This window comes from Jaculus jaculus, chromosome 19 (assembly GCF_020740685.1).
Source record: "Jaculus jaculus isolate mJacJac1 chromosome 19, mJacJac1.mat.Y.cur, whole genome shotgun sequence".
Taxonomy (NCBI): Eukaryota; Metazoa; Chordata; class Mammalia; order Rodentia; family Dipodidae; genus Jaculus; species Jaculus jaculus.
Window position 1 is genome coordinate 37564730 of NC_059120.1, and position 144179 is coordinate 37708908.

Below are 144179 nucleotides of genomic sequence, written 5' to 3' on the forward strand. Positions count from 1 at the left end.
TATGTTCAACAGTATAACCCTATAAATAGTATATTAATAAGGTACAGTAGTACCTTATGCATAATTCAACCACTGAAGATCAATTTCAGTGTTCTTTACAATGCTGTTTACTGACCTACTGAAATAGAGATTTGAGGATGGGATTATAGACTTTATATATTATAATAATCATCCCAGATCATGTCTAAGAATCTCTCATCATTTCCAAGGATACTAGCATAAGAATATGTGTATCTGTGTGCATAGCACTTCACTCCTTATGAATTGAAAAATGAAAAAAACAATGACCCTTTTCAAAGGAAAGTCTGGAAAGGGGAGATAAGCAAATATACATATGTGTCTGAAAATATAGCTCAGTTGGTAGAGTGCTTGCCTAGCATTCACGAAGTCCTGGGTTCAGTCCCAGAAACATAAAGCCAGACCTGGTGACATGCCTGTAATTCTGTCACTCGGGAGGTGGAGGGAGGAGGACCAGAAGTTTAAAGACATCCTTAGGGGCTGGAGAAATGGCTCAGCGGTTAAGGTGCTTGTCTTTAAACCCTAATGATCTGAGTTTGATTCCCCAGTGCCCATGTAAAGCCAAATGTCCAAAGGGTTGCGTACATTTGGAGTTTGTTTGCAACAGCTAGAGGCCCCGGCTCACTCATCCTCCCTCCCTTCCTCTTATTGTCTCTGTCTCTGCTTGCAATGTATTTTTTTTAAGGCATCCTTGCGCTGGAGAGATAGCTTAGCAGTTAAGGCTCTTGCCTGCAAGGCCTAAGGACCCAGATTCAATTCTGTAGGTCCCATGTAAGCCAGATGCACAAGGTGACACACACATCTGGAGTTTGCTTGCAGTGACTAGAGTCCCTAGCACACCCATACTCACTTTCTCTCTCTCTCTCTCTCTCTCTCTCTCTCTCTCTCTGTCTCTCTCTCTCCCTCCCCCTCCCTCCCCCCCGTCTTAAAAATAACTTACTTTTTAGGAAAAAAAAATTAAGACATCCTTAGCTACATAGTGAATTTGAGGCCATCCTGGGCTACATAAAACTCTCTCCAGCCAGGCTTAGTGGTGCACACCTTTAATCCCAGCACTCGGGAGGCAGAGGTAGGAGGATCACTGTGAGTTCAAGGCCACCCTGAGACTACATAGTGAATTCCAGTTCATCCTGGACTAAAGTGAAACCCTACCTTGAAAAACTAAAAAAAGAAAAGCCCTGTCTCCCAAAAGGTCTGAATATAATTATGATACAGTATCGTAAAGCCAGTGTAAGTCTATACAGGAAACAGAAGAAGGACTATTTAGCAAGTTGTAGGGAACTTGTGCTGCAGAAGCAAATGTGGATGGACTGGCAGTAATGATGGCCCTGGGAAGGTCTGTGTTGGGTCCTGATATGTAATCTCCCTTCACTGTACCGCATGTTGTTATCTTCCAGGCACAAGAAGGTTGTGTTTCCAAACTAGAACCAAGATTTAAACCCAGGCGTGCTTACCCACCATATAAAAATGCCTTACAGTGACAAATACTGTAGAGGTCATGGTTCTTGACTAGCAAGACTTGTCCTTACTAAAAAGAAACACCAAGGCTAGAGAGATGGCCTAGCAGTTAAAGTGCTTGCCTGCGAAGCCTAAGAGCGCACGTTGACTCTCCGGGTCCATGTAAGCCAGATGCAGTGACGCAAGCGCTCAATGTTGCACGTGTGCACAACGGTGCGCACACATCTGGAGTTCAACTGTAGTGGCTGGAGGCTTTGGCCTGCCTGTTCTACCCACCTCTCCTTGCAATTGAAAAAAAAAAAGGCCAGTCTGTTTGGCTTGTCTCAAAAAGAAAATTTTTTAAAAAAAGCTGAGCGTGGTGGCGCACGCCTTTAATCCCAGCACTCAGGAGGCAGAGGTTGGAGGATCTCCGAGAGTTCGAGGCCACCCTGAGACTACATAGTTAATTTCAGGTCAGCCTGGACCAGAGTGAGACCCTACTTCTGGGGGGGGGGTTGTACAAGAAAAAGAGAAATGGGGGAGGGAGGTTATTACCATGGGATATTTTTTATAATCATGGAAAATGTTAATAAAAATTGTGAAAAGAAAAACAAAGAATGAGGGCCAAAAACCACATTAAAAAAAAAAAGAGAAAGAGAAACACTACTTACCTGTTGAAAAATATCATGAATTCAATGACATATAATTCTTAGGCATATGTTAGAGTGTTGTAGTTGGAAATATGTATATATGTAATTTAAAGGAACAATGCTGAACTCATGGTTCTGCATAGAAGAAAGGGTGTGCTTCTTTCTTTTCTTACCATATTGGCTTTCATTTTGCAGGCTTTTTTCATATGGTTGCTACAAGGGTACTGCTGTGTGTGATGCCATGACCATGTTGAATGCAAAAAGAGTAGCAAAAAAAAAAAAGTTTTATTTTCAGGTTAAGCTGGGTGTGGTGGCGCACACCTTTAATCCCAGCACTTGGGAGGCAGAAGTAGAATTGCTGTGAGTTTCAGGCCACCCTGGGACTACATAGTGAATTCCAGGTCAGCCTGGGCTGCAGTGAAACCCTACCTCAAAAAAACAAACAAAAATCATTTTAGACCCCCAAAATAACTTGACTGCTGCTCCCACAGTGCATAACCCATAACCCCATAGGGAATACCTGCAACCCCACTGAGAAGGGTCCCCAGCGGAACAGGGGCAGGGACGAGGGGAAAGAGGGTACCGACACATGATGTACCTATACAAAATATGTAAATAATAATAATTTTTTTCCAAGGTGTAGGGTCTTACTGTAGCTCAGGCTGACCTGGAATTCACTATGTAGTCTCAGGCTGGCCTTGAACTCTTGGCGATCCTCCTACCTCTGCCTCCCAGGTGCTGGGATTAAAGGCATGCGCCACCACGCCCAGCAAGAATAATTTTTAAAATTATTTTAAAACGCTGGACTGGAAAAATGGCTCAGTGGTTATAGGCACTTGTTTGCAAAGTCTGATGACCTGGGTTCAAATCCCCAGTATCCATGTAAAGCCAGATGCACAAAGTAGTGCATTTGCTGTGGCTAGAGGCCCTGGTGGGCCCATTCTTCTTTCTCTTTCCCTTCCTCCCTTTCCTCCCTCCCTCTCTTCTGACTACAAAGGCTGCATACATTTCTGCCCCAAATAAAATCAATATTCTGTTAGCAGAGAGAAATAAGATTGAGAAAACAACAGTGCCTAGCTGTTATGTTGTCAAGCCCTTTGATCTTGAGTATAGTTTTTAGCAAGTTTAAATTGTTAGCTAAGGTAATGTTTGAGTCACCCAGAAAATGGGCTGTGTCAGATATCTGCCATTTCTTTTCTGACTACCCAATGTCCTAACATATGTGTAGGGATTCTCTTAACTAGTGAGTCAGGCTTTCTCTCTGCTAAAGAATTTGAGGGGCTGGAGAGATGGCTTAGCAGTTGAGGACTTATGTAAGCCAGACGCACAAGGGGATACATGCGTCTGCAGTTCATTTGCAGTGGCTGAAGACCCTGGCTAGCCCATTCTCTCTCTCCCTCTTTCTGCCTCTTTCTTTCTCTCTCTCTCTCTCTCAAATAAATAAATAAAAATAAAAAGTCCAAAAAGAATTTGAAAGTGCCAGATACATGTTTCCCCACCTCTTTGAAGCTAGAGAGGATGCATCTGCCTTCTGTTTCAAAGTTAGTGATACAATGAAACAGGAGTCAGAACCCTTTCAGGACAGAACACTCACCAGTGACCCTGGCTGTTATGCTTAGCTCTGCAATAGAGCAAGAACAAGTTTGGAGCCCCAGGGTTAGCTAGGTGTGCTGTGTAGGTCTCACTAGGGTCTTCACTCTGATATCATTAGACACTAACCTCCCTTCCTTGTTTGCTTGCTGGCCTGGATATCTTGACAAATCCTTTTAGTGAAATCATTTTTTTTAGCCGGTGTGGTAGCACACGCCTTTAATCTCAGCACTGGGAGGCAGAGGTAGGAGGATCACTGTGAGTTCGAGGCCACCCTGAGACTCCATAGTGAATTTCAGGTCAGCCCGGGCTAGAGTGAGACACTACCTCGGGAAAAAAAAAAAAGAAAAAAATCATTTTTTATTAAAATTAAGAAAGTTAATTGTTAAGAGCATGCATGCATCTGGAGTTTGTTTGCAGTGGTTTGAAAGCCCTGGCATGCCCACTCTCAATTTCTTTCTCTCTTGCTTTCTCAAGAAAAAAAAAAAAAAAAAAACTTTAAAAATTTTTTTGTTTTGTTTTTGAGAGAGAATTGGTGCATCGGCTCCTGCAATTGAACACCAGATGCTTGTGCCACCTAGTGGTCATTTGCAACCTTGCACTTGCCTCACCTTTGTGGGATCTAGAGAGTTGAACTTGGGTCCTTAGGCTTTGCAGGCAAGTGCTTTAACCATTAATCCATCTCTACAGCCCTAAAACATTTTTTAAATTAATCATAATTTTTATAACAGCAATCAACATAAATTTCAGCAATATTTTATGTTATTTTGCATTTAATTCTAATGTAGTATTGGACACTTATAAAATGATATTGTAGCATGCAACTACATTATCAAGCATAATAATTTTCCTAACTTAAAAATTAAAGCATTACCTGTGCTGGGATTTGGGTATGGCTCAGTGGTAGAGTGCTTACCTACCATGTGCAAGACCCTGGCTTAATCCCAAACATCTCTGCCTCCCAAGTACTGGGATTAAAGGCGTGTGCCACCATGCCTGGCTTGTGCATTCTTATTTATCCACTCCTGCTTCATCTCTTTAAAAGCTTTAACCACAGGGCTGGAGAGATGGCTAAGTGGTTAACCACTTGCCTGTGAAGCCTGCAGGCCCTGGTTTGAGGCTCAATTCCCCAGGACCCATGTTAGCCAAATGCACAAGGGGGCGCACATGTCTGGAGTTGGTTTGTAGTGGCTGGAGGCCCTGGCGTGCCCATTCTCCCTCTCTATCTGCCTCTTTCTCTGTCTGTCACTCTCAAATATATAAATAAAATAAAATAAAAATTTTAAAGCTTTAACCACAGGTAAAAAGACCTAAAATATGTATGTATCCCTAAAACCTATTTTCAGTTTTGTTCCTCTATGAACTTTATAGAAATGGCATTTAAGTATATGTAATCTAGGGATTGGATGATTTTTTAATTCAACCCATTTCTAAAATTCTTATATTTTGTTGCATATAGTTGTGATTTTTTTTTATTGTTATGTTTCATTCTGTGATTATAAAACATCCTTAAGAAATACCTATATGTGAGGGCTTAACTCAGTGGTTTAGTGTATGCTCAGTATGCATGGACTCCTGAATTCAACCCAGCACACAAACAAAATAATAAAATAATTTTTAAAGTGTATTGTACTGGCTTTTCTGTCTCTAGCCACCTCACTTATATTAACCACCACAGTTAACATAAGCATATTTTGCAGTTATTTCACTACTGTGTGTCATAAGGACTTTCGGAAGGATTTAGGATTACACACTAAATCAGTGGAAAGGAGACCAGTGATTTGTGGTTTTTGTTTTGTTTTGTTTTTTTTTGGTTTTTTGAGGTAGGATTTCACTCTGGCCCAGGCTGACCTGGAATTAACTATGTAGTTTCAGGGTGGCCTTGAACTCACGGCGATCCTCCTACCTCTGCCCCCCAAGTGCTGGGATTAAAGGCGTGCGCCACCACACCCAGCTTAACAGTGATTTGGTTTTTGTTTGTTTGTTTTTTGTCAGTTTCCTAGCATTCTGAAAACGAAGCAGAGCCAGGTGTGGTGGTTCACAGTTTAATCTCAGCATTGGAGTGATCACTGAGTTTGAAGCCAGCCTGGGCTAAAAGTGAGTTCCAGGTAGAGTTCCAAATAAGTACAGCTATACTCAACATGTCATCTGGCTTGTGTGTTACTTTTCCTGGGGAGTCTGCATTTATTTGCCCCAAATGGAGGGGACAACAGCTGACAAAAGGATTGCTTATACCCCAGTCTGGCATGGTGAACCAAGGAGCTTACTATAGTTATCAACGTGACTATGGGTGTTACGTACTGGAGCAAGGGCAACTTCTAGTGACTACACCACCCACGAGTCTCCTGCCCACCACCCACCCCCAGCAACTGCTGATTCCTTATGTATCCTGGGGAAGAGGAGCAGGCTTGTGAACCTTCCCCTCCTTACACAAAGGAATATTAGTAGATCCAATCTTGTGCAGGTTAACATGGCTATAACAGCCTTGTCAGGTTTGAAGGACAGTTTCACAATACCTCTTCTGAGGTGTTTCCCTGAGCCTTGGAGTTAGTGGTACAAATGTAAATTATTGTGTGAGCATTGGGCCACTCTGCCATACAGTACAGACTACCACTATAGCCACTTTTTACCAGCACTTTGGCCAGTTATGAGTCTCCATAGTAACAAATGTAAAACGAAGTTTTGCCGGGCATGGTGGCACATGCCTTTATTCCCAGCACTCGGGAGGCAGAGGTAGGAGGATCGCTGTGAGTTCGAGGCCACCCTGAGACTCCATAGTGAATTCCAGGTCAGCCTGGGCTAGAGCAAGACCCTACCTCAAAAAACAAACAAACAAAAAAAAGTTTCATTCAAGGCCACCCTGAGATCACATAGTGAATTCCAGGTCAGCCTGGGCTAGAGTGAGACCCTACCTTGAAGAAAAAAAAAAAGTTTCCTCTTCTGTTAATGTGGACAGTAGTGGTAAATTGTAGGTTTATTTTCTTTCTTTATTTGAGAGAGAGAGGCATCAAGAGAATGGGTGCAACAGAGCGTCCAACCACTGCAAACAAGCCCCAGATATGCGCCCCCTTGTGCATTTGGCTTACATGGGTACTGGGGAATTGAACCTGAGTCCCAGGCAGATGGCTTAACCAGTAAGCCATCTCTCCAACCCAGCTATAGGTTTAAAAAGAAATGTTTAGAAGGCAATTTCATAAGCACATCACATTCACTTAACCATAGCAATGGCCTGGCTGGGACCTTTGATTTGACCTGCTATAAGTTTTTACTGTCTTACAGCACCAGCCAATTCCCTCCTATGAAGCAGGCCTTCAATCTGATTGGAAAAAGGTCACATCTGTAACGGTGAGGCCACTATTGCAACAGCAAGCACCTCTTGCTTGCTATGTTGATAGCAAGACCACTGGCAATGGCTCTTCCCCAGCAGCCTGCACAGCTTTTTCAGGCACTATGGAGGCCAGCTCAGTCTCAGCTTGATTTCTCTATTCCTACAACCAGGACATGCGGTATCTTCGGCAACAGGCTCCTTATCATCCAGTTCTGCTGGGAAGATATGATAGGGAAGTGTGCAGAAGCATATGTCTGTGCCCATGTGGATGGAGCCAGGGTGCATCAGGGTTCCACCTCTATCACTCTTCTGCCCTCATTCCCTTGAGTCAGAGTCTCTCACTGAACCTAGAGCTCCCGTTTCTTAGCTAGACTGGATGACCAGAGAACCCCAGCACTCCATGAGACAAGGACTGTATAACTTGAGGCAATATGAAGAATGTCTGCACCTGATGGATGGGTTTACATGAGCCATGAGGGATGCTTGCATGCCTCCCAGTCCTGCTCTTCATGAGGTCTTGTTGAGTACCAGGGACTGGAAGACACCAGGAGAAGGGCAGGCATTATTGCAGGAAGTGGGCATGAGGGCACGTTTCATGTCCAATTCACTATTTCTCCCAGTGCACTTGGACTTACCCCACCCACCCCCATGTCCTCACAGGCCAGGATGAGAGGGTCTTTTGCTTCTTGTTTTAAAAGTCCCAATTCAAACTGGGAATGGTGGCACACACCTTTAATTACAGCACTCGGGAGGCAGAGGTAGGAGGATCGCCATGAATTCAAGGCTACCCTGAGACTCCATAGTGAATTCCAGGTCAGACTGGGCTAGAGTGAGACCCTACCTCATAAAAACAAAAGTCCCAATTCAAGCCAGGCGTGGTGGTGCATGCCTTTAATCCCAGCACTTGGGAGGCAGAGGTAGGAGTATCACCGTGAGTTCGAGGCCACCCTGAGACCTCATACAGAATTCCAGGTCAGCCTGTGCTAAAGTGAGACCCTACCTCGAAAAACCAAAAAAGTCCCAATTCAAAAACAGAGTATTGCCTGATGATCATAGTTTCCCATACTGATCCGTTAAGGCATGACATCAGTTTTTCCTGTCTTTGTATTACAAATATTGGACCTAAAGGGGTATCTTCTGTCATCTCCACCACATTTGCTCCCACCTGACTGATTTCCCTGTTTCCACTTTCCTGCCAAATAAGAGACTGATGTGGAGGATATCACCCACCTGTCCTTTCCAGTTATCATTCTTTTTCATGGGTCGTTTCCTCTGAGCAGATAGCTCAGCCTCGGTTACATGTCTTACCATCAATAGCAAAGACCAAGCAACTGCCACCATAGTCTTTGCTACTCCTGACAATACATTCTATATTCAGAGATTACAATACATTCTGAATCCTTCAGCCATTGCAGGAGAGGTGTCCCTATAGTTACCTGGTGGGCATCATGCACCAAGGAGATGTGCCACTCCATATCCTATGAAGATGTTCTACCCTGATACCTCACTGTCACATGCATATCTCATAGCCCAAATGAGGGCCCTTGTATTTGGTCCTTCACACTGCTCCCTGTTCGTGCTGTGTGACTTTCCCTAGGGAATTGTGCATTCACCTCAGAAAGGGCAACAATGGACCAAAGAAACAATTCCACATGTATAGCTTGATGAACCAGTGAATTTATTGGGGTCATCTACAAGAGCATGGACAACTTAACTGGCAGTTACATGGCCATCGAGTCCACTTTCCCTGGTCCCTAGCAATTATTAATTGCTTCTATAGCCTCAGAAAGAGGAACCCTTCCACAAGAGAATGTTAATAGCCCCATCATGTGATGATTTCATGCAAGTAACAACTGCTGTGACTTCAAGATGGCAGTGGCCATGTGTGGTGGCTTGATTCAGGTGTCCCCCATAAACTCATGTATTCTGAATGCTAGGTCTTCAGCTGGTGGCAATTTGGGAATTGGATCCTCCTGGAGGTAGTGTATTGTTGGGGATGGGCTTATGGGTGTTATAGCCAGCTTCCCCTTGCCAGTGTTTGGCACACTCTCCTGTTCCTGTTGTCCACCTGATGTTAGCCAGGAGGTTATGTCCACCCTCTGCTCATGTCATTGTTTTCCCCTGCCATCATGAGCTTCCCCTCAAATCTTTAAGCCAAAATAATCCATGTTTTCCCACAAGCTGCTCTTTGTTGGGTGTTTTCTGCCAGCAATGTGAACCTGACTGCAACAGTAAAGTTGGTACTGAGAAGTGGGATCATTGCTCCTAGAAACCTGACTGTATGGCTTTTGGCCTTTTGAAGCTAATTTGTGAGAGGAATGTGGAAGGATTTGAAATTTTGGCCTAAGAGATGCTTTGTAAGTACAGCTTGATGGACTGTTCTAGTCAGAATTGAAAGATCTGAATGGACCAAGAATGGACTGTGTAGTTTGGCTTATGAGGGTGAGAAAGCTTTGTCTGCACTGGCATAAAAGCAGTTTGTGTGAGAGGCTTGCTGCATTCTGCTTGCCCATGTCCTGGAAACTGGTACAAGGTTGCATTGCATAAAAACAGACAGGTATGAGCAGATGCAGAGGGACAGGGCACAGAAAAACTGAAATCTTTTGGCCAAAACTGCTGCCTGTTCAGTTGCACTTGTTTGAGAGATTACAACTGTTGAGATTGGATCAGGTGACCTGCATTGGGACAATAGGAAGAATACAGGGTCTTTTGAAGGGGCCTAAGTGCTGAAAGAGTGTCCTGTTCTTCAAAGTCTGCTTTATTCTCCACTAAATTAACAGACTGGCAGCCCACCTGGTATAATGGAATATAACAAATGCAGGAAAGAGAGGATCATTGAATTTGCAACACAGTTTTGTATTTTGGAAGCACACTTGTTGGATTACCTGTGTGGAGGCCCAGTGGAGATGCCAGGACTATGGGATGACTGCCAAGGAGAGCTGCTGGCAACAGATGGTTTTCTGTGAGTAGCCTAGCTGGAGGGACAGAAATGGAACTCCAGAGACTTGTCACTGGTTACAATTAACTTGGAGACTCATCACTGGTTGGAGTTGTTGGACTTGGAGCTACAGAGTTTGATGTTTGCCATATTTAAAACCTTGTATTGGTTGAAATTTTCTTTGCTATGCCCAATGCTATCTTTTGCAATATGAATGTTTATTCTGTGCCATTATTGGTTTGGGGTTTTTTGTTTTGGTATTACAGTCCACTTAAAAGACTTTGGACTATGGTGATGTTTGAACATCATTGAGACTGATTTAAAACTATGGGGACTTTTAAAGTTAAACTGGATTCATTGCATTTTACATCACTTAGGGGAGCCAGGGGTGGAATGTGGTGGTTTGACTTAGGTGTCCCCCATAAACTTATGTGTTCTGAATACTAGGTCCTCAGCTGGTGGGAATTTGAGAATTAAAGCCTCCTGGAGACAGTATATTGTTAGGGGCAGGCTTATGGGTGTTATAGCCAGCTTCCCCTTGCCAACTTTTGGCACACTCTCCTTCTGTTGTTGTCTGTCTGATGATGTTGGCCAAGAGGTGATGTCCACCTGTTCATTCCATTGTTTTCCCTGCCATCATGGAGCTTCCCCTCAAGTCTGTAACCAAATAACCAAAATAAATCCTTATTTCCCCACAAGCTGTTGCTGATTAGTTGTTTTCTGCCAGCAGTGTAAACCTGACTACAACACCATGTCACTTCTAAGGACAGTTTCACAACAGCTTCTTAGAAATGTGTGAGATTAATGGGTGAACTTCTGCATATAACTGATTAATTTCCATCACTGCCTCTGAAGCTGAGATGTGTCTTATGCAGGAGTTGTGATATTGATTATAGTGCTATACAAAATTGGTTTGTATGCTCCGTAGTTTACTAGAGAAAAATCAGTATTTCAGTCCAAACAAGAGCCACTTGAAAAGAAAATGGATTTGGGCTGTCTTCTGTGAACTTCCATGTATACTTTATACATTCAAGAAATCAGAAGAGGGGCCCAAAAGGGTGATGTGGTTGGGGCTCAACCAGCCTCACTATGTCTGCTGACCATCATCTTGCTGCTTAAATGTACGTGTGCTTATATCTGATCCTTGGCACCCAGTGTCCTGGACAAAAATAAAACTAGATTGTTGGGGGTATTTTGGACGTGTGCAAGAATTGGTGAACGAAAAAGTCCTTATGTTGCAGTGTGCTGTGTAGTGATGGCATCCATTCATTCAGCATCCATTTCTTGCAGTAGCTTAGAAAAAGTGACACTTGAATTTCCACCAGATTTCACTATAAACAAGGACTCGCCTGCAGAAATAGTGGGAAGAATGGTTAACCTGTGCGTCTCTGAACATTGGATGAGATAACTTTCCAGATGCTATTCTCTATTTGTATGTTATTGGACCAATGATCTGTATAAAGAACTAAGATGCAACCATTTCATATACAGAGTTTAAGAGCCTGTAACAATCAACTTCAGCCCTGTTACTCAATATTACATTCTGCAAATGTGCTTCTGTTTTGAAATGAGGTAGCTTAAAGGCACATGGTGGAAATAAAATTTGAAAGTGACTCCGTTACTTCCACTAGGACTTGGAAATAATACATCTCTACAGAAGGGATAGACTCTTCATGGAGAAAAAATTTTTCTTGTTGTGGATTGCATTTGTATTACTCATTTTGCTTTTCACCTGACCACACTTTGATCCTGAGCCAGAATACCTCTACTCTTAGGAAATTATGCAATTTATTTCAGGTTTTAAAAATGTTTAAAACAAACCAGGCATGGTGGCATATGTCTTTAATCCCAGCCCTTAGGGGGCAGAGGTGGTAGGATCAGCATGAATTTGAGGCCAGATCTACAGAATGAATTCCAGGTCATCCTGGGATAGAGTAAGATACGATCTCAAAAAACTGAAGAAGAAAAAAGGGTTTAAAACATGCCTATATAGTTCTTAAGCACTAATATAAATGAGATGACTTACAAGTAGAACTGAGAATATGCTCAAACTTACCATTTGAGTGAGGCCTCTGGTCAAGTTTGGACACATGGTTAACGTGTGACCAGCTACCTGCCAATCTTTGAAAAAGGCAATATTCTTAAAATGAAAAAAGCAAAATTGAACAATCATAGAATCATGATCCTAAATATTTTTTTCTTTCTTACAATGCTGTGTCTTCTAAACAGAACACTTTTTGAAACTGTGCCAATGAAGTGTATTTTTTTTCTTTAATAACAGCACTTTAAACCTAGTTTATGTTCTGTCTACTTGAACTGTAATCTCTTGTATAACTTTGTAGGTAACCGATAGATCTCTCACCTACTTAATCTGTGTACTATGGTCCAAGTATCTGAGCTTTGATATTGAAGGAAGAGTTTTAGAAATTTTTAATGTAGGCAAGAAAAATATTAGAAATGTAACTTGGAAGGCAGTTGTAAGTTTGTGGCTAACATCTCCTAAGATTCAATGAAATTTCACTTGCTGCCGGGCGTGGTGGAGCACGCCTTTAGTTTCAGCACTCGGGAGGCAGAGGTAGGAAGATCGCCAAGAGTTGGAGGCCACCCTGAAATTACATAGTGAATTCCAGGTCAGCCTCGGCTAGAGTGAGACCCTACTTCAAAAAAAAAAAAAATTTCACTTGCTATTAGAACTTAAATCTCAGTTAGAAATTACTTATGGTCATTCATATTTATTACTCTTTATGGATATAAAATTCCCTATAAAAGTACAAAGGAGCCGGCGTGGTGGCCCACGCCTTTAATCCCAGCACTTGGGAGGCAGAGGTAGTGGATATCCATGAGTTCCAGGCCACCCTGAGACTACATAGTGAGTTCCAGGTCAGCCTGGACTAGAGTGAGACCCTACCTCGAAAAACCAAAGTTTTTAATAAAAATGGGGCTGAGGAGATAGATGGCTCTGTGGTTAAGAGTGCATCATCGGGAGAGGGAGGGCATTACCATGGGATATTGTTTACAATCATGGAAGTTGTTAATAAAACAAAATCTAAAAAAAAAAAAAAAAAAAAAGAAGTCACCGGTGGGCTGAATAGATGGCTTAGAGGTTAAGGCACTTGCCTGCAAAGCTCCCCAGGACCCACGTAAGCCAGACGCACAAGGGGGCGCCCGCATCTGGAGTTCATTTACAGTGGCTGGAGGCCCTAGTGCACCCATTCTCACTCTCCTTCTACCTGTCTATTTCTGTATATTTCTCTCAAATAAATAAATAAAAATAAAATATTAAAAAAAGAGTGCATCATCTATGCATGAAGACCTAGGAGGGCCTGGGACAACCTGAATTCATCTCCCCAGAACCCACATAAGCTGAATGTGGCCGTGCATATCTGTAACCCTAATCTGTGGTGCAGTGGAAAGTGGGCTCACTGGCCCAAAACCACAGCTTCAGGTTGAGGGAAAGATCCTCGTCTCCAAAAAGTCATGGATAAGCAACAGAGAGTGGCACCCAACTTTCTCCTGGGGTCTCCGCAGGCACACATACCGGTGCATACATACATACACTCAACGAATGGAATTTGAGGCAGAGCCTCACTGTGTAACCCAAACTGCCACCACAAACAGCCAAGTTGCCAGTTTTTGAAGACTGTTTTAAGATATTTGTAATGACTTTCAGTGAAGTCTCTAGGAAAACTTACTTGTGTTTTTTTTTTTTTTCATTTCCAAAGAACTACAGGATTTGGACATATTCCTGTTAATATTCAGCATGTCCGTAGCTGGTTAAACCGTGTGTTTTCCTTTGTACGGGATGCCATAGTGATTATTATTTTTTTTAATTTATTGATTTTTTTCAAATTTTTTATTAACAACTTCCATGATTATAAACAATATCCCATGGTAATACCCTCCCTTCCCCCACTTTCCCCTTTGAAACTCCATTCTTCATCATCTCCCGTCCCCAAGTGGTAATTATTTTTATGATAAACTGCAACCTGGGCTTTACATTGGGACAAGGATTTTCCAGTTTCCCAAAAACATGACTGTAACATATCTGTGCAGTGTAAGTCACCTCTCTGGATCTGATATCTAGTGGCCATCTGTTCTCTGTCTCTGCTACCAGCCAGATTTTTCTGAAAGCTTTGTCAACTTTTTTTTTTTTTCCAAGGTAGTGTCTCACTCTAGCTCAGGCTGACCTGGAGTTAACTCTGTATTCTCAGGTGGCTTCGAACTCATGGCAATCCTCCTACCTCTGCCTCCCGAGTGCTGGAATTAAAGGCGTGAGCCACCACACCCAGCTCCAACTTTTTTATTTTTAATGCTAACACAATCTATTATGAAGGGGAGAGGATAAAGAATTCATGTGAAGGCATTTTCTTTAATTTGTTCCTACAGATGATGTAAGTGAACACTAGAAGAAGAAATAGTTAACTTGGAAAATCTGTAGTAACAAAACTTTTTTATTGTGCTTACATGATGTACAGTGGGAGGCAGTGTATTTCTAGTACCAGCCATTCTGACCTTAAATGCAAGCTCTTTGGGATGTGGAGGAAGAAACAAAGACAATCCTATGAAGAAGAGCAATTGGCATTTTATTTAATGTACCTGCTGCCCCCACCCCAAGTCAACATTGAATCCTGTTCTCCAAACTAAAAGGCAGTGTAGTTGGTGTTGAGCCCCAGAATGTTCAAGCCTTTGTCTTTTTTAAAAAATTTTGTTTGTTTTTATTTATTTATTTGAGAGCAACAGACAGAAAGAGAAAGAGGCATATAGATAGAGAGAATGTGCACAGCAGGGCCTCCAGCCACTGCAAATGAATTCCAGATGCATGCGCCCCCTTGTGCATCTGCCTAATGTGGGTCCTGGGGAACTGAGCCTCGAACCAGGGTCCTTCGCATGCAAGAGCTTAACCACTAAGCCATTTCTCCAGCCCAAGCCTTTGTCTTTTGGTGGGCAGGCCACACTGGGATGTGGAAGGCCAGGGTAGGTCAACTGATTCTTCCAGTTGTCTGCTTCTGCCCCTGAGCCTAGTGCAAGCTGCTCACAAATCAAGCGACCCCTGCCTACCTTTCTGACTCCAGAATGTCAACTCCATGTCTCTGAACTTGCTTAGATCCTGCAGGCTTTAAATGTGGCAGTGGCAATGACATGTTTTCTTTGCAGGCAACCTTTCAATGATGATCCTCAAAAGGCTACATAATCTGAAATTCATCCACGTCCAGTATGTTATTAATACCTATTCTGTCATGGCAGACACTAACCTGAAGTCTCTTCTGTTCTCAAATTTGAGATGCTTCCAGCTGGAAATGTTAGTGGGCTGCATTTTATAATAGATTCCTTCATCTCTGTAATAGGACAATTAGTGTAGTTTCAACTTAAAATGGCATAGAGGTTCAAATAGATTAACTTTTCAAAGTTTACAAAGTCAAAAAGGAATAGATCTCTGGCTTCCTTTATGAAAGATATTACACCTTGTAAAGCATATTTCCTTCAGGAAGCATTTATATAACTAATACTGTAGATACTGTATGATACTGTAGAAAATAGCTACAGTTTTTTTTTCTTGTAGTCATACTTAATGCATATGAAAGATGAAGTGAATACATACAAAATAAGTGATAAGTTATTGAGATAATCCCAGGTGTCGGGGAAATTTGGTAACTCAGTGATGGCATGAACTTCTCAAAGAGCAGTGAGAAAGCTGAACTTGACACGCTGCAGACCACGGTGGTGCGCCAGGGACTGTGGGCACTGAGCTGGCTGTGCCACTTAGGACTTAGAGAGTTTTGTGTTTTTCTTTGTTCCTATTACCCATTCCACTCCTGCCTCACACAAGTCCATTGGAAGGGAAGTAAAACCTCTCTGGTGAATGTGCTGTGCAGGCAAGGCTGCCAGCTTCCATGATTGCCTGAATTTAGCACTGGGAATATAACAGTTGTTCTCCTGAGACCGCCTGTGTAGTACGTAGAGACATCAAGCCAGTGTTTGCCAGATCTCCAGGAGCTCGTGTTCCATCCATGCTCAAAGCAGCTCCCGGCACACGGCTGCACAAGAAAGGGGTGTTTGCAACGCTGCATGTCTGGGAGGCACAGCAGATACCTTGAAGGACTCAGGAACCAGATGGACACCATGACAGGCTTCAGAGTCCTTGGTAGGCCTAAATTTCTGTTTCCTGGCAAGATCTACATTTTTTTTTTAATCTTCTGGTAAGGGTGGGTTTAACAGTTACTGGAAACTGACTATGTCATACATTCCTATAGTCATAGATAAATTCAGTTCCCCTAGACCCAGCCTGCCAACTTTGCCCACCAAAATCCTAAGCTAACCAGAAGAGTACAAGTGCAGTTACTGTTTAAATCAACCAATCACATACTCATCCCTTCTTCTATGTTCAGATCCTTATAAAAACCCTGCCCTCCCACTGCTCGGGGCTCTTGTATGGATCCACTGCGCTGGTGAAGTCAAGAGACCGAGCTTAAGCCTGAAATAAAGCTCCTTGCCCTTGCATACGTGTGTGGTTCTCCTTGGTGGTCGCTGGGGATGCCGAGAACTGGGCATAACAACCTCCAAGAAGAAAAAGTCTTAATTTCCTAAAAACCTTTGAGAAGTTACTGGATCCTAGCAAGCTGAAGAAGGAATGAAAAGTTCTAAGGGACTGTTCATTGTTACCCATCCAGTAAAAAGAAAGCCCTCCCATAACCCCCCCACAACCATGTTGCTGATTATTTAAGGTGAAAGCTGTATGGCCATGTTACCTTAACCTGAACGTCACTACTAGTTTTGGAAAATTAACTTCCAGTGGTTGATTTTTACTTTGCCCCAAACTACTTCCAGTACCATCTGGAAGAAATAGAAATATATTTCCTTTTCTTTTTTTTTTTTAAATTATCTGTTGCTTATTTCTGTTTATTTATTTGAGAGCGACAGAGAGAGAAAGAGGCAGAGAGAGAGAGAATGGGCACACCAGGGCCTCCAGCCACTGCAGAGGAACTCCAGATGAGTGCGCCCCTTGTGCATCTGGCTAACGTGGGTCCTGGAGAATCAAGCCTCGAACCAGGGTCCTTAGGCTTCACAGGCAAGCACTTAACCGCTTGAGAGACTATAAGTAACCATTCTGATCTGATTAGTTCACGTCTGGTGTGTAATTAAAAAAAAAAAAAAAAAAAAACTGTCAAGAACCTCCTAGTTTTGTCCTGTGTGTGAAAGCATTATTAACAGGATGAAAGATTGGAATTGTTACTAGAGCAACTGACCTTTTTTTTTTTTTTTTGGTTTTCTGAGGTAGGGTCTCACTCTAGCCCAGGCTGACCTGGAATTCACTACATAGTCTCAGGGTGACCTTTAACTCACAGGGATCCTCCTACCTCTGTCTCCCCAGTGCTGGGATTAAAGCACTGGGGAGGCAGAGTGTATAGCTCTAAGTGCCTGCATTACAAAAGAGAGATCTTGGGCTGGAGATGGCTTAGCAGTTAAGTGCTTGCCTGTGAAGCTTAAGGACCCAGGTTCGATTCCACAGGAACCACATAAACCAGATGCATGAGGTGGTGCATGTGTCTGGAGTTCATTTGCAGTGGCTGGAGGCTCTAGCACACCCATTCTCTCTCTCTGCCTCTTTCTCTGTTTGTCACTCTCAGATAAGTAAATAAAAATAAACAAAAATTAAAAATAAAAAAAGAGAGAGATCTGAGATAATGATGAACCTGAAGACCTAGGATAAAAAGAATATAAACAAAACTCAAAAGTACCAGATGAAAAGAAATAGTTAAGATCAGGGCAGAAATCAATGAAACAGAAAGAAGGAACAAAGAAAAGAACTAATGAAGCAAAAAGATGGTTCTTTGAAAGGGTAAACAAGATTTGCAAACATTTCGCCAAATTATCCAAAAGAAAGAGACAAAAGACCCTAATCAACAAGATTAGGGATGAATAACGGAAACATTACAATAGATACCATCGAAATTAGCACATACTTCCAAAACCTATATCCCACCAAGCTGGAAAATCAAAAAAATAAAAATGTTTGAATTTCTACATACATATGACATGAGATAAATAAGTTAACAGATTTATGGCCAGCAATGAGATTGAAGAGGTAATAAAAAAATCTCCCAGCCAGGTGTGGTGGTACACATCTTTAATCCCAGCACTTGGGAGGCAGAGGTAGGAGGATCACTGTGAGTTCAAGGCTACCCTGAGAATACAGAGTGAATTATAGGTCAGCCTGGACCAGAATGAGGCCTACCTTGAAAAAAAAATTTCCCAGCCAAAAAAGAAAATCCAGGTCCAGTTGGGTTCACTGCAGAATTCAGTCAACCCTTTAAAGAAGAAATAACACCAATCCTTCTCAAAATATTTGATTTAATAGAAAAGAAAGGAATACTCCCTACTCCCTTCTACAAACCCAACATTACACTAATACAAAAATCAGATAGACACACATCAAAGAAAGAAAATTTTAGATCAATATCCCTGATGAACATCGACACAAAAATTATCAATAGAATACAAACTGCTGGACGTGGTGCCACACACCTTTAATAGAAAAAAACAAGCAAGATACAGGTGTGGTGGCATGGTGGCATGATGGCACATGTCTTTAATCCCAGTACTTGGGAGGCAGAGGTACGAGGACCACTGTGAGCTCAAGGCAACCCTGAGACTACATAGTAAATTTCAGGTCAGCCTGGGCTAGAGTGAGACCCTACTTCGAAAAATCAAAAAAAAGGAGGGGGACTGGAGAGATGGTTTAGTGGTTAAGGTGCTTGCCTGTGAAACCTAAGGACCCATGTTCTATTCTGCATGTCTCATGTGAGCCAGACATAGAAGGTGATATAAGCACACAAGATTGCACACTTGTCTGAAGTTCGACTGCAATGGCTGGAGGCCCCAGTGCACCATTGTTTTTTTTCTCTCTCTCATAAAAAAGCTTGAAAAACAATACTTGCAACCCAAATTCAAGAAGAAAACAGCGCTGGAGAGATGGCTTAGTGGTTAAGCGCTTGCCTGTGAAGCCTAAGGACCCCAGTTCGAGGCTCGGTTCCCCAGGTCCCATGTTAGCCAGATGCACAAGGGGGCGCACACATCTGGAGTTCGTTTGCAGAGGCTGGAAGCCCTGGCGCGCCCATTCTCTCTCTTCCTCAATCTGTCTTTCTCTCTGTGTCTGTCGCTCTCAAATAAATAAGTAAATAATTTTTAAAAATATTTAAAAAAAAAAGAAAAAAACAAAAAGATCAGTCTTGATCAAGTTGGCATTATTCCAGATACACAGGGATGATTCAACATATGTAAATCAAATGCAAGCACATGGTCATCTCAATAGATGCAGAAAAGGCCTTGGACAAAATCTACCATCAGTTCATGATTTTAATAAAAGTGGGGGGACTGGAAGGATGGCTTAGTGGTTCAGGCGTTTGCCTGCAAAGCCCCAGGACCTACGTTAGTCAGATGCACAAGGAGGCGCACACATGTAGAGTTCGTTTTCAGTGGCTGGAGGCCCTGGCATGCCCATTCTCTCTCTCTGTCAAATAAATAAATAAAAATAAAATATTAAATAAAAGAAACTGGAGGGAAGAGGGATGGAACATGCCACAACACAACTTGAACCATTCCCACTGTGGTAATTTGAATGTGAGTTTAAGTCCCCCATAGCCTGAGTAACTTGTTTTGTTGTTGTTGTTGTTTTGATTAGGGTCTCTCTCTAGCCCAGGCTCACATGGAATTTATTTGGCTTGCCTCAAACTCATAGCAATCCTCCTACCTCAGCCTCCTGAGTGCTGGAATTAAAGGTGTGTACCACCACACTCAGCAGAGAGAGAGAATGGGTGAACTGCAGATGAATTCCAGACACATGGGTCACTTTGTGCATCTGGCTTTATGTAGGTACTGGGGAATCAAACTTGGGTCATTAGGCTCTGCAGGCAAACATCTTAGCCACTGAGCTATCTCTCTAGCCCCTGAGGTTTTATTTGTTTTTGTTCTGGATTTTTTTTTTCAAGGTAGGGTCTCTCCCTAGCCCAGGCCAACCTGGAGCTCACTATGTAGTCTCAGGGTAGCCTTCATCTCACATCAATCCTCCTACTTCTGCCTCCCAGGTGCTGGGATTAAAGGTGTGCACCACCACACCTTGCTTTTGAAAAATTTTTTATTGGCAACTTCTGTATATATAGACAACATACCATAATCATGACCCTCTCCCACCACCCTGTTTTCTCCAAACCAAATGCCCCCTCTACTCTTTTTTTTTTTTTCTTTTCCCCAAGGTAGGGTCTTACTCTAGCCCATGCTAACCTGGAATTCACTCGGTAGTCTCGGAGTGGCTTCACACTCACAGCAATTCTTCAAAGGCATGCACCACCACACCCAGTGCCTAAATACCTTTTTCTTTCCAACTAGTCTCTTTTCTATTTTGATGTCATCATTTTTCCCCTCCTTTTATGCAGGTTTTGTGTAGGTAGCATCAGTCACTGTGCGATTATGAATATCATGGCTCTTTAGAAGGCACTCCTCCCCTCCCTTTGGCTTACATTCTTCCCCAGTGGTCCTTGAGCCTTGGAGGTGTGACAGAAATGTCCCAGTGTTGAACACACCACTTTGATTTCTTCTGAGCAATGGTGAGTTTTGAGTACCCCCAGTGGTCACTGCCACCGGAAAGAGAAGCTTCTGTAATCAACAGTGAGAATAGGCACACACCTTCCATCCCAGCACTTGGGAGGCAGAGGTAGGAGGACTGCCATGAGCTCAAGGCCACCCTGAGACTACATAGTTAATTCCAGGTCAGCCTGAGCTAGAGGGAACCCCCGCCCCCCACACACAAAAAAAAGTGAGACTAGGGGCTGGAGAGATGACTTAGAGCTTAAGGCACTTGCCTGTAAGGCCTAATGACCTGGGTTTGATTCCCTGATACCCATGTAAAGCCAGTTGCATAAAGTGACACGTGTCTAGAGTTCATTTGCAATGGCTAGAGGCCCTGGCGTGCTATTCTCTCTCTTTCCCTCTGTCTTCTCTCTCTCTCCTTGTGAATAAATAAAACTTTAGCTGGGCAAGGTGGTGAATGCCTTTAATCGCAGCACTCGGGAAGCAGAGGTAGGAGGATTGCCATGAGTTCAAGGCCACTGTGAGAATACATAGTGAATTCCAGGTCAGCCTGGGCTAGATTAAGACCCTACCTTGAAAAAAAAATGGAGAATGGTGTCTCACAGGAGGAAAGTGGGAGGAGGGTGGGTATTACCATGGGAAACTTTTTTATAATCATGGAAGCTGTTAATAAAAATTTGAAAAAATTTAAAAAATAAAAGATTAAGTCTCCAGTAGGCAGAGCCCTGCTAGGGGTGTGTTACGGGGGGCAGATCTTGAGTGTGACCACACTAGGGGTGTTGAGAGCCAGTTTGAGGTCTGGCTGTTCCTGCTTGCTGATGTTGGCTTTTCTGTCTCTGCTGTGGATTTATGGAAGGGAGCCAGCTTTTTCTACCATGATGAAGTTTCTCCGGGAATCTGTAAACCTAAAATAAACCCTTTCCTCCCATAAACTGCTTTTGGTTGGATGTTTGTCCCAGCAACGAAAAGGTAACTTCAACACTGACCTAGATAACTCCATTTCATTTCTGATACTGTGTTGTTTCTTCTCCTCCCTTCTGAGTTCTCCTGAGTTTTTCTCCCTGGTTACCTTGGAAGCCAGGAATAACCGGCTTGGTTTATGAATATCTTAAAGCCTTCTTGGCAGCACTACAGCTCTGCATAGCCTGGCCCAAGATAATAACCCAAAGTAATGTGAGCTAGATCAGGGCCAGACCCAGACAGCCTAGACTAATACCATGGAAACTGCAATCCTTGCTTTTGTTTTTCTTCTGTGTAGCACTGGGATTGCTGCAAGCACTTCAAAGACAGATCTCAGGTCATTTGATTCCAATTGTTCAAGACAAAAGGAGTCTCATCAGAGACTGGCTCAGCCACCCATCCTGATACACCAATTAAAGAGACTAGTGATGGTAAAAAGCAGAGAAAGGAGACTTAACCAATATGCCCATTGGTAAGAGAAACAAATGAAGAGGTCCAATGACTCCCAAGTCTGTCTTTGGGAATGACATGAGCTTTAGATTTAACTGGAGGAAATTGTGCATAAAAAGTTTGTATAATTGGGATGGAGGGATAGCTTAGCTGGTAAGGTATTTGCCTGCAAAGCCAAAGGGCCCAAGTTTGATTCCCCAGGACCCACATTAGCCAGATGCATAAGGGGATGCATGTGTCTGGAGTTCATTTGCAGTGGCTGAAGGCCCTGGTGTGCCCATTCTCTTTCCCCCACCCTTTCTCTATCAAATAAATAAATAAAAATAATTTTTTTAAAGTTTGTGTAATTAAGCCATCTTAGTCAATACATGAACTGATTGTGGAGATTAGGCTGTGCCCTGTTCCAGGTTACTACATTTTACATGAAACCATAGGTTTCATGGTATATTTTACCCTGTTTGACCCCATTTAAAAAAAAACAGCAGTTTGTCTGGGCATAGTGGCACATACCTTTAATCCCAGCACTTGGGAGGGAGTTTGAGGCCACCTTGAGGATACAGAGTGAATTCCAGGTCAGCCTGGGCTAGAGTGAGACCCTACCTCAAAAAACCAAAAATATAAAATAAAAAGCAGCACTTTGTTCAATTCTGAATGCAAGTGATGAGGAAGAATGGCTCTGTATGTTCTTTGTGCAAGTAAACAACCACTGTCTGTCAACTACAAACCATGACATGGACTGATAGTGAATTTCTTCATACATATAAAACTACCACCTTTAAATATATCAAATTTTATAATTAAGAACCAGGAACATATGGACATATCAAAACCACATCAGTTCCAGGTCAGCTTGAGCTAGATTGAGATTCTACCTCAAAAAACAACAACAACCTCCCCCTCCAAAAAAAAAAAAAAAAAAATCAGAAAATCAATGTGATACAAAAAATTAAAGAAAATAAAATCAATGTGCCTGCACTTATCAAATATACCAGACCAATCAAGGAAGCAGCCCCCTCACCTGGATCATAAAAAAAGAGAGGAGGGCTGGAGAGATGGCTTAGCGGTTAAGCGCTTGCCTGTGAAGCCTAAGGACCCCGGTTTGAGGCCCGGTTCCCCAGGTCCCACGTTAGCCAGATGCACAAAGGGGCGCACGCGTCTGGAGTTCGTTTGCAGTGGCTGGAAGCCCTGGTGCGCCCATTCTCTCTCTCTCCCTCTATCTGTCTTTCTCTCTGTCTGTCACTCTCAAATAAATAAATAAAAATTGAACAAAAAATATTAAAAAAAAAAAAAAAGAGAGAGGACACCTAACTGGGACACAGCAGGACCCACTGACTCATTGTCACATAAATAACCCAGTGCTATGTCACGGGGTCAGCAGGGAGCAAGCTCCTGACTCTGTCACCAGGGTTTCAGTTGAGCACACTCACTCTTCTTGACATGGACACTTGAACTTCTAATGTTCTGGGCCCAGCCCTGCACTTTGGACATGCATGGCACCTTGCTTTCAAGTGGCTCTGCGCACCTCCCACAGCTCCAAGCGCCTGCAGCATCTGTAAGTGCATCAGCTCTCTGCCCTGCCTTCTTTTTAGGCCTCTTGAACCCTGGAGCCTCTTGAACACATTCCTAGCCATTGTATAATCTACATGTCATTGTATGAAGAGTAATGTTTGAGAGTATGAGTAATGAATAAAGAAACTGTGATTGCCAAAGACAATGTCAATCAGGCAAAATCAATAGCATGTTATGAATTACATACAGCCAATGAAATTGTCAGTTTGTGAGTTTATTGTCATTCAATCAGTTCTGACATACAGAAAGTCACAGCCATATATGTGCGGGTTGCTTCTACCTCTGTCCTGGCTCTGCAAGGTGGCTCAAAGAAAGCCTTATTCACCTCAGATAACTGTTCTGTCCTCACTTCAGCAGCACATGTACTAAAGTTGGAATGATACAGAGAAGATAGCATGACCCCGGGCAAGGATGACGAGCAAATTCATAAAGAGTTCCACAATTGAAAAGAAAAGAATGATTGTTCTTTCTATGGGGAGCAGCCTCACCATCATGGATAACTGCCTTCACTTGGGATGCTGTATCCTGATGGTCTTGAAATCCAAGGTGACTTCAGGTTTAGGACAGTGACTGGAACACCTGAGGGGTTCTGGGACAGGACGCTGTAAAGGCTAACAGGAAGATATCTAAAGGAAACTGATACAAATGATGGTAGCGATGTCCTGCTTTTAGTCACCTTGTGGGCCAAATTGAAGGGTCGATACTTTCCAGTGAAAGTACTTTCTAAGTGTCTAGTGGCTGGTGGGGCTGTGAATAATGCTCCTCGCTTGCCTTTACCAGTGCTCTTCTCTGTGAGTGGCTTTCTGGAATAAGGGGCTATGTCTTGTCTGCTGAGACTCCTTGTGCTGGGCTTTTGCCTTAACTCCAGTAGCAACTCATTGCCGCAACTCCATGCAATTGAGTGGTTCAGTGGACAAGAAGTATAAGGCTACTATCCATGCACAGGGAATACTACTTTACAGTAAGCTTTTTGTAAGTAGGATTATACTCTAATGATAAAAAATACTGAAAAGTACATACATAAAACTAATATACAGCCAGGCATGGTGACGCACACCTTTAATTCCAGCACTAGGGAGGCAGAGGTAGAAGGATGGCCATGAGTTCAAGGCCACTCTGAGACTACATAGTAAATTCCAAGTAAGCCTGGACCAGAGTGAGACCCTACCTCAAAACAAAACAATAACAATAATATAATCATTTATTATTATCAATTATGAACTATATAATTGCATGTGCTCTACTTTTATAGGACTGGAAGAACAGGTCTGTCTACAACAACATCACCATAAAGACATGAGTACACTGTGCTACTATGACATCACTAGACATTATGAAATTTTCAACACCATTAGAATATAACTTCACCTCCACATAGGTGGCCAAACTTTGACCAAAGCTCATTTGTGACTTAGGACTGTAATATATGACTTCAATCTCACCAAGAGGAAATATCAGACGCAATAAACTTGAAAGACATTTACAAAATGACTGACTGTTATTCTGAAGGGTTAAAGACGTAAGAGATACATATTGAAAGGTGCCATCAAAAGGAGAGCCGAAAGCCCTGGCCACTAGATGCAGCGTGCAATCCTACACGTGGTCTCCGCTGAATTTAGAGCTCACTGATTCTACTAGCCAGGGGGCCTAGGGATCCCCTGATTTGCCCTTCCCAAGGCTGAGATTCCAGGCATGCCAGCATGCCTGGCACTTTTACGTGAGTGCTGGGGCTCTGAACTCAGACATTCATGTTGGCACATGAAACACTTCACCCATGGAGCCATCTCCTCAGTCCCTGAATTGGTTTATTCATTTTTGTTTTTATTTTTATTTATTTATTTATTTATTTGGTTTTTCAAGGTATGGTCTTGCTCTAGCCCAGGCTGACTAGGAATTCACTCTATACTCCCAGACTGGCCTTGAACTCCTGAAGATCCTCCTACTTCTGCCTCCCAAGTGCTAGGATTAAAGGCGTGCATCACCATAACCAGCTCCATGGCAAGTTTAAAGTCAGCCTACAGGTAAGACCCTCTCTGAAAAAAGTGTTTGTGTGTGTGTGTGTGTGTGTATACCAGTATAGAGGCAAGTGTTTGTAGCCTTGGCTACTGACAAGGCTGAGCTCGGAGTTGGACACCAGCCTGGAAACATAGCCAGTCTATAAGTTTTTTTGGGGGGAGGGGGCGGTGTTTTCTAGGTAGGGTCTCACTCTAGCGCAGGCTGATCTACAATTCATTATGTAATCTCAGGGCGGCCTTGAACTCTTGGTGATCCACCTACCTCTGCCTCCCAAATGCTGGGACTAAAGGCATGCGCCACCACACCCAGCTATAACTTTTTTTTTCTATGTATATACATACATATATAAATATTGGGGTGTAAAAATACTCAGTGGTATGGTATGTACTTAGCAAGCATAAGGCCATAGGTTCAATCCACAGCTCAAAAAATTATTTCGGGACGGGCTTGGTGGTGCACGCCTTTAATCCCAGCACTCAGGAGGCACAGATAGGAAGATTGCCGAGAGTTTGAGGCCGCCCTGAGACTACATAGTGAATTCCAGGTCAGCCTGAGCTAGAGTGAGACCCTGCCTCGAAAAACCAAAAAGAAAAAAATTATTTTGGGGCTAGAGAGATGGCTTCGCAGTTAAGGTACTTGTCTGAGAAGCCTAAGGACCCATGTTCAATTCTCAAGATCCCACGTAAGCCAGATGCACAAGGTGACACAAGTGCACAAGGTCGCGTGCACACAAGATGGCTCATGCATCTGGAGTTTGATTTCAGTGGCTGGAGTCCATGGAGTACCAATTCTCTCTTTCTTTTACTCTCATTAAAAAAAAAAAAATTAGCCGGGCGTGTTGTCGCACGCCTTTAATCCCAGCACTCGGGAGGCAGAGGTAGGAGGATTGCCATGAGTTCAAGGCCACCCTGAGACTACAGAGTTAATTCCAGGTCAGCCTGGACCAGAGTGAGACCCTACCTCGAAAAACAAAAAAAAAATAAAAAAAAAAATTATTTTGTGCCAGGCATGGTGGCGCATGCCTTTAATCCCAGCACTCAGGAAGCAGAGGTAGGAGGATCACCAAGAGTTTGAGGCCACCCTGACACTACATAGTAAATTCCAAGTTAGCCTGGACTACAGTGAGACCCTACCTCACAAAAAACAAAAATAATTATTTTGTAGCTGCAGAGATGGCTTAGTGGTTAAAGTGCTTGCCTGCAAAGCCTAAGGACCCAGGTTCAACTCCCCAGTACCCACATAAGCCAGATGCACAACGTGGTACATGCGTCTAGAGTTCGTTTGCAATGGTTACAGGCTCTGGAGTACACATTTTCTCTCAAATAGATAATAAATAAATACTTTGCTCTACCCTTCTAGTGTTTAACTGTTTCCCAGAGCTGCACTCTGCTAACTGAGCAAATCTCCAGTACTGATCTGATTTTATTTTATTTTATTTTGGTTTTTCAGGGTAGGGTTTCACTCTAGCCCAGGCTAACCTGCAAATCACTGTGAAATCTCAGGATGGCCTTGAACTCACAGCAATCCTCCTACCTCTGCCTCCTGGGTGCTGGGATTAAAGGCGTGCACTACCATGCGCGGCCTGATCTAATTTTAGATGGAGAGGTTTAAAGGCAACTGGAATATACCCCTGAATAAGGCTGATAAAATGATCATATCATTTAAGGTCCAGAGATATGTGTGTAATCATAGAAATCAAGTACTTATCCTTTCCTAATCAATATACATTATATTGACAGAACATAATGACTGCTATGTTTTACATCTTCCTTTGCTGTGATATTTCTGAATGTGCACTCCTAGACCTAATTCTACTTTTAGCTCAGCTTCACATGACCTTGTTTCTAATGCAGGAGCCCAAAACAGTTATTGGATAACATTAAATAAGAATATCTAAAAAAAAATAGAATATCTATGGGCTGAGTGTGGTGGCACACAGGAGGCTGAGGTTGGAGGATGCTTGTGAGTTCAAGGCTAACCTGAAACTATATAGTGAATTCCTGGTCAGCCTGGATTAGAGACCCTACCTCCTAAAAAAAAAAAAAAAGAAAGAAAGAAAGAAAAAGAAAGGGGCTGGAGAGATGGCTTAATGGTTAAGCACATGCCTGTGAAGCCTAAGGACCCTGGTTCAAGGCTCAATTCCCCAGAACCCACGTTAGCCAGTTGCACAAGGGGGCGCATGCGTCTGGAGTTCGTTTGCAGTGGCTGGAAGCCCTGGCGCGCCCATTCTCTCTCTATCTCTCTGCCTCTTTCTCTCTCTCTCTCTGTTGCTGTCAAATAAATAAACAAAAAAAATTAAAACAAAAAAAAGAAAGAAAGAAAGAAAAGAAAAATAAAAAAGAAAGAGATGAGAAAGAGGAAGAAGACAGGAGGGAGAGAGGGAGGAAAAGAAGGAAGAAAAGGCTATCTTATTAATGCAGGGTTTTGGGTCCAGGGTGGGATTAAATTCAATAAAGATGCAGGAGATCCCAGGCCTGTCAAGCCCAACTTTTAGGTTCTTACCTGAGTTATCCAAAAATAAATTCTTCCCCTTCTAAGCTTGGCTGGGTGTGGGGAGGGGAGATGAAGAACAATCACCTTCAGAGAGAGAAATCTTGGGAAGAAGACACATACACATACACACACACAGGAGAGTTCAAGCCAAAATACCCCATCATATAAGAGATCCTAGAGGGTTATGAGATACTAAAGGGCTGAGCTTAAAGAGAAATCGTACATGTGACAAATAGAGAAAGCAGAAAGGAAGAAATCCTCCCCCCCCAGCCAGCTGAGGAGGATGAGGAGAGACACAGAAAGACTTGCACATGTGAGGATCCACAGGAAGAAGATGGCTAAGAGAGATATTTATACATGTGATTAGGCAATAAAGCACCCAGAACAAGACATATATGGAAAGTGGGGTGGGGGGAACACTCCAACTGAAGAGAAGAAGGACCAGGAGAGTCAAGGGCAAGGAGGAGGAAGCTGGTCAAGAAAGAAATTTATACTCATGAGTAGACAAGAAACTACCAAGAACAAAGTACATGGGGAAAGCAAGCAGGAAAATACCCAGGCAAAACAAAATCTGCCCCCTTCCCAGCCTGGTTTAGCAACTGGAACCAGGAAGCAAAGAGAGGAGAATAGAGAGCAGGCCACAAGAGGGAGTTACACTCACTTGCCAGGCCCTTTTGTGGATTAACCATCCATTTAGGATGAGCTTTCTCATCATACCCAGGCATAAGGGAGACCTACTTCATTGGTTGGTGGGTTTAAGGGCTGACTCAGGAGGGACCAGATCACAGTTGTGCTGAGCTGAGGCAGAAGCAGGAAACAGTTGCTGAAGAATGTCTTGAGGCCATCTTGGATGAGACTGGATCAGACTTGGGTTTTAGTCCTACCAGGTCCCTGGGGGCCTATTAAAAAAAAACAATTTTATTCCTATTTTCCATTATGATGCAGAGGAAAGTTTCTCAAGTAGAAGTCTTCATAAGATTATCTGTCTAGGGGCTGGAGAGATGATTTAGCGGTTAAGGTTTGATTCCCCAGTGCCCAAGAATGCCAGATGCTCATGGCGACACATACATCTGGAATCTGCAGTGACCTCAGGCTCTGGCATGCCCATTCTCTTTCTCTCTCTGTCAAATAAACAAATATTTAAAAAAAAAAAAAGAGAGAAAAGATTATCTGTCTAGACCTTGTGTCAGACCTGCATGTATCTTTTCTTTGAAAAATATCTTTCTTTTTATATTTGGTTTTTCAAGGTACGGTCTTGTTCTAGCCCAGGCTGACCTCTGGACCTAGAATTTATTATGTAGTCTCAGGTTGGCCTTGAACTCACAGTGATTCTCCTACCTCAGCCTCCCAAATGCTGTGATTAAAGTGTGCCACCACGCCCAGTGAAAATACCTCCCCCTCCCCTTTGAGTTAGACTCTCACTCTAACCCAAGCTGACCAGGAACTTGCTCGGTAGTCCCAGGCTGGTCTCAACTCATGACTATCCTCCTCCTTTTGCTTCCCTGGTGATGAGATTAAAGGCTCAAGCCACCATGCCCTTTGTAAATCTTTCCTAGATGATGGGAAATGAAGAAGAGGAACCTCTATTTGCATTCCTTGTTTACTAATGTGCATGTAATTTTTTTTCTCTACAGAAACAGGCTGTTATCTGAAGTTTCTCTGAATAACTCACACAAAATAGCCACAAGAAGTATTTTGGGGGGGACACCCACCTTTAATCTCAGCATTTGAGAGGCTGAGGTAGGAAGATCACTATGAGCTCAAGGATAGTTGGGCTACAGAGTGAGTTCCAGGTAACTGAGACTCTACCTTAACAAAAACAAAACAAAAAGTATATGTGGTGGGGTTTGGTGGTGCAAGACTTTAATCCCAGCACTCTGATGAGTGAGGCAAGAGGATTGCCTGAGACTACATAATGCATTCCAGGCCAGCCTGGATTAGAGATCCTACCTCAGAAAAACAAAAACAAGTTGGGCGTGGTGGTGCACGCCTTTAATCCCAGCAGTTGGGAAGCAGAGGTGGTAGGATCATCATGAGTTCCAAGCCACTCTGAGATTACATGGTGAATTCTAGGTCAGCCTGGGCTAGAGTGAATCTCTGCCTTGAAAAATGAATAAATAAATAAATAAATAAATAATAAAGAAGGAAAAGTATATTCGGTGTTGGAGAGATGGATTAGTGGTTAAGGCACTTGCCTGAAAAGCCAAAGAACCCAGGACACACTTAAGCCAGATACACAAGGTGATGTGGTGGATGTGTCTGGAGTTCATTCGCAGTGGCTGAAGGTCCTGACACGCCCATTCTGTCTGTTCTTTCCCTGCCTCTTTCTCTCTCTCAAATAAATAAATAAAATAAAAATTTTTACAACAAAGTATATCTAGGTGAAACTCTTTTACTCTCCACAAATGCAGGACAACAGAAGAGTTCATTATGCACAACTGACAAAAAGAGCCACTGAATCTGTGAAAACAATTCTCACCAGATGAGTTTTTGACAGGGAATCATCCATTGAACTTTTCAGTGGCAAGATTTGACCATTGCCCTCCTTCTCTGCTTTCAATTGGATGAATCGTTCCTTTTCCCCCCTGCAAGCAAACACCAAATCATGTGCCACCCAGTACATCTGGCTTTATGTGGGTACTGGGGAATCAAACCTGGGCCCTTTGTATTTTATTTTTTGGATTTTTCAAGGTAGGGTCTCACTGTAGCTCAGGCTGACCTGGAATGCACTATGTGGTCTTAGGGTGGCCTGGAACTCATGGCGATCCTTCTACCTCTGCCTTTGGAGTGCTGGGATTAAAGGCCTGAGCCACCAAACCAGGTTTAAACCTGGGTCCTTTGATTTTGCCGGCAAGTGCCCAAACCGCTAAGCCATCTTTCCGGACACCTCCCCCTTATGTAGTAGGGTTTCTCTCTAGCCCAGACTGACTTGGCTTTCACTCTGTCATCTCAGGGTGGCCTCGAACTCACGGCGATCCTCCTACCTCTGACTACCAAGTGCGCCACCACACCAGGCTGGTTGTAACTGTTTTAATTACTTATTCCGATTCTGACATACCACAAATGTCTTCTGGTAACTAAAAAGGCCATTTGTAGCAGTTTGGGGCGTTTAGGGGTTAGGTGCTTAGTCCAAGCTGTGTGCATTCTCGTCTGTTGCAAGCAATGTAATTTTTAGAAGCAAAGGTCTCATTTAGACTTCCAAATTACTAATTATTTTATTTATTTGCAAGGAGAGAGAGAGAACGAATATGGGCACACCAGGGCCTCTAGCCACTTCAAGTGAACTCCAGATGCATGCGCCACTGTAGCTGTACTTGGAAGGATCGCCATGAATTCCAGGCCAGCCTGAGACTACATAGTGAATTCCAAGCTGGTTTGAGCAGCAGCAAGACTCTACCTAAAAACAAAACAAAACAAAATAAAATAAATATAAAACTGACTCTATAATGAAATTCCACCCTACTGTCTGAGACAAGAGAGAGAATGCTGTGTACTTGAGTAGAGACAGTTGGGTTTGAGGACTTCCCAGTTACTGCTATTTAAAGAAATCCTTTTTTTTTTTTTTTTTTTTTTTTTTTTTTTTTTACTGGCCTCTGCTACCAAGTAAAGAAATCCTTTTTATGACAATTTCGGATGCGCTCTTAGAATTTGTGCTCAAGGTTTAACTCAAGTCTCACTATCTGCCTTATATTTAGGATTGCAAAGACCAGAGACGCCTGAAATCATTTGCCACCCCGCCCCTAGCGTCCCAGCGGAGTCAGTAAACACGAAGATTGCCTCTTGGAGTAAGTACCCCGCGGTGAGAACGCAGGAGAAAGTGTTCACCAGGTTGGTTGTGTATCCGAGCAGCGCTCTAGTTAGCGTCACTCAGCCCTGGTGCGCATGCGTACTAGGAGCACGCCCCCTTCCCGTGCACGCGCTTGGAGCCTGCAAATCTCGCGAGAGAAGCGAGATTTATTCCTACGTACCGGGCCGTGCTGCTTATGGCGGCGCTGGAGAGGGGGCGCTGAGCTGTTGGGGTGAGTACGACCTCAGGGTTCAACTGGGGGTAGCAAGAAGGCAGGCTACGGGCGGGTGAGAAGACCGAGGCTGACGTGAGTGACTTTTGAGTCAAGGTGGGCACTCCTAGAATTCTGAATTGGGTATGTCTCCTCCCGAGTTCCTGCCCCGGGGCTTCTCCATTCGTCCCCCGTTCAACCGTCCGGGCCTCATGCCGGGCCGCACAGCTGAGGCGGGGAGTTGAGGTCCGAGGGGCGCGCGTGGTGGTAGTGGTGGCGGTGACCAGAGTGGGGGGAGGGAGCGAAAATGGAGGCTCCGACCGCAGCCAAGATGGAGGCCGAGGGTGCGGGGCTTGGGCGCGGAGGCTGCCGGGAGCTGTAGTCTGTCCCCGTCCCTCTCTGCGGCTCAGCGGGGGAAACGGGAACTACAAGTCCCGACGGGCGGGGCGAGGGGGTGGTGGCGCGGTCCTTTGTGTGCGGCTGGAAGAGGCATGGAAAAGGGGCCTAGTGTCTCCGGACCCTCCTTGGGGATGTGACTACGAGTTCCAGAGCGCAGTGCGGCAGTGGCGCCTTCTTTGTGTGTGGATGGAGACCCCGCTCCATGTAGGGGAAGTGCTTAGGGACATCTTTTTTTTCCCCAACCACGTCTGACAGTAGGGCGGTAGAATTGACATCTTTACTTTCCATCACTTACAGCTACCATGTCTGTCTTCTTTTTGGCATTTGAACCAGTCCCTAAGCTAGGCATGCGTCTCCTACCCTTACATCTTGAGTTGTGAGAGTTAGTTGGTATCCTCCCTGACATAGTGCAAGTGATGGCCTACATTGTGCAGTGAATGGCCTGGCATCCTCATTTCATGTAGTTTTTAGAGCACATTGGAGACATATGGGAGTTTTTTGTTTGTTTGTGTGTTTGTTTTGTTTTAAACATCCGATGTCTTAACAGTAGCGTATCTCAATGCTAAGGCTACTGTGCTGCAAAAGAACGCCTACATGCTGGTACTTAGCTTGACTCACAGGTGAGGCAGAGCACTCCCCAAAACGACACTGCAAAGAGGAATCTGAACGTTAATGAGCTAGCTAATTTACTTGTTTTGCACCTAAAATAAGTGGAAAAGGTAGTCCTCTTTAAGCAAGAATAAAGGCAGGGCGAATGCTCGAAGTACTCTGGTAGTTAAGTTTGAAAAACTTCAATTTTGTTGTGTGAATTAGCAGTTCCACAACCAGAGAGCTAGTCAGCTCAAGGCTGGCCTGGGCTACATTGTTCCAGCCTTGAGCTGACTATCCATTATCTGCCTCTGGTATGCTCCAGTCTACTCTTTTTTTTTTATTTATTTTTTTTTGGGGGGGGTTTCGAGGTAGGGTCTCACTCTGGTTCAGGCTGACCTGGAATTAACTTTGTAGTCTCAGGGTGGCCTTGAACTCTTGGCGATTCTCCTACCACTGCCTCCCGAGTGCTGGGATTAAAGGTGTGTGCCACCATGCCCGGTTCAATCTACTCTTCTTATTTATTTACTTTTGGTTTTTCAAGGTAGGGTCTCTCTCTAGCTCTGGCTGACCTAGAATTAACTCTCAATTCTCAGGGTGGCCTCGAACTCACAGCAATCCTCCCACCTCTGCCTCCTGAGTGCTGGGATTAAAGGTGTGCACTACACATCCGGCTTCAGTCTACTCTTTTAAAAATATAGACTCTGGGCTGGAGAGATGGCTTAACCGTTCAGTGCATGAAGCGTAAGGACCCCCGCTCGAGGCTCGATTCCCCAGGACCCATGTTAGCCAGATGCACAAGGGGTCGCACATATCTGGAGTTCATTTGCAGTGGCCGGAGGCCCCATTCTCTCTCTTTCTCTCTCTCTCTGTCATTCTCAAATAAATCAAAACAAACAAAAAAAAGTTTTTTTAATATAGACTCTGGGCTGGAGAGATGGTTTAGCAGTTAAGGCATGTGCGGAAGGACCGAGGTTCAATTTCCCAGACCCACACAAGCCAGAAACACTAGGTGGTGCACAACATTCAAAAGACAGAGGCAGAGGGGTTGGAAACAAGTGTGATGTCCAGACCTGGAGTGACAACACAAAGGAGAAAGAGGCAGAGGGATCACAGGTTTTAACCAGGTATGATAAGCCCAGGCCTGGAAGGCACTCAAGAAACCAAGGCATGGAGTTTGTTTGCTGTGTATGGAGGCCCTGGCGCACCCACTGTTTGCCTCATTCCCATTTTCTCTGTCTCTCTCTAAAATAAATAGCTGGGCCTGGTGGTGCATACCTTTAATCCCAGCACTTGGGAGGCCGAGGTAGGACTACCACTGTGAGCCTGAAAAGAAAACAAAGAAAGAAATTTTTTCTTGTGGTTTTTCAAGGTAAGGTCTTGCTCTAGGCCAATTTCACCTGGAACTCACTCTGTAGTCTCAGGCTGACCTGTAACTCTCCACAATCTCACTACCTCTAGAGTGCTGGGATTAAAGACGTGTGCTAACCTGCTGGCTAAGAAAATATCTATTTTTTAAAAAAATGTAGGCTCCAAGCCAGCTGTGTTGGTGCACACCTTTAACTCCAGCACTGGGGAAGCAGAGATAGGAGGATTTCTGAGTTAGAAGGCAGCCTGAGAAGAATACATAGTGAATTCTTTCCAGGTCAGCCTGGGCTAGAGTGAGACCCTGCTTTAAAAAACAAAAATTAAAGTGTGGGTCCCTACCAAGTGTGGCACACACCTTTTTTTAAAAAATACGTCTTTTATTTATTCGAAAAAGAAAGAGGCAGAGAGAGAATGGGCACGCCAGGGACTTCAGCCACTGCAAATGAACTCCGGACACATGTGCCACCTTGTGCATCTGGTTTACGTGTGTCCGAGAGAATCGAACGTGGTTCTTAATTCCAGCAATAAGGAGAATCACTGTGAGTTCAAGGTTAGCCTGAGATTTCATAGTCAATTCCAGGTCAGCCTGGGCTAGACCTCAAAAATAAAGAAACCAGCAGGGCGTGGTGTCGCACGCCTTTAATCCCAGCACTAAGGAGGCAGGGGTAGGAGGATTGCTGTGAGTTCAAGGCCAACCTGATACTACATAGTGAATAGGTCAGCCTGAATTAGAGTGAGACCCTACCTCAAAAAAAATGAAAAAAGCTGGGTGTGGTTGTTGCATGCCTTTAATCCCAGCATTTGGTGGCAGAGGTTGAAGGAGCACTGTCAATTTGAGGCCAGGCTGGAGTTACAGAGTGATACTCAGGTCACCCAAGGCTAGAGTGATACTTTTTACTTTTTTTTTTGAGGTAGGGTAAGTTCCAAATTAAAGCCCTGTGCATTTTTTTTTCTTTTTCAGGGTAGAAGCTAACTCTAGCCCAGGCTGGCCTGGAACTCACTTTGCTCTGTAGCCTCAGGCTGGCCTCAAATTCACAGTGATCCACCTACTTATGCCTCCCGATGCTGGGATTAAAGGTGTGTACCACCATAACAAGCCCGCTCATGAATTTAAGCTGCTAAAAGGCTAATTTTTACTTTTTAAGATGTTAGAAGTCAAGTTCTTAGTGCTACACTGGTAAGAAGGGGATTTTGTATGTGAGGTGGCGTATATACACATTTATATGCATAAACAGACACCTGAATCCTAAAACTTAGGTAAGTGTTCATCCTTCTTTTTAGTCTTAGGACCAAGATAAAAAAGAGGTGGTGATAGCTTGGTTTTGCAGCTGCTCTGGATGTTTACCATAGAGATGAGTATTTATAGCAGCTGAGCTGAAAAGTTAAGTATTTGAAGCACAGAAGATAGGTTTTCATTTTTTGTAAATAAGTTCTGACGTCACAAATGTGACCTTTAAAGGAATGATTAAAATTTTTTGTAAATTTCAAGCAAATGAAAATTGAGAATGAAAGTTCATGTGATATCCTGTTTTCTCTCCCCCGTTTTCCCCTCTTTCCCCCTACAGAATAGCCTTGAAGAGTTAATCCTTTTTGTTTGATATGTGTGTAAGTGTAACTTGAGCTTGACTGTTTTTTTGGTGGTGGTGGTTTGGTTTTTCCAGGTAGGGTCTCACTCTATCCCAGGCTGACCTGGAATTAACTAACTACATAGTCTCAGGGTGACCTGGAACTCTTCAGTGGTTCTCCAATCTCTGCCTCCTGAGTGGAGTGCTGGGATTAAAGGCATGCACCACCACACCCGGCCTTTGACTGGTTTAAAAAAAAATTAATTTTCATTTATTTGAGAGAGAGAATGGGTGTTCAGGGTCTCCAGCCACTGCAAACGAACTCCAGATGCATGCACCACCTTGTGCATCTGGTTTAGGGACTCGAACCTGGGCTCTTTGGCTTTGAAAGCTAACACCTTAACTGCTAAGCCATCTCTCTAGCTTCCTTGACTTTTTTTACTAGTCTGTTTGCAAGCAAAGAGACAGAAACAGAATCATTTTGAGATTTTAGACTGTGTTTTGGGGGGAGGCAGGAGTGCATTGTTTCTTTCTAGTTAGTCCTTGACCTGGAATCCATTTTGTAGTTTCCAGGTGGCCTCGAACTCCTGACAATCCTCTGCCTCCCAAATGCTGAGATTAAAGGTGTGTGCCATCATGCTCGGCCCTTGACCCAAAATGAACTGTAATTCCAACATTTGAGGTTTTTCACAATTATTACAGCCAGAAAAATTGTAATTGTATTTTAGATTTAATAAAGCTAGAATGACCTAAATGATGAAACTGCTATAGTGAGAATGACAAGGCACTTGCTTTCTTTTTTTCTTTTTTTGAGGTAGCGTCTCACTCTAGCTTAGTCTAGCTTTGAATTCGTGTCAGTCCTCCTACCTCTTTCTTGAGGGCTAGGATTAAAGGTATGCTCCATGACATCTGGCTTCTTATTTGTTTTCTTAGACCCATCATTACTTACAAATTTCTTTTGTACAACCAGAGTTTAGAAAGTTCTCTGTATTAGTATTAGATTCTTACCATTTTTATGCTGAGGTAGAACATTAGTGTGAAATTAAATAAGTTGATCAGCAGTTCTACCCCGTTGCACTTGTAAACTATTCTTGGTTTGCAGTTACAGCACAGCCAATACGTAACCAGTTATTTGCACTTGTGTTTCTCCAACTTGGCAACTACCAGCTCCTATGATCCAGTTTGTGCTGAACATTGCCCTCTTTTGTTAGTGAAAAATCTTTGCCAAGCGACCTTACCTTTCCTTATTATGCATACTTTTCTGTCTCCAGTTATGCTTACACTGGAATGTGGTAGCCACTAAGCCACATGTGGTCTTTGTACATTTAAAATATGATTAATCTCATAGGCTGCAGAGATGGCTCAGCAGTTAAAAGCTCTTGCTTGCAAAGCCTGATGGGTTCCATTCCCTAGTATCCAAATAAAATCAGGTGCACAATGTGGCACATGCATGTGAAGTTCATTTGCAGTGGCCAGAGACTCTGGCATGGTCATTCTCCTCATGCTTAAATAAATTGCAAAATAAAATAAGGTTAATCTGAGCTGAAACATACTCTAGTTGTGAAATAATTGGATTTCAAGGGATGTATGAATTACTCTATACTTGCAGACAGTAATGTTTTGAATATAGTTGGTTAAATAAAACAATGAGGGGCTTGAGAGATGGCTTAGCGGTTAAGACACTTGCCTGCAAAACCAAAGGACCTCAGTTTCGATTCCCCAGTACCTACATAAGCCAGATGCACATCTGGAGTTAGTTTGTAGTGGCTGGAAGCCCTGGTGCACCCCTTTTCTCTCTCTTATCTCCCTTTTTTCCCTCTCTCAAATACATAAATAAAAATTAAAAATAAAATGTTTTTTAAAAAATAAAACAATGAGCCGGCTGTGATGGCGCACGCCTGTAATCCCAGCACTCGGGAGGCAGAGGTGAAATTTTTTTTGTTTGAGGTGGAGTTTCACTCTAGCCCAAGGTGACTTGAATTCACTCTCTAATGCCAAGCTGGCCTCAAAACTGGTGATCCTCTACCTCTGTCTCCAGAGTGCTGGGATTAAAGACTTGTGCTACTTGTAACCTTTTTTCTGCATTGAGAAATTTCTTAAGGCTGGAGAGATGGCTTATCTGTTGGAGGACCCTGCAGAGCATGACAGCTGGGTTTGATTTCTCAGTACCCATGTATCAGCAGATGTACAAAGTGACGACATGCATCTGAAATCTGATTTCAGTGGTTAGTCACCCTGGAGTGCCCAGACTGTGTCTCTTTGGTTTGTCGAGGGGTAGTGTTTCAACTCAGGCTCTCCTGGAATTAACTATGTAGTTTCAGAGTGGCCTTGAACTCTTGGCAATTCTCCTACCTCTGCCACCCGAGTGCTGGGGTTAAAGGCATACGCCACCACATCCGGCATTGTCTGTCTCTCTAAAATAATTACATATTTTAAAAAGTTCCTAAGTATAGTGCTCAAGAAAATATCTAGCAGTTGATATCTGACCATTTGGGCCTTGGTGTTTCCCTGAAGGAAGTGGGTCAGGTAGCATTGTAGACTGGCTTAATCTTTTGTTTATTATATATGCTCTGTATGTAAGTGCTGGCATATTTGCAGGATAATTTGTCAAAATGATGGACCAGGTCTTGTGATACATTTTAGGTGGATTTTATAAACCATGTAAATATATCAATTCAGCCTGTGTTTAGTGCCTGATAAATTCCTGGCTTTTGGGCTGGAGAGATGGCTCAGTGGTTAAGGTGCTTGACTGCAAAGCCTAATGATCCTGGTTCATTTACCCAGTACCCACATAAAGCCAGCTGCACAGTGGCCCATGCATCTGTGGCTTGAGACCCTGGTGCACCCATTGTCTTTTTCTCCCTCTCCCTGTCTTTCTGTGTGTATCTTCTGTCTCTGTGCTTGCAAATAAATAAAATACTTAAAAATAATTCTTGGCTTCTTCTAGATCCTGGACAAAAAGCAGCTGAGGGAACAGTAATTTAAAGGGGGGGGGTTGCCTGGAGAGAAGGCTTGGCAGTTAAGGCACTTCCCTGCAAAGCCAAAGGACCCATGTTTGATTTCCCAGTACCCATGTAAGCCAGATGCACAAAGTGATACATGCATATAGAGTTTGTTTGCTGTGGCTGGAGGCCCTGTTGTGCCCATATTCATTCATATCCTCTTTCCCTCCTTCCCCCTCTCTCAAATAGAGAGAAAAAAAATCACAGCTGAAGCCAGGTTTGGTGGCTTACTCACACAGGAGGTAGAGGTAGGAGAATCTCTGTGTGAGTTTGAGACTACCCTTGAGGGAATTCCAGGTCAGCCTGGACTAGTGTGTGACCCTACCTGGGGTGGGGGAACAGCTGAATGGTGGCTTGGAGGCTAAGGTGGGCTAGGAGGATCCCTGTGAGTCCAATGTCAGCCTGGGCTAGAGTGAGACCCTACCTCAAAAAAAACTTTGGAAAAAAAATATCTGCACATAAACAGGTGGCAATAATATTTAGATAGGTGCCATGACAAATAGCTATGTTTAAGTAAAAGAATTAGCTTAAACTCTTGAAATAATGTGAAATTAGTTGAAAACTAATGTTACTATTTCCTTATTGAGTAAAAGAAAAAGAGGTTGATAACTTAGCATTCAGACTTTTTTTTGGTTGAGCAAGAGTTACATAGAAAATGGGCACAACAGGACCTCATGCCACTGCAAACAAACTCCAGATACTTGTGCTACTTTGTGCATCTGGCTTTATATGGTTACTGGGGAATTGAACCAGGGTCATTAAGCTTTGTAGGCAAATGCTTAAACTGCTGAGCAATATCTCCAGTCTCCCCAAAAAACATTTTAAAAATGAAAAAGGAAAGCCAGATAAGACCAGTGTTTGGGTATAGCTTCTGATCAGAATGCTTGCTTAGCATGCCAGAAGTCTTCCTTTCTATCTCCAAACCACAGGAAGAAAAAATAAGTGTGAAAGTTAGGTTAACTATGCCAGAATCCTGGTACTTGAGAGGTGGAGGCTGGAAGGTCAGGAGTTCAAGGTTATCTGCTACATAGTGAATTTGAGACCAACCATTGGGAGAGAGACACACGCAAATTAATTGGAAAGTAGAGATTCCTTGGAGGTTGAATTTGAGAGGGGCAGGATGGGGGGATGGGAATTGTCAATGTTTATTTTCATTTTTTAACTTTTGATTTTTTTATTTATTTGCGAAAGACAGACACACACAGAGAGAATGGGCGTGCCAGGGCCTCCAGCCGCTGCAGACAGACTCCAGACGCATGCACCCCCTTGTACATCTGGCTAATGTGGGTCCTGGGGAATTGAGCCTCGAACCGGGGTCCTTAGGCTTCACAGGCAAGCGCTTAATATGAGGTAGCAAATTTAGATTCTCTGACACCTGAACTTTGTGGTAGTAGGCTCTTGTATTGATTATTTTTTTGGAGGGGGGAGTAACATGTAGATGCATATTATTTATGTGAGTGCTAGTTTATTGAACTGAGATGGTGTAGCAGTTACTTTTTTTTTTTTTTTCTTCTCCAGTTAGGGTATCATGCTAGGTCAGACTGACCTAGAATTCATTATGTAGTCTCAGGATGGCCTCAAATTCAGATGACTCTCCTACTTCTGCTTCCCGGGTGCTGGGATTAAAAGGCATGCACCACGACTGGCTCTTTATTTTTGGCTTTTCAAGGAAGGATTTTGGCCTAGTCTAGGCTGACCTGGAATTCACTATGTAGTCTCAGGATGGCCTTGAACTCATGGCGAACCTCCTACCTCTGCCTCCTGAGTTTCTGGAAATAAAGGCATGTGTTAACATGCCTGGCTTCAGCCTACAGTTTGGAGGGCAGGTTTCATCATGGCAGGAAAAACATGGCTAGAGCAGCAGCCAGGGCATCATGTCATGTCATAACAGCAGAGTAAGCTAGCTAGACACATAACCTCAAGGCCCCCCCCATTGACACATCCCTTCTGCCTAGGTTCTACCTTCCAAACTTTACATAAACTGGGGTTTAAGCAGGCGGCTTAATCATAAACACTGGAGGCTATGGTGGATATTTCACATTCAAACCACCATAAATGGTTTAAACCCCCTCATTGCTTTAGTGAATGGCACACATTCTTTAACCACTAAACCATCTCCCCATCCTGAAATTTGAGTTTTTCATTGTGTGTGTGTGTAAATGGAAAAGGTGGAATTGGCAGATGTGCTGGACACTGCCTTGTACACACTAGGTGAATACAAAAGATAACCCTAAAATATTGAGCTTCCCTGGTCCTGGTCCCATCTCAAGTATTGGGAAATAGAAAAAGAAGGAAAGAGTAGGAAGAGAGGAATAAAAAGGATAGTCCTGAGTGAAGATTTAAAAAGTTTAAGCCAGAAGCAGTGTCAAGCATTTATAATCCTTGGAAGATTAAGACTAACTTGGACTCCCTGTCAAGATCATGCCTTCTGAAAGGGGTCGGTGGGGTTGGGCAGGAGAGATAGTTTAGTGCTCAAGGTGCTTGCCGGCAAAGCTTGAGGACCCAGGCTTACCTCCCCCCATAAGCCAGATGCCTATGGTGGTGGCACATGAGTCGAGTTCATTTGCAGTGGTTAGAGGCTGTGGTATGCCCATTCTGTCTCTATGCCTTCCTTCCTTAATAAATAAGTAAATAAAAATATTTTAACTATTTTGAAAAACACAAATAAGATTTACGGTTTGTGGGTATGGACTTGGACAAGGAGGGCTTCGGAGGTGGCTCAGTAAATAAAGCACTTGCCATGCAAATAGGAGGACCAGAGTTCAGATACCAGGAACTCATGAAAAGAATGGGTCATTAGTAAGAGTAATTAGGCTAGCTGAATTGAGATATCCTGACTCAGTAAATAAAATGTAAAGCTTGCAAGGAAGACAACCTACATCTGCCTTTGGGATTCTACATATCACACACATACACAAAAGACGTTGCCCTACTTGAAGCTAGCTACATTTCTGTACACAAGCACCTTAACTACTAAGCTGTCTCTCCAGCCCCACCTTGTTCTTACATAAAACATTCACTTGGCAGCTGCAGTGTATGTTTGTGTGTGCTTGTAGTCCCATCGGCTTGGGAAGCAGAGGTAGTAGGAGAATCTCCTGAACCTGGGAATTCAAGACCAGCCTGTAAAGCAAGGATGCCATCTAAAAATATTTTTTGCTCTCAAATAAAAAAAAATAAAATAAATAAATTTAAAAATATTTTGATGGCTGGAGAGATGGCTTAGCGGTTAAATGCATGCCTGTGAAGCCTAAAGACCCTGGTTCGGGGTTCCATTCCCCAGGACCCATGTAAGCCAGTTGCACAAGGGGGAGCATGCATCTGCAGTTCGTTTGCAGTGGCTGGAAACCCTGGCGTGCCGAATCCCTCCTTCCCTTGCCTTCCCCCCCACCTCTTTCTCTGTCCCTCTCCCAATAAATAAGTAAAAATAAACAAAAAACGCTTTTAAAAAATATTTTGTGAGCTAGAGAGATGACTTAGCCATTAAAGACAGTTGCTTACAAAGCCCGAAGGCCCGGGTTCTCTACAGTCCAGGTAAAGCCAGATGCACGAAGCGTCATATACATGTGGAGTTCCTTTACAGTGGCAAGAGGCCTCAGTGTGCCCATTCTTTAGTTCTTTGTTTGTAAATAAGTGAAAAAAGTATTTTGGGGGCTGGAGAGGTGGCTTAGCAGTTAAGGCACTTGCATGCAGAGTCAAAGGACACAGGTTCAATTCCCCAGGACCCACATAAGCCAGATGCAAAAGGTGATGCTATGTTTGGAATTTCTCTGTAGTGGCTGAGGCCCCTGGGGCACCCATTCTCTCTCAGTGTTTGCCTTTCTCTCCCTCTCTCCCCCCCAAATAAATAGAAATAAGTATTTTTAAAAGAAAATAAAAAGTATTTCAGGTTAACAGGATATATAGTTAACACTGGAGTCATGACAAAAAATTATTTTTCCTGTGGACATTTTTCCATCTATTTACACTGCAACACTTCCTGTAAGATTTGTTTGCTTGAGCTGGGCATGATGGCGCACGCCTTTAATCCCAGCACTCAGGAGGCTGGAGGATCACCGTGAGTTGGAGGCCACCATGAGACTACATAGTGAAATCCAAGTCAGCCTGAACTAGAGTGAGACCTTGTGTGTGTGTGTGTGGGGGGGGTGGATTTGTTTGCTTCATGAACTTAAGACACTTTTCACCAAGAATTAAGGCACTCTGTTTTATATCAAGTTGCAATACTTTATAATCTGGTCCCACTTCTCACACCAAATTTCCTCCTTCCACTTTAACCTGGCCCTTTGTTCTGTTCATGCTGTTCTGTTCAGTTCCTCTTGTAAACACTCATGTTGCTATACTCATTCAAGCCAAAGAACTTTACTTGGTATAAGGTTGAGAAAAATGCCATAATACTATATTGTTTCAGTCTTGCTTATGTGATTTTTCTTGCCTAGCACATTCACCTGTTTTCTCCTAGAATTTGGCCTGTTTTTCCAGATTGAGTTCACATTCTGTAACTTCATTGTCTATGCTCACCATTCTGTTTTGCTGCTCACACAGTGGAGAATAGTAGGTGACGTGTCTTACTTGAGCATTTAGGCATTTTTATCCAGTGACTGTGGTTTTTCTCCAACTACAACTGTTCTCAACAAGATTGTAAACTCTACTATGAGGAGATTCTTTCATGTTTTCCACACAGCGTAATTTAGCATTAGTTATCTATCAAATGCTTGTACTAAATTAAATGTTAGGCTGTGTAACTTATTATTTGGGATGGTGGTCAAAAGACTGGGATAGTTTAGGTCTTGAGTTATGTGATACCTAAGAAAGTAGTAACCCTTACTTGAACATTCTCAAGTACTATTGAGGGTGCTTCCAAGTTTTCTGCATTACTACTTATTAAAAAGCTTCTCCTTCCTCTGTTCCTGATGCTTTAAGTGGTATCTTAATGTCTTTATTTTTTCCTCCTAGTATGAAGTGTAACAGAACAGACTTTACCACCTGAAACTGCTGCTTCAAGTTCAGATCAGGCAAGGAACAAACCTCGTAACCACCACCAAGACCAAAGAAGAGTACACTTAAGTTGAAGACACAACACTTGATCTGAAACAAGAAGTTTGTGCCTACTCAACAGCTTTGAAAGAGCACTTCCCAACGCTGCTAGTAGTCTTTTTTTCTTCAGTGCTGTACTGTGAGATTGCCCGGTGCAGCAGCAGTTGTATTCTTTATTAGCTTGGTAGATCATTTTCTCTCGCTCTTTTTTTTAATACTAGCAACTTTCATCCTTTGAAACTTGTGCTGAAAAAGAAGAATCAGCAACTACTACTGAAAGTGCAATATTTGATTATCACTGCGAGGTAAGTTTATACTTTTCATTTGTTAATCACTTCTGTAAGCTCAGCATGTAGGTTCACATGCTTTCAAAGCATTGCTAGTGCTGAAATAGAGAAGCAAATGAGTAAGGTGTCATGGACTTATGACTTAGAGCATCATATTGCAAAATGTCACAGTAGCATATAGGCTAAAATAGAGGAGATATGCAGAGTCCTAAGAATGTAACTGAAGGAGCTGGAGAGATGGCTCACTGGTTAAAGGTGTATGCTTGCAATGTCTAATGGCTTGGACTCAGTTCCCCAGCACCCACATAAAATCAGATGTACAAAGTGATGCATACATCTGGAGTATGGCAGGAGGGTCTGGGACACCTATACATACTTTCTCTCCCTCTCTCCCAGACAAATAAAAATTATTTAAAAAAGAAACTGGAGGGCTGGAGAGATGGCTTAGCGATTAAGCGCTTGCCTGTGAAGCCCAAGGACCCCAGTTCGAGGCTCGGTTCCCCAGGTCCCACGTTAGCCAGATGCACAAGGGGGTGCACGCGTCTGGAGTTCGTTTGCAGAGGCTGGAAGCCCTGGCACGCCCATTCTCTCTCTCTCTCTCCCTCTGTCTTTCTCTCTGTGTCTGTCGCTCTCAAATAAATAAATAAATAAATAAATAATTAAAAAAAATAAAAAGAAAAAAAGAAACTGGACAAAGACTTTCTGGAACCAGATAAGGAGGATCACTGGGAGTTGAAGGCTGCCCTAAGACTACACAATGAATTCAAGTGAGCCTGGGTTAGAGCAAGACCCTACATCCAAAAAAAAAAAAAGTTTTGTTTCAGAAACGCTTGGACCTTTATTTCCAGTTTAGTGAAAAGCTGGGTGATAGGAACCTAGAATTATTCTTTAACTGATAACTACTCTTTTGTTATTTGTATACTGTTTTTCTTTTAAAAAAATATTTTTTGGTTGTTTAAGGTAGAGTTTCACTCTAGCCCAGGCTGACCTGTAGACTCAGGGTGGCCTCAAACTCACAGAGATCCACCTTCCTCTGCCTCCTGAGTGCTGGGATTAAAGGTGTGTGCCACTACTGAATTTTTCCCCCCAAGGTAGGGTCTCACTGTAGCCTAGGCTGACCTGGAACTCACTGTGTAGTCCCAGGCTGGCCTCCACCTCACAGTGATCTTCCTGCCTCTGCCTGCTGAGTACTGGGATTAAAGGTGTGTATCACCATGCCCAGTTAGAGAATGTTTAATGTTTTGTTGTAGCTAAATTTTGTGGGTTTAAAAAAAAATTTTTTTTTTCTAGGTAGGTTCTTACAGTAGCCCAGGCTGACCTGGAATTCACTGTGTAGTATCAGGTAGCCTCTAATTCACAATGATCCCCTACCCCTGCCTCTAGAGTACTGGGATTAAAGGTGTGTGCCACCATGCCTCGCTTCAATTGTTTTTAAAAATATTCTATTATTTGCAAACAGTGAAATGAGCATGCTAGGGCATCCCCACCACTGCAGCTGAATTCCAGATGCATGGGCCACCCCTGTGCATCTAGCTTTATGTGGGTACTGTTAGGCCTTGCAAATAAGTTCTTTAGCAACTGAGCCAACTTCTCAGGCCCTTTGGGATTTTACATATTTTATATCTTTATATATTAAATATTTTCTGTATGAACATGTTAAAATATAGATTAATATACCCTTATGTACACATCACTAACTAAAATTGAATTATGCTGCAGTTGACATAGATACTGTAAAACATGCTTTTATAATTATGAAATAACATTTATTTATTTAAGAGAGAGAGCGAAGGAAATAGGTAGAGAGTGGGCACACCAGGGCCCCCAGCCACTGCAAAGCAACTCCAGAAACATGTTCCACCTTGTGCATCTGGCTTACATGGGTACTAGGGAATTGAACCTGGATCCTTAGGCTTCATGAGCAAGAGCCTTAACCACTAAGCCATCTCTACAGCTCCAGTTATGAAATACAAAGTACTGGGTTTCATCATGGTGTCTAATATACATAAATACTTGTCATTATACTTTGGAACTCCTGACTTTAAAGAGGATTTGTTTTTTGGTTTTATGTTTAGGTATGAGTAAGTATAAAAGTGGCAAGAAAGAAAAAGGCTTATGAAGAATATGTATGAAATTACATACAAATAGCCAGGCTTATTGGCACACACCTTTAATTGCAGCACTTAACTTAGGTGGGAGGGCCATGAATTTTAGGCCGGCCTGGAATTAAAGTGCATTTCAGGTCACCCTGGGCTAGAGTGAGATCCTACTTTGACAAAGAGAGAGGAAGGAGGGAGGGAATACACATGAATTACTTCAGTGCGTGAGTTGATCAAAATAGTCTAAATATGACCCCCCAAACAGGCAAATATAATAAATTCTTTTTTGCTTTTTTCCTGCTAAAATGATAATTTTTAAAGATTTTATTTATTTATTTTGGTTTTTCAAGGTAGGGTTTCACTGTAGCCCAGGCTTTCCTGGAATTAACTATGTAGTCTCAGTGTGGCCTTGAACTCCTGGCAATCCTCCTACCCCTACTTTCTGCCTCCTGAGTGCTGGGATTAAAGGTGTGTGCCACTATGCTTGGCTTATTTATATGTTTGAGAGAGAAAGAATGGGTGTGCCAAGGCCTCTTGCCACTGCAAACTGATTCCAATCATATGCGCCACCATTGTGCATCTGACTTAGCTGGGTACCTGGATCCTTAGGCTTAACAGGCAAGCACCTTAGCCACTAAGCCATCTCTCAAACCCTAAAATGATCATTTCTATACCCAAAGACATAGCAGAAACATCAAGAGAAAATTTCCCAGGCGTGGTGGTGCACACCTTTAATCCCAGCACTTTGGAGGCAATGATAGGAGGATCCCATGAGTTCAAGGGCACCCTGAGACTAGATAGTGAATTCCAGATCAGCCTCTGCTAACGTGAGGCCCTACCTCAAAGAAAGAAAGAAAGAGAGAGAGAGAGAGAGAGAGAGAAGAAGAAGAAGAAGAAGAAGAAGAAGGAGAGAAACTTGAACCTCCTAAAGCGTGAGACAATAACAGAGCAACTTGATGATAATTGCATGATAATAAAGTACATGGAGACCTGTGACCAGAAACTAAATGATCTGAATTTTTCCATTCCTAGCAAACAAGGAGCCAGTGAATAAGAAAATCTTCAGTATAAATATTTCACAGGTGGCTTAGTTGTTAAGGTGTTTGTTTGCAAAGCCTTAATGACCTGGGTTCAATTCCCCAGTACCTACATAAAAGCAGATGCACAAATTCGCATCAGCATCTGAAGTTTGCAGTGGCTGCAAGTCCTGTTGCATCCATGCTCTCCCTCTCTCTCTGCTTGTTTGCTTGTATCATCTCTCCATGCCCCTCTGTCCCCCACTTGCAAATAAATTAATAGATCAAGGGGTTGGGGGCACTGGAAGCCAGGCATGATGTACACCTTTAGTCCCTGCAGTTGGGAGGTAGGAGAATCACCATGAGTTTGAGGCCACTCTGAGACTACACATCACAGGTTAGCCTGGGCTAGAGTGAAGCCCTATCTCAAAAAAATAAATAATAATAACAACAAAAAAATGGGCCAGATAGATGGTTTAGTAGTTAACAGCTCACCTATGATTCCTCAGGACCCACATAAGTCAGATGCATAGGGTGGCACATGGAGTTCATTTGCACTGGCTGGAGGCCCTAAATTTAGCACCCTTCCTTCCTTCCTCCCTCCTTCCCTTCCTTCCTTCTCATAAATGAAAATAATAAAAGAATTTAGCCAGGTGTGGTGGTACATGCCTTTTATTTCAGCACTCGGGAAGTAGAGGTAGGAGGATCGCTGTGAGTTTGAGGCCACCCTGAGACTACATAGTGAATTCCAGGTCAGCGTGGACTAGAGTCCCTACCTTGAAAAACCAAAAAATAGCCAGGTGTGGTGGGGCATGCCTTTAATCCCAGTACTCGGGAGTCAAGAGGTAGGATTGCCATGAGTTCAAAGCCACCTTGAGAGTACATAGTGAATTCCAGATAAACTTGGGCTAGAGGAAGACCCTACCTCAAAAAAAAAAAAAGAAAGAATAAGAAAATAAAATATTGATGCAGGGCTAGAGAGATGGCTTAGCACTTAAGGCGCTTTCCTGCAAAGCCTAAGGACCCAAGTTCAGTTCTCCAGTACCCACATAAAGCCAGATGCACAAGGTGGCATATGAGTCTAGAGTAACTCTTTATTGGAAACTGTAATGATACTAACAACCTTTGAGGTCTGTATTTATATAGGACAAAGAAATGATAGACTATAAATTCTGATCATTTAAAATTCATCTTACGAAGATGGGGAGATGGATCAGTGGTTAAAGGTGCTTGCTTAAATTTCGTTTTATGGGGCTAGGGTGATGGCTTGCTGTGAAAGCATGAGGCCCTGTGTACAACCTTCAACATCCTGTAGCCCCAGAGACAGGAGAATTTTTCAAGTGAATTTGGAAGCCATTTAGGCTATGTCTTTCCAGTAGAGGAAACAAATCTCAGAGAAACTAAATGTAAAGATGTAACTAAAGAACCAGTGCTAAGTGTTAGTCTTTCTTTTTCTTCTTTTATATATGTGTGTATGTGTATATATTTTTAAATTTATTTTTATTTATTACTTTTGAGAATGACAGAGAGAGAATATATATGAATGGGCGAACCAGGGTCTCCAGCCACTGCAAACAAACTCCAGATGCATATGCCCCCTTCTGCATCTGGCTTATGTGGGTCCTGGTGAATTGAGGCTCCAACCAGGATCCGTAGGTTTTACAAGCAAGTGCCTAGCCGCTAAGCCATCTCTTCAGCCTTTTTTTTTTTATAACTTTAAAATATTTTTTGAGTTATTTATTTGAGAGAGTGAGTATGGGTGCCCCAGAGGCTCCTGCTATTTGCATATGAACTCTAGATATATGTGCTACTTTGTGCATCTGGCTTTACAGTGGGTACTGAGGAATTGAACCCAGGCTATAGCGCTTTGCAAGCAAGTGCCTTTAACTGCTGAGCCATCTCTCCAGTCCTCTTTTTAGTTTTAAGGAAAAATCTCATATGTCCCAGGCTGGCTTCAAACTTGCTATATAACCAAACTTTCATTCCTCTGCCTCCATCTCCCAAGTGCTAGTATTTCAGGCATGCTCTGTGGTACTGGGAATTTAACCCAGGGTTTCATGTGGGCTAGGTAAGTATTTACCACCTGAGCTACATCCCCAACCACAAAAGCTAGTTTTAAAAAAAAGAACAAAACATAGCCGGGCGTGGTGGCACACACCTTTAATCCCAACTCTCAAGACGCAGAGGTAGGATTGCCGTGAGTTTGAGGCCACCCTGAGACTACCTAGTAAATTCCAGGTCAGCCTGGATCAGAGTGAGACCCTACTGCAAAAAAAAGGGGGGAAGTGGTAGTGTTGTTCTTTTTTTTGTTTGTTGTTGTTGTTGTTTTTGTTTTACTTAAGAGAGAAAGCAAGTCTGGGTGTATCAGGGCCTCTTGCCACTGCAGAGGAACTCCGGATACTTGTGCCACTTTATACATCTGGCTTTAAGTGATTACTAGGGAATTGAACCTAGACCATTAAGCTTTGCAAGAAAGTGACTTTAGGGCTGGAGAATCGAACCGGCGTCTTTAGGTTTTGCAGGCCTATGCCTTAGCTGCTAAGCTGTATCTCCAGCCCATTTATTTGGTTTTGTTGTTGTTTTTTGTTTTTCAAGGTAGGGTCTTGCTCTAGCCCATACTGTCCTGGAATTCACTGTGTCTCAGGGTGGCCTTGAACTCACTGTGATCCTCCTACCTTTGTCTCCCCAGTGCTGGGATTAAAGGCATGTGCCACCACGCCTGGCTTTGTGTGTGTGTGTGTGTGTTTGCTGACCTGTCTTTTTTTTTTTTTTTTTTTTTGAGGTAGGGCCTCACTCTAGCCCAGGCTGACCTGGAATTCACTATGGAGTCTCAGGGTGACCTCGAACTCACAGCAATCCTCCTACCTCTGCCTCCCGAGTGCTGGGATTAAAGGCGTACGCCACCACGCCCAGCTCTGGCTGTCCTTGAACCCACAGCTATCCTTCTACCTCTGCCTTCTGAACATAAAATATTGTTTAAAGAAAGTTGTAGTCTACATCAGTTTCTCAAATAATGGTCTTACATTAATTTACTTATATTGCTTGTCACTTAAAAACAGGTCAAAGATGTGTATGTAAATACTATGAATTATGAAAATAGTTTACCTGTTCATAATGAAACTATTCCTTTTCACTAGATACAGTGTGGCCTAAAAGCTTTTTTTAAGTTTGTGTTGGGGGAAGGGTTGTTGGTATGTATGTGATGAATTTTCATTTGCCAAGAGGGTCTCCCCTAGTCTGGGATTCACTATGTGCCCCAGGCTTTACTTGTACTTGAAGTCTCCTTCCTCAGCCTCCCAAGTGCTAGGTAGTTATAAGTGAATGCCACCATGCCTGCCTTAAATGTGTTTTGTTGTTACTGTTTTATGGGGGGGTGGGTTGTTTTTTGCTATTAAAGAACAGAGTTTGACTCTGTAGCACAAAATCTGGAACTCATGGTAGCCTAGGCTGATTTTGACCCCACAGTAATCTTCCTCCCTTGTTCTCCTCATTTTGGGATTACAGGCATATACCACCATGCTTAGCTTTTCTTCATCTTATCATGCATGAATTAATACTTCAGTGAAAATACATACATGGTATATTTTATTGCAGCTAATATAGGTCCGTATTATAGTCTTGATCTTAATTTTTTTTTGTCTCCCAATTGCTGAGATTAAAGGCATGTACTACCACACCCAGCTTTTTTTAAAAAAATTCATTTTATTAAACACAGAGAGAGGAAGATAGAGCTAGAATGGGTGCACCAGGGCCTTCAGCCACTGCAAACGAACTCCCAGATGCATGTGCCACCTTGAGTGTGTCACCTTAATTACAGAGCCATCCCTCTAGCCCTTTCAAAAAACACTTTTTATTTAATTTATTTATTGGAGGGAGGGAGAAAGAGAGGGAAGGGAAGAGGCAGATAGAATAAGCCTGGCAGGGCCTCCAGTCATTGCAAACAAACTCTGGACACATGTACCCCCTTGTGCATCTGGCTTACTTGTATCCTGGGGAATTGAACCAGGGTCCTTAGGCTTTGAAGGCAAGTGTCTTAACCACTAAGCCATTTCTCCAGCCTCTTTTTGTTATTTAATTTTTATATTTTTTAGAGACAGCAAGGGAGAGGGAGAGAATTGGCACGCCAGGGCCTCAGCCACTAAAATGGAACTCCAGATGCTTGCGCCACCTAGTGTGCATATGCAGCCTTGTGCTTTACTCACCTTTGTGCATCTGACTTTTGTAGGATCTGGAGAGAGATTGACCATGGGTCCTTAGGCTTCGCAGGAAAGCACCTTAACCACAAGCCATCATTCCAGCTCTATTGTTTTGTCTTTTTGAGGTAGTGTCTCTCTCTAGCCCAAGCTGACCTGGAATTCACTATGTAGTCTCAGGGTGGGCTCAAGCTCACATTGATCCTCCTACTTCTTACCCTCCCTCCGGTGTGCTGGGATTAAAGATTTCTGCTGCCATGGTCAGCTAATTTTTTTATATACTTACTAGATTTTATTGCCATTTCTTTCATAATGAAGTTGAATTACATCTAATGTTCGTTCTTCAGAAGTATTTTTTAATTATTTGTTTACTTGTAAAGCTACACAACCAAATTTTTACACATTTAATCTGGCACATGTAATGTAATGTAACGAGAGCAGATAAACAAGGGCTTATACAACTTGTTTGGAATTGTAGCTTTTCCTAACAACATTTAAGTAATTTTTAATATAATTTATGAGGGCTATACTGTAAACATATAGTAATAAAGACTAATTTTTTTATCTGTAGATACAAATGTAGTTCCAGTAACCACACTGGGTTACTTATATATAGTCTGTTAGGGAAAGTTCTGATTGAGAATATTACTACTATTTAAAGTTTTTTTAAAATTTTTATTAGCATTTTCCATGATTATAAAAATATATCCCATGGTAATTCCCTCCCTCCTCCCTAAAGTTGTTTTTTGGGAAGAAATTGGGTTGAAGTCTCATCCACCAACCATATCCTTATGATGTTTAGAAAATTATGGGAGCTGGAGAGATAGCCCAGTGGTTAAGGCACTTGTCTGCAAAGCCTAAGGACCTGGGTTCACTTCCCCAGTACCCATGTAAAGCCAGAGGCACAAGACAGTGCATGCATCTGAAGTTCATTTGCAGTGGCTAGAGTGCCCATATTCTCTCTCTCTCTTTCTTAAATAAATAAAATATCATGGGTAACATGGTATAATGATAGTTTGATATATTTGAAAATACTTTTTGGTTTGACTTTGAATGTTAATGTTTCCACATAATAGAAATCTAATTAAATGACTTGTAGTTTGCTAAACTAGCCTAATAGTAATTCTGAAATGGTACAAAATTGAATACCAAATGTATTGTTATTAATCATAGTTCTAAAAATTGTTATATTACCACAGCTATTTGACATGGAAAACATATTTACTGTGTCATCAGATCCTCAGCCCCCTCCTGCATCCCCTTCTTCACTTTCTTTACTTTTATCTTCATCTTCTACCTCATCTGGGAATAAAAAACAAAAGAGGACCCCCACATACCAGAGATCTGTAAGTCAGAAAAGCAGCAATCCTGCCTTGTCTTGCTTTGTGTTACAAGCATGACTTACAGGGCTAGTTAGTCTGGTTGAACTACCCTGCAGACTCACTCTGTCATTTCCCTAATCATTTCTGTAACCTTGAGTTTTGAAGGGTAGTATTAGTAGTTCAGGGTACTGCTGCTCAAAGATGTCAGAGTCAGAAGCATTGATGTCATCTTGACTCTTGTTAGAGATGGAGGGCTCTCAAGCTCCCACCTCCACTGTATTTGAATTTGCATTTTAATCAGATTACAGAGCAGCTACTTGTAAGAAGCTCTGGTGTGGAGTTAGACCTTACTTGGAGATGTCTGTCATTTGATTTTGGCAAGAGTACCTTCTCTATGCCTGTTGTTGGTAAAATGAGGATAGAATACTGCTTTCCACTGGGTTTTTGTGAAATTTGAGTTAATAACATGACAGCTATAAAAGTGGTGAATATCAAATAATTAGAATTTATCCACTTGCTGGTTTTTGTGGCTTTGGTTTTCATATTTGACCATCTTGCATATGATTTTAACTATTTATATTTGGTTTATCTTTCAAGGTTTTTTTTTTATTCTTTTTTTCCCCTAATGAAAGTAGGTTCCTTTTTGTTAATACCACCCAATATTTCAGTTAAGTGGAAATGTTTATAAGTCAGATTTTATTTCAAAGTTCTAAAAATCATTTTCAAGACTTGGAAATGTTGCTTCTCTAGTGAATTACTCATTTAGCCTTTGCTAAGGATTTTGTTCTACTTGTATGTTTCATTTATACTTAAAAATACTTTTATAATTTTTCTAAAAGTGAAATAGTCAAGGTGATAGTATATGACTCAACAGATTCCCTTGCCTTCCATTTCAGTTGCTTCTATTGTTTCAGTCAAATCATAGAAACAAATGACATTATTTATAGATTTCATTGTGTCTGAAATGTGAAGGGTTTCTTGCAGGTGAAAGGTCTTTAATTGTTCATGTGAAATGACCATGCATTTTAGAATAGCAGAAACTTTCTAACTTACCATTTTGATTACTTTTTAAAGACTTAAATTAAGCATGCCATCGCACCAGTTTTACTAATTTGAATTAAGTATTGCATAGAAGGTTGATTTTATTGTGTTAATCTCTACTAACTTCATGCCTTCCTCCTGCTTGGCTTACCAAATAGTATTACAATATCTTTAAGTTTGAAAATAGGTGTTAACAAATCTGGTAAAGATTTTTAATAGTTTTGGGTTAGCAACTCTTTTGGGTTAGTAACTCTGGTTCTGTAATTGTTCTAGTAATTTAATGTTTATGTAAACCTTTTAATGTAGTTGCTTTAACTTAATATAAACTTCAGAAATTACTTTGTTAAGTGAAAATTTTAATATGAGAGTAATTCCTTACAAATTTAGTTCTTAAATGTTTTGCTAATTAGTATGTCAGTAGCAAAGCCTAGGAAGTCTCCCTTTTAATCTATTTTACTTCTGTTTTCTTTGCCTTTCTTCCATAAATAATTTTTTGAATTAGACTTAATATGCTGTGGCGATAATAAGCAGATTTGTATATATTGAGTTCTTTTTTCTTTTAAAACAGATGAGCTTTGATCCAAACCTTCTCCACAACAATGGACACAATGGGTACCCCAATGGTACTTCTGCAGCACTGCGTGAAACAGGGGTTATTGAAAAACTATTAACCTCTTATGGATTTATTCAGTGTTCAGAACGTCAAGCTAGACTTTTCTTCCACTGTTCACAGTATAATGGCAACCTCCAGGACTTAAAAGTAGGAGGTAATTCATCCATTTATGTTGTAGATTTTTGTGTATTAAGGTGTTTTAAGCCAGTGGCTAAGAACTAAAGTTTTAGTTGTGTTATTTACTGAACTATATATCCTTATTTATGTTGTCATGGTACCTTTTTGAGGTATGAAAGACTGACAAAAAGAGAAGAGTATTTTTATATTAGATATTTGAAATATTGAAAGGATTGAAGTCATATGAGGGCTCTTTGAAAAAACATGTCTGAGAAATAAGGTAGAACAGTGACTAACATGAGTATTTGGTATATACCAAATGCTCTAGGTACTTGTTGTTTACTGTAAGTTTAGTCAGTCTTCCCAATAGTCCTGCTTGTTAGGGATTATTCTCATTTTACAGGTTAAAGAAGCTGAAGTATAGAGAGGTTAAAGGAAACAGTTGCTAGAAGTTATGCTCTTTCTGTTGCCCCATTTGTAATACCTTGAAATTTGTAAATGCCTTGAAAACTAAGACTTACCCAGTGTGGTGGTGCACGCCTTTAATCCTAGCACTCGGAAGACAGAGATAGGAGGATCGCCATGAGTTCGAGGCCACCCTGAGACTACATAGTGAATTCCAGGTCAGCCGGGGCTAGAGTGAGACCCTACCTTGAAAAAACAACAGCAAAAATCTAAGACTTAATATGTGACATAGTTGAAAGTAGTGGTCTTGAAACATTTATGTGTATCAGAAATGCCTGGAAGTTTTATTAAATACCAATCGCTATATTTGATTGCCATAGTTTGTTTTTGCATAGGTCTAAAGTGAGGCCCAAGAATTTGCATTTCTACTAAGCTCCCAGGTAATGTTGGTGCTCCTGGCCTTGGGACCTCACCTTAAGAACTGGTCTAAGGCAACTCAGTGTTACCTTACATAGAACTCAGAAGTGAGATACTATTTGGAAAGCATTATTCCAAAACATTAACATATTCTTTATTTTAGATGATGTTGAGTTCGAAGTATCATCTGACCGGCGGACTGGGAAACCCATTGCTATCAAATTGGTGAAGATAAAACCAGAAATCCACCCAGAAGAACGAATGAATGGACAAGTTAGTGACTTTGATACTTAATATTTTCTTAGGGCCCTGCATTTTTGCATATCTTTCACATTAGAAAAGGAAGATTGTCCCCCAACTCCTCAGTTTGCACGGAAGAGAGCTATAGTATATAAAGATAAATATTTTAAAATTATCTCAGAGGCACTGGCATTTCTTGACCTGAAATAAAATTATGGTCAAGAGTCAATTTGGGTTTACATATAACCCTAAGTCATTACTTACAGTGAGTTTGCTTCCTGTAAGTTTGAGACTTGGCAGCATGGCATCCTCTTGTGGATCATATTAAAATGCATCCCTGTGTATAGTATAGAGGATATTAAAATTCAGTTTATATTGCGCAGTGCTGCTCCTGAAATGATTAGCAATGGAAATTTTTTTTTTTTTGACTGGTAGGTTGTGTGCGCTGTTCCTCACAACTTAGAGAGTAAATCTCCAGCTGCCCCGGGTCAGAGTCCAACAGGGAGTGTATGCTACGAACGTAATGGGGTAAACTTGTGTATTTTTCTTAAACCTTTGCCTGATCCACCATGTGATCTATAAGCGTACTTTAAAATTCAAAGTAGAAAACGTAAGCTAGTTGCTAAAATTAGTTTTAAATTTGGTTTCTCAGAGGCATCAAGTGCAGCATAATAAAAAATTTTTTTAAAGAAAATTTCCATAGGACTTCCAAGTGTGTTAGCTTGCCCAAGTGTGACCTTAGTTAGAACATTAAGGTAAAATGCTCCTAAGTCACTTTTTGGTGGGTTGTGGGGAGTGGGGTGGGCCTTATTTCTGGTTCATTTTAAGTACTAACTCCAGTTTTTTTTGTTTGGAATGCCTTATGTAAAAATTGTCTTTTTGAAATGTAACTAGTCTCTGGGCAAATGCTTCCACGTGTTTAAGCTTTTTGAACTTGGATTGCTGCTCAGCTGTGGACTCACAGAAGTCATCAGCACCATGGAGGGGAAGGGTGTTTATATGAATAAAACAACTTGTCATAAAACAAATCTTAAGAAATTTGACATTAAAATGCCAGCATAAGAAATATTTAAGTAAATAACAGTGTGTAGTCCGTATGCATCTTGCCAAGATAATAATAATAACTTGTTAATTCACAGGAAGTATTTTATCTGACTTATACTCCTGAAGATGTGGAAGGGAACGTGCAGCTGGAAACCGGAGATAAAATAAACTTTGTAATTGATAACAATAAACAGTAAGTTCTTTTCAATCAAAGTTTTCATAACTTAAATGATCTTTATTGTTGTCATATTAATAGATTTAAAGTGACAGCCAGGTATGTTGGCACATACTTATAATCCTAACACTTGGGGAGGACAGGAGGATCAGGAGTTAGAGGCCAGCCTGTGCTACATTATATCCTGCCTCAAAAAGCAAAAGAAGCCAGGCATGGTGGCACATGTTTTTAATCCCAGCACTTGGGAGGCAGAGGTAGGAGGATCACTGTGAGTTTGAGACCACCATGAGACTACATAGTGAATCCAGATAAGCCTGGGCTAGAGTGAGACCCTACCTCAAAAAACCAAATGAAGGGCTGGAGAAATGGCTTAGTGATTAAGCACTTGCCTGTGAAGCCTAAGGAACCCGATTGAAGGCTCTGTTTCCCCAGGACCCACGTAAGTCAGATGCACAAGGTGGTTCATGCATCTGTAGCTCATTTGCAGTTGCTAGAGGCCCTAGTGTGCCCATTCATATTCTCCCCTGCCTCTTTTCTCTGTCGCTCTCAAATAAATAAAAATAAACTTAAAAAAAAGAAAATAAAAATTTGAAAGATTTAAGCACATAGTTTTTAAATTTATACATTCATAACCTTTTAATTCACTAGCTGAGGGTAAAGGGTCCATGAAAATTCTGTAACATGAACTGTGCTAGACATCAGAGTAGGAAGATGATCACGACATGCTTGTTCAGTGAAAATTAGTACAAGTAATGGTTGAACATCTGAACCGTTTCTCCAGCCCTGATGTTAAGTTTTGAGAGAACAGTGACAGGCTAGTAGACAAGTATTATGAGTAGAGGAAATAGTAGCTCAAAGTTTGAGTTGAATTGATTGTTTTGTAAGAGTAGAGTTTGAATTTTATAAATAATCATAGGAATCTTTGAGTGCTTCAAAGCCCTGGACTATTACAGATTTTATTTTATTATTTTATTATTGGACTAGTACAGATTTCTGCAAATGGGTGGTGGTGATGGTAATAATGCTTTGTAGTAGTGGTGTGAGTTAGCATGGAAGATAAACCAGAGGTTTCTGAGTGATGTCAAGTCACTTTGAGGAGTTAAAAATCAGTTATTGATAAAATAGAAGTATAATTGGAATGAGGAATCTAAAACTTTCTCTGGCCTCGCCTACTGAGCAGATTAAGGAGGCATAGAAGAAGGTAGTCAGGATGACATACAATTCTTCTTGGTTTGTTTAATTAAATTTATTTATTTATTTGAGAGAGAAAGAGGCAAATAGAGACAGTGGGCGTGCCAGGGTCTCTAGACACATGTGCCACCTTGTGCTTACATGAGTACTTGAACCTGGTTCCTTAAGCTTCACAGGCAAGTGCCTTAACCACTAAGACTTGTCTCTGGCCCTTAATTTTTTTTTATTTTTATTTATTTATTTATTTATTTTTAGTTTTGGTTTTTTCGAGGTGGGGTCTCACTCTAGTCCAGGCTAACCTGTAATTCACTGTGTAGTGTCACGCTAGTCTCAAATTCACAATGATCCTCCTACCTCTGCCTCCCAAATGCTGGGATTAAAGGCATGCGCCATCATGCCCAGCTAAGTTTTTGTTTTTGTTTTCTAAATATTTATTTATTTTAAAACAACTATTCTTAGTTTCATCAACTAGAGTTTGAAGTGTGTGGTGCTTCTTAATGGAGATTGCAAAGATCTAATGACATATATATAGCACTGAAACTTAGAAGCTATTGGTGGGTAGGAAATACAGCTATAGAAATCATTTGCATATTTTAAGGATAGTGTATTTGTTTGGTTTTTCAAGGTAGGGTCTCACTCTAGCCCAGGCTGACCTGTAATTCACTAGGTAATCTCAGGGTGGCCTCAAACTCATGGCGATCTTCCTACCACTGCCTCCTGAGTGCTGGGATTAAAGGTGTGCACTACCACGCCCAACAGGAAATTGTATTTTTGAAGCCACATAATTATTTTTATTTTGGAGTGAGAGAGACAAGATGAAAGCTATGAAAGAAGTTCAAAATAGGAAGTTGAAGTCACATACTATAGAGCAAGACATACTAGCACTGGGAGGGAGGTGGCAGCCTGAGAATCATAGCCTGAGCTACGTAGCTTCAACTTGCCTCAATTAGCCGTAGGTTGGGGATATAGCTCAAGTCACTTGCCTAATAGCATGTGTGAGACCCTGGGTTCCATCTCCAACACCACCAAAACAAAAGTTGGAGACAGTACTAGCTGTAAAAGTACTAGACAAAACTGTGTGTGTGTGTGTGTGTATGTATGTATTTTTTTATTAGAATAAAGGGGGTGCACCAGGGCCTCTTGCCACCACAGACAAACTCCAGGTGTGGGTGCTCCTTTTTGTATCTGGCTTTATGTGGATACTGGGAAATTGAACCTAGGCTTTTCAAGCAAGTACCTTTAGACACTGAGCCATCTTCCTAGCCTAAGAATGTACTTTTTCACAGCATATGAGCTTGGCTCAGAAGTTCGTGCTTGTAATCCCAGCATTCACGAGGCAAGGGTAGGATTGATTACCTTAAGTTTAAGACAGGTCTGGACTGTCAGTGTAGGACCCAAAAAATGTGTTACATGCTCGTAATCCCAGCACTCATGAGGCAGAAACAGCAAGATTACTACAAGGTTAAGGCCAACCTGGGCTATATGACAAGACTCAGACACATGGAAGGAAAAGTTCAAGAGTTTTATGTGCCTTGAAACATACCTCTTAAGAGTGCTAGAAAGAAATACATTGTTAAGCCAGGTGCTTTAATCCCAGCACTCAGAAGCATAGGTAGTGGACTGCTTTGAGTTTAAGGCTAGCCTGGAATTATAGAGTTCCAGATCAATTCAGTTTGGGGTATGGAGGGAGCCACTTGAAAGGCTTTAACTTTTTTTTTTTTATGTTTATTTACTTGCAAGCAGAGAGAGAGAGAGAGAGAGATTGATTGATTGAGAATGGGCATGCCAGGGCCTCCAGCCACTATTGCACACAAACTCCATCCAGATGTATGCATCAGGCTTATGTGGGTACTGGGGAATTGAAGTTGGATCTTTAGGCTTCACAGGCAAATGCCCTGGACTGCTAAGCCATCTCTTCAGCCCTTTGTTTTTTGATTTTTGGTTTTTTGAGGTAAGGTCTCACTCTACCCCATGCTGACCTGGAACTCACTATGTAGTCTGGTTATGGCCTCATACTCACAATAATCCTCCTACCTCTGTCTCCTGAGTGCTGGGATTGAAGGTGTGTACCACCACTCCCGGCCCTAAATTTCTTCATGCATAACATGAAGTGTAAAGTCTCACAATTGCCTGAATTCATAGAGTGGCTCTTCTCTTTAAACAGCAGTGCTACTGTATTTTATACATTGTGTGCTAGCATTATATTGATGCTGCTCAAGGAGTTGTTCAGTATGGCAATATGCAATTTATCTTAATTGGATTCAGTTCTTTTTTTTTTAATTTTGAAAAATGAGGATTCTTTAATTTGGTGATTAGAATACTTCATAATTGATACTGGTAACTACTGTACAGATTTTGAATGTACTTAAACCACTACACATTTCAAACTGTATATGTAAATGAATTCAGTTCTTTTATGAACGTGAATAATATTTTCAAAAGTATAACAAATTCTCCTAAACATACTGCATTTACTCAGTTTTGTTGGCTGTTTAAGCAAAGGTAAATTAATGAGATAACTACTAAATTTTGCACATTTTTTTTCTAATATATTTTTTAAATATATTTATTTGAAAGAGAGAATAGGCACACCAGGGACTCCAGCCACTGCAAACGCACTCCAGACACATGCACCCCCTTGAGCATCTGGCTTACTTGGGTCCTGGGGACTCGAACTGGAATCCTTCGGCTTTGCAGTCAAACACCTTACTACTAAGCCATCTCTCCAGCCCTAATATTTTATTTATTTTTTATTTTATTTTATTTTTTTTTGAGGTAGGGTCTCCACCTAGCTCAGGCTGATTTGGAATTCATCATGTCATCTTGGGGTGGTCTCGATCCCACGGCAGTCCTCCTATACCTCTGCCTCCCATGTTAAAGGAGTAAAGGCATGTGCTGCCATACATACCCCAGCTCTAATTTTTATTTATTTACTTGAGAAAGAGAGAGAGGCAGACAAAAAGAATATGAGTGCATTAGGGACTCCTGCCACTGTAGACAAACTTCAGTTGCATTCGCCAATTTGTGCATCTGGCTCTACATGGGTGCTGGGGAATTGAACCAAGGCCATCAGACTTTGCAAGCAGAGGGAGAGAGAGAGAGAGAGACAGACATAATGGCCATACCAGGGCCTTCAGCCATTGTTAATTGAACTCCAGATCCACATGCCACAGTCTGTGCTTCTGGCTTTACGTGGGTACTAAGGATTTGAACTTGGGTCCTTTGGCTTTGCTGGCAAGCAAAACCATCTCTCCAGACTGGCTCTTTTTTCTTTTTGTGATAGTGTCTTCTTTTAGCCTAGGATTCCCTGTGTCGTCTCAGGCTGACCTGAAACTCACAGTGATCCTTCTATTTCAGTCTCCAGAGTGCTAGGCTTAAAGGCATGCACCACCATGGCCATCTCCATGGCACACATTTTTGTTTAAAATATCTTATTTATTTATTTGAGAGAGAGTGGGGGAAAGTAGTAGATTATATAGAGAAAGGGCATGAAAGGGTCTGTAGCCATTGCAAACAAGCTCCAGATGCATGTATTACCTTGTGCATCTGGCTTTATGTGGTTGGTAGGGAATCAAACTCTGATCATTGGGTTTTTGAGGCAACCACTAAGCAATCTCTCTAGCCCAATGGCAGGTGTTTTTTCTTTTTTTTTGTTGTTGTTGTTTGTTTTGTTTTTGTTTTCTTTTCCAAGGTAGGGTCTCACTCTAGCCCAGGATGACCTGGAATTCACTGTGTAATCTCAGGGTGGCCTTGAACTCACAGTGATCCTCATACCTCTCCCTCCAAAGTGCTGGAATTAAAGGCATGAGCCATGACTCCTGGCAATGGCACATTTTTTTATAATGGCAGTTTTTTGTTTTTTTGTTTTTTTTTTTAATTTATTTATTTGAGAGGGACAGACACAGAGAGAAAGACAGAGGGAGAGAGAGAGAGAATGGGCGCGCCAGGGCTTCCAGCCTCTGCAAACGAACTCCAGACGCGTGCGCCCCCTTGTGCATCTGGCTAACGTGGGACCTGGGGAACCGAGCCTCGAACCGGGGTCCTTAGGCTTCACAGGCAAGCGCTTAACCGCTAAGCCATCTCCCCAGCCCTGTTTTTTGTTTTTTTATCAACACATCTCAGCTTTATTTCTATCTAGTTGGTCAGGGCAAAGAGTGCTTAATTCATCCTCACTACAATTTCTTAAAGAATACATGAGAGGGCTGGAGAGATGGCTTAGTAGTTAAGGCACATGCCTGCGAAAGGACTCAGGTTCGATTCTCCAGGTCTCACAAGCCAGATACTCATAATGGTGCATGCATCTGGAGTTTAATGGCACATATTTTTAATCAAGGTCACCTTGTACTCTTCTTATCAGTGCCTCAGTTTGTAGCACATAATACTCATGTGTTTTTCCACCTTTGGTAGCATTTAGTTTACATGTTTTTACTTTTTTTTGAATAGCAAAGCAGAATTGATTATCATGTACCCAAGTGTAAGTTGGTAAAAAAAAAAAAATCTTTTCCCGTCTACTGTGTGTGTAAGTGCTAAGTTTTAAGAAAATATTTATTTATACTTGTTTGCTTATTTGTAAGAGAGAAAGAATGGGTGTGCCAGGACCTCTTAACCACTGCAAACAAACTCCAGGTGCATGTGTCACTTTGTGCATCCAGCTGTACATGGATACTGGGGAATTGAACCTGGGTACTTTACCTTTTGCTGGCAAGTGCTTTAACCATTAAGCCATTTCTCCATCCAACCACGTTTTTATAGATAGGGAATTTAAACCAAAGTTCTTTGCATATGAAGCCATGTAAAAAGGATCAGGTGTCACAAATGTTATATATTTGTTTTTAATGATGATGGAAATTTGGAAGACCTAGAAAAGAAGTTTTTCCTAAACTCAGTTTCTAAACAACCCAAAGAATTTTAAACTTCTCTTTGATGTTCTCTCATTCTTTATAGTACTGGTGCTGTAAGTGCTCGAAACATTATGCTGTTGAAAAAGAAACAAGCCCGCTGTCAGGGAGTAGTTTGTGCCATGAAGGTAAGTCTCAACAAATTTGACATTTTTCAACTTTTATTATATTTTGACAACTTCATATACGTATACAATGGTTTTTGATCATATTCTATGCCCTCAGTATCCTCTTTTCCCCACTCCACTAAGTCTCTTCACAACTAATCCCTTTCCTACTTTCATGTTTTGTGATGCATGCAAGTAGGTGTGTGTTTTGTGTTGTTTTACCTTTTTTTCTTTTTTTTTTGTAGCCCAGGTGACCTGGAATTCACTATGTAGTCTCAGGGTGGCCTTGCACTCACAGCAATCCTCCCACTCTGCCTCCCAAGTGCTGGGATTAAAGGCATGTGACACTACACCTGGCTTGTTTTACTTTTTTGATTTTCTTTTTGTTTTGTTGGTGACCCAGTGACTAAATTAGGGTTGCTTGTATGAGCATAAGTGGAGGGTTGTTTACTATAGTTTTGGTGCCTAATTCTATTGTTTTCTTTAAGTGGGTCTTTCATTGTTATTAGATAGGCTTTACCAAATTGTATTTAGACTGTAGTATAATTTTATGAAAAGTTTACTGATTTTAAGTTGTAATCCTTAATTTGTACATTGAGTGTTAATACTCCCGTGTTTTGGGGTTTTGCTTTAGGAGGCGTTTGGCTTTATTGAAAGAGGTGATGTTGTAAAAGAGATATTCTTTCACTATAGTGAATTTAAAGGTGACCTAGAAACCTTGCAGCCTGGAGATGATGTGGAGTTCACAATCAAGGACAGAAATGTAAGAACCTTCAATTATTTGGTCTTTGCTCTTCTAAAATTAGTAATGGATTAAATTTTTAGGAAACACTATAAATTATGTCATTTCCCAACCCTTCTGATTTAGGGGAAAGAAGTTGCAACAGATGTCAGACTATTGCCTCAAGGAACAGTCATTTTTGAAGATATCAGCATTGAACATTTTGAAGGAACTGTAACCAAAGTTATCCCGAAAGTCCCCAGTAAAAACCAGGTAGGTTTTTTTTCTGGAGAGACTAGTTTTGCCCATCAGTACTAGAACAATATGGTGTGATATACTTAAGTTTTTCCCCATTAAATTAATTGTGTAGTAGTGGCATGTTTTTCTTGGTAGGTATATAAAATACAAAAATAATGGAGGATGAGAATAGTGTGCCATGCAAAGTGTTGATCCTCAGAGAAAGAAAAAAAAAGAATGACTCTGAATGTGTCCCCGTTTGTCTTCTCTTTTAAACTGGGTGATAAGACCAGAAGAGGGCTAGAAAGATGGCTTAGTGGTTAAAGTGCTTGCCTGCAAATGACCCAGGTTCAATTCCCCAGGACCCATTTAAGCCAATGCACAAGGTATCACATGCATCTTGATTTCTTCTGCAGCAGCTAAAGACCTTGGCATGCCCATTCTCTCACCCCTCCCTCCCTACACCCCCCTACACACACACGTGTTCTCTCTTTCTCTTGTGCTCGAATAAATTTTAAAAAGATCAGAAGTGATGCTAGTTAATTGGGGGCAGGAAATCTTAGATTAGACTGCTGTTTTGCATATTCATTTGCTTCCTCTCAAACCTCTTCTCATCATTCGTTTCTTTTGTGGCGAAGTAAGGAGAAAAGTAGTATCATTGCTGAGACTGAAAGCGGGGCTGGGGAGATGGGTTACTGGTTAGGAGAAGTTAGGCAAAAGCATGAGGACATCAGCACCCACGTAAAAAGTTGAGTATGGCTGCACATTTCTGAAACCTTAGTGCTAAGAGAGATACAAGGATCACTGGGGCTGGACAGCCAATCTGATGAGAAAATGGCTAGTTACCTGTTCAATGAGACTCTTGGCTCAAAGAAGTAAGGTGGAGGAGCAATAGAGAATGACCCTGGACCATGTGTCCACATGGGGCGTGTACATCTGCACACATGAGTGCGTGTTCAGAATGAACAGACAACACAACACACACCTTTTTTTTTTTAAATCAAATGACTGAAAATACATAAAGTCTCCTGGTATCACAGTGCAAAGCCTTACCTGCAGTGTTATAATTTTATGATTGTGTGGTGTTACCTTAGAACATGAAGCCTACAAATTAGACTTAGTTTGTACCACCTGTGTTTTCCCTTCATGGATTATAGGTAATAAGGGCTTGCTGTGTTTTCTTGTTTGGCTTAGAACTAGAAAGGATGATAAATCATCCAGCTGAGATAATTTTTTCCTTCTCATTAGAATGACCCATTGCCAGGACGAATCAAAGTTGACTTTGTGATTCCTAAAGAACTTCCCTTTGGAGACAAAGACACGAAATCCAAGGTGACCCTGCTGGAAGGTGACCATGTTAGGTTTAATATTTCAACAGACCGGCGTGACAAATTGGAAAGAGCAACCAACATAGAAGTTCTATCTAATACATTTCAGTTCACTAATGAAGCCAGGGAAATGGTAAGTGTTCAGTATTATTTGATTTGCATCTAATGTGTAGGGTCTACTGTTGCATTCTAAGTTATACTGCTAAATTAAATTTTAAGTTAAGTTTAAAATTAAATTGAAAGGTCTTGTAAACTCGTGACAGTGTTGAGGATTTACTTTGTTAAAGTAGAACTACAGATACTGAATTGGTCTGGGTTTGATGTCTGCTTTTGCCAGTTACCTTTGAAATACACATGGGAAAGTTTTAGAATGGACATCTTCACAGATGCTCATGTATTTTGAGGAATAACCATGATTTCAAGTAAAAACTAGTTTAAACTTAGATTAAGTCTAAATTTGATTAAATTAAATCATATAGGTCTTGCTTCTTTTGTTTTATGGTATAGCTTTGCGAATTCTTAATTTGAGAGAAAGGAGGAGGTAGAGTGGGTGCACCAGGACCTCCAGCCACTATAAACGAACTCCAGATGCATGCACCACCTTGTGCATCTGCCTTGTATGCATCCTGGGAAATCAAACCTGGGTCCTTTGCCTTTGAAAGCAAGCATCTTAGTGCTAAACAATCTGTCCACCCCTCCCCCCAAATCTTTTAATGGGTATCCATTTAGGAATGTTACTGTGCCAGCATTGTTAACTAAATAAAAAGTTTACAAACTTTTTGTTTTTGAGGTAGCTTCTGCTCCAGCCAACACCAACCTGGAATTCACTATGCAGTCTTAGGGTGGCCTCAAACTCGCTCCTCTCGCCTCTGCCTCCCCAGTGCTGGGATTAAAGGCATGTGCCACCATGCCTGGGTACAAACTGTTTTTGTGAGTTTTGTTGGTCTTTTTTGTTGTTGTCTTATTTTTGAGGTAGGGTCTTGCTGTAGCCTTGAACTCAGCAATCCACATACCTCTGTCTTTTGAGTACTGGGATTTAAGGTGTGTGCCACCATGCCCAGCATTTAGTGAGCTTTTAAAAACAATATTTTTATTTATTTGTATTTATTTATTTGCAAGCAGAGAGAGAGAAAGTGGTGCTTCAGAGCCTCCTGCAAACAAACTCTGGATGCATGTGCCACTCCTGTGCATCTGGCTTTGTGTGGGTACTGGGGAATCTGAACCTGGGCTTTTAGGCTTTGCAATCAAGTGCTTTTAACTGCTGAGCCATCTCTCTTGCTCCCATGAGCTGACTTATTGAGATAAAATTTACATCCAGTGCTGCCAGGGATCATACCATCTGAAGTTGTCAGAGGTAACTGTACATTTGTAGACATTAATTTTTTTTAACCTTATGTTTTAGAGAAAATACTCTGATTTGATATTTGTGATATAACTGAGCTTGAAAGTCTAAGTGAGAGAGTGTGTGGGTATGTTTAATACCATCAAACTCACAGTGATCCTCCTACCTCTTCCTAGGATTAATGGTGTGTACCACCAAGCCTGGCCAGGATTTTTTGTATTTTGTTTTCAGACTTGAGTTTTAAGTTCTTTCTGTGCCTCAACCACAGCCTCTTGGCAGTGCAAATGAACTCAAATTCATGTGCCACTTTGTGTACCAGGCTTTGCAACCAAGCACCTTTTAACCACTGATTTATCTCCCCATAACCTACACGTAACCCCTCTTTCTTTTTCTTTTTCTTTTCTTTTCTTTTCTTTTCTTTTCTTTTTTTTTTTTTTTTTTTTTTTTTTTTGTAGCCCAGGCTGCCCTGGAATTTACTCTAGCTCCAGGCTGGTCTCAAACCTTGAGATCCTCCTACCACAGTTATTTTCTATTTTTGATAGAGACTAAAGAGGTGCCTTTGTTGAAATTCCTTGAAGTAATATTATCATTAGCTTTGGATTTGTATGAACTACATTGTGTATATATGTTTATATTCATAAAATATTTTCAAATGAATATTTGCTAAGGAGTCGTATCTGACAAGTATTCAAAATATTTTAGTCATATCAATGAGTGATATCAGAAATGAAAGAAAAAGGGCCGGGCGTGGTGGCACATGCTTTTAATCTTGGCACTCAGGAGGTAGAGGTAGGGTGATCACCCAGAGTCTACATAGTGAATTCCAGGTCAGCCTGGACTAGAGTGAAACCCTACCTCGAAAAACACCAATATTAGAAAAAAACAAAAAACAAAAGTTAATATAGCATTCTGGTTGTTAATAGAAAGGATTCCAAATAAACTTAATTTGGTGGTGCTTCTGAACTTCAATGTTGCCTTAATTGACAAACCTCACAGCCAGTGAAACTATGACTTGGGTTTCAGGGTGTGATAGCTGCCATGAGAGATGGTTTTGGTTTCATCAAGTGTGTGGATCGGGATGCTCGGATGTTCTTCCACTTCAGTGAAATCCTAGATGGGAACCAGCTCCATATCGCAGATGAAGTGGAGTTCACTGTGGTTCCTGTGAGTAGTACTGGAGAAGAGTATGGGGAGATGTGTCCCTGTGATTCCTTCTTTGTCATTTTAAAGTAAATTTTGTTGTATTGTTTATAGGATATGCTCTCTGCCCAAAGAAATCATGCTATTAGGATTAAAAAACTTCCCAAGGGCACGGTTTCATTCCATTCCCATTCAGATCGTTTTCTGGGCACTGTAGAAAAAGAAGCCACTTATTCCAATCCGAAAACCACTAGCCCAAATAAAGGCAAGGATAAGGTAAGTTTTTTACATGATAAAAATGATTTTTTCATACCTCAGTTTTTCATTTGATTACAAAGCACGCAACAATGGAGCTCATATAATAATGGAATATTGCCCGTGGGGGGGGGTGACTCAGCATGCTTGGCTGTTGACCTGGGTTCATTGTAAAGCTGAACTCAAGCGATACATGTTTCTGTGATCCCAGCACCCCTAAGATAATGGAAAGCAGAACTGGGAGAACCTGAGGCTTCAGGCAAAACTGAGACATGTCTCATAGAAAGTGATGTGTAAGAAACCTTGGCTGTCGTCTGACCTCACTATGTGCCATGATCCACATGCACCCATATACACACATGTGAAAATAAATAAATTTTAAATATTTCCCAATAAGCCAGGCTTGGTAGTACATGCCTGTAACCCTAGCACTAAGGTGATAGACCTAAGAGGATTCAGAGTTCAAGGTCATGGCATATTTGAAGCCAATGTGAGCTAGAGCTACATGAGACTGTCTTAGGAGAAAAGTGGATCTATATACTATATACTATTTCCATTTATTTATTCATTTATGATAAAGAGAGACAATGAGCTCTGGGGTATTTTGCAACTGCAAACAAACTCAAGGCTTCATGTGGGTACTGGGGAATTGAACCCAGACCATTAGCCTCTGTAAGTGAACACCTGTAACCACTGAAACATCTCTCCAGCCCCAAAATGATTTTTGGGAGTCCTGGTATATTTAACATTTAAACAATTAAAGCATGGTTTCTTGGTCTCAGCATTGTTGATATTTTGGGACTGGGGTGTTGAGCCAGTATAGTTGTAAATACAACAAAAACAAAAATCAGTCATTGAGACTCCTGACAATAATTATAACTGGGACAGTCTGGGATGATTATTCTAAAGAACTTAGAACTTGAGCCTCGCATAGTGCCACGCACCTTTAATTCAGCATTCGGGTTGCTTGGGTAGGAGGATTGCTATGAGTTTGAGGCCAGACCGAGCTAGCGTGAGCCCTTTCCTTGAAAAACAAAAAAGAAAAAGAATTTAGATATCAGTGTGTACTCCAAGAAAATAATGCTTCTTTGGAGTGATATCAGGTGTATATTTTGGGAAAGTAGTGTTAATTAATAGAGGGTAAAGAATCGTAATGGTACGTGGGAAAGATATGAAATACCAGTGATTTTAAAATAACTTAGTAAAAAAAAATAAGTTGAGGGCTAGAAAGATGGCTCAGCAGTTAAGGCTCTTGCCTGTAAAGCCCAAGACCCAGGATCAGTTCCCCAGTACCCATGTAATCATCTAAAGCCAGATGCACAAAGTGTTGCTGGAGTCCGTTTACAGTGGCTGAAGGACCTGTTAAGCCCATTCATAATCTCTCCCACCTTCTAGCCCCCCAATCTCGCTGCTTGCAAATAAAATTTTTAAAAATTACTTGAGGAGCCATTGTACTTATCTTATACTTTGGTCAAGTTTATTTAACTTGTAAAGTGAATGTATATATGGAGATTTGCCATACAAATTTGATAAATGTCTAGAAAATAGCTATGTTCAGTAAATTATAAGCATTTATAGGAAAAATAAGTTGCAGAATAAAAAGGAGTTCTGTTTTTTGATTAGTTAGTAGTAATTAAGGCATGGAGCTTGGGAAAGAAGATAGCTAGATTACTGATGTGGACATTTTCTTCATACAAATTATATAAAGCCATAAAACAGTGTATTTTATGTACAGGGGCTGGAGAGATGGCTCAAAGGTTGAAGTACTTGCCTGCAAAGTCTAGTGACCTGGGTTCAATTCCGCAGTACCCATGTAAAGCCAGATGCACATGCATCTGGAATTTGTAGCAGGTGGAGGCCGTGGCACACCCATAGTCTCTGTGTCTCCTGTCTCTGCTTACAAATATTTAATAGATGAATGAATACATTGATTGACATTTTGACCTGAACATTTGTGAAGTGCTGTGGGAGTTGATGTGAGGCTATTTCAGTGGTGTCTTGAGGTGCTGTGAGGGTACCAAAGTTCATGCTATTTCAAAATTTGCTCTTGGTTGGAAATGACATTCCTAGTTTGATTTCTGTTAAGGCTGAAAGACCCCATTGCAGCAGTTTGGGAGTTAAGGCATGATCATCTTTTATTCATATGTACAACCTGTTACCATTTAGTGAAGCTTGAAATAAAGAAGTTTCTGTGGCTCTACCAATTCTATGTCAAAGATCTCTAAATATCATAGTTGCTTATATTGTTGTTTGTTTTGGTTCTTGAGAATGTTCTGGTTGTATTCTTTCTTTTCTTTAGGAGGCAGAAGATGGCATTATTGCTTACGATGACTGTGGGGTGAAACTGACTATTGTTTTTCAAGCCAAGGATGTGGAAGGGTCTGCTGCTCCTCAAATAGGAGATAAGGCAAGATAACTTCACTTACTTGAGGGTGGGTTAAGGTTGTCATCTTAATCAAAAATCCCCCAAATCAGCCAGGCATGGTGGTACATACCTTTAATCCCAGCACTTGAGTGGCAGAGGTAGGAGGATTGCCATGAATTCAAGGCCACCCTGAGTCTTCATAGTGAATTCTTTGAGGTCAGCATGAGCTACAGTGAGACCCTACCTCAAAAAAATTAATAAACATATACACACACACAGACACATGTATATGTCTGTCTGTGTGTATGTATATATATAAAATCTCCATCCCCCAAATCCTACAGGGTACCAAGCATAGTAGCATATGCCTTTAGTCCAAGCACTCCAGGGGCTGAGGTAGGTTTGCTGTGAGTCAAGACTGGGAATACAGAGTGAGTTCCAGATGAGACTGAGCTACAGTGAGACACTACCTCAAAGGAAAAAGCAACAACTACAAAAAACTTACAGGATGGCTTCTTTGAATTTTACCCAAGATTGAACTTTTTGTACTTAAAGGATTAATTATATATGACTTTCCTATTTCAAAGTTGCTATCAGTTAAAACATGCTGTAGCAAACTTGTTAAAATTTGAAAAATCTGTAAGTATTAAACATCTTCGGAACCATGTAAGGTAGTGAACACCTGGAATCACAACACTGCGGCTAAGTGTCCTAATCTATTAGTTTAGATAAAATTCTGAATATTCATATATAGGTGTGGTTCTTTATGCCTGTAATCCTAGCACTTGAGAAGTGATGTTAGGGGAACTACTGAGTTTGTGGTCAGCCTGGGCTAAAGTGAGATCCTGCCTTGAAAAAAATATAAATACATACGTGGAGAATATTCCATAATACTAAGGAGATGGAGAGGAATCTTGCTTGTAAAGCCTAATGGCCTGAGTTCCATTCCCAGTACTCATGTAAAGCCAGATGCACATTTTCTTATTTTTCTTCAATTTTTATTACCATTTTCCATGATTATAAGAAATATCCCATGGTAATACCCACCCCCCAGTTTCCCCTTTGAAATTCCATTCTCCATCATATCCCCTCCCCATCTCTTATCAGTCTTTTATTTTGATGTCATGATCTTCCTCTTATCATGGTCTTGTGTAGGTAATGTCCAGCACTGTGAGGTCATGGATATCCAGGCTGAAATTTTTGTTTTGTTTTGTTTTTCGAGGTGGGTCAGACACTATGAGGTCATGGAGATCCAGGCCATTTTATGTCTGGAGGGAGCACATTGTAAGGAGTCCTACCCTTCCTTTGGCTCTTACATTCTTTCCACCACCTCTTCTGCATTCGACCCTGAGCTTTGTAAGGTGTGATCAAGATGTTACTCAGTACTCCAGTCACTTCTTTTCAACACTGTGATACCTTCTGAGTCATCCCAAGGTCACTGCCCAGATGCACATTTTCGAAATAGGGTCTTACTGTATCCCAGTTTGACATGGAATTCACTCTATTCTCTGAGTGGCCTCAAACTCACAGCAATCCTCCTACCCCTGCCTCCCAAGTGCTGGGATTAAAGGTGTGCGCCACCACACCCAGCTATAATAAATTTTTTTTGAGAATTATTTTTTAAATTTTTTTGTTATTATTTGAGAGCAACAGACAGAGAGAGAATGGGTATGCCAGGGCCTCCAGCCTCTGCACATGAACTCCAGATGCGTGCGTCCCCTTGTGCATCTGGCTAACGTAGGTCCTGGGCAATTGAGCCTTGAACCGGGGTCCTTAGGCTTCACAGGCAAGCACTTAACCCACTAAGCTATCTCTCCAGCCCTAATAAATTTTTTTAAAAGGTATGTGGAGGTGGCTTTGAGATGGAAATTGGGGTAAGGAAATTTTGAAGCCTTTACCCCAAAGTTATGTAATGTACTGTAAAAGACTTTTGTATTGGTCTATAGTCTTTTGTTCTTGCTAAGCCCTAACACTGTAGTGTTTTTATTGTTTCAGGGCCATGATCTGTACTGGGGCTCCTATCCCGTACCGCAAATCATCTTGTGTTTTCCTTTTATTTCTGTAGCACAGTTGCAGGCATCTGTCTGCTAACTCACCATTTTTGTTTCTGCAAAACATGCATATTTCATACTCAGTCTCTGGCACTAGGCCAGGGTTTTGAGCCCTGAGACTTAACAATAATACGACTACTCCAAGATAAGGTATAATAAGCTCTGAATCACCAAAAATCAAGGTCCAGGTTTTGGAAGAGATTTCGCTGGGCCCACAGTGGCATGAAAATAAACTGATTCTCAGTCTCTGATGCCAGTTCTGTGAGCCTCAGTTTCCCGTATCAGTTCAGCCATTAAAGTGCTTGCTTGCAAAGCCTGTCAGCCTGGGTTCAGTTGCCCAATAGCCACATAAAACCACATGCACAAAGTGGCATGTATGTCTAGAGTTTGTTTGCAGTGGCACTAAGCCCTGGAGTACCCATCTCCCCTCTCTCTTCCTGTCTGCTTGCCAGTAAATAGATGAAATATTAAAAAAGAAAGCTAAAATATCATGCCAAAGATTTTACATTGCTTTTCATTATTATTTCATATTTTGTGGGCCTGGTTTTCACATAGCTCCCCTTTAGGAAAGTTAAGACTACACAGAGTACACACTGAAGGGAAAAACATAATAATTTGTGAAAAATAGTGTGAAGATGGGAGGTGGCTCATTCTTCCCTGCATACCTCTGGAGGCTGAGGTTGAAGGATCCCCTTGAACACAAGGTCAGCCTGAGCTATAGAGTGAGGCATAGTACTATGCTAAAAATCTGTTCCATCAAAGTGATCACAAAAGATCTGGATTAGAAAACATTGTCTGGAGTTAAGTCTCCTTTTTGTTGTCATGGCATTTGGTATGGGTGTGATGCTGTTATTAATGATCATCCTTGTTTTTTACAGGTTGAATTTAGTATTAGTGACAAACAGAGGCCTGGACAGCAAATTGCAACTTGTGTGCGACTTTTAGGTCGTAATTCTAACTCCAAAAGGCTCTTGGGTTATGTGGCCACTCTGAAAGATAATTTTGGATTTATTGAAACAGCCAATCATGATAAGGAAATCTTTTTCCATTATAGGTAAGGAATGCCTTTTGAGTAGTTACAGCTCAGTATCTTTTTTTTTTTTTCTTCCTTTTTACTTTTTTTTTTTTAAAGTTACTTGAGCCGGGCGTTGTGGCGCACGCCTTTAATCCCAGAACTCGGGAGGCAGAGGTAGGAGGATCGCCGTGAGTTCAAGGCCACCCTGAGACTACAGAGTTAATTCCAGGTTAGCCTGGACCAGAGTGAGACCCTACCTCGAAAAACCAAAAAAAATAAAAAATAAAAAAAAATAAAGTTACTTGAGTGTGACAGAGAGAGATATAGAACACAAAGCGAGAAAGAGACACAGAGAGAGAGAGAGAGAGAATGGGCGCTCCAGGGCTTCCAGCCACTGCTAAAGAACTCCAGACGCGTGCGACCCCTTGTGCATCTGGCTAACATGGGTCCTAGGGAATTGAGCTTCGAACCGGGTTCCTTAGGCTTCACAGACAAGCGCTTAACCACTAAGCCATCTCTCCAGCCCCAGCTCACTATCTTCAGCGTCAGAGTCAAAACACATTTTGTATTGGTTGCTACTTTTGGGTTCATAATAGATTTTGAAACCCAGTGTTGATAATTGGTAAAATTGTAACAAGATCTGTACAGAAGTTAATCCTGCATCTTTATGTAGAGACCATCTGATCCAAAAGAAATAGAAAGTCTTGTACATGCTTTCTGTGAACATTAAAATACAAGAATTTATTTCCTTTAAAAATTTTTAAATGTCTTTGCAAGCAGAGAAGAGATAGAAGAGGGACAGAAAATGGGTGCCCCTGTAAACAGACACCATTTAGTCCATCTGGCTTTATGTTGGTTCTTGGAAATCACATGAGTCATTTAGGCTCTTCAGGCAAGTGTCTTAACCACCCAGCCATTTCTCCCACCCAGTACTAGCATTTCTGCTTCAATAAAAGAATACTGATTTTTTTTTTGTTTTACATGTTGCTACTGGAGGAACGTGCACTTGATATACATGGTATGGCATAGTGGTTAAGAACCAGGACTAGGGAAGATGCTTACCTAAAAAGCCTAATGGCCCAACTTTAGTTGCCCAGTACCCATGTAAAGCCAGTTGCACAGTGGTGCATGCTGTTGGAGTTTGTTCATTTGCAGTGGTTGGAGGCCTTGGTACCCATTCTGTGTGTGTGTGTGTTCGTCCATCCTCGCTCTTTGCTTGCAAATAATAATTTGTATGTATATATGAACCAGGGTCTGGAGAGATGTCTTAGGAGTTAAGACACTTGCCTACAAAGCCAAAGAACTCAGATCCATTTTCCCAGGACCCATGTAAGCGAAATGCACAAGATGGCACATGCATCTGGAGTTCATTTGCAGCTTCTAGAGGCCCTGTGCGCCCATTCTCTTATCTGCCTCCCTCTCATAAATACATAAGTAGTAGATATGTCATGAATGTTGGGAAGGAATTGAGGCTTCTTGGGACCATTGATGTTTGTGTTGATGCCTTAGTTAAATGTTAACTTTCTGGGCTGGAGAGTTAATGGCAGCAGTTAAGGCACTTGTCTGCAATGCCTAACGACCCAGGTTTGATTCCCCAGTATCCATGTAAAGTCAGATGCACAAGGTAGCTTGTGCGTCATTTACAGTGGCTAGAGAACCAGGTGCACCCATTCTTTGTCTCTCTTCTCTCTATCTGCTTGCAAATAAATTAAAAATATATTTTTAATGTTACTTCCTTTCCCTTTAGTGAGTTCTCTGGTGATGTCGATAGCTTGGAACTGGGGGACATGGTTGAATACAGCTTGTCCAAAGGCAAAGGCAATAAAGTCAGTGCTGAAAAAGTAAACAAAACTCACTCAGGTAATGACTTCTGTTTATTCAGCCTATGCTTTGATTGGAAGACAAAGAATAGGGTGGGAGAGGAAGATAAGGCCAGGTTTACTATAGGATTCTTGCTGCTTGTTAGAAATGCAAGTTTTCTCACCCCAACTTACTAAAATTCTGGGCCTGGAAGTTGGTTTTAATAAGTTCTTCCAGTAGTACACTGAAGTGTGTGAGGCATTGATACAGATACATGAGATATATAGACCATTGTGGAAAATAATGGGTCAAAATGTGGAAAACAAGGCGTAGTTTAACTGTAGCTATTTAGAATCTCTGGCTTTGTTTGGTTTGGTGTTTTGTGGGGCTTGTTTTGTTCTTTGCTTGTTTTTTGAGGTAGAGTTTCACTCTAGCTCAGGCTGACCTGGAATTCACTATGTAGTCTCAGGGTGGCCTTGAACTCATGGTGATCCTACTGCCTCTGCCTCCCGAGTGCTGGGATTAGGTGTGTGCCACCACACCCAGCTGTTGTGTTTTGGAATCCTATCCCATTCTCCTTGCCCAAGTGCTGGGGATTGAACCCAGGGCCTCATGCTAAACAAGTGCTCTGTGTTTTATGTGTAACCCCAGGACCTTTCATTTTTATAAGACCTGCAGTTTTAGCTTTCATCCAAATTCTTAAGGTAACACTTTCTCTTGATGATACCTAGAGAGATGACAGGTATGACTATTTGCTGTGACTCCATAAATATCTTATGTATATGATTTTTTTAGGCACTAAAGATCCAATTGTGAAGAAATAGGTCCCTGTCTTCATTGAGCTTATTTTTTGGTGGAAAATATAAGTAGACAACAGAGAAGCAAGGCAATATGGGCTCTTTGTTTAGAATAATAGTTACACATGCTATAAAATAAATGTATAAGTACTGGCTCTGATCACTTGGGAACTTCTAGCCATGGGTTTTTCCCTTGGCTGAGCTAGACCTGGTCTGGCTCAGCTTGGGACCAGCTGGATGGGGCTCTGCCCAGGCCCAAGACCAGCCAGGATAGCCCCCTAGCCTTTACTCTCCACATGGGTTCTTTATTCCTTCCAGCTCCCCACATGGGAGGAGCTCCTTGAATTTTCTTTTCTCTTTGTTTCCATGCTTTTTTCCAGGCCTTCACGTGGGATCTTTCGTCATGCGGGTGCCTTTCGTTGGCTCTGTACCTCCCTCAATAAACACAATAATTTAAATAAATATATAAGTACTGATGGTTTTTATTTTAAAGACCAGGAAATGTCTCTGTCAAACTGCTATTTGATCCCCAGGAAAAGCTGACAGAGCAAGACATGTTTAAGATATGAATACTTGTTCATCCTAAGCCCATTGAGGTTATTGAGTAAAATCTTGCATCTTTGATGACTTTTTTAGAACTATTTAAGTTCAATTCTTCTAGAAGTAGAATTTGGCTTTAAGTCCCATGTTCCATTTCAAGAATAAGTCCACACTGGGCGTGGTGGTGCATGCCTTTAATTCCAGCAGAGATGGGAGGATCACTGGGTGTTTGAGGTCAGCCTGGCGTATAAAGTGAGACTCTTACCTCAAAAAAAATAAATAAGGCCGGGCGTGGTGGTGCACGCCTTTAATCCCAGCACTCAGGAGGCAGAGGTAGGAGGATCGCCGTGAGTTCGAGGCCACCCTGAGACTACATAGTGAATTCCAGTTCAGCCTGAGCCAGAGTGAGACCCTACCTAGAAAAACCAAAAAATAAAATAAAATAAAATAAATAATAGATATATCAGATAGCCAACCCATGTTATGTTCACATTTATGCTATTTTTGCCCTCTGTCTGTCTCCCTCCTCTCTCTCCCCTTACATTGGATAATTTAAATTGTTGAAGTCTGTCTGTCTGTGTGTTTGTATTGTAGTGAATGGCATTACCGAGGAAGCTGATCCCACCATCTACTCTGGTAAAGTCATTCGCCCCTTAAGGGGTGTTGATCCAACACAGATTGAGTACCAAGGAATGATTGAGATCGTGGAGGAGGGTAAGCACATCCTTGATGCATTGTGCCTTCTGATGCACACTGGAAAGTTTTTAAAATATAATAGGTTTATTGCATTTGTTCTCAGATTTCTTTAAAAAGCTGAAGAAGGTATTCCCCCTTCCCATGTTTGATCTTTTTGTTGTTGTTGTTGTTTTGTTTTTATTTATTTGAGAGCGACAGAGAAAGAGGCAGAGAGAGAATGGGCGCACCAGGGCCTCCAGCCACTGCAAATGAACTCCAGATGTATGCGCCCCTTTGTTTACCTGGCTACCATGGGTCCTGGGGAAACGAACCTCGAACTGAGGTCCTTAGGCTTCACAGGCAAGCGCTTAACCGCTAAGCCATCTCTCTAGCCCTTTGATTTCTGTTTTAGTGCTCTTTGAAAATGAGCTCAACTTGTAAACTAATGATTATGTTGCACACATGCTGTATGAGCAGTTAACTTGGATTTCATTGAGAAAGTACTGGGGAATTAAACCTAGGCTGTTAAGTTTTGCAAGCAAGTGCCTTTAACTGAGCCATTTCTCTAGCCCTTTTTTCACCATAATATATTTAATGTCTTTCCTGTTTAGAAAAAGCCTTGATCTAGGAACAAGAAGCATATGGTTTAGGGGAGCCTAAATCAGAACAAAAAACTTGGGCTGTCAAGTTTATTGCATTGTTTTGCCTATGCCTTCATAATTTAGTGTGTAATTCAGTATGAGCCAAAAATATTTTTGGATGGTTGATATATGTTATGCATGTGGAGAGAAGGCTTATGGATAAATTAGCAACCTGTGCTTAAAAATTAGCTGTGATTCTAAGTTTTAAGTTCATAAATACTGTTTACGTGTTCATTAGTGTCAGGCATGGTGGTACACGCCTTTAATCCCAGCACTCAGGAGGCAGAGGTAAGAGGTAAGAGGATCACTGTGAGTCCTAGGCCAGACTGGGACTGCACAGTGAGTCCAGGACAGCTTGGGCTAGAATGAGACCATCTCTCAGGGGTGAGGATGGGTAGTGTTCATTAGTTAATAAGTTACTAGTGAGCTGTCAAGTTCATTTTTGTTAAGCTTGAGAGTAAAACTTTTCAGGATAAAAAAGTATTTTTAAGGGGACATAACACATTTTAGTGCCTGGATGTATTTAAGGCCATCAAAGAGCTTTATAAAATACAATTTTATAAACTTTTTTCCTCTTTCCTTACAGGGGATATGAAAGGTGAGGTGTATCCATTCGGCATAGTTGGGATGGCCAACAAAGGGGATTGCCTGCAGAAAGGGGAGAGTGTCAAGTTCCAATTGTGTGTCCTGGGCCAAAATGCACAAACTATGGCCTACAATATCACACCCCTTCGTAGGGCCACTGTGGAGTGTGTGAAAGATCAGGTAAGTGCTGCATTTCAGAACCTAAATTTGACCCTTTCTCATTTTTTTGTTTTGTTTTTTGTTGTGGTGGTGGTGGTTTTAACTTTATTTATTTATTTATTGGAGAGAGAGAAAGAGGGGGAGAGAGAATGGGCATGCCAAGGCCTCCAGCCATTGCAAACAAACTATAGACGCGTGGGTCCTGGGGAACCTAACTGAGGTCGTTTTGCTTTGCAGGCAAACACCTTAACCACTAACCATCTCTCCAGCGCGGTTTTTTTTGTTTTGTTTTTTTGTTTGTTTGTTTGTTTGTTTTTCCTCCAAGGTTGAGTTTCACTCTAGCCCAGGCTGAACTGGAATTCACTATTTAGTCTCACGGTGACCCCATACTCACAGCGCTTCTCCTACCTCTGCCTCCTGAGTGCTGGGATTAAAAGTGTGCACCAACATTCCCAGCTTCTAAATTTGATCCTTGAATGTGTTGGTATGCAAAGCCTTTGTACTTTTTCTTTCTTTTTTTTTGGCTTTCCAAGGTAGGGTCTCACTCTAGCTGACCTAGAATTCACTGTGTAGTCTTAGGGTGGCTTCAAACTCACAGTGATCCTCCTATATCTGCCTCCCAAGTGCTGGGATTAAAGGCATGCACCACCACACCTGAGTGACACCTTTATATTTTGTTTTGTTTTGTTTTTCAAGGTAGGGTCTCACTGTAGCCCATGCTGACCTGGAATTTACTATGTAGTCTCAGGGTGGTCTCAAACTCATGGTGATCCTCCTACCTCTGCCTACCAAGTGCTGGGATTAAGGGCGTGTCCTACCACGTCCAGCCTCCTTTATATTATTTTTATTTATTTATTTATTTGAGGGAGAGGTTAGAGAGAGAGAATGAGCATGTCATGCCAGGGAATCTAGCCATTGCACATGAACTCCAGATGCATGCACCACCTTGTACATCTGCCTTATGTGGGTGTTGGGGAATCAAACTTGGGTCCTTTGGCTTTGCATACAAGAGCCTTAACCACTATGCCGTCTCTCCAGCCCCCTTGACACTTTCCAGCCAAAGAGAAAGTCAACCACGTTTGGTTTTTATTTTGACTTTTTTCCCTTTTAAGGTAGCTTATAAAAATAGGAAGAGCCGGGCATGGTGGTGCATGCCTTTAATCCTGACACTGGAGCAGCAGAGGTAGGAGGATCACCATGAGTTCAAGGCCATCCTAAGACTACGTAGTGAATTCCAGGTCAGCCTGAGCTAGAGTGAGACCCTGCCTCCAAAGAGGGAGAGAGGCATTGGGGGAGAAAATAACTATGTTCGCAACCAGAAAATAAACATCTTTTTAAATAACTAATGTTACACAGTGGAGTTCATTGAGAGTGAGATTTCTAGGTTAAAGGACTGCACAGGCTTTTTCTACTTTTGCTTTTGGAGACTACTCACAGAAACTGTGTTTAGGAATGTTGATAAATAAATTCAATCCTGGTGTGGTGTCACTCACATTTAATTAGCACTCAGGAAGCTGAGGTAGGAAGATCATCATGAGTTGGAGGCCAGCCTGACCCTGCTTCAGAAAAACAATTAATTAGCTGGGTGTTGTAGCATGGGTCTTTTAGTCCCATCACTTGGGAGTCAAAGGTAGAAGAGGTAGAATGCTCTTAGTTTGAGGCCACCCTGAGACTACATAGTGAATTCCAGGTCAGCTAGAGCAAGACCTGGGGGTGGGGGAGAATGGGTGGGGGAGGGTAGGAAGCAAAGCAAAAAATAAATTCATTTACTAATTAATTAAGCCCCAGGTATACAAAACTAATCCTGGTTACTGAGATCTCAGAGAAAAATTACCTGTGAGTTTTCAAAACCGTTTTTAACATTTTGTATGGCTGTTTCCTATTCTCTTCTAGAAAGGATCAATGTGATTTATTTATTAAAGAAATGGCTCCCTGATGATTTGCTTAACTTCAAATATTTAGACTGGTGATGTAGCTCAAGTGTTAGGAGTACTTGCGTACCATGTGTAAAGCCCTGGGATTCCATCTCTAGCACACCAAAAACAAAAACACTTGATGCAGACTTTATGTACAGAGTGACATTTGTTTAAGTTTGCTTATATATAGTGAATAGTAGTGGTTTCAAGGGTGTGTCTTCCCGTACAAATTCTGTCACATAAATAGCTGAATTGGATCATTTGTATTAATACCCTGTTTTGTAGATCCCTCTTCGGGTTATAGTGAAGTGTTTGTTCTTTTGTGTAGATGTCCCCCATTTTAAGGTTTCAGTATTTTTTCTTTTTCAGTTTGGCTTCATTAACTATGAAGTAGGAGATAGCAAGAAACTCTTTTTCCATGTGAAAGAAGTTCAGGATGGCATTGAGCTACAGGCAGGAGACGAGGTAGAGTTCTCAGTGATTCTTAATCAGCGCACCGGCAAATGCAGTGCCTGCAATGTTTGGCGAGTCTGGTAAGATTTTTTTTTTTTATGTGGTTACATTAGTAATGACCCCAAATTTTCTCTTCTCACTTTGTGTAGTCTCTCCTTTGTTAGATTGTTTCACTTTTTCATGTCAGGCCTTTTCCCTCTCTTGCCAGTTTTGGTAATTGCTTAATACTTTGCACCTTTACCTCCAGCTAGTTTTTTTTTTTGGGGGGGGGGGGATCTTGGTAGAGTCTCACTCTACCCCAGACTGACCTGGAATTCACTATGTAGTTGCAGGGCAGTCTCGAACTCACAGCAATCCTTCTACCTCTGCCTCCCAAGTGCTGGGATTAAAGGCATGCGCCACCACACCCAGCTATTTGTTTGCTTTTCAAGACAAAGGTCACTGTGTAGCTCTGGCTGCCCTTAAAGGTGCTGAGATCTTCCTCCCTCCTGGGTCCTGGGATTGCTGACCCTCACTGAAATGAGTTGTCCAGTTCCTTCATTGTTGAAACCTTGGGTTGAGAAAAATAATACATAAACTTGTTTGTCTTGTCTTGCTATCTGTCTTGGATGAGGCAAGCAAAAGTCCCCCTCATTAAAAATGAGTCATTTGGGTAGGATACATACCACGCACTTGCTTTCTTCCACTAACTGTTTTTTCACTTTAAACATTACAGTGAGGGCCCCAAAGCTGTTGCAGCTCCTCGACCTGATAGGTTGGTGAATCGTTTAAAGAACATCACCCTGGATGATGCCAGTGCTCCTCGCCTAATGGTTCTTCGTCAGCCAAGGGGACCAGATAACTCAATGGTATGATTCTATTAAGAGGCTTAAGGCAGGCAACTGAAGTCCTCCTATTCAATCTTAGGGAACTTAATGAAGCAAGGAGTTTGTTTCAGTATTGCTTTATAACTCTGTTGAACTCTACACATTGGTTCAACCCTAACATAACAGTTGCTTTTAGTTAAAAATCAAAACACGTTTCTTGGGAGCTTACTCTTAGGAAAGACTTGGTAGTGGACTCAACAATAAATACTTTTTTTTGAGGTAGGGTCACACGCTAGCCCAGAGTAACCTTGAACTCACAGTGATCCTCCTACCTCTGCCACCTAAATGCTAGGATTAAAGGCATGTGCCACCACACCCAGCTTCCAATAATTAATACTTAAAAAAAACAATAGGTGCTGGAGACATGGCTTAGTGGTCAAGGCATTTGACCAAGGTTCAATTCCCCAGTACCCACTTAAACTAGATGTACAAGGTGGCACATGCAAGTGGAGTTGGTTTGCAGTGGTTAAAGGCTATTTGAGACAGAGAAAGAGGCAGGCAGAGAGTGAGTATGGGCATGCCAGGATCTCCTGCTACTACAAGACCCCAAATGTGTTCATCACTTTGTGCATCTGGCTTTACATGGGTACTGAGAATGGAACCCAGGCTGTCAGGCTTTACAAGCAAGAACCTTTAACTGCTGAACCATCTCTCCAGTCCCCAAACATTACTTTTTCACATTATTTTAGAATTTTGTGTGTACTGATTGTCATGGACTCAAGTCATTAACTGAAATTATATTTCTTCACAGGGATTTGGTGCAGAAAGAAAGATCCGTCAAGCTGGTGTCATTGACTAACCACATCCACAAAGCACATCATTAATCCACTATGATCAAGTTGGGGGGATTCTGGTGAAGGGTTCTGAATATCTCCCTCTTCATCCCTCCCAAAATCTGGAATACTTATTCTATTGAGCTATTACACCAGTTTTAACACCTTCCTCGTGTTATGTTTAAAAAAATAAATAAATTTAAGAAACCATTTTAAAATTATGCACAGTTGCAGCCTGGAAAACTTAAAGGTGGCGCCTTATAGTATCAATTTTAGGAGCTTCATTTGGTGCATTTAACGCAACTGGTAATTGCAAAATCCACTTCGCCTATGTAAGTGAAAAATACAGACTGTTATCTTGTTGGCCCTATGAAATTCTGCACTTGCTATTTAGAACATACTCTACCTTCATTAGCTGGCAAGATGTTCTGCCTTAGCACTCATTTGCATTCTTTTCCTTTTTTTTTTCCCCTCCTGTTTTCTCCTGTTCATTATGCTTTAATTCTGAGGACCATATGAGGGTAGAATGTATTACCTTTTAAAAATTGCAAAAATTTATATAGCAAACCATTTTCTTAAGTTGATGGCCAAATGTTAAAATGTTATTTTTCATATCATTTATAATCTTGTCACAATTCACTTAACGAAGTTTGATTAGATTTCAATGAAATTATCTTCCAGAGTAGGTTTTTTTTTTCTTTCTGGGATGGGGGGGAGGATAAATAAATACTACAATTAATAAGTATGTATGGTGCAGAATTTCATGCAAATGAAGTGTGCCAGCAGTGTGATAATTTAAGCATATTAAAAAAAAAGGACGAATGCACAAACTTGCTGCTGCTTAGATCACTGCAGCTTGGAGGACCCAGTTTCTTTTACTGATAAAAACAAAATGAAAAAAATAAAAAAAAGTTGTGCCTGAAATGAATCCTGTTTTTTTTATGAATAGCCCCCTGGTTCTAGTGTGCTGTTTATGTACAGGCACTTGGTCCTTGGTGTAGCTTCTGTTTAAGTTTATATCACGGGCGTGGATTGGCCACATTTCATGGCCCTCATCTCGAATTGGCATCTTACAGGGTCCCTGGCCAGTGGACTGAAAGCTCTAAGATTACAAGGGTCTGCTCAGGGGTTGTGGGGGAGGGCACTTTTATCTTCCCCGTTGTCATTTGAGGTTTTGATCTCTGGGTAAAGAGGCGTTTATCTTTGTAAACACAAAACATTTTTGCTTTCTCCAGTTTTCTGTTAATGGCGAAAGAATGGAAGCGAATAAAGTTTTACTGAATTTTGAGACACTAGCACCTAGCGCTTTCATTATTACAACCTCCCGAGCGAGCGAGCGGGCCGGCGGGCGGGGTGGACTGGGTGCGGCCGCAGCCTGACTCCGGGTCGCGGGCCCACGTGGCCGGGGCGGGGACTCGCGCCCGGGGCGCCTGATGATTACGTAGCGGGCGGGGCCGGAAGTGCCGCTCCCGGGTGGGGGCTGTTCATGGCGGTTTCGGGGTCTCGGGCAGGTTTCCCGATTGAGGTCCGAAGTTGGCCCGGAGCGGGGTCAGCGGAGCTTGAGGTAGGGCCGTGGCGGGGCTGGCGTGCGGCGGTGGAGGCCTCGGCCGGCCCGCGAGGCCGGGAGCCCAGCGGACACTGCCCGCCGCAGACAAAGGCCTTGGGCGGGGGTCCTCCGTCTGCGGTCGGGCGAGGGGCGACATCGAGCATGGGAACTGCGAATGGGGAGTGGTTGTGCCAAGCGCACCCCACAGCTGGCAGGACTTGGGAGAGGCGCAGGAAAGGGGTTCCTTCACCTTAGGCTGAGGGCGGGGCCCGAGTACGTTTGAAAACTAGACTCGGGTGGGAGCAGCCAGAAGGCTTGAATCCAGGAACCTCTGGCCTGCACTAACCTGCAAGCGTTTTTGCGTTTTTCTGATCACTCGGGAACCAGATGGATGGACGCGTGTATCGAAACGATGTTTCAGTTACTACTGGTCGTGGAAGGCCTTGGAGGACTGTAGGTTTATCTCAGTTGCTGCTTTTCCACAGGTTTTGCTGGTGTGAAATGACTGAGTACAAACTGGTAGTGGTTGGAGCAGGTGGTGTTGGGAAAAGTGCACTGACAATCCAGCTAATCCAGAACCACTTTGTGGATGAATATGATCCCACCATAGAGGTGAGGCTCAGTGGTAACCCTCTGGCTACCTTAGCTCTCACTTTCCCTTTTCTCCTACCTATATCCTTTATCCTTCCATCTTGAAAAATAAAGAGGAAAGGAAGCAAAGAGTTATTTGGGGTGCTATATTCCATAAACAAGGTATTTTTCTAGTTTATAATAAGGGTTTATACATACTTAGTTGCTAGAGATTTTCTTTAGAGGTTTACAGATTTTGACCATTTTGTAAACTATTGCAAGCTCAGTGCTGAATTCATTTAGTTTATACATCATGCATCACAAGTCAGGAAAAAATTATGTGATTGTAGGAGATACTAGGATGAAGATACAGAATTCATAGATCATTCTTCATTCTTTAGTCAAAACTCTGAGTTGGGGTAGAAACAAGTGAATAGGATTTCCATATCTGAGATTTTGGTTATATGAGGTATTGAGAAAATTGAGGGATGTTAAACTTCCATAAGCTTACTGGGCTTGTTGACACAGGCCTAGCACTTGAAGGCCAAGACCGAAGCATCCAAGTTTAAGGACAGTCTAAGCTACATACAGAAGTTAAGAGCAGTGTGGGCTGCAGAGCAAGATTTTCTCCCTCCCCTCTTTTTTGTAAACTTGTCCCCCAACCACAGAAGGATATTGGGAAAATTCAAAGAATTGTTACTTGTGAGTAGTAATCACTGCTTATGATGGCACACACTAAAGAATTATTATCTGAAGAAAGCTCATTACAAGTATTTTCAATAAGTAATGTCTTGAGTCCCCATCCCCCTTTTGCTGGGGATTGAACTCAGGCTTTTGCGCATACTAGGCAGTACTTTGCCAACTCGGTTATTTTCCTAGCAAAAAAGCTAATCATTTTTGTTGTTAATTTTTATTTATTTATTTGAAAGCAAGAGAGAGAGAGAGAGAGAGAGAATGGGCACACCAGGGCCTTGAGCCACTGCAAACGAACTCCAGACGCATGTGCCCCCTTGTGCTAACGTGGGTCCTGGCGAATCAAGCCTCAAACCGGGGTCCTTAGGCTTTACAGGCAAGCGTTTAACCGCTAAGCCATCTCCCCAGCCCAAGGCTAATCATTTTTTATCTACAGCATTGGGGATTGAACCCAGGGGCTTACTGATGCTACTCAAGGTACAGTTCCAGCTATTTTTGAGGCTTTTTGGATGTAATTTTGTTAAAATTAGAAATATCCCAACTATAAACCAGCTCTTGCCTTCCTCCCACCTAGCTACTAAGTGCTTAACTATTAAAATTAATTCTAATATAGCCACAATTAGAAATTGGTTGTAACATTTTTCAGTTTTATTATTGAAGGCCAATTTATATAAGCAGAATGTATAAATCTTGTATCTACAAAGCTTGCATTTGTGTACAATCATATAATTACATCCCATACAACAATGTAGGACATTTCCAGTTCCACAGAAAAGTTCTAAATGATAGCATTACTAAGATGCAAGTAAAATTATTGCCATAGCCAGGTGTGGTGGCACATGTACACCTTTAATCCCAGGACTCAGGAGGCAGAGGTAGGATTACTGTGAGTTCAAGGCTACCCTGAGACTATATAGTGAATTCCAGGTCACCCTGGGCTAAAGCAAGACCACCCACCTCAGAAAAAAGCTTATTGCCATAAATCCAAATTTAGAAGTTTTTTTGGAGGGGGGAGCAGGTGTTACTATGTACCAGGCTGGCTTTATACTGGCATCAATACTCCTGTCTCAGCCTCCTGAGTGCTGGGATTGTAGGCATGTATTGCCATGCCCAACTTTTTTTTTTTTTAATTTTGGTTTTTCGAGGTAGGGTCTTATTCTAGTCCAGGCTGACTGGAATTTACTGTGTATTCTCAGGTGGCTTCAAGCTCACAGCAGTCCTCCTACCTCTGCCTCCCGAGTGCGACTGCTGGGCCACCACGCCCAGCTGCCATCTATATTATAGTTTCCTAGAAAAAGAAAGTATTGGTATATATTCAGTCATGAACACAAGTGATTCTATATCCAGGGTGGGTTATAATTGATGTAGATATGTTTAGAATTTTAAGTGTAATTTAAACCACTTAATTAAACCACAATGCACTTGGGCTGGAGAGATGGATCAGTGGTTAGGGTGCTGGCCTGCAAAACCTAATAACCTGGGGATTCAGTTCCTAGGACACACATAAAGCAAGATGCACAGAGTGGTGCATCTGGAGTTAGAGGCCCTGGTGCACCCATATTCTCATTCTCTCTCTCTCCCCTTTCTTTGTCTCTTTCTGCTTGCAAATAAATATTTTTTAAAATGCAGTTTGTGGCTTAATAGAATATACTGTGAACTTAAATCTCTAGTTTCCTAACTGCTGTAGAGCTCTTGTTTGAATTATCTCCCTTCTCCCCATCTTTCAAGGTGACTGAATTAAAAAAAAAAATTACTAATTTTTATTTGAGACAGACAGAAAGGGGGAGAGAGAGAGGGAGAGAATAGACACACCAGGGCTTCTAGCCATTGCATACAAACTCCAGACACATGCACCACCTTGTGCATCTGGCTTACGTGGGACCTGGAGAATCAAACCTGGGTCCTTAGGCTTTGCAGGCAGACGCCATATCAGCTAAGCCATCTCTCCAGCCCTGGGTGACTGCATTTTAAAGCTTTTGGCAGGCTTATGTGTTTGGGTTTAGGGACTTTTTCCCAAGATACAATCAAGTACTTGCAGTCTGGTTATATATGACCAGTTTGAAGGACAAATGAGATTGATGGTAGCCTTGAATAGTAAGCTCATGTATGTTTCCTTAGAGTAATATTGTGCTTTCTTCATTTTAAATAAAAATTGAATCTCTGTCCCTCCCTGCCTCCCCCTACTTCACACTCACAGGATTCTTACCGAAAACAGGTGGTAATTGATGGTGAGACCTGTCTGTTGGACATACTAGATACAGCCGGACAAGAGGAGTACAGTGCCATGAGAGACCAATATATGAGGACAGGCGAAGGCTTCCTCTGCGTATTTGCCATCAATAATAGCAAATCATTTGCAGATATTAACCTTTACAGGTACTAGGATCACTACTACTTATTTACTGGGTTTTGTTTTGTTTTTTTTTTTTCTGAATGGGTGATCTTGTGTGTTCTAAATCTTTGCTAATGAATGTGGATTTAGGAGATATTTTGCTTTTTTAATTATGGGAAAAGTAGTATGACATTGAGAATCTGGGATTATTATGCTATTTTACAATACATATATGAAGTTTGCTACCAGGTAATAGAAAAGAATATAGGAAGAAGCATGTAGAGTTATAAAGATGAAAAACAAGGCACAGGGACATAGAGATGGACATTTTCCATAGAACCATAAAGTTTCAAAGCTAAATTGAGCCATAGCTATTCTAGTATATTTTATTTAGTTATTTTTTTTTTAGACAGGATCACTATGTAACCCAGGCTAGCCTTGAACTTGGCATTTCTCCTATCTCAGCCTCCTGAGTGCTAGGATTATATCATGTGCCATCATGCCCAGCCAATATTCTTATTTTACAGAGTCACAAATGGAGTTCAGCAAGTGGCTTGTTAGGATTCAGAGTGGTAGTTTTAGTTGCAGAGCCAGAACCAAAAGCCCAGGTCTTTTTCTAGGCAGTCTTCTTTAGGCTCTGCCCATGTTGAACTTTGCTCTGTTATCCATTAGTTAGGTAACTTTGGGAAAAAAATTGTAAAACACTGTACCTCAGTTTCCTCCCTCATTTATAAGATAATAATATGCACCTCACAGACTTTTTGAAAGCAAACAATAACAAATGTGTAAATCACTGGGTTCAGTGTGTTTTATTTTTTCCCCTAATCCTTTAATTCCCATTTAAAATTTTTTATTTATTCTGAAGCAAAGAGAGACAGAATGAGAGTGCCAGGAGATCTAACCACTGCAAACAAACTCCAGGTACGTGTGCCAACTTGTGCGTCTGGCTCTACATGGATACTGGAGACTCAAACCCTTGTCAGCCTCCACAGGCAAGCGCCTTGCCCACTGAGCCATCTCTCCAGCCATATTTCCCATTTCGTCTCCCTGGAAATACTGTCCGTACACTCAGCCCTGTGTATGTGAAGGTCCTGCCTCCTCAGACGCAACCAACCCTCAAGGGAAATCTGCTTTTCTACGAATGTGTACAGACTTTTATTTTTACTTTATTTATTTATTTGGTTTTTGAGGTAAGGTCTCACTCTAGTCCAGGCTGACCTGGAATTCACTGTCATCTCAGGTAGCCTCGAACTCACAGTGATCCTTCTACCTCTGCCTTCCGAGTGCTGGGATTAAAGGCATGTGCCACCACATCCCACAGACTTTTTTTTTGGACGTGGGTCTCACTCTCTAGCCTAGGCTGACCTGAAAGTCACTATATATTCTCAGGGTGGCCTTGGACTCATGGTGATCCTCCTACCTCTGCCTCCTGAGTGCTAGGATTACCATTGTGTGCCACCACGCCTGGCTATAAAAGAAATATTTTTTTAAGTATGGTTTAAACTGGGCATGGTGGGGCACGCCTTTAATCCCAGCACTCAGAAGGCAGAGGTAGGAGGATTGCTGTGAGTTCACTGCCACCCTGAGACTACATAGTGAATTCTAGGTCAGCCTGGGCTAGAATGAGACACCTCAGGAAAAAAAAAAAGATGGTTTAAGTATATAGGAGAATGTAATAGGCAAAAGCACCATTTTATATGAGACTTAAACATCCTCAGATGTCTATGTTTGTGGTAGGGATAGGGCAGCATCCTGGATCAATCACCCATGGATCCCAAGTGATAACTGAATTTAATAAAGTGCCCAATACTTGGTACCTATCTTATAAACATTTGTTGGGTTTCTTCAAGTCAGATTTCATGATAGCACACACCTTTAATCCCAGCACTCAGGAGGCTTAGGTAGGATGATCACTGTGAGTTCAAGGCCAGCCTGAGACTACATAATGAATTCCAGATCAGCCTGATCTAACACTAGCTCAAAAAAACAAACAAACAAAAAAGCACACATGAAGCTGGGTGTGGTGATGCACGCCTTCATCCCCAGCACTTGGGAGGCACAGGTAGGATCACCATGAGTTCAAGGCCACCCAGAAATTACAGAGTGAACTCAAGGTCAGCCTGAGCTAGAGTGAGACCCTACTTCAACGCCCCCCACACACACACACAAAAAAGGCTCATATGGACAATGCTGGTCATGTGCCTATAACCCCAGTACTTGGCAGGCTGATCGGGTTCAGCAGTCCTATGAAAACTGCTCTGGCATCAAAATAAATGACAAATGTTGAATGTAATAATAGGGAAGAAAAAAAACAAAAAACAAACCAGGCGTGTCGGCGCACGTCTTTAATCCCAACACTTGGGAGGCAGAGGTAGGAGGATGGCAGGCACACACTCTTAAGAAAATCATAGCCAGGGGCTGGAGAGATGGCTTAGCGGTTAAGGCGTGTGTCTGCAAAGCCGAAGGACCCAGGTTCGATTCCCCGGGACCCACGTTAGCCAGATGCACAAGGGGGTGCACACGTCTGGAGTTCGTTTGCAGTGGCTGGAGGCCCTGGCGCGCCCATTCTCTCCCCCTCCCTCCCTCCCTCCCTCCCTCCCTCTCTCTCTCTCTCTCTCTCTCTCTCTCTCTCTCTCTCTCTCTCTCTTTCCCTCTTTCTCTGTTAAATAAATAAAAATAATTAAAAAAAAAAAAAAAAGAAAATCATAGCCAGGTGTGGTGGTGCATGCCTTTGAGGCAGGAGGATCACTGCAAGTTCAAGGCCACCCTGAGACTCCATAGTGAATTCCAGGTCAGCCTGGGCTAGAGTGAGACCCTACCTCAAAACAAAACAAAGTTACTTAGAGCTGGGCATCGTGATATGTGTTTTCAGTCCCAGCACTGTGAAGACTAAGGTAGGAGGATTGCTGTGAGTTTGACAACAGCCTGGAGTACAGATTGAGTACCAGGTCAGCCTAAAGTAGAGTGAGAAACTCCTTCAAAAGCAAAGCTATTTAGAAGCAACTTTACTATTTATAGTCTACACTTTAATCTAAAGTACAATTTCCAGTTTTCAGTTAAACTCAGCCAAACTCTGGAGTGTCAAGGAGCCTAACAGCCATCTGTCAGAATTAAAGAGCCATCCGTTTACACTAGTACAGCTTTCTTATGGCTGCTGCACCAAGTCAATACTAATGACCTTAGTTTATAGGATCTTTGTAAGTGGTGAGAAAATGTAATTCAGTAGTAGAAGCTAATAGAGATATATAAAGCCTGCAGTTTCTCCAGCCTTATCAGTTGATACTTTCCTGAAAACTTGTTTTTCTTATGCTCTAATAAACATGTTCCCTGTTTCAGGGAGCAGATTAAGCGAGTAAAGGACTCAGATGATGTACCTATGGTGCTGGTCGGAAACAAATGTGACTTGCCAACAAGGACAGTTGACACAAAGCAAGCTCATGAACTGGCCAAGAGTTACGGGATTCCATTCATTGAAACCTCAGCCAAGACCAGACAGGTATGCCAGAACTTTGAACATCTCTGTGAATATTTGTTTAAGGCAGAGAGGTTTGATTGATCAAATCTGGTAGAGGTGTGGCCCATGTTCTTTGTAATGGATTTCTGGAAGTCATGTTTTTACCTTCTGTTTACCATAAAATGAATATTCCACATTGTTGTTTTTATTCTTGGATTCACAGCACAATTTTTTTCTTTTCAATTTATTTTTTAATTAATTATTTTTTATTTGAGAGAGAGAGAGAGAATGGGTATGCCAGGGCCTCTAGCCACTGCAAACGAACTTCAGATGCATGTGCCACTTTGTACATCTGGCTTATATGGTACCTGGAATTGAACCTGGGCCCTTAGGCTTCACAGGCAAGTGCCTTAACCACTAAGCCATCTCTGCAGCCCCACAAGTATTTCTACTGAAGACCCTAGAATAAAAAATACTTTGGGGCTGGAGAGATGGCTTACTGGTTAAGCACTTGCCTGTGAAGCCTAAGGACCCCGATTTGATTCCCCAGGACCCACATTAGCCAGATGCACAAGGGGTCATACGCGTCTGGAGTTCCTTTGCAGTGGCTGGAGACCCTGGTGTGCCCATCCTCTCTATCTGCCTCTTTCTCTCTCTGTCGGTCACTTTCAAATAAGTAAATAAAAATAAACAAAAAAAAATACTTTGGCTGGGGGGCTGGCTTAGCAGTTTTCTCACCCTCACAAGCCAAACCTCACAGTTCCTACTATGTTCAGGTCTTTCAACTCTGACCAGAATAGTCCCATCAAACTGTACTTATAGCGCTGCAAGGTATCTCTTCAAAGTTTCAATCCTTCCACATTCCTCTTGAAAATCAGCTCCAAAAGTCCAGAGCCACACAGGTGTCTAGCAGCAATCCCACTCCTCGGTACTACTTTATTGTGGCAGTCAGGATCACATTGCTGGTAGAAATCACCCAACCAAGAGCACCTTATGGGGAAAAAGAGGTTTATTTTGGCTTATAGGCTTGAGGGGAAGCTCCACAATGGCAGGGAAAAACGATGGCATGAGCAGAGGATGGACATCAGCCCCTGGCCCACATAAGGTAGACAACAGGAACAGGATAGTATGCCCAACACTGGCATGGGGAAAGTGGCTATAGCACCCATAAGCCTGTCCCCAACAACACACTGCCTCCAGGAGGCATTAATTCTCAGATCTCCATCAGCTAGGAACCTAGCATTCAGAACACCTAAGTTAATGGGGGACACCTGAATCAAGCCACCACAAGGTGCTTGCCTGCAAAGCCAAAGGACCTAGGTTCATTTTCCCCAGGACCAATGTAAGCCAGATGCACAAGGTGGTTCATTTGTCTGGAGTTTGTTTGCAATGGCTAGAGGCCCAACACGCCCATTCATTTGCATGCGCACACTCTGTCTCTCTTTCTCTGACTCTTTCTCTCTGTCAAATAAATAATATTTTTTTTTAATGGGCCTGGAGAGATGGCTTAGCAGTTAAGGCATTTGCCTGCAAAGCCAAAGGACCTCAGTTGAATTCCCCAGGACCCACATAAGCCAAAATCACAAGGTGGGCGCATGCATCTGGAGTTTGCTTGCAGTGGCTGAAGGCCCTGGTGCTCTCATTCTCTCTCCCTTCCCCCCACCCCCCTGCCTTTCTCTCTCTGCCTCTGTCACAAATAAATAAAGTTTTTTTTTTTAAATTTTTTAAAAAATATACTTGGGCTCCAGAGATGGCTTGTCAGGTAAGGTGCTTGCCTGAGAAGCAAATCCACGTAAGCCAGATGCACATGGTGACACATGCAACTGGAGTTCATTTGCAGTGGCTAGCCAGTTTTTTCTCTCATAATAAAAAAAAAAAGGAGGGAAGGAGGGAAAAAGGAAAGAAGATACTTGTAAGGCTGGAGAGATGACTGCAATTAAGGCACACTTACCTACCTGCAAAGCCTAAGGACCTGAGTTAGATTCCCCATGTAAAGCCAGATGTACAAGGTGGCCCATATGTCTGGAGTTCCTTTACAGTGGCTAGAGGCCTTGGCATGCCCATTCTGTCTCTGCTGGGCCTGTAATGGCTTAGTGGTTTAATCCCTGCACTCAGGAGGCAGAGGTAGGATCGCTGTGAGTTCAAGGCCAGCCTGAGACTACTTAGTGAATTCCAGGTCAACCTGGGTTAGAGTAAGATCCTACCTCAAAAACCCAAAACAGCAACAACAAAAAGTGTAAACATAAGTAGTTTCTCCATCAACACTCACCACCATTTGGGGCTTAACTTTCATGAATGGAAAGGATTTTTGTGGATTTAGTAGTTCAGTTTTGTGTCCCCTGTTGCCCTTTTCTCGATGCTTGAGTATATTTTTTGCAAAATGTGCTGTTTGCACATCAGCCTATTAATGTGACTTGCTAGAACTGCTAAGATGTCTTTTGAAAATACTTGGGTTCATTTGCAAGCAGAGAGACAAAGAGAAAGGGAATGAGTAAGCCAGGTCCTCCTGCCACTGCAAACAAACTCCAGATATATGTGCCACTTTGGGCATCAGATTTTATGTGGGTACTAGGAAATCAAACCCAGGCCATCAGGCTTTTCAAGCAAGCACCTTAACTGGTGAGCTGTCTTATTCATTCTCTTTTCTTTCTCTCTCTCTCTCTCTCTTTCTCCTTGCAAATAATTTTCTTACCGTTTTTTTTACAGCTTCCATACTTACATTCAATGAACCATGATAATTCCCTTGCCTCCCTGCCTTGCCCCTTACAAATCCACCCTCCATTATATCCTTTTCCCCTCTCAATCAGTCTTTTATTTTGATATCTTCATCTTTTCCTCCTATTATTATGGTCTTGTGGAGGTAGTGTCAGATACTGCGAGATCATGTATATCTAGACCATTTTGTGTCTAGAACAGCACATTGTAAGGAATCCTACCCCTCCTTTGGCTCTTACATTCTTTCTGCCACCTCAACCTTGGAAGGTGTAATAGAGATATTTTAGTGTTGAGCACTCCTCTGTCACTTCTTCTCAGCACTGTGGTGCCTTCTGATGAAATAGGAACTTTAACCAAAAGTGAGAGTAGCATTAATATATGGGTATGAACATTAAGAAAAGTGCTTACAGGGCGGTTTGGTGAGCATAATATATGCATTTAGCCATATAACCAGCGTTACTTCCCCTAGGGCTCGTGATCTCCCCTGCCATAGACTTTTGACCTAGTTTTCAGTGAAAATAAAATTATGAAACTTGCAAGGGAATGGATGGATCTGGAATGGATTATACTAAGAAGGGAAGACTTTAAAAAAGTATACATGAGGGTTGGAGAGATAGTTCAGTGGTTAAGTTGTTGGCCTACCCTGCCTGTCAACCCTGGTTGACTCCCCAGAACCCACATAAAGCCAGATACACAAAGTGGCACATGTATCTGGAGTTCATTTGCAATGGCTAGATGTCCTTGGTGTGCCCATTGTTTGTCTCTCTTCTCTGTCTCTGCTTGCAAAAAAAAATTTTTTTTTAATTTTTGCCAGGCATGGTGGTGCATGCCTTTAATTCCAGCATTTGGGAGGCAGAGGTGGGAGGATCGCCATGAGTTCAAGGCCACCCTGAGATTACATAGTGAATTCCAGGTCAGCCTGAGCTTGAGTGAGACCCTACCTCAAGAAACCAAAAAAAAAAAAAAAAAAAAAAAATTTTTTTTAATGTACATGAGAGTTTACAACTTGGATTGTATACATTATTTTCTAGTTTTCATTCTTCATCTTTCAGTTGATTTTTTTTTTGGTGGGGGTCAATTTTTTTTTTTTTTTTTTTTTTAGATTTTCAAGGTAGGGTCTCACTCTAGCTCAGGCTGACCTGGAATTCACTCTGTAGTCTCAGGGTGGCCGTGAACTCACAGTGATCCTCCTACCTCTGCCTCCCAAGTGCTGGAATTAAAGGCGTGCACCACCACGCCCGGCTTTAAGATTTTTTTTTTTTACTTTTTATTAACATTTTCCATGATTATAAAATATATCCCATGGTAATTCCCTCAAGATTTATTTTTATTTATTTATTAGAGACAGAGAAAGGGAGACAGAGTGGGTGAGAATGGGCACACCAGCACCTCAAGCCACTGCAAACAAACTCCAGACGCACGTGCCACCATGTGCATCTGGTTTACATGATACCTGGAAATCAAACCTGGATCCTTAGGCTTCGCAGCCATGCGCCTTAACTGCTAAGCCATCTCTCTAGCCCTTACTGATTTTTTTTTTTTAATAAAATGTTTGCACACAAAGACCCTTTCCCGGTGTTCCTGCAGGTCTTCCATGGGGTTATTGGTAATTCTTTATCTTTTAATAGGGTGTAGAAGATGCCTTTTACACACTGGTAAGAGAGATCCGCCAGTACCGGATGAAAAAGCTCAACAGCAGTGATGATGGGACTCAGGGTTGTATGGGGCTGCCATGTGTGGTGATGTAACAAGGTGAGCATGTGTGCCTTGACAAAATTGTAAACTTTATTTAGCATCAGGCAGTTTGGAAGATTGTTAATGTTTCTGTCTGTCAGTATTTAACTGGGAGTTTCTGTGTAACTTATAAAATATCTTTCCTCTCTGAGAGTACTGAGTTCTCACCTCTTACTAAGATAATTTTTCTGTAGACAGCTTCATTTTTTTAATTAGAAATTTGAGCCAGGCATAGTGTCTCACACTTGGGAGCACTACAAAGCCTAAAGACCCAGGTTCAATTCCCCAGGACCCACGTAAACCAGATGCATAGTGGCACATGTATCTGGAGTTCATTTGCAGAGGCTGAAGGCCCTGTTGTGTCTATTCTCTATTTGCCTTTCTCTCAAATAAATAAAATACTTAAAGAAAAGTAAAAGGCGACTGTGGGCCCGATGTGGTAGCGCACATCTTTAATCCCAGCCCTCAGGAGGCAGAGATAGGAGGATTGCCATGAGTTCAAGGCCACCCTGAGACTACATAGTGACTCAGGAGGCAGAGGTGAGAGAAGTGCCATGGGTTCGAGGCCACCCTGAGACTTCATAGTGAATTCCAGGTCAGCCTGGGCTAGAGTGAGACCCTACCCCAAAAAACCAAAAAAAAAAAAAAAAGAAGAAGAAAAAAGAATTTCAGGTCAGCCTGGGTTAGAGGGAGACCCTACCTTAAAAAACCAAAAAAAAGGAAAAAAGCGGGGGAGGGAGGGAAAGGAATTTGAAGATACTGTTTGTGAAATTTACATTTGTGTGTTGATGCCATGGGCCAGGAGTTTGAAGAATCACGTGTAGAAACTGAATAATTATGACATGGTTTGTGTTCTTTTTTATAGATACTTACAAAGTTCCATCATCAGAAAAGAGCCACTTTCAAGGTAGGACGAGTATGAAAATTTATTACGTTTATCCTCAGTTCTTCCACTTGTTTTTCTCACACACTCTCTTGGTTTCAGCTGCACTGACGCCCTGGTTCTGACTTCCCTGGAGGAGAAGTGTCCCTGTCTTTCTCTTCTTCATCAGTTGATGAGCACAAGCGTCTTGACTTGAGAACTTCTTAGAATAACTACCTCCTCACTTGGTGGTCTGACCAGAGATGCACTTCTTATCACTCCTGGTGGTTTTCTGACCCAGGTTCTCCCTCCTAGAAACAAACACACCTCTGCCAGCCAGGGTTTTCATCCGAAAAAAAACATTCGCAGAGGACCAAACTGTAGGCATGAAATTCTGTGGAAAACAGTTTAAACTCTGGAGTAGCAACTGCTGGTAATTTTTTCCCCCTTTCTATTGAACTTGGAACTATGTTAGTTTTTGGAGAAATATCATAATTTACTGTTTTGCCAAAAGTATAATTAATGTTGCTGATTGGCTTATTTGTAATGTGGTCAGCTATATTCTGTAAACTGGTATCCTCTGTATTCAGAAATAGAAACAAGAATACTGACTTCTAAGCCCATCTGAGTCTTCTCAACTTCACAACAAAGTGCCTTTTTCCTAGAAGTGGCTTGTAGACTCCTTCACAGTGAGTGGAATAAATATCTCAAAAACAATTATGTGTGAGAATGACTACTCAACACCAGATGCCATTTCTTATGTACATGATACTTTTCCAGAGGCCTGTTTTTGAGCTGTCCCAGGAAAAAGAAACTGGAAACAATTAGGAATAACTTGCTTACTTTATCTAATTTTATAGGTTACTACCTATAAATGTATGTAATTTATTTCTTCTACCTTATTGATAATCTAATATTCAATGAACTTCTGTTTATAATCAAATTTTTGGCATTGCATAAAGCTCTACATTTGTAGTTATTCAAATATAAAAATTGGTATGGTATTACTTCATAGCCACGTCAGTGATTTTCAGCCTTCAACTATAGTGTGTGAGCAGACAAGTAGCGTCTTTGCTGCAGAGCATACTTACTTCGTGGCGTAGAGCATTGCCCTCGGTCATCCTCACCCCATGTTCCCCTCAACCTCCAGCAACAGGGGCTTGGATAAGTTATTTCAGCTGAGTTGAACTGTGGTGGAAATGGACCTTTAACAAGCCGACTAGCATCACAGAAAAATTCCTCCACATTTGCTTACTGTACTGTAACTCCTGCTCGTATTTTTGCTGGATGTCTGCTGTTAGTGCTGCAAGGAAAGAAGTTAGTTAACATGGTCCTTACCAAACTGGAAACACTCATATGCCAGGGAAGGTCAGCTCTGAAGTCGCTAGAGATATTTAGACCTTTATTTCTACCCATGTGAAAACTAAATTTTTTTTCTCAATTTTTTGTGAATTGGGTTAGTATTCAGGAGATAAAAATGGGATAGTGTTCTTTGATATATTTAAAAGAAATACTGATAAATTAGTTTGCATGCTAGATAACAAAAGCTGATGAGTTTGTTCATTCAAGAAATAACCTTTGGGGCCTTTAATCCCAGCACTGGGGAGGCAGAGGTAGGATTGCCATGAGTTCGAGGCCACCCTGAGACTACATAGTGAATTCCAGGTCAGACTAGGCTAGAGTGAGACCCTACCTTGAAAAACCAAAAAAGAAAAAAAAAAGAAGAAGAAGAAGAAGTAACCTTTAGTATTAGAGAAAAGAATGAAAAATCTAGTTAATCATTAGCATCTGGAGGCTTGGTATTTCCATTTATAGATAATGCCCTGATAATTCAGTTGTGTGTGTATGTGTTTGTCTTTTGTTGTTGTTTTGAGGTAGGGTTTCACTCTAGCCCAGGCTGACCTGGAATTCACTGCATAGTCTCAGGGTGGCCTTGAACTCACGGTGATCCTCCTACCTCTGCCTCCTGAGTTTAAGATTAGAGACATGCACCACCACACCCAGCTTATTTTGTGTGTTTTGTTCTTGGTGGTGGTGATACTTAGAATATGCCTGACCTTGGCGGTTAAAAGTAGACTTTGGCAAAAGACTAATTCCAAAATGGCCATTTTTTATTCTTATTTTATAGTATGCACTTACTATGGTCATTGGGTTGGGGTTTCTTTGTTTGCTTGTTTGTTTTTTTGATGTGGTGGTGGTTCTGTGTTTGTGTGACAAGGTCCTGCTCTGTAGCCTTCAATGGCTTCAAACTCATAACAGCCCTTCTGCTCTAGCTTCCCAAGTGCTGGGATTACAGTGCTGGTCCATTATTTTCTAACAGGAATTTTCATTTATCAATCATCTTCCACATTACCTTGAAATTATTATTCAATTTTTATTCAAAAGAGGAAAGAAACATACCCTGTGGCCAGAATATAATAAGAATTATGGGTCTGGGGTAGGAGGATCACATGAGTTCAAGGCCACCCTGAGACTACATAGTGAATTCCAGGTCAGCCTGGGCTAGAGTGAGACCCTACCTCGAAAAAACAAACAAAAGAGAAAAAAGTGACTTCAAGCATCAGGCATTCATTGGCAGCAGCAAGAGGCCCTGGTGCACCCATATACACAAGCAGGCACACGTGTGCCTCTAGCCCAGGCTGACCTCACAGTTCACTTTGTAGTCTCAGTCTGGCCTCAAATTCAGTGATCCTCCTGCCTCAGCCCTCTGAGTGCTGGGATTAAAGGCGTATGCCACCACGCCTGCTAAAACAATTCTTTAAGTTGTGCTCTGGTGCTAATGCTGGGGTCATTCACAGCCAGGGTGACATCTGTAAGTGGAAGCTGCCGCTTGGTTTTTGTGTTGTGGAGGGATGTTCAGTACATCTTCCTGAATGAGGCTGTTTGACGGATACTTATCACCTCAATGGTGTTCTTTTCTGTGTCCATGTGACAACTATCTGTCAAATTAAGGAGAAAGTTATTCCTCATAGGCATTTAGGACCTTGTCCCTTGTATGTATTTATCTATAGTTGTTTTCAAGTATATACTAAGCACAGAAATATGAAAATAGGGCCAAAATTCAGGCTTTAAAATGCTCTTAATAAGATGGGTGTGGTGACGCATGCTTTTAATCCCAGCACTTGGGAGGACAGAGGTAGAAGGATCATCATCATGAGTTCGAGACCACCCAGTGAATTCCAGGTTAACCTGGGCAAGAGCAAGACCCTACCTTGAACCCCTCCCCTTAAAAAATGCTCTTAGTAGCTGAAGAAGTTATACATAGGTGTGAATTTTGGCACAACAGTGACAAACTTAAAAGTTAAAAGTTGAATAAGTTCAGTTAGTGTGGTATAAAAAGCAGTTTTTAGAATATGTGGTTACTGAAAATAATTCTAGTTTATCTCAAAGTCACTTTCCCTGATTTAAGTGCCTGGCTAGCTGTCATAAATTACATATTTCTTTATGGTGGTTATTTTTAATTTTTTTTCACACATTAGTGTGTGAAAATGTTCTGTCTAAAAGCTACCATGCCTAACCTGGTAAATGAATCGAAGATTATATTTGTTCGAATGGCTTACAATGTAGAGTGTTAACACAGTAATACAGTACTATACTTTCTACAGTTTTTCTTTAGGAGTGTAATTAATCTCTGTTCTAGCAGGCCTCCTACATAATCTTTCATAATCCTTTAAACTGCTGTGAACTTTCGCCATGACTTGAAAACAAATATAGAGAAAACTTTAGAGAGAGTTTTTGTCTGTTTCCCCGTTTCGGAACTTGTGGACTTGTCGTGTTCTGCTTTCTCCTTGCTCTGAGTGCTCATGCTGGCAGCTACAACCACGACCCGAGAACGGTGCTGTCTGCTTCTCACGGTTACCTCTGCTGGGTATGAGAAGCCAGGTTAATTAGGAAAGCATTTTATTTGATGGTTTTTATAAAGAATTGACTAATTCTTGTACATTACTTTTTCAACTTTGCTGTTTCTTTAAGCAGTCTAACATGCTACAAAATTATAAAGTATTTGTTTTCTGTAAGAATTGTTTTAAAAGTGTTCTTGTAAGATTAGTTGTAGATATTTTTCAAAATACAGCTGGTTTTGAAATCTGAGTATTGATCTAAACAAGTATTTGAACTGTGGAGGGAAAAGACGGTGAGAGCAGAAGTTGTATGATGTTTCTGTACCATCAAATACAGGTCTAAACATCAACTGTGCAATCCTGCTGTTTGAATGAGAACTATTGGCCTCCTTGGCCCTAACTAAGCAAAGGGGCTGATAATTTTAAGTTGATGATTTTATTGTAAATTAATCCACCCTAATTTTTTTAATTTGATTGAATGTTTTGCTTGTTAAATAATTTTTTGAATAAAAACTGGAAGTGCTTTGCTTAGTCATTTTCCCCATTGATGCGCCTTTATAGAAAGCAGATATTAATTTCAGATTTCAAATGTAACACAGTGTTGTTCAGAAGAGTCAGGTTTCTCATTTGATTTCAATGGCACTACCACTATCCCAGTGCAGTTTCTCACTCTGTGGCTATTACTGCAGGGCTCAAAAGTATTAAGTGGAAAATTCCAGAAATCTACTTCCTGAGTTTTAAGTTGCTCTCCCTTTTGAGTAGCATAGTGAAATTTCATACTGCTCAGTTCCAGCCTACCCAAGTATGTGCGTCTGCCATTAGCAAATCCGTGTTCTGTGATGCACATTCCCTGCCCAGAAGACTCCTTGTGGCCTTGCTGGTTGCTGTCATCTGGGCAGATATCATAATGCTTGTGTATAAGTGATCCTTAATTACCTAGTATGACCCGAGTGCAAGAGTAGCATTGTGGAACACATTATAGCTATTTCATTTATTAGTTGTTCAGCTTTTACTATGCCTGATTTATAAGTAAAATGTGATCATACCTGTGTATGTATAGGAACAAACATACAGGGTCAGATGCAGTGCTTTATAGTAGTACTTATGTGTCAGGTGGTCCAGGGATAATGTATCCCTCATGGATGTGTGGTGATTGTAACTACTACCTAGTTGGGCATGGTGGCCCATGCACTTGGGAAGAGGTAGGAGGACTGCCATAAGTTCGAGGACAACCTGCAACTACATAGTGAATTCTAGGTCAGCCTGGGCTGGAGTGAGACTCTACCTTGAAAAACAAAAACAACAAAAAAGCTTGAGCCAGGGCTGGTTAAGGTGCTTGCGTGCAAAGCCAAAGGACCTCAGTTTGATTCCCCAGGACCCATGTACGCCAGTTGCACAAGGTGGCTCAAGCGTCTGGAGTTTGTTTACAGTGGCTGGAGGCCCTAGCACGCCCATTCATCTGCTCTCTTTCTCCCCTCCTGGCTTCCCTCTTTCTCTCATAAATAAAATAAAAAGCTTGATCCAGCCATGGTGGCACACTTCTTTAGTCCCAGCACTCGGGAAGATTGCCATGAGCTAGCTGCAGACCAGCCTGAGACTGACTACATAGTGAATTCCAGGTCAGCCTGGGCTAGAGTGAGACCCTACCTCAAAAAACAAACAAACAAAAAATAGGCTTGAGGAACCAAATTGATGTGACAAAACACTGCTTTCTGGAACTACTTGGAGTAAAACAAACTGGCACAGAAAAAAATCCTTTAAGAGCTTGTTTATTTGGGACTGGAGAGATGGTTAGCCATTAAGGTGCTTGCCTAAGGACCTAGGTTCAATTCTCCAGACCCCACATAAGGCAGATGCACATGATGACACATGCATCTGGAGTATGTTTGCAGTGGCTAAAGGCCCTGGTGTGCCCATTCTCTCTCAAATATATATATATTTTTAAAGCTTGTTTAGCTGGGTGTGGTGGTGCACACCTTTAATCCCAGCACTCTGGAGGCAGAGGTAGGAAGATCTCCATGAGTTCGAGGCCACCCTAAGACTACATAGTGAATTCCAGGTTGGCCTAAAGCTAGAGCAAGAACCTACTTCGAAAAACAAAAATTAAAATAAAAAAAAAAGCTTGTTTATTTGGACCATGAGGGTTTCACTTCTCATAACAAGCAATACTCAAGGTCATTAAAAGGTCACTGTAGTTTAGTGAGTTATTTGATATTCATAAATACATGAAGAGGAGCCAAGAGGCTTTGCTAGTGATAATTTTGCAAAACTGCCTAAGAAGGCTTTGTTTTTTTTTTTTTTTTTTTAAGGCTTTATTCTTTACCTTACCAAAAGAAAACTAGAACAACAGAGACATTCCAAACAGATCACAAATCTTTCTAGTGGCAAAAAGAGCCTCCATGGTTCATCAGTTTATTAGGCTTTCAATTCCTGAATTGAGAGACTTTGTATTCTACCGCATGAATGACTTCACACTTAACACTGAAATGGTTTTGTTGACTACTTCTGGGAGTAGTATATATTATTTCCAACCTAAATGACTGAATTTAGTCTCTTACAAGTATAAATTCCAGTTACCATCAAGCTGTAGGAGCTCTGTGAAACTTGAAGTAGTGCCTGCAAAGCCTAAGGACTCAGGTTTGATTCCCTACAACCCACATAAGCCAGATACTCAGGGTGTCACAATGTGTCTGGATTTAATTTGCAGTGGCTAGAGGCTCAGGTGTGCCCATTCTCTCTCAAACAAATAAAAATACACACACACACACATTTTAAAATTGGTGGTGTTGATTTTTCTATAGTAGCTTAAGCTATACAAATTATGTAAGGTATTTAATATGAAAATAAAACATCCACAGTACTTTAAACATCTTTTTGAAAATATTTTTATTTCCTTGTTTAGTTGACAGAGAAAGAGGGGTAGAGAGAATGGGTGTGCTAGGGTCTCCAGCCACTGCAGACAGACTCCAGATGCATGTGCCCCCTTGTGCGTCTGGCTGACATGGGTCCTGGGGAATCGAACCTGGGTCCTGTGGCTTTGCAGACAAATGCCTCAACTGCTAAGCCATCCCTCCATCCCTAAACATCTTATTATATATAAGTCAATTCTCCACATGAACAACTGAGATCAAGCAGGCCTGATGTTTCTTTTCTTTAAAAAAAAAGATTGAGGTGGGGGCATGCCAGAGCCTCTTGCTACAAAGGAACAGCAGATGCTTGCACTATTCTGGGTTCAGCTTTTGTGGGTGGCTTGGGAATTGAACCCAGCATGTTTTTCAAGCAAGCACCTTTAATTGCTGAGCTTAATTAATCCCAGTCCCCTGAATTTTCTTGAAATCAATGGTATAAAGTCTAAAGACATCTTGAAAATTAGACAGAGATGTTGTTAGCTTATGGTTATTTTAACTATAAAATTTGAGAAGTTTGACATTTAATAAAGTTCAAAACAAAACTCCAGCATTGCTTCTAAACTAAAATTAACAAGGCCCTGTGTTGCTTTCTGAGAAACATATTTGGGTGCCTGTTGTGAGGCGCAGCCACTCGCACAAACCAAAACAAACAAAAATTTTATTTTTGGTTTTTCAAGGTAGGGCCTTTCTCTAGCCTAGGCTGGCCTGGAATTCACTATGTAGTCTCAGACTGGCCTTGAACTCGCAGCGATTCTTCTACCTCTGCCTCCAAAGTGCTAGTATTAAAAGCATGCACCACCACGTCTGGTTGCTAGGAAACAAATGTTTTTGTTGCACTGGTTCATTCATTGCCTTTTCCTCTAGCAGATTCCACTGGTGACCTGTTCAGTGCCTTGGCCTGAGCTGCTCTGGACCTGTGCCAACGAGCTAGACACATTGGTTCCTTAACCTTATGTTCTATTCAGCTACATGTCTTTTTGGCTGCCTTCAGACTTGTGTAAAGATGACTGTGAACTTCTGATCTTCCTTAAAACAGGGCAAACATCAAATTCTGTTACTCCAATCTGACAATTTGTTTGCTTTTGTTTTTCAAGGTAGGGTCTCGCTGTAGCCCAGGCTGACCTGGAATTCACTATGTACTCAGGGTAGCCTCGAACTCGCAGCAGTTCTCCTCCCTCCGCCCCACAAGTGCTGGTATTAAAGGAGTGCACCACCACACCCAGTTTCCACGTCTGACAATTCTAACCAGTAACAAGTCTCTAGAGTTGCAATTCCACCTTGCCAGCTAGGCTGTTCATAGCTGGGGAACAATCCCAAAATGGCAGATCTCCTTGGCAGCCATCCCAGAGTCCTGGCATCTCCATTGCAAACCGTGATTCAACCTCATGTCTCAATCAAGCCTCCATGCAGGGCATTCAGCGAGTCAGCTTCACATTACCCATAGCCATTACCAAAAAACAAAACTACATTGCACATCCAGAGACCCTCTTTTTTTCCTGCATTTACTATACTTCGTAGTACCAAGTGGGCTACCAACTTGTTAATCCATGGGGGAATAAAGCCTGCTTTGAAGAACAGAACAGGCCCCTTTAAAAGAGTCCAAATTCTTCCTGCTGTCCCAGTATAGATCAGCTGTCCCACCCAATCTCAGTGGTTGTAATCTCTCAAACAATTGCAGCTGAGCTGAGCTGAGCTGTTGTCTTTAGCCCAAACCTTCCATTTCTTTCTGTGCCACATCCATCTGCTCACACCCGTCCATTACTACGCAATGCAACCCCGCACAGGTTCTCAGAACGCAGCAAACCTCTCACAAACTGCTGCTAGCTCAGTTCCCACAAAGTTCTTTCTTCCCCTCATAAACCAAACCTCACAGTCCATACTTCTTTACTGCATTTAGGTCTTTCAACTCTGACCAGGATGGTCCATGGAACTCTGCCTTCAGCACTGCAAGGCATCTCTTAAGGGTTTCAGATCCTTCCACATTCTTCCCACAAATAAGTTCCAAAAGGCCAAAGCCAGTCAGGTTCCTAGCAGCAACAGCCCCACTCCACTGATACTGGTTTTACTGGGCGGTTGCTTTCGCACTGCTGGAACAAAGCACCCAACCAAAAGCACCTTGCGGAAGTGAAGGCTTTTAGACTTCAGGGGAAGCCCCATGATGGCAGGGTAATAATAATAGCATGAGCAGAGGCTGGACATCACCTCCTGGCCAGTGTCAGGTGGACAACAGCAGGACAGTGTGTCAAACCCTGACAAGGGGAAAGTGGCAACACCCATAAGCCCACTCCCAACAACACACCTCCATAGGAGACTCCAATTCCTAAATTGCCATCAGCTGGGGTCATGGTATTCCAAACATGTGAGTTTATGGAGGACTCCCGAATCAAACCACAACACCTCATACTTAACCCCCAGCTGGTGGAGCCTTTTAGGAAGTGGAGCCTTGCTGAAGAGTTGTATCACTGGTGGGTCTTTCAGTTTATTATCTAGCCCCACAGGGTGGGTGTTCTGTCTTGCTCTACCTCTCTGATGACATGAATCAGCTACCTGCCCCACCATGCTTTCCCTGCAAAATAAACACCCTCTCCAAAGCAAGCTGAGGGCCTGGAGAGATGGCTCAGTGATTAAGGCACTTGCCTGCAAAGCCAAAGGACTTCCGTTCAATTCCCCAGGACCCACATAAGTCTGATGCACAAGGTGTCACATGCACATGGAGTTTGTTTGCAGTGGCTGAAGGCTCTAGTGAGCCCATTCTATCTGCTTCTTTCTCTCTCAAATAAATAATAAAGAGCTAGAGATGACTTAGGGGTTAAGGCACCTGCCTGCAAAGCCTAAAGACCCAGGTTTGATTCCCCAGTACCCATGTGCACCAGTAAATAATGAAATACATATTTTCAAAAACAAGCTGAGGACTAGAGCGATGGCTCAGCCATTAAGGTGGTTGCCTACAAAGCCTAACAACCAATGTTTGATTACCTAGTACCCACCTAAAGCCAGATGCACAGTGGTACATGCATCTGGAGTTTGTTTTCAATGGCTGGAGGCCCTGGTGTGCCCATTCTCCCTCCTTCCCTCCCTCCTTCCCTCCCTCTCTCCCTTCCCCTCCTCCCCCCTGCTTGCAAATAAATAAATATTTTTTTAATGAAGCTGACAGGGCTGGAGGGAGGGTTTAGCAGTTAAGGTGTTTGCCTGCAAAGCCAAAGGACCCAGGTTCAATTCCCCAGGACCCACGTTAGCCAGATGTGCAAGGGGGTCCACATGTCTGGAGTTCGTTTGCAGTGGCCCTGGTATGCACATGTTCTCCCTCTCTGTCCCTCTCCCTCTTTCTCTATCAAATAAATTTTTAAAAACCTTTAAAAAAAATGAAGCTAACAGAGACCATTGCCAAAGAGGTGACAGAAAGAATGTAAGAGTCACAGGAAGGGAAGGAGTGCTTTGCAATACTGCCTTCCAGACACAAAAGGGCTGTGTAGTCATGACCTCACAGTAGCTGCTGCTACCTACACAAGACCTGCATAATGGGGGGACGGGGGGGTGACATCAAAATAGAAGAGAAGTCAGATGTGGTGGTGCATGCTTCTAATCCCAGCACTCAAGAGGCAGAGGTAGAAGGATCACTGTAAGTTTGAGGCCAGCCTGAGACTTCATAGTGAATTCCAGGTCAGCCTGAGCTAGATGGAGGCCCTACGTCCAAAAAAAAAAAAGAAGAAGAAAGAAAGAAAGAAAGAAAGGAAGAAAGAAAGAAAGAAAGAAAGAAAGAAGAAAGAAAAAAAAAGAAAGAAAAGAGACGAGTTGAAAGAAGGGTTTCAGTGGAGGGAATTCAGGAGGTAGAAAGAAGATGATGGAAAGAGATTATGGTCATATTGTCTGTATGTATGGAGGTTGAAAAAAAAGCAATACTGTAAATTGAAATAAATCCTTTATGTACATGAACTACTTCTGTTTGGGTGTTTTGTCCCACAACAAGGAAGTAACTAATACACAGTTGGTCAACTTTTTGTGTCCAGTTCAGAACCCACTATCTTGCCCATTGTACCACTAAACAGTAGTGAGATGATCTGTATAGCAGTGCTTAAGAGCTCTTACTCTGAAAAAAAAAAAAAGATAAAAAGGTGGGCATGGTAGCACACACCTTTAATCCCAGCACTCTGGAGGCAGAGGTAGGAGGATCGCCGTGAGTTCGAGGCCATCCTGAGACTACATAGTAAATTCCAGGTCAGCCTAGGCTAGAGTGAGACTCTACCTCAAACCCCCCCACCAAAAAAAGAGCTCCTAATCTGGAAACAATGGCATAAACCCCTCCACTACATAGCTGTGTGATCTTGGACAAGTCAGCCTATCTGTGCTGAATTTCTTCAACTATCAACTATAAGATGGAGGTAAGTACTCCTCAACAACTGCTTTGAAAATTATATGAAGAGTCAGACATAAACACCAAACCATTGAGGACGACGCTTACCGCTGTCTCACCATGTGGACCTCATGGCATGCCCTGGCAGAAGGCAGCTTACTGTTCCTGCCCAGGTCGCTTTCTGAAAACATTGCTGAATTTCTGTTCCATTCAGAAACAGGAAATAGTTCATATTCAGAAACAAGATAAGTCTTGTTAATCTGACTTCTTTATTTTTAGACGTATCTGGGAAATTATTACTAATTATCACTAATAGTAAAATATCACAGAATTTCTCACATTCCACAGGCTTGATTATGCTCCAAATCAATGCACATTTCTTAAGTATGAGATCATTGTCTTGCACCTCATAATAGTGTGAAAAAGTTTATAGCTACTGGGCTGAATAGATGGCTTAGCAGTTAAGGTGTTTGCCTGCAAAGCCAAAGGAACCCCAGGTTGATTCTCCAGGATCCCTGTAAACCAGATGCACAAGGGGGAACGCATGCATCTGGAGTTCGTTTGCAGTGGATGGAGGCCCTGGTGTGCCCATTCTCTCCCACTACCCCCCCCCACCCCGCCTCTTTCTCTCTCTCAAAAAAAAATATTTTTAAATATTTTTTAAGATTTATTTTTATTTATTTTTTAGAGATAGACAGAAAGGGAGAGAGAGACAGAGAGTGAGAATGGACACACCAGGGCCTCTAGCCACTGCAAACAAACTCCAGACACATGTGCCACCATGTGCATCTGGCTTATGTGGAACATGAAGAATCGAACCTGGGTCCTTAGGCTTTGTAGGCATGTGCTTTAACCACTAAGCCATCTCTCCAGCCCATAATATATTTTCTAAAAAGTTTATAGCACTATTTGCAAAAAAAGGGAAGTCGTAATGAACTCAACACTGCTCCCATTGAAACAATCTAACAAGGCTTAAGCTGGTCACAGCACTTACAGATGGGAAAGGTCTTTGTTGGTATTCCTTTTCTATAACAGAACACTTGAGACCAGACACTTTATAAGAACAAGAGGTTTGTTTTGGCTTATAACCTTGAGGTCTGAAAAGTCCAAGAACAGGCAGTTTAGTAAGGGCCTTATGCTACCTGAGGTAGATCGTAGGACTGCATAAGAAAGGCCAAATTGGCGGGGTGGCTTTGTGTTCTAACCACCTGTCCTTGTAGTCACACAGTGCCTGACTGACATGAGATGGCATTAGTACTTTTAACACACAAGCCTTTGGGGAAGAAGCCATAGCAATAGCCATAAGCTCCAAAGGACTCTGGCATGCTATTGTCTGACCCATACGTGACTGGTGCATGAAGAGCCAGATGGAAAAGGGGGAGCCCAGCAAGGAGGGGCACCTGGCACACTAGGCAGGGCAGAAGTCCTTGCTGAAGTGCCTTTAACACCTGAGCCATCTCATCAGCCCAACAATTCTGCTTTGAATTGTTTATAGATTATAGGACATTACTTCCATTGCAACTATCCAATAAATTTAATTCCAACTCTAAAATGTGTTGGAAAAGCTTGAAAAAAATCCTAAGTTTTTATGGGCAAGCTAACAAAAAAGTAGATACAATGATCTAGCAAAATTTAATACATGTGCATAAGAAAAACAAAGTCCTTGCTGAATGAAAAGGAGCAGATACGAGTGGAAAATAACTTTTCCTCCTCCGAAAGCCTTGGGTTACCTACAAGCATCTCTAAGTCAATGGATTTCAAGAAGCCACCCATTTAAGAAATATGTTCTCGGGGGCTGGAGAGATGGCTTAGCGGTTAAGCGCTTGCCTGTGAAGCCTAAGGACCCCGGTTCGAGGCTCGGTTCCCCAGGTCCCACGTTATCCAGATGCACAAGGGGCGCACGCGTCTGGAGTTCGTTTGCAGAGGCTGGAAGCCCTGGCGCGCCCATTCTCTCTCTCTCCCTCTATCTGTCTTTCTCTCTGTGTCTGTCGCTCTCAAATAAATAAATAAATAATTTGAAAAATATATATTAAAAAAAAAGAAATATGTTCTCGGGCTAGAGAGATGCACTTGCTTGCGATAGCCCAGGTTCAATTGTCCAGTACCCACATAAAGCCAGATACACAAAGTGGCACATATGTCTGGAGTTCATTTGCAGTAGCAGAAGGCTCAGGTGTGGCCATTGTCTTGCTCTCTCATCTCTCTTCACTATCTCTCCCTCTCTCATAAATAAATAAAGAAGAAGTGTTAAAAAGAAATATATTTTCAGGGCTGGAGAGATGGCTTAGTAGTTAAGCCATTTGCCTGCAAAGTCAAAGGACCTCCAGTTTGATTTCCCAGGACCCACATAAGCCATACGCACCACAATGTGGCACACGCATCGGGAGCTTGCTGGCATGGTACACCCATTCTCTCTCTGCCTCTCTACCCCTCTCTCTCTCGATCATTCTCTTTCAAATAAATAAATAAAAATAAAATATTTAGAGTCAGGCATGGAGGTGCATGCCTTAAAAAATAAAAAGAAGTATGTTTTTACCACCACAGCATTAGCAGGGTAAAGGGAAAGCTGGGGCTGGACTGAAAATCTCCTCCCTGTAGATCAGCTGACAGAAAGCTGGACAAAGTAGCACTGCATGCATCAGTCCTGTGAGAGACAGAAGTCATGCATGGTGAAACTGTGGACACTGCAAGCCTCAAGCTTGGCCAACCAGACCAAAAGACTGAATGGGTGTGTTGCAGTCAGGTTCGCATTGCTGGCAGAAAACACCCAACCAAGAGCAGCTTGTGGGAAAAAAGGGGGTTTACTTTGGCTTACAGACTTGAGGGGAAGCTCCATGATAGCACAGGAAAATGATGGCATGAGCAGAGGGTGGACCTCACCCCCTGGCCAACATCAGATGGACAACAGAAACAGGAGGGTGTGCCAAACACTGGCAAGGGGAAACTGGCTATAAAGCCCATAAGCCCACCCCCAACAATACACTTCCTCCAGGAGGCATTAATCCCCAAATCTCTGTCAGCTGGGAACCTAGCATTCAGAACACCTAAGTTTATGGGGGACACCTGAACCACCACATTCCATCCCTGGCCCCCATAAACTGATAACCATCCATGATATAAAATTCAATGCATTCAGTCCAACTTTAAAAGTCCCCATAGTTTTCATCAATTCTAATGATATTCAAACATCTCAATAGTCCAAGTTCTTTAAAAAAAATTTTTAAGATTTATTTTTATTTATTTATTACAGACAAAGAAAGGGAGAGAGAGATAGACAGTGAGAATGGATACACCGGGGCCTCTAGCCACTGCAAACAAACTCCAAATGCAGGTGCCACCATGTGCCTCTGGCTTATGTGGGACCTGGAGAATCGAACCTGGGTCCTTAGGCTTCCCAGGCATGCACCTTAACCAGTAAGCCATCTCTCCAGCCCCCAAGTTCTTTTAAATGAGCATAATATCAAAAAACCCATAATGGCACAGAATAAGCACTCACACTGCAAAAGATGGCATTGGGCATAGCAAAGAAATATTCAACCAATACAAGAATTAAACAGGGCAAACATCAAACTCTATAGCTTCAAGTCCAACAACTTTAGTCAGAGACAAATCACCAAGTCTGATAATTTTAACCAATGACAAGTCTGGAGTTCGAATTTGCCCTCTAGCTAGGTTAGTCACAGTCCCAGAAAACTTCATCCAGTTCCAGCAGCTCTCCTTGGCAGCCACCTCATAGTCCTGGCACCTCAATTGGGTCTATACTGCTACCCACTGTTCATCCTCATGGCTCCACTGGATTTCACAGGTAATTCAATAAGCCTGCTTCACAATGCCCATGGCCATTTCCAAAATACAAAACCATGTTGCGAATGCAATGACCCTCTCTTTCCTACATTTGTTATAGTACAGAATACCAGGTGGGCTACCAACTTGTTAATCCAGGGAGGAATAAAGCAGACTTTGAAGAACAGGACACTCCTTCAGTATTCCGGCCCCTTCCAAAGAGTCTGCATTCTTCCTCTTGTCCCAATGCAGATCAGCTGGCCCAATCTCAGTGGTTGTAATCTCAAACAATTACAGCTGAATAGGCAACAGTTTCAGCCCAAAGACTGCATTTTTTTTTTTCCGTGCTATATCCTTCTGCTCACACCAGTCCATTTCTATGCAATGCAACCCTGCATTAAGTTCTCAGGACATGGGCATGACAGCAAGCCTCTCACACAAACTGCTTCTAGCCCAGTCCAGGCAAAGTTCTTTCTCACCCTCATAAACCAAACCTCACAGTCCATAGTTCTTACTGCATTCAGGTCTTTCAACTCTGACCAGAATAGGTCACCAAGCTGTACTTACAGCATTGTAAGGCATCTCTTAGGCCAAGTTTCCAAATCCACATTCATCTCAAAATCAGCTCCAAAAGGCCAAGACCCACATGATCAGGTGTCTAGCAGCAATAACCTCACATCTCGGTACCAATTTTACTGTTGCAGTCAGGTTCATATTGCTGACAAGCCAGGCATGGTGGCATACACCTTTAATCCCAGCACTCAGGAAGCAGATGTAGGAGGATCACTGTGAGTTCAAGGCCAGCCTAAGACTACATAATGAATTCCAGGTCAGTCTGCACTAGAGTGAGACCCTAACAAATAAATAAATAAATAAATAAATAAATAAATAAATAAATAAGAAAAACACCTGACCAAGAGCAATTTGTGGGAGAAAGGGGGTTTATTTTGTCTTATAGACTCAGGTGGATATCACCTCCTGGCCAACATCAGATGGACAACAGGAACAGGAGAGTGTGCCAAACGCTGGCAAGGGGAAGCTGGCTATAACACCCATAAACCCACTCCCAACAATACATTGCCTTCAGAAGGCTTTAATTCATCATCAGCTGGGGACCTAGCATTCAGAATATCTAAGTTTATGGGGGACAGCTAAATCAAACCACCACAGGATGAAATAGTGGCATGTCTGTTTTGGGGGAAACCACAGCTCTCTCATTAGACTGGAGGCCTGCTCTATGGGGCTGGCGGTGGAGGGTGGAAATACATGCCTGACACTGAAAACCTAATCAAAAGTCTGTGGTGGGGGGTAGGAGTGCCTGTAAATGTCTGGCTAAATGCATATATTATACTCACCAAACCGACCTGTAAGCATTTACCTATCATTCATACCCATATATTAATGTTACCCTCACTTTTGGTTAGAGAAGCTTCTTTTTTTTAGATGGCAGTGACCACTGGGATGGCCCAAAAGGCACCATGGTGCTGGGAAGAAGTGATAGAGTGTTCAGCACTGAAACATCTCTATCATACCTTCCAAGGCTCAGGGTCCATTGCAAGAAGAGGTGGGGGAAAGAATGTGAGAGCCAAAGGAAGGGTAGGACTGCTTACAATGCAACTGTCTGGACAGAAATTGGCCTTGATATCCACAACCTCACAGTGCCTAGCAATACTGTCACAAGACCCTCATAATAAGAGGAAAAGACATGTACGTGTGTGTGTGTGTGTGTGTGTGTGTGTGTGTGTGTGTGTGTGCTGTAGAGCTTGATGTGTGTACCAGTGTATTCACCAACCACAGAAAGCTGATCTTGTGGGAATTCCTAGAACCTTGACTTTTCAGATGCCAGGAAGACTGTGCTGTGTTTCAGAGGAGTGGAGAGTAATGATCAAGGATCATATCAGGTAAGAAAGCTGCACTTGAGAATCTGGTAGGAAGATGTACAAGGTGTTGAAATGTGATTTCTGGACCACAGATATTGTTTCTAAAGTCCCAAAATAAAGACTGAAAGCTTCACCTGTTTTTCACCATCAATTGCCTAAAGCTATAAATAGGTCTGAAGCTCATCTCTCCTTTTAGCAGGGAAGGGTCAGGTTACAGGGGGCAAAGCAAAATAATAAAATACGTGTCCGCGTATTTCATACTGTCACTCAGCATCCTCAGTCTCTCCTCCTCTCGGCTGTGCTATTGTACAACCAAGGATCCCAGCAACAATGCCTCTGTTCAAACTTCCAGGTACGTGTGCAAAAGCATTTGGAGAACTCAATGTTTTTCATTTGCGACCGGTCCTTTAATGATCATATCCAGCTTCAATTATCCTATATTTCTCGGCCCATAATAGATTTTAAAATACACTTCAGAAAGAGACAAGACATTTTCAAGTTTTTGTTTAGTTTTGGGAGGAGGGTAATTTGCTAACTGCATCTTTGAATGCCTTAGTAAACTGTGAGATAGCTGATATCTGTTCTTGTCTGAACTAGATAGTCTAGGAAGGGTTGTATACAATGTAGCTAAAATTTCATGAGCATGACAGAAATTTTAATCTAAATGTATTCTGATGGCTTGCATTCCAAATTTATACACAGTAATTTTAAAAAAGCAGGAAGGTAGCTATATATATGTTTCGTTATGAAAGCAGTGCATGCTGAGTGTGGTGGCATATGCCTGTAATCCCAGGATTTGAGAGATGGAGGCAGAAGGATTATCAGCTCAAAGCCATCCTCCAGTATATAGTGAGTTCTAGACAAGCTTAGTATACATAAGACACCATCTCAACAAAAGAATTGTTTTCATTTTTATTTTCTTGAGGTAGTCTCGCTAGCCCAGGCTGACCTGGAATTCACTATGTAGTCTCAGGGTGGCCACGAACTCAGGACAATCTTCTTACCTCTGCCTCCCAAGTGCTGGCAACTAAAGGCGTGCGCTGCCATACCTGGCTTTCAAACAATTTTTTTTAAATAAATAAAAGCATTAGCTGGGCATGATGGCACACACAGGAGGCAGAGGTAGGAGGATCACCTTGAGTTCAAGGCCACCCTGAGATTACATAGTGAACTGCATGCAGTTCAGCCTAGGCTAGAGTGAGACCCTACCTCGAACACTCAAAAAAATTAATAAAGCCGGGCGTGGTGGTGCACGCCTTTAATCCCAGCACTCGGGAGGCAGAGGTAGGAGGATTGCCATGAGTTCAAGGCCACCCTGAGATGACAGAGTTAGTTCTAGGTCATCTGGACCAGAGTGAGACCCTACCTCAAAAAACAAACAAAAAAAATTAATAAAAATATAAAGCATCATATGTTCCATGTGAAATAACAAAAACAAACTTACAGTGAAAATGAAATAATAAACACTCCTTTAGAAAAAGTAGAAAATTGCTGGGCATGGTGGCAGATGCCTTTAATCCCAGCATTTGTGAGGCAGAGGTAGGAGGATCTCTGTGAGTTCAAGGCCACCCTGAGACTAGAGTAAATTCCAGGTCAGCCTGGGCTAGAGTGAGACCATACCATGAAAAGAGAGAGAGAGAGAGAGACAGAAAGAAAGAAAAGAAAAAGTAGAAAATCATTAAAAAAATCACTACAATCCATTATCTAAAGATTTTCACCCTTAATGCTGCAATATTTTTCTTTTCAATCTATTTTTGACATAAAATTGAAGTTTTTTCTAAAAAGCAGTTTCATTTGTATTGTACCTGTAATTCTATGCCCTGCTTTGTACAATATGTTTTAGCTTAATTAACATTATCATGTATTTTCCCATAGCATTCTAAACTCTTCCTAAACATTACTGTAAATATTTGTATGATATGCTAATTATCCCAATTAATCTCATAGGTTATTTATAGGTTTTTGCAAGAATAAACATGCTCTGGCAATAATATTTTCACATAAATATTTTTCTGTGTTTAAAGAGTATTTCCATAGCTATGTCTCAGAAATGACCATTTGTTAGGAGTTACTAACATTTTACAAATGAGCTGGTTTTGTAATCTACTATCAACACTGGATGACAGTCCCCAGCCCTCTTTATCAGATTCCCTTGTTTTGTTTTCAAATTCATTTTACAAAATATACTTTGTGGGGCTATGAATGTGGCTCAGTATATATTTGTTTTTTTGTTTTATTTTGTTCTTTGAGGTAGGGTCTTTCTCTAGCTCAGGCTGACCTGGAATTCACTATGTAGTATCAGGGTGGCTTTGAACTCAGCCATCTTCCTACTTCTGCCTCCTGAGTGCTGGGATTACAGGCGTGCACCACCACACCTGGCTAGAAAACATATTTTTTAGCTGAATGTAGTGGCATATGCTTTTAAGACCCTACCTCAAAACAAACAACAACAAAAAAAAGTACTTGTTTAAGATTACTCATGTGCTTTTTTGTTTTGTTTTTGTATTTGTGAGGTAGTATCTCACTCTAGCCCAGGCTGACCTGGAGTTTACTATGTAGTCTCAGACTAGCCTTGAACTGATAGCGATCCTCCTACCTCTGCCTCCCAGGTGCTGGGATTAAAGGTGTGCACTACCACACCCAGCTTTATGTACTTTAATTTTTTTTTAATTTATTTGAGAGAGAAAGAGACAGAGACAGCAACAGAGAATGAGAGTACGGGCACGTCAGGACCTCCTACCACTGCAAATGAACTCTAGATGCATGCTCCACTTTGTACATCTGGCTTTAAGTGGTACTGGGGAATTGAACCAAGGTTGTTAGGCTTTGCAGGCAAGCACCTTAACTGAAGAACCATCTCTCCAATCCCTCATGTACCTTTTTTAAAAAAGTTTATTTAGGTTTTTCAAGGCAGGGTCTCACTCTAGCCCAGGCTGAACTGGAATTCACTATGTAGTATCAGGCTGGCCTCAAACTCACAGCGATCCTCCTACCTCTGCCTCCCCAGGGCTGGGACTAAAAAGGTATGCTACCACACCTGGCTCATGTACCTGCTGAAGGGATATATTATTAGGAAAGGGAAGTGAGGAGCACATTATGACTGTATCCCCAGGGCTTTCTAGGACTGTGCACTATAGACAAGCTAGATTCAGAGCTAAAGGAACACCTTGCAGCGCACTCCTATGCTGGCCAACATGCTATTCCATAGCATGAATTAATGGCCACCATGATTTCTCAGAGTTGCTCATATATTGTAGCTTTTCTTATTTTACCTCACACAGCTTAAGGAAAACCTGTGTATATTGGACAATTTTTTTCCTGTCATTTGCAAGTATCAATTAAAGAAGTAATACTGTTTCTAGTCAGGCAGGATGGCGCATGCCTTTAATCCCAGCACTCGGGAGGCAGAGGTAGGAGGATCACCATGAGTTCGAGGTCACCCTGAGACTACATAGTGAATTCCAGATCAGCCTGGACTAGAGAGAGACCCTATCTCAAAAAACCACAAAAAGTAAAAGAAAAGAGAGAAAGAAAGAAAAAAGAAAAGAAAAGCCAGGTGTGGCCACACACTCCAGTCCTGTTGGGGGCAGAGACTGGATAAGCTCTGAGGCTCACTGGGCAGCCAGTCTGAAAAAAAAAAAACAAAAAACAAAAAACCAGCATGTCCTGGAGAGATGGTTTAAGGCACTTGCCTGCAAAGCCTAAGGACCCAGGTTCAATTCCCTAGGACCCACATAAGCCAGGTGCACATGGTGGCACATGTATCTGAAGTTGTTTTGCAGTGGCTGGAGGCCCTGGTGCACCCATTCTCTCTCTCTCTGCCTCTCCCCCCCCCACTCTGAAATAATTAAAAACAGCAACTCTGGGCTCAGTGACTCTATCTCAAGAAAACAAGGCAGCACAGTGATAAAGGAGGACACCTAATGTTCTCTTCTGACCTCCGTGAGCATGTGTGTGTGTGTGTGTGTGTGTGTGTGTGTGTGTGTGTGTGTAGGGCTCACTCACATCTGCACATACACGCCGACCACACTACACACCAACATACCAAAATAAAAGAGACTCTGTGACTTTAATTCACACCAACATGCCAGAATAAAAGCAAGAGACACTGTGCCTTTAATTGTACTGTCCTCTGGCTGGTGGCAGGCCTGCCATTTCTGTGCTGGCCATCCTGAGATCCTTAACAGCATTGCCGCAGACTCAGCGCGGCAGACCGTCGTGTGGTCTCATCCTCAATCTGGCCAGCGTAGCTGACGGGTCGGTTTTCATCGGCTCTTGGCAGTGCATGAAGCCTCCTCTGACTTCTGCCTGTCGCTCATCTCTGAGATGCGTGTGATGCTCAGGAAGAAGTGATGCTATTTCTGGGGATCAGTAGGTGGTGGGGTGAGGAGACATTCTCAGCCATCACACATCTCTAATTAGTGTTCCATTTGCTGTGGATCCTGATGCCTGCCAAGGCTCTGCTAATAGCATCCAAGCATGCCTTTGCAGTTTCAGGAAGTGCTTGAGTTTAATGAAGGAAACAGATACATGAAGTTCAGCCGGTATCATGGGCTTCTTTGTTAACTCAGCTAGGACAAGCCAGGATTTAACAACTAGCTCACTTGGCTATCAGTATTGGCAAAATTATGAGTCAAATGCTATAATTTCTAACATAAGCTTCATCTTGTACAAATTCATGTATCTGTCATCTCCTTAATGGCCTCAAACTACCCCCAAATACCAAATGTATGTTGACCAATGCTACCAAATCACCTCATTCAGTTTAACCTGGTGCTTTGCTCTCCTGAAAGCATTTCCACATACATTATCTCACATGGTGGCACAACAGCTTGTTTGCCATTCTCACTATTGTTCTCCAGCTCTTTTCTGGAAATAGCAACAGTTCCTTAGAAGTATTGGGGTTATGTAAACTGGGCATCTGGAGAAGACAGTGAAACTTCTCAGAGAAACAGAAACCTGATTGCCACCTCTAGCCGATGTCATAAAATTGATTCTGTGTGCCTGAAGGTCTTGAGATTATTCACTGCCAGGCTACAGATCACTATTCCCCACCTCTGTTTTAAGAATCTGGACCCGAGTATGGTGGCACACGCCTTTAATCCCAGCACTTGGGAGACTGAGGTAGAAGGACTGCTGTGAGTTCGAGGCCAGCCTAAGACTATATAATGAATTCCAGGCCTGCCTGGGGCTAGAGCAAGACCCTACTTAGAACCCTCCCCCCCAAAAAAAACAGTGGAAATTTAAGGCATGTATAAAAAGGGTTGGCTTTCAGGACCAGGAGTGGTGGCGCACACCTTTAATCCCAGCACTCGGGAGGCAGAGGTCGGAGGATAGCCAAAAGTTTGAGGCCACCCTGAGAATACATAGTAAATTCCAGGTCAACCTGGGCTAGAATAAGACCCTACCTCGAAAAAATAAAAATAAAAAAGGTTGGCTTTCAGAGAGTCATTCATTATCAATGGCCATGTCCTTAAGAAATGGTCTCCTAGCACATGGTAATGAGGTTTTTGGTTTGTATGTTTGTTTGTTTTGGTTTTTCAAAGTAGGGTATCACTCTAGCCCAGGCTGACTTGGATTTCACTGTGTGGTCTCAAGGGTAGCCTTAAACTCACAGTGAGCCTCCTACCTCTGCCTCCCTAGTGTGCCGCCATGCCCGGTTCCCATAATAGTGAGTTTTGGTGGCTCTCTTCCTTCACAAAGCAGCTTCTCACCAATTGTCTGGCTTTTAAAAAATGAGGTTTGTGGGTGGAGGAGAGGGCTCAATGTGTAAAGTGCTTGCCATTAAAGCATGAAGACCTGAGTTCAACTCCCAGAAACCACATAGACGTGCAGGGCATTAGTGGAGTGCAACTATAATCCCATATCTGGGGAGGTGGAAACAGCTGGATACCTAGAACTTACTGGATGGCTAGACTAGGTGAATTTGGGACCACTGGGTTTTGCGAGAGGCCCTGTCTCAAATAAATAAATAAATAAATAATGTGGAGTGACAGAGTAAGATGCCTGATAACAACCTATGACCACTACACATACATACACATACATGTATGCACACACATGTGCTGTACTCATATCAACATGCATATGCACATACCACACACACATATATGACCAAAATTTAAAAATGAGGGTTGATGTGTGAGAGCTCATAGTCTTGAGAAAATGGGAGGTGCTGGAGGTCATATGTATTTCCTAGAACTACTGCTTTCCCAGTGATCGCTGGACCCGCTGGATCTCTTCAGAATAAAAACGCTAAGGATCAACAACCCTTCACATTTTCAGAACCACCAGGTCAACCCCAGCAATCTAATGGAAGGACTGTGTCCTATGACTACTGTGAAGTCAAACGGAGCTCTGGGCAAACAAGAAATCTCACATTGAGTGCTACCTTGTACAAGCCGATTTCCTCCTTAGAGCCCTTTGAAATGTGCTATGAAAATCTGACTTGAGCTTCTGAAAGCAATTTATTTATTTTTAACATTTTTTTTTCTATTTTAAAGACATATTTATTTATTTATTAGGGACAGAGAGAGGGAGAGAGAGATAGAAAGTGAGGATGGGCGCACCAGGGCCTCTAGCCACTGCAAATGAACTCCAGAGGCATGTGCCACCTTGTGCATCTGGCTAATGTGGGACCTAGAGAATCGAACCTGGGTCCTTAGGCTTCACAAGCAAACGTCTTAACTGCTAAGCCATCTCTCCGGCCCCCTGACAACAAATTTTCAAACTACCCACACAGAAATCCACTAATGGGACAGCAGACCTTCGGCTCTGCCATGTTTCAGTAACCCTGGCTGATGACCAGGGAAGCCCTAAACCCAGCACAGCCCTTAATCCGCTTAACAGAAGCTCCTGGACTTTTGGAAAAGGGCTTGGACACTGACGTGTAAAAACCTCTTTTAGATATTGATGATGCAATGCGCAGCTTTGCTGAAAGAGTGTTTGCCTCTGAAGTCAAAGACGAAGGAGGCCGGCAGGAGATCTCTCCATTCGACGTGGATGAGATCTGTCCGATTTCTCTCCACGAGATGCAAGCGCACATGTTCCAGATGGAGGCTCTGTCCATGTCCATGGGCATGAGGTAAGTGGCGTAGAGAAGACGCAGCGCCTTGGCACACAAGGAGAGAGAAATGCTAGGCAGGTGTGATTCAGCCTGTCGGAACGAAGATCCCCCTCAAAGGAAGAACCCCTCCAGGGGTAGGATTTCTTCTTCCTTCTCTCTGCATGCATTAGAGAGAGACAGCAAGGACAGGAAACAATATCCTTTGGGGAAGCCTTCCTGTGTACCCAGACGAGAGGACTCATCTTCTACGCAATTGTTCCAATCCAAAGTGGGCTGCCTGCGACAGGAAACACACTTGTCACGTAAACAAGCTCGGGCGCCTCGAGTCAGCAGCAGGGCTGTGTTTCCTGGACCCGGGAACCTCGGCTCTGTCTCTGCCAGGGCTCCCCAGCCTCGGGGCGCTGCTCGGCCCGCCTGTCCTCCGTGCCCACCCTCGCCATGGCTACCCACGCCGCGCGCTCCAGAGATCCCTCTCAAAAAAGCCCGTTTCCCTTTCTTCCTAACATTCCTGTTGCTCTCTATGGCATAGCCCTCACACTTTCGCTGACCGCTCCCCTGGGATTCCTGTAGCCCTCTCCCCAACCTAGCAGCAGCAGCCTGCCCACTTCCTCCTTTGATGCCCCCCAGAGCCCTAATAGAGGTTGTGCTTCTTCAAAGTAGAATAAATGTTTGTTGAAAAGCGAAAATAATATTGATCAAAGCACCTTATAAGTTCCAGGTATGTGTTAGGCATTTTATTACATTAAATATCACAGAAATCCTACAAGGCAGCTGTATTAGGCAGTTTTTCCTCCATGTAACAAAATACCTAAGATAAACTGGACGTGGTGGTGCAGGCCTTTAATCACAGCACTCAGGAGGCAGAGGTGGGAGGATCGCCTTAAGTTCGAGGCCACTCTGAGACTACATAGAGAATTCCAGGTCAGCCTGTGCCAGAGCAAGACCCTACCTCGAAAAAATAAACAAACAAACAAAAATAACAACAACAAAAACCCTGAGATACATGGACTTAAGAAGGAAAGATTTGAGGCTGGAGACATGGCTCAGTGGTTAAGGCACTTGCTTGGATAGCCTAAGGACCTAGGTTTGAAACCCTAGTACCTAAGTGAAGCCAAACACACAAGGTGGCACATGGATCTGGAATTCATTTGATTCATTTGTGGTTGCTAGAGGCCCTGATGCACCCATTCTCTCTATCTGCCTCTTTCTCCCTCTCAAATAAATAAATAATTTTTTAAATTTTTTTTTAAATTTTTTTTTAATTTTTTTTTAAATTTATTTGAAAGCTACAGAAAGAGAAAGAGGAAGACAGATAGAGAGAATGGGTACACCAGGGCCTCCAGCCACTGCAAATGCATCTGGCTTACGTGGGGAATAAAGCCTCGAACTGAGGTCCTTAGGCTTCACAGGCAAGTGCTTAACTGCTAAGCCATCTCTCCAGCCTCTAAAATGTTTTCGTTTTTTTTAAAAGAAGGAAAAATTTATTTTCACTCCAAATTTCAGAGTTATGGTCACTTGGCCTTGCTTTGGGCCTGTGGTGTGGGAGAATAAGCTACTCACTTCATGGTGGCCTGGAAGCAAAGAGGAAGTGGGAGGCAGAGGCGAGAGAGCGTAAGAAAGAGAAAGAGGGAGACCCAGCATCCCAGGATCTCCAAGAGCAGGTCCCCACTGATTGGCTCACTTCCTTCCACTAGGCCTCACCTGCTAAAAGTTGTGCTATTCCTACAGGATGGTGACCAAGCCTTTATCATGTGTAGTGTGGGAGGTGTTTCAGATTCAAGCCGTAGCAGCATACTGTAATACTGTCATGATGGGGGGATGTTAGTCACAGAATTGAAAGAACATGGATAGAATGACATAATGAGCCTGTGCTCATTACACACCTAGACTGTCTTTTCTACAGAGAATGGACTCCCCAGGAGAAAGGGAGTCATGTTGAAGGCCTTCTAGAATGTTTCTTAAGGGCCACTGTTCTAAGTTACACTAAAAAAGGAAATGGTCAGTATTCTTGACTGATGTCTTCAACCATTATGCTCATATCCTATTGCTGACACCCAACCCATATTTTAATTTTCACTTTTTATCTTCAGACTGACATAGTGAAACATCCATGTATTATAAAGAAGACAAAGTTAAGTCCTATTTTTTTAATTTCAAACCCAGAAAAAAGCATTTTCAAGGACGGAAGACTGTTAATTTGTCCATTCCACGAAGTGAAACATCTCCCACGAAACTGGCCCAACTCGATGAATTCATTTCTTCCTCTTCCTCCTATGAGAATGTGCCTGACTTCCAGAGAGTGCAGATCACTGGTGACTACGCGTCTGGGGTGAGTTGGCTGGTCTTCCAGAGGCAGCTGCTGGGAAGCCCCTTAGCTTGGTGCTTCAAACCTCTGCTAAGGCAGGTGTCGGCCCATGCAGCCTTTGTTAGGCTTCGCTGTTGCATTTCAGGGTTCATGTGAGATGTAATGCTATATGCTTTTATCACCTCACACAATTTCTCCTTTGCCTGCTTTGCTTGGACATGGAAAATACGGAGCAGGATGCACTGTAGGTGCCCCAGAGTCCAGTGGGAAGAATAAGGAAAACAGGCAGCCCAAAGAGGGCTGGAGAGATGGCTTAGTGGTTAAGGCGCTTGCCTGAGAAGCCTAAGAATCTAGGTTCCATTCCCTAGTACCCACATAAACCAGATGCACAAGGTGGCACACGCATCTAGAATTTGTTTGCAGTGGCTAGAGGCCCTGGTGCACCCATTCTTTCTCTCTCTCTCTTTATAGGAAGGGTCTCCCTCTAGCCCAGGCTGACCTGGAATTCTCTATGTAGTCTCAAGCTGGCCTCAAAACTCACAGCTTCTACCTCCACCTCCTAAATGCTGGGATTAAAAGCATGTGTCACCACACCCATCCTCTATCTCTCTATAGCTGCCTTTTTCTCTCTCTCAAATAAAAAAAAAAAAAAAAAAAAAAAAACAATTCACAGAGGGAGCAGCTGGACGTGGTGGCGCATGCCTTTAATCCCAGCACTTGGGAGGCAGAGGTAGGAGGATCACCATGAGTTTGAGGCCACTCTGAGACTACATAGTGAATTCCAGGTCAGCCTGGACCAGAGTGAAATCCTACCTCAAAAAAACAAAACAAAACAAAAACAAAACAACAACAACAACAAAAAAAAAAACAACAACAGGGGGAGAGCAAAGAGAGCCTCATGGGAAGCCAAGGCCTCCTACTCTTGATTGCATCATAAAACAAAAAAGGACACCTCAAGGAGGCACGGGGGGGGGGGGGGGGGGGGGGTGCGCTGTAGGCAAAGATAAACCCAATAGAGACCTAAAATACAGGGAAAGAGTGCAGGTCGCATAAATCAATCAAAGAAAATATATCAGCCAAAGGAGAGGTACAAGAGAAGAAAGGAGAGATCTGAAAGAAAAAAGAAAGGAAGGAAGGAAGACCAGATAGAGGTTAGAAAATTCTGCAAGGCCATTCATTGTCTTTTGACCAGCTGAACTCTCCGGTTTCATTGCAGATGCTTACACGGTAAATTATTGCTCGGAACAGTCTCCAGTGTGTCACAGGACTACTAAACTCATGTTACCAATAATATGACCCTCTGTCCTGCCCCCAAACAGTTGGTCAATTCATAAATCTCTGCCACATGGAATTGCAACATCAGCATCAAATTGGTGAGACTGCTATGTAGCCATCAGCCGATGCTCCAAATATAGCTTTAATGACCAATCCTGAGCCCCCTTCTCATATAACTAATCCCATGGGTAAGTCCTGAGATACTTAAAAGTGTCAGAGCATTGAAATGCTAGCCATTTTTGTTTATTTTTTCCTTTAGTATGGTAACATGGTTGCTCTGCACATAGCAGGGGTTTAAGACACTAGCTAAGTGAAATGAAATATCTAATATAAATAAGTATGTGAGAAACAGAGTTTGAAGAACTCCAGAGTTCAAAAGGGCATAAAAATTAGTATCTGTGTGCTTAGCAAAAATGCAAACAGGAGCCGGGTGTGGTGGTGCACCCCTTTAATCCCAGCACTCAGGAGGCAAAGGTAGGAGGATCACCGTGAGTTTGAGGACACCCTGAAACTACAGAGTGGATTCCAGGTCAGCCTGGGCCAGGGTGAGACCCTACCTCAAAAAAAAAGAAAAAAAAAAAAAAAGCAAACAGGAATGAAAGGAAAGAAGATGGATTTCCAGGGAATGGTGGCTCGTCCTTCGAAAGCTAGAGGGCACCTGGAACCTTGAATTCCTGTCTTCAGAAGTTTACATTTTGTTTGTTTAATTTTTTCAAGGTAGGGTCTCACTCTAGCCCAGGTTCACCTGGAATTCACTATGTAGTCTCAGGCTGGCCTTGAACTCACAACAATCCTCCAACCTTTGCCTCCCAAGTGCTAGGATTAAAGACCCAAGCCCAGCTATGAACTCTACACTTTGAATATCCACATATTACATGGAAGGAAGGCATATATCAGAATATCATATCAGAATGGGTTCTTTATTAAAAAAATATTTTATCTATTTACTTGAGAGAAAGAGAGTGGACATGTCAGGACTTCTAGCTGCTGCAAACAAATTCCAGATTCATGTGCCACCTTCTACATCTGGCTTCATGTGGGTACTGGGGAATTGAATCTGGGTCTTTTGGCTTTGCCAGAGAAGCACCCCAACTGCTAAGCCATCTCTCCAGCCCAAACATGAGGGTTGTTTTTTGTTTTGGTTTTTCGAGGTAGGGTCTCAGTCTAGCCCAGGTTGACCTGGAATTCACCATATAGAAAATGGGGTTCATTTAATCATATTTGCTACATAATCACTGCTATGTAGCAAAATCCAAAACACAGGACCTGAGGATGTGACTTAGCAGTACAGTGTTTGCCTAGCACGTGCAAGGCCCTGGGTTAGAGTCCAGCACCACACACACACACACACACACACACACACACACACACACACACACGCACACTATGAGACTACAAGGGGAACACTCATAGGACAAGTAAGTTATGATAGAGGCAAAAGGGCTAGAAAAACTCCATGACTTGCTCCTGGAGAGAGATCCGAGGTCCAAGGCTCTTGGGAACCAGCCAGGTAGGCAGATGAGACCCCTCGTGGGCTACAATACACAGAAAAGCTGGGAGCTGCCGGTACTTAGCTTGACTCACCTTTCAGGTTTCCACAGATTGTCTCTGACATATGACACCTTCTTTACAGGTAACAGCTGAAGATTTTGAAATAGTTTGTAAAGGTCTGTATCGAGCGCTATGTATACGGGAAAAATACATGCAGAAGTCATTTCAGAGGTTCCCTAAAACCCCTTCCAAGTACTTGAGGAACATTGACGGTGAAGCTTGGGTAACAAATGAGAGCTTCTATCCAGGTAATTTATTTTTTATAAAGAGTACAGAATATATCTTTTAGGTTAACTGCTAAATTTTAACTTTAATGTATATTCCTCAGTTGTAACTGATCCAGTGGTAGCTGTGTTCTCATTGCTGCCCACGTGTCCGATCCCGTGACTCAGTCCGTGCTGTATCTCTCTAAACGTGCTCTCTCATTGCCACCCCAAACCCAGATTTAGAACTGTTTCTCCTTGTTTATATTATTGTGATAACTTCCTAATTACTAAGCTACATTTCAATCCCACCCTATTTTGGTTCATTAGAACACAGATCCAGGGCTGGAGACATGGCTTAATGGTTAAGGTGTTTGCCTGCAAAGCCAAAGGGCCTCTGTTTGATTCCCCAGAACCCACGTAAGCCAGATGCACAAGGGGGCACATGCATCTGGAGTTCATTTGCAGTGGCTGGAGGCCCTGGCACGCCCATTCTCTCTCTCTCTGTCTGCCTCTTTCTAGCTCTCTCAAATAAATGAATAAAGTAAAAAAAAAAAGTGTTAATAAAACACAGATCCAAGTACATTATTTTCCTAATAAAAGCCTTTAGCTATTTCCCATTATCTACAAAGAAAGTCAATATTTAGGGCTAGAGAAATGGCTTAGTGGTTAAGACATTTGCCTGTAAAACCAAAGGACCTTGGTTCAATTCCCCAGGACCCATGTAAGCCAGATGCACAAGGTAGCATATGTGTCTGGAATTCGTTTGCAATGGTTGGAGGCCCTGGCATGCCCATTCTCTCTGTCTCTCTCTCTCTTTCTCTCTGCCTCTTTCTCTCATGCTCTCTTCAATCAATCAATCAATCAATGTCAATATTTAGCTTGGCTTTCTTTTTCTTTTTATTTTTTTCAAGGTAAGGTTTCACTCTAGTCCAGGCTGATCTGAATTTGCTCTGTTATTCTCAGGGTGGCCTCAAACTCATGGCAATCCTCCTACCTCTGCCTCCTGAGTGCTGGGATTAAAAGTATGCACCACCACACCCAGCTACCTATTTTTTTTTTTTTGTAAGTTTTAAAAAATATATTTTAACCGGGCATGGTGGTGCACGCCTTTAATCCCAGCAGTCGAGAGGCAGAGGTAGGAGGATTACTATGAGTTCGAGGCCACCCTGAGACTACATAGTGAATTCCAGGTCAGCCTGGGCTAGAGTGAGACCCTACCTTGAAAAACCAAATATATATATAATTTATTTACTTGAGAGAAAGAGGCAGATAGAAAGAGGGCTGGAGAGCTGGCATAGTAGCACATGCCTTTAATCCCAACACTTGGGAGGATTGCCATGAGTTCGAGGTCACTCTGAGACTACATAATTAATTCTGGATCAGCCTGGGCCAGAGTGAGACCCTATCTCAAAAAAAAAAAAAAAAAAAAGGAGGGCTGGAGAGGTATCTTAGCAGTTAAGGCACTTGCCTGCAAAGCCTAAGGACCCAGATTCAGTTCTCCAGATCCCACATAAGCGAGATGCACATGGTGGCTCATGCATCTGGAGTTTGTTTCCAGTGGCTAGAGACCCTGGCACACCCATTCTCACTCTTTCTCTCTCCTTCTTTCTGTCTCTAATAAATAAATAAAACAGGAAAAAAAAAAAAAACATAAGAGAGAGAGGGAGAAAACGGGCATGCCAGGCCCCCAGCCACTGCAAATGACCTCCGTGTGCCACCTTGAGCATCTGGCTTACATGGTCCTGGGGAAGCAACCCTGGCTCCTTTATCTTTGCAGGCAAGCTCCTTAACTGCCAAGCCATTTGTCCAGCCCTGTTTATTCTTATGCTTCCATGCTCACCTACTTCTTTTATTTTTATTTTTACATTTTCAAAAGATTTTTATTTATTTATTCATTTTTTAGAGACAGAGGAAGAGAGAGAGAGAGGGAGGGAGGAGGGAGGGAAGGAAAGAATGGGTGCTCCAGGGCCTCTAGCCACTGCAAACCTTATATGGGACCTGGAAAATCAAACCTGGGTCCTTAGGCTTCGCAGGTAAGTGCCTTAATCACTAAACCATCTCTCCAGCCTTTCTTTCTTTTTAAAAAATATTTTATTAATTTTTTTGCAAGCAGAGAGACACAGAAAGCATCCGTGTGAGAGAGAATATGGGTGAGCCAGGGCCTCTAGCCACTGCAAACAAACTCTAGATACAGGCACCACTTTGTGCATCTGGCTTTACATGGACACTAGGGAACTGAGCTAGCGTCATGAAGTTTTGCAGGCAGACACCTTAACCACTGAGCCATCTCTCCAGCCTCACTCAACCTACTTCTAAACAGACCTCCACTACAGCACCTCTGCCTTCCTTAGTCTTTGCTATGAATGGAACTATTTCTCCTTTTTTCCTCTCCCTCCCTCCCTTCCCTTCTTCCCTCCCTCCCTTCCTTCCTTCTCCCTCCATTCCCTCTTTCTCCCTCTTTGCTTCTTTCTTTCTTTTAACCTTTTTTGTTTTTCAGGTAGGGTTTCGCCATAGCCCAGACTGACCTGGAATTCACTATGTAGTCTCAGGGTGGCCTTGAACTCATGGCAATCCTCCTACCTCTGCCTCCCAAGTGCTGGAATTAAAGGCGTACACCACCATGCTCTGCTCCTAAATTTCTTGTAGTTATTGCTTTGAGACCAGGTCTCATGTAGCCCTTGTTGATCTCTAACCTGTTATGTAGCAGATAACGACCTTGCACTTCTGAACCTCCTGCCTCTACCTCCCAAAGTCTGGGATTACAGGTCCACATCACACCTTGTTGCAGTCTGGTTCGCATTGCTGGTAGAAATCACCCAACCAAGAGTAGCTTCTGGGAAAAAGAGGTTTATTTTGGCTTACAGGCTTGAGGGGAAACTTCACGATGGCAGGGGAAAACGATGACATGAGCAGAGGGTGGACATCACCCCCTGGCCAACATAAGATGGACCAATAGCAACAGGAGAGTGTGCCAACACTGGCATGGGGAAACTGGCTATAAAGCCCATAAGCCCGCCCCCAACAATACACTCCCTCCAGGAGGTGTTAATTCCCAAATATCCATCAGCTGGGAACCTAGTATTCAGAACACCTAAGTTTATGGGGGACACCTGAATCAAACCACCACACACCTATTATATTTCTAACTTTTTTTTTTTCCCAGTGCCTTGTGCTTGCTAGGCAAGTACTTTTTCACTGAGCTCAACCCCAGATTTCTAACTTTTTCAACATATATACATATTTATACATACCTATCTGTGCAATTGTCTTACATCTTTAGGATTATACTCCAAGAAATAATATTTCTGGGGGGACAAAATCTTTTAGATTTTTGAACTTCAAAATTGTCATATTAAAGATTTCAAGTTCCACAACCACTTTTCTATAAATTTTTTAAAATTTATTTATTTAAGAAAGAGAAAGCAAAAGATGCAGGTAGAGATAGAGGAGAAAGAGAACAGGCGTACCAGGGCCTCTAGCCACTGCAAATGAACTCCAGACACATGCACCACCTTGTGCATCTGGCTTATGTGGGTCCTAGAGAATTGAACCTGGATCCTTCTCTCCAGTCTTTAAATCTTAAAGCAGGTTAAAGATGTGTCCAATTTAACAATTCACGACCTTGGTTTATCCATCCAGTATAATACTGCCATATAGGATGTTTGCCTTGACTTTGTTCTGCCTAATTTGTACTTGATTTCTCTAGGATAGTAAACACGAGGTACAAAAGTTCTATTTGTAGGTCAGGCATGGTGGTGCATGCCTTTAATCCTAACACTTGGGAAGCTGAGGTAGAAGAATCCCCATCAGTTTGAGGTCAGCCTGAAACTACATAGTGAAGTCCATGGCAGTTTGGGCTAGAACAAGACCCTACCTCAAAAAAACAAACAGCCAGACATTGTGGCACATGCCTTTAATCCCAGCATTTGGAAGGCAGAGGTAGGAGGATCACTGTGAGTTCGAGGCCACCCTGAGACTCCATAGTGAATTCCAGGTCAGCCTGGAGACTAGAGTGAGACCCTACCTCAAAAAAAAAAAAAAAAAAAAAAAAAAAAAAAAAATCTGGGAGTGATGGTGCACGCCTTTAATCCCAGGATTGCTGTGAATTCAACTGCATAGTGGATCCCAGGTCAGCCTGGGTTAGAGCAAGACCTTACTCGGAAACTTCCCCCACCAAAAAAACCCTGCTATTTGACATAGTTATATATTATTTTCCTTCTTTTATGCTCCCCATCTCTCAAAATTTGGGGGGAGTGTGTGCACATGCACGTGCCTGTGTGCAAATGTGTATCCCCATGTGTGGGGTGATGGCAGGTAGATTCCTCTGATATTGTTTCCCTTTATTTCCCTGAGATAGACTTTCTCACTGAACCTGGAGCTCCCTGTTTTCTCAGTTAGACTGGTTGACCAGAAAGCCACATTGATCCTCCTGTCTCTGCCCTGCTCAGCGCAGTGGTCATGGGCATGCCTGAACATGTTTGGAGTTTTACGTGAGTGCTGATATCAAATGCAGGTCCTCACTATTGGGCAACAAATGCTGGCACCTACTGAACTATCTCCCCAGACCCAATTTTTTTGTTTTTTTTTTTTTCAAGGTAAAGTCTTGCTCTAACTCAGGCTGACCTGGAATTCTCTATGTAGTCTCAGGGTGCCCTCAAATTCATGGAGATCCTCCTACCTCCGCCTCCTGAGTGCTGGGATTAAAGGCGTGCGCCACCACCTTGGACTCCAATTATTATTATTTTTTTAACCTGTGTCTGTGTGAATGCGAGCACACACATTTGGAAGTCAAAAGACAACCTCAGGTATTGGTGCTCCCTCCCCACCTCGTTGGGTACAGGGTTGCTTCTTGTTTGCTGTTACCTGTTCCAGCCCAGCTGGCCTGTGAGTGGCAGGGCCCCGCCCCCACCATCCGTCCTGCTATAGGCACACTAGGATTATCAACACCTGCCACTGCGTTGAGCTCTGTGTGGGTCTAAAAGCAGGTTGTCAGGCAGGCTCAGCACGTGCTTTTCCCACCGAGCTGTCCCCTAACCCCTCACCTCCCACTTTTGGATAGGAACTGGACATTTTCTTTTCTTCCTCTATTACTTTTCTCGCTCTAATAACTTTTTAAATTTTATTTTATTTGTAAGCAGAGAGAGAAAGAGAAATAAAGAAGAGACAGACAGAGAGAGAATGGGCACGCCAGAGCCTCTAGCTACTGCCAACGAACTCCAGATACATGTGTCCCCTTGTGCATCTGGCTTACATGGATCTTGGGGAATCAAACCTGGGTCCTTTGGCTTTGCAGCCAAGTGCCTTAATCATTAAGCAATCTCTCTAGTCCCCTGCTTTCCCCCGCTATAGCTGCTTAGGCATCACTTGTAAGCAGGAGATTCTCTGATACCTTCCTTGGGCACAGTGGTAAAGAAGCATGAGTGAGAAAATTTGTTGAAAGTGAAGGATGCGTGCTGAGAAGCTCTGACAGTGAGCTTCTGTTCTTGGTTCTTACATGGAAACTGTCAGCAGTGCAAAGAAGGGAACATTGACCAGTTTCATCTTTTTTCAAATGCTGCAGCAGAGCACACATAACTACAGTAAGAATTAGTTACTGAGGGCTGGAGGGATGGCTTAGCAGTTAAGGTGGTTGCCTGCAAAGCCAAAGGACTCAGGTTTGATTCCCCAGGACCCACATAAGCCAGAGGCACAAAGAGGCGCATGAGTCTGGAGTTTGTTTGCAGTGGCTGGAGGCCCTGGCATGCTCATTCTCTCTCTCTCCCTCTTACTCTCTGTCAAATAAACATAAAAAAAAATCTTTAAGGGCTGGAGAGATGGCTTAGCGGTTAAGTGCTTGCCTGTGAAGCCTAAGGACCCCGGTTTGAGGCTTGGTTCCCCAGGTCCCACGTTAGCCAGATGCACAAGGGGGCGCACGCGTCTGGAGTTCGTTTGCAGAGGCTGGAAGCCCTGGCGCGCCCATTCTCTCTCTCTCCCTCTATCTGTCTTTCTCTCTGTGTCTGTCGCTCTCAAATAAATAAATAAATAAAAATTTAAAAAAAATCTTTAAAAAGAATTAGTTACTGAAATAAGATGTGTTATATATATATATATATATATATATATATATATATATATATATATTTTTTTTTTTTTTTTAATTGAAATACCTCTCTAGCCCAGACTGACCTGGAATTCATTCTGTGGTCCCAGGTTGGCCTCAAATTCATAGTGATCCCCCTACCTCTGCCTTCTGCTGGGATTAAAGGCGTGTGCCACCATGTCCAGCTAAAATATTTTTATTCTCTTATTTATTTGAGAGAGAGGTGGAGAAAGAGTGAACATGGACACACCAGGGCCTCTTGCCACCAAAAATGAACCTCAGATGCTCAGATGTGCTACTTTGTGCATCTGGCTTTATGTAGGCAATTGAATCCAAGCCACCAGGCTTTGCAAGCAAGCACCTTTAACAGCTGAGCCATCTTTTCAGCCCCAAGAAGTTATTTTGTATCTCTCTTTGTATTAAAAACACTTCAAAGCTGGGCATGGTGGTGCACTCCTTTAATACCAGGGTTAGGGAGGCAGAGGTAGAAGGATCACCGTGAGTTCAAGGTCACTCTGAGACTACATAGTTAATTCCAGGTCAACCTGAGCAAGAGTGAGACCCTACCTCAAAAAACAAAAGCAAACACAAAAACACAGGGCTGGAGAGCTGGCTTAGCAGTTAAGGTGCATGCCTGCAAAGCCAAAGGACTCTGGTTTGACTCCCCAGGACCCACGTATGCCCGATGCACAAGGTGGCCCATGCATCTGGAGTTCATTTTCAGTGGCTGGAGGCCCTGGTGTGCCCATTCCCTGACTGCCCCCCCCCCACCTACCTATTTCTCTCTCTCAAATAAATAAGTAAAAATAAAAATATTCTTTAAAAAACACTTCAGCCTGGGCTAGAGTGAAACCCTGCCTGGAAAAACCAAAATAAATAAATAAATAAATAAATAAAATAAAAACACTCCAGGGCTAGAGAGATGGTTCAGCAGTTAAGGTGCTTGCCTGAAAAGCCTAATGACCAGAGTTTAATTCCCCAGGACCCATGTAAAGCCAGTTGCACAAGGTAGAGTATGCCTCTAGAGTTCCTATGCAGTGGCTAGAGGCCCAGGCATGCCCATTCTCTCTCTCAATCTCTCTCTCTGCCTCTTTTTCTCAGGATCCCTCAAATAAGTAAATCAAACTTAAAAAAAAAAAAAAACAAAAACACTTCAGGGCCAGAGAGATGGCTCAGCAGTTAAGGCACTTGCCTTCAAGGCCTAAGGATACAAGTTTGATTCCCCAGTACCCATGTAAGCCAGATGCATAAGGTGGCACATGTGTTTGGAGTTTGTTTGCAGTGGCTAGAGGCCTGGCATGTTCATTCTTCATCTGCATCTCTTTCTCTCTCTCTCAAATAAATACCATATATATATATATATTTAACTACAGATGAAACAGAATTTGTAGGAGAGCGCCAAAACCCACAGGATATAACTAGACTTGGGCTGGGGTGATGTCTCAGTGGTGAAAGGCACTTGCTTGCAAAGCCTACAAGCCCAGATTTGATTCCCCAGTACCCATGTAAAGCCAGATGCGCAAAGTGGCCCATGCATTGCAGTTCGTTGACAGTGGCAAGAAGCCCTGGCACACCCATTCTCCTTCTCTCTTCCACTCTCACTTTCTCTCATAAATAAATAAAAACACTGTTGTTGTTTTTTTAATGTAGGGTCTCACTCCAGCCCATGCTGACCTGGAATTCACTATGTAGCCTCAGGGTGACCTTGAACTCACTGTGATCCTCCTACCTCTGCCTCCTGAGTGCTGGGATTAAAGGTTTGTGCTTACTGCTTTTGCACTTACATTGGCTGACCAGAAAGCCACGTCTATCTTCCTCTCTAAGCCTAAGGACTCAGGTTTGATTCTCCAGGACCCACATAAGCCAGATGCACAGGTGGCACATGCTTCTGGAGTTTGTTTGCATTGGCTAGAGGCCCTGGTACTCCCATTTGCTCTGCTGGTCTCTTTTCTCTATCTCTCTCTTTCTCTCTGCTTGTGAATAAATATTAAACTTTTTTTTTTTTTTTTTTTTTTTTTGGTTTTTCAAGGTAGGGTCTCACTCTAGCCCAGGCTGACCTGGAATTCACTCTGTAGTCTCAGGGTGGCCTCAAACTCACAGCGATCCTCCTACCTCTGCCTGCTGAGTACTGGGCTTTAAACATTTTTAAAAAAAGACAGGTGTGGTGGCGCACGCCTTTAATCCCAGTACTCAGCAGGCAGAGGTAGGAGGATCGCTGTGAGTTCGAGGCCAACATGGCACTACAGAGTGAGTACCAGGTTAGTCAGTGCTAGAGTGAGACCCTACCTCAAAAAAAAAGAAAAAATAAGTCTTAGAGGTTAAGGTACTTGCCTGCAAAGCCTAACAACTTGGGTTCAATTCCCCAATCCCCACATAAAGCTAGATGCACAAGTGGTGCATGCATCTGGAGTTTATTTGCTGTGGTTGGAAGCCCTAGAACACCCATTCCTTCCCTCTGCCAAGCTCAAGGGCAGCCTGAGACAGCATAGTGAATTCCAGGTCAGCCTGGGCTAAAGTGAGACCCTACCTTGAGACAAAAACAACAACAGCAGAAAAATAAAGTTGGATAATTGCAACTTATAAAATATGGAATATTGAGCCAGGCATGGTGGCACATGCCTTTAATCCCAGCACTCGGGAGGCAGAAGTAGGAGGATTGCCATGAGTTCGAGGCTACCCTGAGACTCCATAGTGAATTCCAGGTCAGCCTGATCTAGAGTGAGACCCTACCTCAAAAAAACAACAACAAAAAAGAAAGGAATATTACTAGTAAGATTTTGCATTATTTCATATTTGTGTTATTTTTACATGGTCATTCTTCCTATGTGCTAATGCATTACTCTGTATTTTGTTGAAAGTCTTTACCCCTCCTCCGAAGAAGGGAGAAGACCCCTTCCGAACAGATGACCTTCCTGCAAACCTGGGCTATCACCTCCAAATGAAGAATGGAGTGGTTTACATCTACCCCGACGAGGCAGCAGCCGGCAGAGATGAGCCCAGGCCTTACCCTTATCCAAACCTGGTGGAATTCTTAGATGATATGAACTTCTTGCTTGCTTTGATTGCCCAAGGACCCGTGTGAGTGTTTAGTGAGATCTAACCAACACGAACTGCTACTGCTTCTCACTGTCAGAATATGTACTAACACCATGTGGTGGTGCACGCCTTTCACCCCAACACTCGGGAGGCAGAGGTAGGAGGATCGCCATGAGTTCAAGGCCAGCCTGAGACTACAGAGTGAATTCCAGGTCAGCCTGAACTAGAGTGAAACCCTACCTCAAAAAAAAAAAAAAAAAAGAATGGATGTATCAGGACCTCCAGCCAATGCAAATGGACTCCAGATGCATGCATCACTGTGCATCTGGCTTTAGGTGAGCACTGGGGCATCAAACTCTGGTCGCTAGGCTTTGCAAGCAAGTTCCTTAACTACTGAACCATTTCTCCAGTCCCCATAATTAGTTGGTTTTATTTGTTTTTTTTTTTTTTTTTTTTTTTTTTTGAGGTAGGGTCTCACTCTAGATCAGGCTGACCTGGAATTCACTCTGCAGTCTCAGGATGGCCTCGAACTCACGGTGATCCTCCTACCTCTGCCTCCTGAATTCTGGGATTAAAGGTGTGTGCCACCACGTCTGGCTCTTTCTTTAATATTTTATTTTACTTTATTTTAAGACAGAGAGAAAGAGGCAGATAGAGGAAAGAATGGGCACACCAGGGCCTGTAGCAACTGAAAATGAATTCCAGATGCATGCACCCCCTTGTACATTTTGGCTTATGTGGTACTGGGGTATTGAGTCCGGGTGCTTAGGCTTTGCAGACAAGTACTCAAGCACTAAGCCATCTCTTCCAGCCCTTTTGTTTGTTTTTGAAGCAAGGTTTCACTGTAGCCCAGGCTGACCCAGAACTCACTCTATAGTTCAAGGCTGGCCTCTAACTTCTGGCAATCCTCCTACCTCAGCCTCCCAAATTCTGGGATTAAAGGTGTGTGCCACCTGGTTAATCATTAGTTTTATGAGCTAAAATTGGGCAAGTAGGGGGGAGGGAGGGAATTACCATGGGATTTTTTTTTTATAATCATGGAAAATGCTAATAAAAATTTAAAACTAAAACTAAACTAAAATAAAATAAAATAAAATAAAATTGGGCAAGTTGAGTGAGTTGAGTAACTTGCTCAAAGTCACACAGCTGTACTAGGGTTTGAGTCTAAGTCTGCTAACTCCAGGACCCTCGATTTAGGATTGAGGCCTTGGCTAGACTAGCTCTGGACCACTGAGCTATACCTCCAGGCCTCTACTGGACTTTAAAATGGTTTTTAAATGCCTTTCTTGCTGGGTGTGGTAGTGCATGGCTTTAATCCCAGCACTCAGGAGGCAGAGGTAGGTGGATCGCTGTGAGTTCAAGGCCACCCTGAGACTCCATAGTGAATTCCAGGTCAGCCTGCACTAGAGTGATACTCTACCTGGAAAAAATTAAAAGAAATAAAAATAAAAATAAAATAAAATGTCTTTCTGGCCAGGTGTGGTGGCATACACCTTTAATCCCAGCACTTGGGAGACAGAGGTAGGAGGATTGCCATGAGTTCAAGGCTACCCTGAGACTACATGGTGAATTCCAGGTCAGCCTAGGCTAGAGTGAAACCTCACCTTAAAAAAAAATAAAAAAAAAAGTCTTTCTGGCCCGGAGGGACTCAGCACTTAAGGTGCTTGCTTGCAAAGTCCAAGGACCAGAGTTCAATTCCCCAGTACCTATGTAAAGCCAGATGCACAAAGTGGTGCCTGCATCTGGAGTTCATTTGCAGTGGCTGGAGGCCCTGACCTGTCCATTCTCTCTGCCTGCCTCTTCCTCTCTCGCTCTCAAATAAGTAAATTAATTAAATATTTTAGAAGCTGGGTATGGTGGCGTATGCCTTTAATCCCAGCACTCGGGAGGCAGAGGTAGGAGGATCGCTGTGAGTTCGAGGCCACCCTGAGACTACATTGTGAATTCCAGGTTAGCCTGGACCAGAGTGAGACACTACCTTGAAAAACAAATATATAAATATATATATATATATGTATATAAATATATATATATATACACACATATATATATACATATATACATATATATATATATATATATACATATATACATATATATATATATATATTAGATAAAAGAATTACACAAATTTGTTTTTCACAGTAAAACCTATACCCACCGGCGCCTGAAGTTCCTTTCCTCCAAGTTCCAGGTCCATGAGATGCTCAACGAGATGGATGAACTGAAGGAGCTGAAGAACAACCCACACCGGGACTTTTACAACTGTAGGAAGGTGACCTCCCCGGGGACCCCAGCCCTGCTCAGAGGTCATCTATGGGGGGATATGGATCCAGGGACTTCTTCAGAAGAACTAATCTAAAACTTCTGTGGGGTTAAGTGGATATTAGTGAAAACAGGCAAATTATGTCTAAAAAATTAAAAATAGCCAGACGTGGCAGCACACACCTTTAATTCCAGTATGTGGGAAGCAGATATAGGAGGATCACTGTTAGTTCGAGGCCAAGGTGGGACTACAGAGTGAGTTCCAAGTTAGCCTGAGCTATACTGAGACCCTACCTCAAAAAAGCAAAAGAAAAAGATAAAGAAAATATTTAAACAATTTTCTGGCTGGGCATGATGGTGCAACGCCTTTAATTCCAGCACCCAGGAGGCAGAGGTAGGAGGATCACTATGAAATCAGGGCCACCCTGAGAATCTAAGTGTCAGCTTGGGCTAGAGTGAGACCCTACTTCGAACAAACAAACAAGCAAAAAGAATTCTGGGTTGGAGAGATGGCACAGTGTTTAAGGTGCTTGCCTGCAAAGCCTAGCAAACCAAGTTTGATTCCCCAGTATGCACATAAAGTCAGAGGCACAGAGTGGAGCATGCATCTGGACTTTGTTTGCAGCAGTTGGAGGCCCTGGCATATCCATTCTCTCTCTGCTTGCAAATAAATAAATTTTAAAAAAATTCTCCACCAGAGAGATTACTTAGTGGTTAGTGCACTTGTCTGCATAGCCGAACAACCCAGGTTCGGCTCCCCAGAACCCATGTAAGCCAGATACACCATGTGACACATATGCATAATGTCATGCATGCATGCGCAGAAGATGGTGCAACACCTCTGGAGTTCACTTGCAGTGGCTAGAGGCCCTGGTGCACCAATTCTCTCTCTCTTACTCATGAATAAAATAAATAAAAATGAAAAATAGGGCTGGGTGTGATGGCACATGCCTTTAATTCCAGCACTCGGGAGGCTGAGGTAGGAGGATTGCTGTGAGTTCAAGGCCACCCTGAGACTTCATAGTGAATTCCAGGTCAGCCTGGGCTAGAATGAGACCCTACCTTGAAAAATAAATAAATAAAAATAAAGGATGGAAAGATGACTTAGTGGTTAAGGTGCATGCTTGTGAAGCCTAAAGATCCAAGTTGGATTCTACAGGTCCTATATAAACCAGATACACATGATGATGCATGCAGCTGGAGTTTGTTTGCAGTGGCTAGAGGCCCTGGTGTACCCATTCTCACTCTCTATCTCTCTCTGTGTGTCTCTAATGAATAATAAATTAATTTAAAATAATAAATAAATAAAATAAGCCAGGCGTGGTGGCGCACACCTTTAATCCCAACACTCAGGAGGCAGAGGTAGGATTGCCATGAGTTCAAGGCCACTCTGAAACTACATAGTGAATTCCAGTTTTAGCTTGGGTCAGTGTGAGACCCTACCTTAAAAAAACCAAAATAAATGAATAAAAATAAAAATAAATTTTGCCACATAAATATCATCATTATACCAGAGCTTTGTAAGTTCTCTCCCTTCTTCCTTTCCTTTCCTTTTCTTTTCTCCTCTTCCTCCCTCTCTCCCTCCCTCCCTTCCTTTCTTCTTTCCCTCCTCCCTCCATCCCTTTCTCTCCCTCCCTCCCTACCATCTTCTCTACCTCCTTCCCTGTCCCCCTTCCTCTCTTTCCTTCCCTCCTTTCTCTTTTCTTTCTTTCTTTCTTTCTTTCTTTCTTTCTTTCTTTCTTTCTTTCTTTCTTTCTTTCTCTTTCCTTCTTCCTTCCTTTCATTCATTCATTCTTTCTTTCTATGTAGCAAAAGATGGCCCTGAACTTCTGATTCTCTTGCCTCTCTCTCCCAAGTGCTGGGTTTAGAGTGGTATGCCACCATGCCCAGTTCATGTTATGCAGGGATAGAACACAGGTTCCTGTGTGTGGTAAGCAAGCACTCTATCAAATGAACAACATACACAGCACTTTTAAATGCTGAGCCATCCCCTATGCGCAAAGGTTTCCTATCGATCCTTGTATACTTAATAAAGGTTGCAAATGTGTCTTTGCTGCTGAGCCACCTCCATCAGCTGTCAGCTCACATTCAGATCCTCTGATGCTTACTCCCACCTCAGAAGGAGTTGCAAGCTCCCTGGCCTCTAACAGCAGTGTAATGAAGGCTAACTGCTGGTTTTTCTCTCTCTGAATGTGCACACAGGTGGACACCCACATCCATGCGGCCGCCTGCATGAACCAGAAACATCTGCTGCGCTTTATTAAGAAATCTTACCAAATTGACTCCGACAGAGTGGTCTACAGTACCAAAGAGAAGAACATGACCCTAAAAGAAGTGTTTGCTAAGTTAAATATGCACCCCTATGACCTGACCGTCGATTCGCTGGACGTTCATGCTGTAGGTTGAACTCGAGGATATAGAACCCCACATGTGCTCTCAGCCCATCCCCTCTTAACTGCATTGGCTTATCCTGCTGAAAGCACCTCCGGGGATCTTGAGGCTCTCTCACTAACAATTAACACCAGACGTCATTCCTGGAGCCCAACCTCTCCCCCTGACACCTGCCCGCTGCTCCACTTGGCCATATGCTAGCACTCTATGCCCTGGGAGCTCTGCTAATCAAGCCCTTCTGCTCCTATTTCCTGCTTTAGGGACGCCAGACATTCCAGCGTTTTGATAAGTTCAATGACAAATACAACCCTGTGGGAGCGAGTGAGCTCCGGGACCTCTACCTGAAAACAGACAATTACATTAATGGGGAATACTTTGCCACGATCATCAAGGTGAGGAAAAGCCAACCGGATCTATGTACAATACATGCATGAGGAGGGAAGGGAGGGATGAAGGGGGAAGGGAGGCTGGGAGGGAAAGAGGAAGGAAAGGGAGAGAGCTATCTCTGGGACCAAGTTATATAAATGAATATAAGATTTTAGAATGGAGAGAGTAAGATCTTACTTCAAAAAATTAAAAATTAATTTTTTTAAAAAAGATATTTCAAAAAAAAAAGAGGGCTGGAGAGATGGCTTAGCGGTTAAGCGCTTGCCTGTGAAGCCTAAGGACCCCAGTTCGAGGCTCGGTTCCCCAGGTCCCACGTTAGCCAGATGCACAAGGGGGCGCACGCATCTGGAGTTTGTTTGCAGAGGCTGGAAGCCCTGGCGCGCCCATTCTCTCTCTCTCCCTCTATCTGTCTTTCTCTCTGTGTCTGTTGCTCTCAAATAAATAAATAAATAAATAAAAGATATTTCAGGTTGGAGACATGGCTTAGTGGTTAAGGCATTTGCCTGCAAAGCCAAAAGACCCAGGTTCATTTCCCCAGGACCCACATAAGCCAGATGCACAAGGTAGTGCATTCATCTGCAGAGGCTGGAGGCCTGGCGTGCCCATTCTATTTTTCTCTCTCTCTTTTAACTTTATATTTTTTACTTTTATTTATTTGAGAGAGAGAGAGAGAGAGAGAGAATGGGTGCAGCAGGGCCTCCTGCCACTACACACTAACTCCAGATGCATGTGCCTCCTTGTGCATCTGGCTTATGTGAGAATCAAATCTGGGTTTTTAGGCTTTATAGAAAAGTGCCTTAACCACTAAGCCATCTCTCTAGTCCCTATTTTTACATTTTTTATTGACAACCCCTATACACAATGCACCCTTACATAATCCCACCATCTTCCTTTGTTCCTTCTCCCTGAACCCCTTCTTCTTTCTAACTAGTCCCTCTTCTATTTTAATATTATCCTATTGTTTGCCCTTTTATTATATAGGTCTTATGTAGGTGACAACAAATAGCCACTGTGAGGTCACCACTCCAATGGCTACTTTGTGTCTGAAAGATAACATTCCAAAGCACTCCTCCTCTTTCTTACATTCTTTCCCTCTTCCATGATAGCCTCTGAGCCTTGGAGGGTGTGATAGAGATTGTAGTGGACAGCTTTCAAACCAGGCACAGTTGTGGAGGAAGGGGTTTATTGAAGCTTATATAGAAGGGAGGTGCCATAATGGCAGAAGAAGTGGGCCCACTTTCACAGGTCCATGCAGGGAGAGAAAACGACCACCAACACAAGCAAGCACATTTTAGGAACTGCAGGCAAAGCTCAAGCACTTTGCATGTCTGTAGACTGGAATTCCAGATCCACTGACAATGACAAACACCTTGGGTTTGGGTCCCAGGATCTGCCCAGTGACACCTCCTCCAGCCAGACAGCTGGAGATCTAAATTACAAGCTTTAGTAAACTCCTGAATGTATTGGAGGACAACCATTCAAACTACCATAGAGATTGTCTCACTTAGTGCTGAACACCCCACTGTGGCTTCTCAGCATTTTGATGTTTTGTGAACTGTTTTTTTAAATACCTCTGTTTCTTTTTTTCTTTCTTTCTTTGCTTTTATTTATTTTTTAATTTTTTGGTTTTTTTTGAGGTAGGGGCTCACTCTAGGCCAGGATGAGCTGGAATTCACTATGTAGTCTCAGGGTGGCCTCAAACTCATGGTGATCCTCCTACCTGTACCTCCCAAATGCTGGGATTAAAGACGTGCACCACCATGCCTGGAAAAACACCACTGTTTTTTGGGTAGAGAAGTTTATGTTGTGGTTTTAGATTAAGAACCTGACCTTTGACTCCACACTCATTATGATGCTTGTGTTCAGGAAGCTGGAATCACATGTGGCCTTGCAAGATGTCTTTAGGGAGATAGAGGATAGATTTCTTTTGCAGACTCCTTGGGTATCTCATCATTTTTCACCTAACCCTTCACTTTGGTTGACGTCATGTCCTGTGAGGTTTTTCTTTTTAATATTTTATTTTTACTATTTATTTGACAGAATGAGAGAGAGAGAGAAACAGAGAAAGAGAATGAGTGCTCCAGGGCCTCTAGCCACTGCAAACAAACTCCAGACATATGCACCTCCTTGTGCACCTGGCTTCCATGGATCCTGGGGAGTTGATCCTGGGTCCTTTGGCTTTGTAAGCAGGTGCCTTAATTGCTAAGCCATCTTTCCAGCCCTCCTGTGAGGTTTTTATTCCCACTGTATTCTCCTCAATGCTCAGATCTCTTAGCTTTTAATCTGAGATGCTCTTTTTTTTAAGGGTCTCTCTGTAGCTCAGACTGACCTGGAATTCATTATGTAGTCTCAGGGTGTCCTTGAACTTGTGGCAATCCTCCTACCTCTGCTTCCCGAATGCTGGGATTAAAGGTGTGCACCACCACACCCAGACTTAGATACTCTTTCTCCTACTTCCTTTCACATTTCCAGAATTTTTCTGAGGATCCATCTCCCTTCTCTAGATTCCATAGGTATAAACCCCTGAGGGACTTGTGGGAATCTCTGGCTTTGGATGCCTTTCTTGATTTTGCAGGAGGTAGGAGCAGACCTGGTGGAGGCCAAGTACCAGCATGCAGAGCCACGCCTGTCCATCTATGGCCGCAGTCCTGATGAGTGGAAAAAACTCTCCTCCTGGTTCGTCTGCAACCGAGTCTACTGCCCCAACATGACGTGGATGATCCAGGTGCCTAGGATCTAGTATGTACCTGCTTATGGGAGCCCGTTCAGCCTGCCCTTGTCTCATCTGTATTTCTTCTTCCACATGAACAAAGCCTACAGTCCATCTAGACACAAGTTAGCTTTGTTGAAGCTGCCTAGCTACCTGTGCTCAGTTCCAGCTTCTGCCCACTCTGTTTGGTCACTTTGGTATAGCATTCTGGACCAGACAGAACTTAAAATCATTGCAGCCTCCCACCTTCTCTCCTCCCTTTTCTCCCCTCCCCTTTTTTGTTATTTGTTTTGTTTCAAGGTAGGGTCTCACTCTAGCCCATATAGAACATGTATGTATTCATGTATGTATTGAGACAGGTTCTCACTTAAGTAGCCCAGGCTGGCCTTGACCCTGTAATCCTCCTGTTTCAATCTCCTGGGAGTTGGAATTACAGGTATCTAGCCAGGCATGGTGGTGCATGCCTTTAGTCTCAGCACTCTGGGAGGCAGAGGTAGAAGAATTGAGACTCCATAGTGAATTGTGAATTCCAGATCAGCCCGGACTAATGCAAGACATTACTTTGAACAAAAAAAAAAAAAAAAAAAAAAAAAAGGAAAGGCATTGTCGGCGTGTGCAACATGGGTGGAAGCAATTATAGCTATCTCATATCAGAACCTTGACCACAGCTGCTGGATGCTCTCAACCACCAGTGCCCGAGTTCTCCATGGTAGAGGAGTTAGAAGCAGCGCTGCTGTGAAGTCTACTCCCTTGCATGCCAAGAGCAATCACGCACTGCCTGCAGGGACGGATTCTCAGGATGCTTAGTACCATTGATTATCTAGGTTACATGTTTATATATTCTCTGGCAACCAGCCCAAGTGCCCTGTGGCAATAAGAGGATTTTATCCTATTTCTTAGACCAAAAAAAAAGTTGCTATTAGACTGGGGTAATGCTTCCTATCTAATGCGTTAAGGCAGTGAGGCTAAGAACACTGTAGTAGGAGAATGAATCTTCGTCCCAGATTGGCGGTGCTTGAATCTTGGCTCTACCACTATCTATGGGAACTTGAGCAAGTTACATTATTTTTTAAATTAATTAATTCATTTGCACGTGTGTGTGTGTGTGTGTGTGTGTAGTCATGCCAGGATCTCTTGCCACTGCAAATAAATGCCTATCTGGCTTTATGTGAGTGACTGGGGAATTGAACCTAGGCTGGTAGGCTTTGTAAGTAAAGTGTCTTTAGCCACTGAGCCATCTCCCCAGCCCTAAGTTAAATTATTTTACTGTGTTTTTTAGTTCCATCAGCTCTCAAATTAGATAAAAATGACATCTAATTTATTGATTTTTATGAGGAATAATTTAGCTAATATTTTTGGCCAATTAGGGATAGGTCTTGAATATATAAACTTGTTGATAGCAAAGATAAGAACTATTTCATTATTTAATTTT

General features: G+C 42.4%; 3 protein-coding genes and 1 non-coding gene across 5 annotated transcripts in view; all 4 read left to right on the forward strand.

Annotated features, from left to right (window-relative positions):
- The first annotated feature begins 23865 nt into the window (after window positions 1–23865).
- Window positions 23866–23970, forward strand: LOC123456127. The gene has a single exon (XR_006634346.1). It is a non-coding gene; the product is annotated as a U6 spliceosomal RNA (small nuclear RNA).
- Window positions 23971–31921: 7951 nt separating this feature from the next.
- Window positions 31922–84103, forward strand: Csde1 (cold shock domain containing E1). Of its 2 annotated transcripts, XM_004667538.2 has the most exons (20): window positions 31922–32052; window positions 43904–44289; window positions 54511–54709; window positions 55658–55767; window positions 56170–56262; window positions 56874–56971; window positions 63089–63170; window positions 63784–63912; window positions 64018–64143; window positions 65356–65568; window positions 67801–67941; window positions 68032–68193; window positions 70472–70579; window positions 73467–73642; window positions 75351–75463; window positions 77335–77454; window positions 78643–78821; window positions 81086–81249; window positions 81885–82017; window positions 82787–84103. In XM_004667538.2, the coding sequence occupies exons 3-20, from the start codon at window positions 54511–54513 to the stop codon at window positions 82832–82834; spliced, it is 2394 nt and encodes a 797-aa protein (XP_004667595.1). In that variant the 5' UTR covers window positions 31922–32052; window positions 43904–44289; the 3' UTR covers window positions 82835–84103. The 2 variants fall into 2 exon arrangements, with proteins under 2 accessions (XP_004667595.1, XP_004667597.1); XM_004667540.3 differs by lacking the exon at window positions 56170–56262.
- A 141-nt stretch (window positions 84104–84244) lies between these two features.
- Nras (NRAS proto-oncogene, GTPase) lies at window positions 84245–97431 on the forward strand. Its single transcript, XM_045138367.1, has 7 exons — window positions 84245–84372; window positions 84840–84966; window positions 87815–87993; window positions 91286–91445; window positions 95747–95870; window positions 96718–96759; window positions 96838–97431. Exons 2-5 carry the CDS (start codon window positions 84856–84858, stop codon window positions 95864–95866), a joined length of 570 nt encoding a protein of 189 aa, XP_044994302.1. The 5' UTR covers window positions 84245–84372; window positions 84840–84855; the 3' UTR covers window positions 95867–95870; window positions 96718–96759; window positions 96838–97431.
- Window positions 97432–113720: 16289 nt separating this feature from the next.
- Window positions 113721–144179, forward strand: part of Ampd1 (adenosine monophosphate deaminase 1) — a 41424-nt gene continuing 10965 nt past the window's right edge. The window contains exons 1-9 of the mRNA XM_012950943.2: window positions 113721–113828; window positions 120383–120560; window positions 122706–122871; window positions 125756–125921; window positions 134817–135036; window positions 137140–137269; window positions 139462–139656; window positions 139911–140042; window positions 142613–142776. Coding sequence (XP_012806397.1) covers window positions 113807–113828; window positions 120383–120560; window positions 122706–122871; window positions 125756–125921; window positions 134817–135036; window positions 137140–137269; window positions 139462–139656; window positions 139911–140042; window positions 142613–142776 — 1373 coding nt within the window. The 5' untranslated portion in view covers window positions 113721–113806. The remainder of the gene's footprint in view (window positions 113829–120382; window positions 120561–122705; window positions 122872–125755; window positions 125922–134816; window positions 135037–137139; window positions 137270–139461; window positions 139657–139910; window positions 140043–142612; window positions 142777–144179) is intronic.

Excerpts from the sequence above, each read along its gene's own strand:
- Nras (XM_045138367.1), top strand. The coding sequence starts at position 84,856 with ATGACTGAGTACAAACTGGTAGTGGTTGGAGCAGGTGGTGTTGGGAAA. Across the intron at positions 84,967-87,814 it reads AATATGATCCCACCATAGAG|GATTCTTACCGAAAACAGGT; the intron begins GTGAGGCTCAGT and ends TCACACTCACAG. Across the intron at positions 87,994-91,285 it reads GCAGATATTAACCTTTACAG|GGAGCAGATTAAGCGAGTAA; the intron begins GTACTAGGATCA and ends TCCCTGTTTCAG.
- Csde1 (XM_004667538.2), top strand. The coding sequence starts at position 54,511 with ATGAGCTTTGATCCAAACCTTCTCCACAACAATGGACACAATGGGTAC. Across the intron at positions 56,972-63,088 it reads GTAATTGATAACAATAAACA|TACTGGTGCTGTAAGTGCTC; the intron begins GTAAGTTCTTTT and ends CATTCTTTATAG. Across the intron at positions 81,250-81,884 it reads TGCAATGTTTGGCGAGTCTG|TGAGGGCCCCAAAGCTGTTG; the intron begins GTAAGATTTTTT and ends TAAACATTACAG.